The sequence below is a fragment of the Phascolarctos cinereus genome, unplaced genomic scaffold, assembly GCF_003287225.1.
Source record: "Phascolarctos cinereus isolate Bilbo 61053 unplaced genomic scaffold, phaCin_HiC Scaffold_8;HRSCAF=390, whole genome shotgun sequence".
Classification (NCBI taxonomy): domain Eukaryota; kingdom Metazoa; phylum Chordata; class Mammalia; order Diprotodontia; family Phascolarctidae; genus Phascolarctos; species Phascolarctos cinereus.
In genome coordinates this window covers 25,464,932-25,581,632 of record NW_027556291.1, presented here as the reverse complement: position 1 = coordinate 25,581,632, position 116,701 = coordinate 25,464,932, and the positions used below count along the sequence as shown (strand labels likewise).

The window sequence follows — 116,701 nt, the reverse complement described above, 5'->3', positions numbered from 1 at the left end:
AGATTGAGATGGGGGAGATGAGGAAGACATGCGTTCCAGGCACAGGGGAAAGCTTGTGCACAGGCACAGAGGTGGCAGTTACCATGTCAGGATCAGGAAACCTGCTCATTGTCCACATTGTCTGGTATGTGGGGCAGTGTGAAAAACTGCTAGAAAGGGAGCTTGGAGCCAGATTATAGAGGGCCCTAAACGCTAAGCCGAAGAGTTTTGTTTTGTTTTATTCTAGAGAAGAGTAGGTAGCTACTGAGTGTGATTGAGTAGTAGAGTAACATAGTAAACATTTCTTTATTAAGTGCCCACTATATGCCTGGCATTGTGCTGAGCACTGGGAAAACAAAGAGTCCCTACTCTCAGAGAACTCACAAAGTAACAGAGAAGACACCATACAAACAACTTGGTGCAAATAAGCTCTGTGCAAGATAAATTGGAGATAATCAACAAAGAGAAGGCACTGGAATTAAAGGGGATCAGGAAAAGCTTCCTATAGAAGGTTAGATTTTAGCTGGGATTTGAAGGAAAGAGGGAAACCAGGAGGTGGAAGTGGGGCAGTAGAGCATTCCAGGCACTGAGGACAGCCAGTGAAAATGCCTAGATTCAAGAGAGTTTCTTGTGTGAGGAACAGCAAAGAGATCAATGTCACTGGAAGGCAGGGGTGTAAGGTCTAGGAAGGGTAGGGGGGCAGATTATGAGGGGCTTTGAATGCCACAGGGTTTTGTGTTTTATCTTGGAGGCAAGAGGAAGCCACTGGAGTTTGAGCTGGGGAAGGTGTCATGGTCAGACCTGTGCTTCAGGAAGATCACTTTGTCAGCTGAGTGGAGCATGAGCAGGAGTGGGGAGAAACTTGAGGCAAGGAGACCAGCCACCAGGCCATTGCAATAGTATAAGTCTGAGGTGATGAGAGCCTGCACCAAGGTGGTGGCAGTGTCACAGAAGAGAAGGGGTATATGTGACACATGTCACAAAGTTAAAATCACCAGGTCTTCTTAGCAACAGATTGGATATTAGAAGTGAGAGTGAGGAGTTGAGGATGGCACCTAGATTGTGAACCTGGACCACTGGGAAGATGATGGTATCCTCAACAGTAATAGTTGTTGGGGAGGTAGGACTGACAAGACCTGGCATTTGATTGGATATGGAATGTGAGGGAGAGTGAAGATTTGACAATGGCTCTGAGATAAAAAACCTAGGTGGTGCCCTTTACAAAAATAAGGAAATTTGGAATAGGGCTGAGTTTCAGGGGAAAGATCATGAGTTCTGTTTTAGGTCTGTTGAGTTGTAGTTGCTTGTGAGGCATCCAGGTGGAGATGTCCAGCAAGTAGTAGAAGATACACAACTGGAACTCTGGGGAGAGACTAGGGCTAGATATGTAGATCTGTAGTTCTCTGCATAATGATGGTAATTGAATCCATGAAAGCTGAGAAGACCCAGTGAGAGAGAGTAGAGGAATCCATGGATAGGAAGCAAGACATGGATCCTGCATCAGTTCAGTAAAGGTGAGTGAGGCAGTGTAATGAAATGGGTAAAAGGAGAACTAGGAGAGAGAGAGAGGTGTCATGAAAACCAAGGAAAGAGAGAGTCTACTAGAAGAGGAAGAAGTGGTCAAAACAGTGTCTAATAACATCAAGGTACCCAGAAAGATAAGGACAAAAAAAGATGCCCTTGGACCTAGTAATTAAGTGATTGTTGGTAACTTTAGAACAGTTTCAGATTATAAGAGATTGAGAAGTGACTAAGATATGGGGAAGTAGAGCCAGCTCCTAAAAAGGTTTTTCTAATCATTTGGCAGTGAAAGAGAGGTGAGATATGGGATGATAACTTGAAAAGGTTGAGATTTTGTTTTGTTTTTAAGATTGGGGAGATCTGGACATGTTTATGTAGGCAGTAGAGAAGAAGCCAGTGGATGTACAAATTGAAGATGATTGGGGGAGGGCTAAAGGGACAAATTCTTGGAGGAGACAGGAGGGGGGGGCAGATAGGTGGTGCAGTGGATAGAGCACTGGCCCTGGAGTCAGGAGGACCTGAGTTCAAATCTGACCTCAGACACTTGACACTTTACTAGCTGTGTGACCCTGAGCAAGTCACTTAACCCTGATTGCCTCACCAAAAAAGAAAAAAAGAGACAGGAGGGGTAGGATTGCCAATCCTATTCTAATCCAGTTCTTTGCATGTGTGCATCTTCACTCATCTTGGTAGAATGTGTAGGTAGTCTGGGTTGAACCATTCCCATTTCAGAATTTCAAGCTAGAAGGTCAAAAAAGATTCATCAAAAAAGCCCTGGTGCTTTACACTGTGAACAAGGAGAAGTTCGTCACTTCTCACAAAAGGCAAGCTGGGAGTCATAAAGGAGGAGGACCACCTTTCTTTTGCTTCCTTGTCTTGTGCGCTGAGTCCAAAGAGCTGACTGAGCTTCTTGAGGAAGCGCTTCCTTATCTTGAAGGGATCATCAGCCCAGAAAGAAGAGCACCAAGAATATGGCCCTCTAATGCCTTACAGGTAAGTAGTTGGCCTTGGTCTTTGAATGTCTCACAGCCTTGAGTAGCAGGGAGATTGAAGGCAGGAACCACATCCCTTACCCCAAACCCTCCCACCACTCTCTATGGGATCTTTTTCAAGTGGCATTTCCTAGAGACTCCAAAAGATTTTTCTTCTATAACTCACTAGGGAAAATCTGCTACCAGTAGTGCTGTCCTATGTGGGTGCTCTGTCATTTGCATGACCTGTCCCTGTGTACCCTTCTGCCCACTCCTCATGCCCCAACACTTGCTGCCTAGACACTCTTATGTGTTCAAGACAAACCTCATGAAGTTAATGTGATTGCTGCACAGAATCAGTTATGCAGCTCTTACTGCCTTATCAAAAGAGCGGCATGTCACAAGTATTTTTTGCTTTAATTTTTTGCCATCTTGCATTTGTTCCTGAAGTTTTGTGTTTCTCCATTCTAAAAGATTCTCAAATATTTGATAAACCTGGCCAGATCCACTTTGTGTTTTGATCGGCATGATATGATGATTTAGTAGAAAAAACACTGAAGGAGGATCCAGGAGGTATCTGGGTACTTGCTATCAACACCCCTACTGACTAGCCGTATGACCTTAGGCAAGGCGCCTAATCTCTTCATACCTTTTGCTAACAATCAGTTCCCTTTATTTATGACCCTTACTCTGCGCTTTGGTATATAGGTATGGCTCTTGACCCTGATCGTAGTTTATCTTCTCTTTAGAATTACTTGGTACCTCTTCCTACCATCCTTCTTTCTCGGTCATTTCTATCGTCCTTCAGAGTTTTCAGTTTTATCCTTTTATCAGGTCACTTTTTCCCCTGAACGTCAAATTCTTGGTATGTGGAGAATTGTGTGAAGGACGTCAGCCAGTTTTTCTTCATTCCTACAGAGGCCCAAATGGTCATAAATTGCAGGAGGGAAAGAAACAAGCATTTATTAAAGCACCCACTATGTGCCAGGCACTGTACTAAGTGCTTTACAAATGTCTCATTTGATTGTCATATCAACCCTGGGAGGTTAGGTGTTATTATTATCATCCCTGTTTTACAGTTGAAGAAACTGAGATGGACAAAGATTAAGTGACTTACCCTCGGGGTCATACAGCAAATACCTGTTCCAGCCCAGTATTTCCTGCACAACATAGCATCTTGAATTGATCTCTAATTGATGAAATGGGGCAGGCACACCCAGTTCTTTGGGTACTCTCCAGGAAAGACTATGCTGGCAGTGGGAAGTGAGGCTACAATCACACTTTAATAGGGCACAGAGGGTGTAGGGGCAAACAGGCACCGACAGTACAGAGACAAGCAGTGGAAAGGGGTATGGGGGCAGACAGTGGAGAGATGGAGATAAGGTAGTGGGGGGAAGTCAGGCAGTGTGAGGAAGAGGAATGGGGAGAGGTAGATGGAGATGGAAGAGGGCTGGGGGATAGGGGCTTGGGGGTCTCATTTTTACAGGGTTTTTAGGGGAACTGACTATTATCTGTGGCACCTTGGGGTTAGTTCATTAACATATCCATATCATCTCAAAATTATCAGTAACATTTGGTGTTCTGCTGGTCTTCTGGAACTAAAAGGCCCTGACTGCAAAGCTTAGATGGCTTCCCCTGATTCAGCACACAGTATCAGGATGTGATTTTTGGTTAATAGGTGCTACAGTTTGTAAATTATGCTCCTTCTCTTTGCAATCTTATTTTCTGTTGTTGCTACTTACAAACTCACTCTACCGACTAGAAGGAGAGGGAGTGATCAGGGGACCAGAATGAGATGCAATTTAACACACAACTGCAGGATGGAAGACCAAGAGAACAAGATGATCAGGGTCTCCAAATACTCAGACAAGCTGCTCGAGAGGGCTTTGGACTCTCCTTCCGTGGAGATTTTTTCAATGATAACTCTCTCATGTGATTAGATATCCATCTGTGTGGAGGCAAAAGACTGGACAAGATGATGTTTTGAAGCCCCTACCACCTATATTGTTCTGTAAACACTCACCAAAGTCAGGCTACCAGGACTTCATTCAGTAGATCAGAGCAGGGGTTAAAGAGTCTCCAAGGGACCTCAGACTTGGAAGGGACCTCAGGGGTCATCTAGTCCAGGGCTTTTTAAACTTTTTCTACTCACGACCCAATCAGTGTTCATGACCCACATTCAGGGGCACCTAAGTGGAGAAGTGAATAGAGCTTTGGCCTTGGAGTTAGGAGGACTTGAATTCAAGTCTGGCCTCAGACACTTGACACTTACTAGCTGGGCAAGTCACTTAACCCCAATTGTCTCACCAAAAAGAAAAAAAGAAGCATTGATTCTAGTTCAACTTGAATCTTTAAATAGAAATCACCTCTCCAACCTGACTGGAGGTCATATGCCCTTTTCTTGAAGATACTATGGGGAGCTAGTTCCTAAAGCAGTCCAATCCATGTTGTGGCAGTTTCACTTGTGAGGAAGTTTTTTCCTTTACATTTCAGTATGATCTCACTGATGTGGGCACTCCCTTCCCCATTGAAGATCCCAACACACCTCACCTTCTTATCCTATGCTGTTCTCATTCATGTCTTCCCATAAATCTGGGGAAGAGTTGCAGCCTTTAGGCTCTTTTAACTTCTGTGGGAGCCAGTGCAACACTCTGACTTGCCATTTGTTAGCCCTTTTTCTTGCTGCTGACTCCAGGGATGGGGAACCTTCCGCCTCGAGGCCACCTGTGGCCTTCTAGGTGCTTAGGTGTGGCCTTTTGACTGAGTCTAAGTTTTACAGAACAAATCTTTTATGAAGGGGATGTGTTCTGTGAAGTTTGGATTTCGTCAAAGGGCTGCACTTGAGGACCTGGATGCAATACATATGCAATACAATATGCTCATCCTTTTCTGACCACACTGGCCCCTGATGTCTTTTATGTTCCTTCATGGATGCAAATCATCATTAATAATATTCTAAGTCTACTAATTTTTTTTGGGGGGGGGGCTAGGCAATGGGGTTAAGTGACTTGCCCAGGGTACACAGCTAGTAAGTGTCAAGTGTCTGAGGTCATATTTGAACTCAGGTCCTCCTGACTCCAGGGCGGGTGCTATATCCACTGCTCCACCTAGCTGCCCCCTAGTCTACTAATTCATCTTTCCATTCCCAAACCCACCCCCTTCCATGGAGCAGACATCTGCTTCTCTGCAGCTTCCCCTCGCTTGTCATAGTTCTGTTTTCTGAGACTAAGCAGAACCAGTCTAATCCCTTTGGGAATTTGATGATGATGATGCTCATTTGCCCCTCAGAGCTCTACAAGCCCAGGTTGAGTACTCAGGTGGAGGAAGGGGCAGTCTGCTTGGGCCTTTAGCTCCTTTCTGCCAGATCCCATGGCCTATGGGAACCTTCCTTAGTGGGAGGCATTCCTCCTTCAGCTATTGGGCCCAGTAGCAGTAGCTTAGAAGGGAGAGCTATGTCCCAATAACTCTGAGTAGTTCCTTAGTGACTAGGATCCCATAGTAGTACTAATCTCCTGGAATCACCTAAACTGGTTATTTTTGTCCAGTCTCCTGTGGGCCTAAAGGACCACTTCTGCTTTTAGTTCTCCTTCTTAGCCTTACTGAAATGGCCAGAGAGATGCATTTTATTTTTTATCATTAAACTTGTTGTAAGATTGACTCCCAGAATCCCAACCAATACCTTAACAAAAATCCCCTCAACCTCTTAACCAATAAGTGGTCATCTAGAGTCTACTTGAAGACCTCCAATAAGGAAGAACCCAGTGCATCTGGAGGTAACTTAGTCTACTTCTAATTAGTCAGTCAGTCAGTAACCATTTATTAAGCACCTACTGTGTGCCGGGCACTATCTTTTTGTTCGTTTTATTTTCACACTAGTCATGTTGTAAAGAAGAATTAGAACCAATGGGAGAAACCATGAGAAAGAAAAAACAAAAAAAAAGAGATAGTATTTAAATTTGTAAAAGTTGGGTGTTTTTTTGTTTGTTTTCCGTAAAACAACTTGATTTGTTGCTAGTGATGTGTCTGTAAGACTCAAGGCATGTGACCCTTGGGGAATCAGGTCTACTGCTGCCATGGTTGGGAATCCTGAATATATCAAACTTACTTTTATGAAGGTATATATACATTCCTTTATTAAATGATCACTAGATTGATGTTAATGTAGTAAAATATTTGTAGGCTGACGTCAGAACTGAAATATGAAATTGTGAAAATTAAAGCTTAATAAATGTTTACTGTAATTTTGTTGTAAAGAAAAGAGAGAGAGAGAGAGAGAGAGAGAGAGAGAGAGAGAGAGAGAGCACAAATAATGTGCTTCAATCTGCATTCAGACTCCATAGTTCTTTCTCTGGATGTGGCTAGCATTTTCAATCATGAGTCCTTTGGAGATGTCTTACATCCTTGCATTGCTAAGAAGAGCTAACTATCAAAGTTAGTTATCACACAATGTGGCTATTACTGAGTACAGCGTTCTCCTGGTTCTGCTCACTTCACTCAGCATCAGTTCATGTAAGTCTTTCCAGGTTTTTTTAAGCCTGCCTGCTCATCATTTCTTATAGCACAGTAGTATTCTATTACATTCATATACCACAACTTGCTCAGCCATTCCCCAACTGATCGGCATCCTTCAATTTCCAATTCTTTGCTACCACAAAAGAGCTGCTATAAATAGTTTTGTACATGTGGATCCTTTTCCCATTTGTATGATCTCTTTGGGATACCGACCTAGTAGTGGTATTGCTGGATCAAAGGGTATGCACAGTTTTATAGCCCTTTGGATGGAGTTCCAAATTGCTCTCCAGAATTGTTGGATCAGTTCACAACTCCACCAACAATGTTTTAGTGTTCCAATTTTCCCACATCTTCTCCAGCATTTATAATTTTCTCCAGGCACTGTTTTAAGTGTTGGGGATACAAAGAAAGGCAAAACATAATTCCTGCCCTCAAGAAGCTCACAATCTAATGGGGGACACAACATGGAAACAACCATGTATAATTAAGATATAGAAGATAAATAGGAAAAAATCAACAGAGACAAGACACTACAATTAAAGGGGATCAGGAAAGACTTCCTGTAGAAGGAGGGATTTTAGCTGGGACTTGAAAGAAGCTAGGGACATAAACTGGAGGTCCTTCATAGGACTTTACCATAGGAAGGAGTTGCCTTCCTATGGACATTCTTCAACTTATCAATAAGCTTCCTTAACTGTGGCACACACACTGGAATACAATATGCTCATCTATAACCTTTTCTTGTAAGGGAAAGTTAGTTCTACCTCCCTTCATTTAGTCCAATCCCAGTCTTGCCCATGCACCACCCCCCAACCCCACCCCCTTTTAGAGATTGTGTGAGAGCGTGCCTGTGCCTGTGCGCGTGTGCGCGCGCACACACACACACACACACACACACACACGTGTGCACGCACATGCACTCCTCCCTATCAGTACCTAGAGAAAATTCAAATCCAGTTCTTCAGAAATATACCCAAAAGTTCAGCCTGACACACACCACTATCCAAAACCTTGACTTTCTAGATTATTTTAATTACATTGTAATAGTTATTTCTTTGCAAACAAACATGCCAATATACCTATAGTTACTAGCCCTAGTTACTATACTGATTTGGTAAATTTAAAAGCAGCTAGATTGTACAGGGATGAGAGTGCTGGTCTTAGAGTCAAGAAGACCTGAGTTCAAATTCTGATTCAGACATTTACTAGCTGTGTGACCCTGGGCAAGTCACTTAATCCTTGTTTGCCTCAGTTTCTGTATCTCAAAATGGAGATAGTAATAGCATCTACCACTCAGGGTGATTGTTGAGGAGCAAATGACAATATTTGTAAAACACTTGGCAACCTTTGGAGTGATACCTAAATGCAAGTAATTATCCTTATTAAAGGCTTTTTCCCCCCCTTTTAAAGTATCGCTAATAATAACTGGCATTAAGATAACACTTTGAGAGTTTCAAAACATTTTACATATCTGATCTCATTTCAGTTTCACAAGTACCCTGTGAGGTTCCGCTCCTCTTCCCATTATCTTCCCCTGACTAGACCTGCTCTGGATATTGGATAACTGAGTCAAAGCTTTTGCTGCCTTCAAGCTGCCTTTATGTCATATATTTGAATGTAACAAGCACAGCAGCATAAAGTATAGGGTATGAGCTTGGAGTATATTAGAAACTCTTTTAGTTTGTTCAGTAAATGCATCCAAGCCTCCTATGAGCAAGCCACTGACAAAATGATAACTAGTCCCTGTCCTCAAGTAGCTGAAGTTCTGTTGGATTGACACAACATATGAACAGTTAAGTGTTTATAATTCTTTGAGGAAGAGAGCAGTAACAACTAGGGAGACCAGACAAAGCTAGTAAAAGAACATGGCAGGTGAGCTAAGCCTTGAACAAGGTCAGAGATTCTAAAGTGGATGTAAAGGAAAGGGGGTGGGGCTGGTGTGTGGCAGCAAGGAGATTGTGTTCCAGCTTAGGCAATGAATGTAGCATCTACAATATGAGTTCTTAAACTGGGAGTCCATGAGTGGAATTCAGGGAATCTGTGAACCTGAATGGGAAGAAATTCCATATTGATTTTCACTAACCTCAAACTAAAACTGCATATTTCCTTCAATTATGAATTTTCTAAAAAACAAAAACAAAGCCATTATTTTGAGAAGAGGTCCATAGGCTTTACCAAACTAGCAAATTGGGTCCATGACCCCCTCTATCCAAAAATAAAATAAAATTAAGCACCCCTATAAAATAAGGGAGTTGGACTAGATGAAGTCCTTCTAGTTGTAAATCTGTGATCCTGGGGGATTTGGTCTGACAAAATTCTTACACTCCTTATTTGGTAAACTGTGCCCCTCAATCTAGCCTAAGATTATATTAGCTTTCTTAGCCACTATATCATACTGTAGATTCATATTAAGAATTCAAGTTGCTAAAACCTCCTAATCTTTCTCAGATGAATTGCTATCTATCTAGCTAAGTCTCTCCCATATCATATTTGTGAGGTTGATTTTTCAGAGTCTAAGACTTTTATACTTTTTCTTATTAAATTTCATCTTACTAGATTTAGCACAGTGTCCTAGCCTGTCAAGAGCTATTTGCACCCTGATTCTAGCTTTGCTATTACTCCAGGCTTTGTCTCACCTTCAAACTGAATAAGCATACCTTCTACCCTTAATTCAAGTCCCTGATGAATGTCAAATTTCACACACTAACCTCAGATCCCTGGGGCCATTCAATTCAACCACCTCCAAACCCACCTAATTGAATTATTGTCTGGCTCTTCTCTCTCCACTTTTTCCACAAAAATAACCTAAGAAACTTTATTAAATGTTAAAATCTGGATAAACTAATTGTGACAAATTAAACCTTCAAAAGACAGTTTCCAGATAATTAATAATCAATTAATTAGGCTAGCCTGTAATTATAAATTGATGGTCAGTGATTTCTCTTAGTAAACAAAGACAAGAAGGGAGTCTGAAATGCCTTAAATCAGATGTGTACCTTCTGAAACGGAAGTCCCTTGACAAATGAAACTCAACCCTGATTGGTGGACATTTAATGAAGAGGTGGACCAAAAGTCTTCAGCATTTCCTGCTGAGAATGTGGCTTGATCATAAGACTCAGCAGCCTCCAGCAATCTGGGCAGGGGGAGGCCATTTCCATCCCGACCTCTTCGGCTAGTTTGCTCCTTCATAAGCTGGGTTGCCCTAAACGCTAATGGAAGTGATAGAGGACCGGGGGTTCCTTCCCCAGGCAAAGGCTCTCCCAAACTGGATTCAGTTTATACTCTAAACAGAAATTAGATTTCCCAGTTAGGTGGGATCCTGTCCAACCTAGTTAAGGAGCAAGTGCCTTGGAGGTTAGGAGTAATGTCATCACTCAGCCATGCCCTTCAGAGATTGATTGACCTTTTCAGGACTTGGGCCTTAACAGAAATAGGAAGAAAAGGGTGGACCAAAAATTAATAATTAGCTATTAATATAATTTCACAATGAAGCCCAGAGAACAGCAAGGAAGCAACACATTTCACTTCTCTTGGTAGAAGGATGAGGGGCTATGGGTGTGGAATATTGTATATTTAAATGCTTTCTACCATGCTTTTGCCCTTTTGGTTCCTTGGAAGACAAGCAGTTATTTCCTTCTCAAAGTGTCCAGCTGCTTTCTTGTTCTCCTCATATATTTCTTTTTCTTTTTCTTTTTTTTTTTTTTGGCTAGGCAATGGGGTTAAGTGACTTGCCCAGGGTCACACAGCTAGTAAGTGTTATGTGTCTGAGGCCGGATTTGAACTCAGGTCCTCCTGAATCCAGGGCTGGTGCTCTATCCACTGTACCACCTAGCTGCCCCCTCTCCTCATATATTTCTTAGATCCTAGTGTTCATTGGATCTCCTTTCCTTTGTCTTCTCTGTGACATTCTTCTATCTGCCAGTCTCCTGACATGGCAGGATTTCCCCCTCTGCTTCTTCAGATTATTTTTTTCATTTTCACATTGAAATCCTGTTTTCTTTTGAAATTATTTTGGAACTATTGAAGTTTACCTATCAGATCTATGGAGAACAGAAGAATTCATGACCAAACAGGAGATAGAGAACATTATGAAAAACAAAATGGATCATTTTGATTACATTAAATTGAAAAGTTTTTGCACAAACAAAGCCAATGCAACTAAGATTAGAAGGAAGGTAGAAAATTGGGAAAGAATTTTTACAACCAGTCTCTCTGATAAAGGCCTCATTTCTAAAATACATAGAGAATTAAGACAAATTTATAAGAACACAAGCCATTCCCCAATTGATAAATGGTCAAAGGATATGAACAGACCATTCTCAGATGAAGAAATGAAAGCCATCTATAGTCATATGAAAAAATGCTCTAAATCATTATTGATTAGAGAAATGCAAATCAAAACAACTCTGAGGTACCACATCACACCTATCAGATTGGCCAACATGACAAAACAGGAAAACGATAAATGTTGGAGAGGATGTGGGAAAATTGGAACACTAATACATTGTTGGTGGAGTTGTGAAATGATCCAACATTTTGGAGAACAATTTGGAACTATGCCCAAAGGCTACAAAAATGTGCATACCCTTTGATGCAGCAATAGCACTTCTAGGGCTATATCCCAAAGAGATCAAACAAATGGGAAAAGGACCCACATGTACAAAAATATTCATAGCAGCTCTTTTTGTGGTGGCAAAGAATTGGAAATTGAGAGGATGCCCATCCATTGGGGAATGGCTGAGCAAGTTGTGGTATATGAATGTAATGGAATACTATTGTGCTATAAGAAATGATGAACAGGCTGACTTCAGAAAAACCTGGGGAAGACTTATATGGTCTGATGCTGAGTGAAGTGAGCAAAACCAAGAGGACTTTGTACACAATAACAGCCACGTTATGCAATGACTAAGATTGTTAAACTGAACCCTTCTCAGCATTATGAGGATCTAAGACATCTCCAGAGGCCTCGGGATGGAAAATGCTGTCCACATCCAAAGAAAGAACTATGGAAGTCAAATTGCGATCATTTATTTTTACCTTCTGTTGAGTTTTGTTTCCTCTTTCTGATGGTTCCTCCTATTGGTTTTAATTTTTACTTACAACTTCACTAATGTGAAAATATGTTTGATGGGTATGTAAATGTAAAGCCTATATCAGATTGTGTGCCATCTTAGGGAGGGTGGGGGGGAGGAAGGGGGAGAAAAATGTTCAACTCAAAAGCATATGGAAGTGATTGTTGATAAATCAAAATAAATTATTAAAATTTTTAAAAAAAGAAATTATTTTGGAACTATTGAAAAAAAGGTTGAATTTGGAGTCTGAGAATCAAGGTTTGAATCCTGGCTTCTGCTATATACTTGTGTAGCAAAGCTTTGGAGTTACTCTCCCAACTGTTAAAATTAATTATCTGACCTAGAAAATAATTGTGAGGTACAAAGCTTCCAAATAATGATTTAATAGCAACGGTCAGCAGGTTACCATTAAGTTAGGTCAACTAATTACTCAGTAATTAGTGACCAAGGAGTGATTTACAGAGCTTATTTTTATAACAGCAAAGAATTAAAAATTACAGCAACCTTAGGAAACTTGTTTTGAACATAATTCAATTGGACAAGGCAGGTCATCTGACTATTTTACCCCGCCCCTGCTTTCTTAACCCAAATTCATACTGTTGGCAACATTTTGAGGGGGAGAGAGAGAGAGAGTGTGTGTGTGTGTGTGTGTGTGTGTCACACACACACACACACACACACACACACACACACACACACGGGGTGGGGGGGAGTTGGAATGGGGAGTCTGTAGGGTGGGACAACTGTTAAATCTGATATTCTATTGGATCAAGTAAGATTGTCTAAGGAATCTCTGCCCTGCAGCTGTCAGGAAAATGGGAACTTAACCTTTAGTTAACTTATCCGCTAAGAGTGGAAAGGAGGACTTGTAGTTAAGCTAGCAGTCAACCCCCATCCTCCAGCTGCCAGAAAGGGAAACTTAACTTTAGAAAATTATTATTTAACTAATACTTAACAGTTCAAGGAAAAGGGGGAACTTAGAATCAGTAAGCTAGGAGTCAACCCCCCTTTCTCCAGCTGCCAGAAAGGGGAACTTAACCTTTAAGAAGTCTTATAATGCTATGATTATTTTATTCTACAAAGATATATGTCTTACTCTAAATTGTCTGCTACTACATGATAAAGTCCTATCCCATCTATCCACTAAATCTATGGGTAACCTAGACGCAAGAGCATATCTTTGTTAGTTTGGCTTAGCTGTTAGGGCTAGTTTTTCCTAAAGAAGGGAGCCTAATCCTGCAATCAAACTAAAATCACAGTAATCAATACTAAATGATTTAAAGTGTATTCCTTTTCAATTCTTGCTTTGATCTTTAAGGAAATAATTTCCTTGTGGTTCACTTGAGTGGAGAATCAAACTCCTTCAAATGTTCTATGCTCTTAACAACCAATTTCCCTAATAGGTCTGAGTGTGACTGCAAAGTCAGAGCAATTTGACCCACATCCACTAACAAATCTTTAGAAGTCTGCATAGCATTGGAAAGGGAAGCGGTAGCTTGTACTTCAAGTGACAAGGATTCTTTAGTCAAGATATCAATTGGTGATCCTATTCTGACCCTTTTTACTATATCCATTCCTACTAGGAGATGTTTTTATAGGTGACACAAGGGGCAATTTCTCCAGTTAGTTTTGATGAGAACACATTTATCATCATTGTTACTTTTTTAAAACAAAAATGTGTGGACAGGAATAGGCACCCATGATTTGGGGTGCTTAGGTGGACCTGGTAACAGATCCAACATTTATGCGGCCCAATGAGTAATTTTTTCATTCCTGATTATGAAGTCTAGGTACAGCATTATTCATTACACAGTTGTCATATGAGAGGACTATAGGCAGTAGTGCTAGGATTGATGGCAGTGATACAAGTTTAGAAAGTAAGTAGGTTGTCCTACAAATTAAAGCCTTATTACCTATGGCCAGTACATTGACAAAATTTTCGGGGGGCATTTCACTTTTGTACAGAAGTAATGGCACATGGGGAAAAGAGAACAGTCCTTTATTGAGTTTCACCAGTTCCCTGGAAATCCTTGATATAGATGAAAACGTTCAAAGGGCTGTTCTGTACTGCAGCCCCACTCTATAGAGACCTTTCAGTCTACTTTGTAATTATAGGAAGCAGTAGATATACAATTCTGAAATAAGCCAGTTCTTAGGAAGTGCCTCTTCCTTCCAGATCTGCTTCTCAAGTTCTAAGACCATGTAGGAAGACTCAATACAAACTCAGTATAAAGAGCTATAAGAAGAACATCAAATTGAAAACACATAATTCATCTGAAACTCCAGAGAATTTCAGTTTGTTATATCATGAGAGACTGAATTGGAAAATGAGTCTTTCTCTCTCTTAAAATTATCAGATAGATGCTTCAAATAGGAAAATAATTTCACCCTCTTCACAATTATCAATATAGTTTCACGTGTAAAATTTTGAATATAATTTTGAAAATTGTGTCACATCTCTCACTAATTCCTTCCTTATGAAGATATTATCATATTAACATAATGAAAGGATATTGTAGTATGATCTCCTATAAACTACCCCACAAATTGTAAGACCTCATGGTCTCCATTATTTGTAATTCAAATGACAATTTAAAATGGTTCCTCACTATAGTAGTACTATACCAGCATATATTAATCTGTCAAAAGTCACCAATAGGGTTTATCTCTTATTTTTATTACAATGAAAAAATGAGGCACCACTGTATACTTGCCCTTGTCAATGGAATTTGCTATGTGAGGAGAAAGGGAGGGACATAGCAGTGTTAATACTGTTCATTAGTTTTGTTTGATTTCAGGTATGAGTCATAGACAGCCAACTGTATGCACAGCCAGGTTCAGAATTAACCAGGTGACAAAATATCTTGTATGGGAAATTGAGTCAAAAGAGTCCTTACCTTAGTCTTCCTAAGGCTACCCACCCCCCCAAACCTGTCCCAGTGACAGCTATCCCCTGGTGGGAATTCATAGATCCCATTCCCATTGAGCTCCTGACATTTTTCTTAAATGATAGGCTAGTGGCCTTATAAGAGGTCAGATACTTATGCCTGAATCAAAACTTAAAAGTATATCAAATTAAAGTTCCATAAGATTCTTCCTCAAATAGCAAAACTTCATTAGTCATATGTTAGGGCAAGATATAATTAATCATTAACAATGTTGGTTCAAATTCATACAGCGTTCATTAACAGTTAAAATTTCATATATTCAGTATAGTTGTTGGAGGCAAAATTCACCACATGTACATATGCCCTATAGAGTTATAGGGTTATCCAATATGGAGGAATTATAGTCAATTAAAGAGGTGACAGTAGTTCATTTATATAGTTTACCACATGCCAGAGTTTTTTTCTAGTTCTTAAAGATTACATTAAAGAATTTCAGAGGCCTGCTTTCTGTAGTGCTTTAGAATGTTTAGCTTTTTTTAATTGTTTTTTTTTCTTTTTTAAGGCAATTGGGGTTAAGTGACTTGCCCAGGGTCACAGAGCTAGTAAGTGTCTGAGGTCAGATTTGAACTCAGGTTCTCCTCACTCCAGGGCTGGTGCTCTATCTACTGCATCACCTAGCTGCCCCTAGAATGTTTAGTTTTTGATTTCTCAGTTAATACTGGAATTACTGGTTAACTTACATTGTAGGGCAGTTGTAAATAGTAACACTGAAGTCTTTCCCTTTAGGAGACCAGAGGAAAATTTAACCCATTGAATGTTTATTAGGTTTTTTTTTTAACAATCTTGCTACATTAATTTAGCAGTTCAATTCATAAGATGCTAAACTTACTTTAGCCACATGACGTCAACTTAGTTCATTTCAAAGTAACTTTACACAGGCACAGTTAGAAATTTAGATCATAACTCTGGTTGAGGGTCCTCAAACCTCTTATTAAATCATAAGAATTTAAGGTAAAAGGCACTTCATTATTACAATTTTTTTCAAAGACTTATCACATTTACTTTAATAACTCAACAGGGAAGTGGCCTCTCTAATAGCACTTTACAATGTTTTTAGAAAAATGTCACGTAGCAGTATGTATTTAAAAATATATGCTCCTAATTAAAAGAGAATTCACATTTCTAATCATATGTCTAACATGCTTCCAAATTCCACAATACAAGAAAACTAGAAGTCTGGAGAATATCTGTTCAGTTAGATAAAAATTTATCCTTCTTTAAAATATCACCCATGTTATTTTGATATATTATTTAATCCAAAAGCCAATAATAATAGTCAACACTTACACAGTGATTGCTGTGCTAAGCACTTTAGAATCATTTAATTTCTCCAACAACCCTGGGAAGTAGGTGCTGTTATTATTATTATTATCCCCTTGTATATTCGAAGACTGATCAAATTTTCTAATATACTACAATTACAATGTAACCTCAAAACAAAATTTTCAACCCAATCAATTTTTGATTTATTTGATTTATTACTAGTGGCAGTAACTAAGCCTCATTTTTCACAAGGGTCATTATTTTTATTTGGCTCATATTAAAAAAATTCATGGCAATGCCCCCGGTCCCCATAACTGCTTCTTTATTTCTCTGAATCACCCAGAGAGCCAAATCAATTCTTTTTATTTTTCTAACTTAACCCTACCAGTATACCTTAAGGCATGTCTCAAAAAATTCCCCAAATCCCTTTTTTCTTTGATGGGATTAAAACTGTTTCTCAAATTTCCTTCTTCAAAACTTCAACCCCTTTTCTTTCAAGTCCTGCATTTATTCTGTGTCAGTGCAGACTCCAACTTTCCTTAAAAATATCCATTCTTCTCTCATCCCTACTTGCTTAAACTGTCATCTTTTCTTTCATTTTATAAAAATCCTTCAAGACTAGACCTTTGTTGTTACCATATCTAACACTCCTCTTACTTTTTCCCACTTGTTTATTTTCTCTAGTCTTTATTTCCCAATCGTACAGACTTAATCTTTACTCCACTGAATTTCTCTTTATACTTCAGCACAAGTTTTTATTACACAAAACCAGTTAATTGCAATACTGTCACCTTTTTCTTCCCCTTAGGGCTTACAATTGCACAATTCATTCCAGTTTCTTTAAGGCCTATATATATTTTGTTTGTTTGTTTTTAATAAGTGACAGTCAAATAAACCCCAGTACAACTCACTGAGCACAACTGCAAAGTTTAGGTCCCTCCCAGTTCCTCATTGACAAGCTTGGAGAAGAAGTCATCTATCTCCTTCTCAAAGTTAACTTCTTTTATGCTAGAAAAGTATTCATCGACCTATTTTATGGCCAAGGCCCAACTATGGCACAGGAATGTCACAGATACTAGTATCTTAAAGCTACTCCTTTCACTACAATAAGTTATTATTACTCTACTTTATTATGCACTCTAAATAAAAACTGTCTTCTTTTCTCAATATATAATTTAATAGCATTGTGTGAAAGTAGTTTCCATTTTGATGCTGTTGATTTCGAATGATCTGTATTCTTCTTGACTTTTTTTTTTCCTTTTAGGCTATTGGGGTTGAGTGACTTGCCCAGGGTCACACAGCTAAGTAAGTGTCAAGTGTTTTGTCTGAGGCCAGATTTGAACTCAGGTCCTCCTGACTTCAGGGCCAGTGCTCTATCCACTGTGCCACCTAGCTGCCCCAAAAGAATGATAGTTTGTCCACTTTTTTTTTTTAGGCAATTGGGGTTAAGTGACTTGCCCAGGGTCACACAGCTAGTAAGTGTGTCAAGTGTTTGGTCTGCAGCCGTATTTGAACTCAGGTCCTCCTGACTTCAGGGCTGGTGCTCTATCCACTGCACCACCTAGCTTCCCCGAATGATCTGTATTCTTAATTGCCTCCTCCTTTTACAAAGTTTTTGATAGTTTTCAATACTATAGGTTATTAGGTTATTTAATTCTCCACTGATTTTAAATTAACAGAAATCCTCATCACATAATTTAACTTTGGATTCACCTAAATGAAACATAGCTGTATAATTACTAATGGTAATAATTTAAAAGTTTCAACTTTCACAAGGGCCATTAACTACTAAGATTTCAAATTTCAGGACCCAATATTATCAATGTGCTTATGCTTTAATTTATGTTTGACAATGAAGCAAGAAACATTCTGAAATAATTTCTATCTTCAAAAATTCTTACCCTTACTTATTATAGTTTTACCAAAATACGATTTTCACTTCCACTGATTTCAACACAAGTTTTACTGTGTTTCTAGTTTACCTAAAAATTTATTTAAACTACAGTGATAGCATTAAATTTCACTTCCTTCCAGTTGCTTCATGCTTTCAAAATAAGCTTTTCTCTTTCAGGGAGCACGTTCGGAATTGCCTTCAATCTGAAGGTCCCAATGTAGGGGCCGATAACAGGGTTTGCTTGGTGTCTTCAGGTTGGTTGTTTAAAATCAGTAAGCAACAGAAGGGTAAATAAATTCCAACTCTACTTTTATTCTTTTGGAATCTGAAGGTGGTCTCAAATTTTCCTGTTCTGCCTTCTAATAAAAAAAAAATTCACACTTTCTTCCTGCAATAAATTTGTCTCAACTTTAAGTATACTTTTAAAATATTCCTTCAGTCTTCACTAAAGTTAAAACCAATTTCACAGAATGACACCCAAAAACTCAGAGACTGACCAACTGAAATTGCTTTGGGCTTAGCAAATATGTTTCTTTTTTTTTTTAAATTCTGAGTTGTGGAATTATTTAAACTCACAAAAGTTTTATTCTAATTTTTCCTGTACTGTTTTCCTAAGTTTTTCTTATTTTAACACTTCAAACTGCAGCTGAAAATCAATGTCTGGTCATTTTAAAGTTCCTTTTATGGAGTGACTGACTGTCAGTTTTTGTTTTCATTAAACTTTACAAAGTTTGCTGGTACCTCAGAAGCTCATCAAAATACTTCATAAAAACATTCAAATCATAATTTTGAAATTTCCAGTAGAGAACAACAAATTTAGTTTCCAATTATTTTATTTTATTATTTTTTTTAATCTGTCATCTGCAACCTCCAATGTATTGGAAATAGAGAAAAGAAAGACTTGTCCTTTCTGAAGACTATTTTTTTTTTTAAAAAAAAGAGTTTTACTTTTTACAGTCTTTTTCCTTTGGTTGACTTGTCCAAAGTTAAAAACAGAACAAAACAAATTCTTGGTAGCACCCGCCATCAAGGATTAGCACAAAGCACAAATTTCTCACCACATTCGCTTTTTGATCAATATTCTTGTTTAGATCTCAGAAAGATTTTCCTAATTGTCTGAGGTCCTTTTCTAGCTGGAGCAAGGAACTCACTTTTCCTAAACTTAGTTCTATCATTGACAAAACAGACACACAGAGAACATATAACAAGGCGACGTGACACTAAATCAGGCCTGAGTTTCTTCTAAGTTTCTTTAGGAGATTTAGAAGTCAGGTGAGGTTCTTCTAATGAAATTGGCTTGAGCCTCTATTCTCATATGTATTCCTCCCAATACCAGTCACCACTAGCTAATATCTCCTCATCAGTACCAGGGATTAGCAGCCCACTGTCAATTTAAACAATTAACATCAGTTAGTTCTCACGAAGGGATATTTAATGGAAAAAATATAGAAAGAACCAAAATTCAAAGCCTCTTCCCAAGCCAGGGCATGTGCTTCCCTTTACACTTCTATCCTTTTGAAAAGCTGAGGCGATCAGGGTTAAGTGACTTGCCCAGGGTCACACAGCTAGTAAGTGTCAAGTGTCTGAGGCCAGATTTGAACTCAGGTCTTCCTGACTCCAGGGTTGGCACTCTATCCACTGCGCCCACCTAGCTGCTCCAGCTATAATTAGTCTTGCTCTGCTGAGTTCACTTCTGGGTATGGCACACAAGATAGATAAGTCACTTCCTTGCTTGCCAGGCATGATGTCTTAGCTATTGGGTAAATTTACTGTTGGGCTTGGGTTTTTTCAGCTTAAATTTAATTTGAAAAAATTTATTTTTAGTTCCAAATTCTCTCCTTCACTTTACCTCCTTTCCCACACATAGAAAAGGCAAGAAATATAATATCCATTATACATATGAAGTTATGTAAAACATTTTCACATTAGCCATGTTGCAAAAAAAGAAAAGGCAAGAAAAATAAAGTGAAAAAACCTGCTTCACTCTGCACTCGAGTCCGTCAGCTGTCTCTCTGGAGGTGGATAGCATTTCTCATGTTGGGTCCTTTGGAACTGTTGTGGATCGTTGTATTGATCAGAGCAGTCAAGTCTTTCACATTGATTGTTGTTACAATATTATTTCTGTGCACAATGTTCTTCTGTTCTGCTCACTTCATTTTGATTCAGATCATATAAGTCTTCGAAGGGTTTTTTGAAGCCATGGCCTTCTGTCATTTCTTTCAGCACAATAGTATTCTATCTCAATCATATACTGCACCTTGTTCAGCCATTCGCCAGCAGATGGGCATCCCCTCAATTTCCAGTTCTCTGCCACCACAAAAAGAGCTGCTATGTATATTTCTGTACATGTGGGTCCTTTTCCCATTTGTTTGATCTCTTTGGGATACAGCCCTAGAAGTGCTATTGCTGGGTCAAAGGGGATGCACATTTTTGTAGCCCTTTGAACAGAGTTTCAAATTGTTCTCCATAATAGTTGGATCAGTTCACTTGATGGCCTTGGTTACAGTTCTCTTCTCAGGGCTGGCTGCTTCCCAGGCTTGGCTGCCCGACTTATTGCTGTCTCTTCCAACCTTTTAAGATCTCACAAAGCCCTGAACCAAAGGAAACAGGTAGGCAGCCCCATCCCAGACACAGGCTTGCCTGGGAGGTCATGTGCTCAGCAACCAGTCAGTTAAAAGCCTTTTCTTTGCAACGTAAGAAGATAAGAAACTATCCCAGGATACCTGGGAATGCTCTGAAGTGGAGGACAGGGCCCTCCATTATACATGCTCAGAAGCAAGATCCCTAAGTGAGTTGGCACCTGATAGAGTAGATTTTTGTTCATTCCCAAAGGACTACATCCCCAATTACACTTGTATGACCCTAGGCAAGTCACTTCTCCTCTCTGGGCCTGAGTTTCCTACTCTGTAAAATGAAGAAGTTGGAATAGATGACCTTACAACCCTGATCTATGAGCATATGTCTTTTTGATTTCTGAGGTAGAAACAACCTGGACTCACAAGCAAAGGGGGCTCTCTAGGGTGGGTCCCACAGCATTCCAAGAATTTTGAGATTGGCCCCCAACAAACCAGGCTATCTGACTCAGGTGGGTCAATCCACTTCATCTTTTTCCATTGAAGGAGGAGAATGGCCCTGGGCCCAAGCTAAGGAAATAAGAGCAAGCAGTATTGACTCATAGCATATTGAGACAGAGGAGCAACTAAGGAAATATAATCAGTGGCTAAGATGGAAAATAACAGATTATGCTGAAGTAAATCCATTCCTGAGAAATCTCAAGCTTCCTGGAATTAGACTCACTAGAGGGCCTTCACTAAAGGGGACCCATCTCCATTTATGATCCTGAACAAATCCATAAGCAATCCCAAGCCTCAGGGGACCAAAGGCATTAGAGGGCCTCTGCCCTCAGAGATTGGGAACCAAATACTTGTTCTATGGATGTGGCATTGTGCCACTGGGGATGAAAGGACAGTCTGGTTTCAAGTATGAGTTCAGTTCAGCCTGGAACACCCAAATACCATCTATTTACTGATCTAGACACCTTTACAGAACTCTTGCTGCTTCTACCCACTGGCTACAAGGAGCTCACATTGTATAAGGGAAGGCAACACAAAAAGGAAAACTAGAGGTGAAAAGAAGGAAGGGAAGTAGTAGAGCAGCCTGGCTTGGACAAGGCTAGGAGATGATGCCCTGTTAAGTCATAATGGGATTCTAAAGAGTGGGCATCTCGATCAACTGTTTCTTTTGCCATACTATGGCTAGCAAACTCCTGCCTCCTCCTCCTCCCCTTTCCCTCCAATTCAGTTGCCATCTGCTGAAGGGAAGCTCCTTTCCCCTACTCGCTCTCCTGCCCATTCCACTGTGTCCTCTGGAACCCCTCTGCTCTATTTTAAAACTCCCCTTCATCCTCGATATTTTCATCTTGGGGCAGCTAGGTGGTACAGTGGATAGAGTTCCTGGGCCTGGCATCAGGAAGACCTGAATTCATATCCCGCCTTAGACACTTTCCAACTGTGTAACCCTGGGCAAGTCACTTAACCTCTCTCTGCCTCAATTTCCTCAACTATAAAATGGGGATAATAATAATAATAATAATACCTACTTCATGGAGTTATTGTGAGACTCCATAAGATGATATTTGTAATGTTTTTAAAAAGTACTTAGCACAGTACCTGACACATAGTAGGTGCTATATAAATGCTTATTCCTTTCTTTCCCTCACAACATAAAATAACTTCCAGTTTGTTCCTTTCATAATAATTTGCAAATGCGTGATCTATTTTAATTCCTTGTAGATGATTTTGCTTCTAATTTACTAGGTAATTAAATTGTGTCAAATCATTCAGAAGCTTACAGTAGACAGGTAAACTAAATTCTTAAAATGAAATTTAGTATATTTTTCCTCAAAATGTTTTTTTTTTAACTTGGCCTTTTTTTCTGAGAAAACTCTGACTTTAATAAGCTTCCTTCCTTCCAAGCTGGAGAGAAGAGTTAAGATAACAATACCTGCTACGAATGTAATGGAATACTATTATGCTATAAGAAATGATAAGCAGGCTGATTTCAGAAAAAACCCGGAAAGACTTATACGAACTGATGCTGAGTGAAGTGAGCAGAACCAGGAGAACCATTGTAAACAACAGCAACACTGTACGATGACCAACTTTGACAGACTTAGCCCTTCTCAGCAATGCAGTAATCTAGGACAAATCCAAAAGCCTCATGATGGAACATGCTGTCCACATCCAGAGAAAGAACTATGGAGTTTGAATGCAGATGGGAGCAGACTATTTTCACTTTTTTTTCCTTTTTCATGGCTTTTTCATGGCTTTCCCCTTTTGTTCTGTGTTCTTTCACATGGCTAATGTGGAAATATGTTTACATGATTGCACATGTGTAACATATCAGATTGCTTGCCGTCTTGGGTGGGGGGATAGGAGGGAGAGAGGAAGAAAAAATTTGGAACTCAAGATTTTATAAAAAAATTAATGTTGAAAGCTATCTTTACATGTAATTGGAAAAATATTATTAAAAAACCAATAACACCTATAAGATGGTTCTTAAGCACTAACTACGTAAAGCTTTGCTGAAGAAACTTCAAGCTGTTGTCAGAAAAAATTTTTTTTGTTTTGTTTTTCCTTTATGTGCTTTTGGCATCATTGGCAACAAAACTTTTAAAACCTTTTTAAGGCCTGAGCACCATTTTGTCAAACATATATCAACACAAACACAAAAAACAGATATACAAACATACCTGCTGCTAACTATTCATCACACCATCAGAAATGCATTGATTGTACTCTTCATTTAGATTCAGGGTTCCTTTTTGAAAACCTTATCTAATTCATTTTGTCTAAGCTTTTGTATGTTTCATTATTCTAATGAGTGAGATACAAATGCCAGCTTTTCCTGGGACAGAGACATTTTTATATGATCTTTTCTCCTATCTGAGCTTCCTCTAACTTTTTCTGAGTTGGACACAAAGTACTGACCTCTCTTGCATAGTAGAGGATCTGTTCTCACAGCTCACTGACCAACAGGGGCCTGAGACTAATAGGAGTTTCCACTCCTTTAATCGGGAACCTGCTCTTTTTTCTGGGCACAGAAGCATCTCTAGCCTCATTTCCCATCCCATTTCCCATCCCTGAGCATCTGCTGATCTTCATATTCGCCACTAAGTCAGAAGGGTCCATTGACCAGTTTTGGTCACTCCAAAATGACCAAAAAGATCTCTTGAGGTCAAACACTCCTAAGGGTGAGCCTTGTGGTCACATGCCTCTTTACCATGAAGGATCTGCTCATTTTAAGATCAATCACTCCTTAGGCTTCTATATCTCTCTCTAAACAGAACAGATTCATAAACATTGAACAAGCTACCAACTAACAGTGAAGAAAACACCAAGCTTTCACTTTTAGCCAGTCAGAAGCCACTCAGTTCATGGAATTCCCACCTGCTCATAAACTGGGCAACTAGTCCTAGGTGATCTGCTGTCCAGATCTGCTGCCTAATGCCAGTGTTACCTAGCTAATTAGTAGTAGAGCCAGGACTAGGACTAGCAAGTCTTTTGCTCCCCAGCACAGTGTTCTTTTCCTAGTTTGTACTACAGGCAGGATCAAAGTCCTATACAAAAATGAATCTCCAATGGGGGCATTTCAAGCATTAACCTAGACAATGGGGAACGGATGAGAGAGCAGGTTAGCCGTCCTAGAGTCACCATATAGACAACTAACTGCCTACTCTGCCTATATGTAGGACTGATCCTTATTCTGGGGAAAAAACCAAACTGGTCATTGATGGAGTAATCCACAGAGATTTCATTAGAAATGGGTTTGGAATGGAAGGAAGGATTGAAGAACAAAGGCTTCTACTTCCCCACAAGTGGCTTTCAACAGTTTATTAGGAGGGGAAAATACTCCACAGTACTTCTCTTCTTTTTGCAGAGAAACCAAAGCTGGGGTGAAGTCTGAAGCATCACACATGTGAAGGGGCCTTTTCTTGCTGAGCCCGCAGTCAACAAGATGGACCCTGAAGCCAAGGGTGTGCCATTGAAATGGCCCTGGTTCATGTTTGTTGGGTTTTCTCTGCTGTCACTGGCAGAGATGTATGGATTCCGTCACTGCACCCAGTATGAGTTTGACATTCACCATGTGATCTGTGTCCGGAAGAACATCACCAACTTGAAGGAAGGCATTCATGATCTCCCTGGATATATCACTCACCTCAACCTTACACATAACAAAATCCAAACTGTGCCCTCCGAGAGCTTTGCTAATTTGTCTAATCTTGTAGATCTTAGATTGGAATGGAACTTTATTTGGGATATTGGTCCAGGGGCCTTCCAAGGGCTTAAAAACTTGACCCTTTTGAACCTGGTGGAAAATAAGCTTAAGAATATCAACTCTTCTTTTGAGGGCCTGTCCAGTCTGAAAACTTTGCTGCTGAGCCACAATCAAATCACATGGATCCATGAAAATGCCTTTGTCCCACTTGTCAACTTGCAATACTTAAGCTTGTCTCAAAATGCGATAACCAATTTTTCCAATGTCCTGGCAGCTGTCCAGCATCTCCCAAGCCTGGAGGTTCTTGATCTCACCAACAACACCATTGCTTTCCTGAACTGTAGTCCAACAGCCCTGGTTTCCCTCACCAAGCTGATCTTGATGAGGAACAAGCTGGTAGAGTTGGATTTCTCCACTCTGTCACTTCCTAACCTAACCACCCTGGATATTTCCCAGAATGCTATCCAGAATGTGCATCTGGAGTCTCTACCCCAGGTGAGGAGTTTGAATCTGAGTGACACATATGAAAGTGGAAAAGCTTCAGGCCAAACATCTGCAGAATCTGATGGAGCTGGACCTCAGTGATATTAATCCATTGCCTGGCACAAAGCATGTGAACCTGAGCACAGTATGTCACCTCCTCCAAAATTTGCCCAGGATAAAAGCTTTATTTTTTAAGAAAAATGGAATTGACTCAGAGGACATCAAACACCTCACCAACTGTACTATGCTTTTGTCTCTTGACCTAAGCCACAATAAAGGTTTGGTCCATCTCTGTAATGGTGAGTTCAATGGCATGCCAAGCCTTGAATGGCTGGATCTGAACAGTTGCATGCTATCCCTGATCTGCAACAGGACTTGGAATTCTCTACAGAATTTGACAGTCTTAGACCTGAGTAGAAATAGGCTTGGAACCTTTCCGGATTTTGCATTTGCTCCCCTTGAACGTCTGCAGTCCCTCTCTCTTTCCAGAAACCCCATCACTGAGCTCAACAGCCTGTCCTTCTATAGACTACATGCACTGAAGGAGCTCAATTTGGCTGGGTGCTGGATAGTGGCAATCGATAAATACTCTTTTGGTCAGTTGTTGAGTCTTGAGAACCTAAACCTTCGGGAGAACAATATCCGAATTCTGAAAGGGAACACTTTTTTACTTCTGAAGAAGCTTCAGGTTCTGACCCTTTCCTACAACCGTCTGACTACTATAGAGGAAAAGGCCTTTTTTGGCCTCACAAAACTATACAAACTTGATCTAGCATACAACATCCTGTCTAGTTTTCATCCTGGTATGTTCCTGGGACTGGAAGGACTAGAGGTTTTAGACCTCAGTTTTAATAAAATAACTTATGAAAGTCCTAAGAGCCTCCAGCCTCCTCCTTTTAAGGATCTCCAGTCCCTCAAATACCTCAACCTAGAAGGACAAATAAATGGGATTCAGGTTGTCCCAATCAACTTCTTCCAAGGACTGGGTAGTTTGCAGGAACTACTACTGGGAAAGAACTCCAAGGTATTTCTAGACTACCTCCAGTTAGACCAGCTGCCTAATCTCACCAGGTTGGATATCTCAGGGACAAAAGCTGGAGATCGGGGTCTCTATTTAAATACCTCCTTATTCCAAAAGCTCAAACAACTGAAAATATTGCGACTGGAGAACAACAACTTGGAATCATTAGTTCCTGAGATGTTTTTTGGTTTGGAACACCTTCAGGTCTTTTCTTTGAGGTTCAACAACCTGAAAATCATTCATCAAAGCCTCTTGCAGAACCTGAAGTCTCTGACGTACTTTGATGTCTATGGAAATAAGCTTGAGTGCACCTGTGATAATGAGTGGTTCAAGAACTGGTCCATCGGTACACCTCGTGTCCATATCCCCTACCTAGGGAGCTTCCATTGCCAGCAGCCAAATACACAGAGCCTACTGGTGGCTATGGATACCACCATATGCAATTTTGACACAGGTAAAATCTTCTTCTTCAGCTCCTTCAGCCTGGTGCTTGCAACTATGGTCTTCTCTTGGTTTGGTACCAAGATGATCTCATCTATGCGATATGGGATCTACATATTTAAGTCCCTGTACCTGGCCAAGTGGCATCGGACAAAAAGGGAGTTCATCTATGATGCTTTTGTCTCCTTCAGTGCTGCTGATGAGCAGTGGGTATATAAGGAGCTCATGCCTGCCCTAGAAAGGGGTGGCTGGCCTACTTTTAAGCTCTGCCTACACCATCGGGACTTTGAACCAGGAGTGGACATTTTTGAGAATATTCAGAATGCCATTAATACCAGTCGGAAGACTCTCTGTATAGTCAGCAATAACTATCTCCAAAGTGAGTGGTGCCGGCTGGAAGTGCAGCTGGCCAGTCTTAGGATGTTCTATGACTACCAGGATGTGGTCATCTTGATTTTCCTGGAGGAGATCCCCAACTACCGACTGTCCAGTTACCATCGACTCCGGAAACTTGTGAAAAAGCAAACATTTATCACCTGGCCTGAGAATTCCCAGGAGAGGCCCCTATTCTGGGCCCGTATTAGAAACGCACTAGGCAACAGGAACATTAGGGAGGAGAATGCAGAACTGATTTTGACTGAAACACTGGGGGACTGAAACTCTTGGGCAAGACAGTGTTCAATACCAGCATGAGACCTCCTAAAGCTACTGATCCTTTGGCTCCATATAACACAACAATGAGTATTTGGTGGGCAGCTAGGTGGCATAATGGATAGAGTGCTATACTTGGAATCAGGGAGACCTGACCTTTAAATGATACCTACAAGCTGTGTGACCTGGGCAAGTCACTTAATCTCTTTTAACTTCAGTTTCCATATCTACAAATGGAGATAATAATAGCACCTACCTCATTTGTGATAACATATGTAAAACATTTTGCAAACCTTACAGTGTTCTATAAATGTGAACTATTATCATTATTATTATTAAATAAGTTGATGGATATAGTTCTCATAAGTATATGCATATGTGTATATAAGAAAAATACAGAATATGTGTGTGTGTATGTGTGTGTGTGTTCTGGAGCAGCATAGTTGATCTACCTATGGAAAGGAAGTCATTCTGAGTCCAATGTGTCTGTGATCATGGATAAGATGTGTAAACCCCAAAGAAAGTCTGTTCCTTTCTGTTCTTCCTTGAGATAGTAGTGAAGAAGAATTCTAAAAGAAGCTACTTTGGGTCTTAGTTTCCTCAATTGTAGAATAATGGGTTAGAGTAGATGACCTCTAAGATCCCTTCTAAATGCTATCATTTTATCATTAACCTGACTTCCATTTCCTCCAAGCAGCTTTCCATGATTCCCTTGTGCCAGCCCTCATTCTCTTCTAGCCCTCTAAACTCCCATACTAGGTCCCATGTAGCACTACCCTCCTCCAACAGTGCTAATGCATACACACATATGAATACATATTTTTGGTCCATTCAAGATCTGGGATATCATTGGTCTAGCTAGAGGCCTCCCAATGTGGACACTCCCTCCCCTCTGCTAGGTGCAGGTCAACAACTCCTTTGTAATTTATCATCTTGGGGGCACAGAAAAGTTAAATAACTTGTCCAAAGTCACACAGCAAGTATCAGAGACAGGACTTGAACTCAGGTCTTCCTGACTCCACAGCTGGCCTTCTACCCTCTTTGCCACTTTGCTTTTCTGCACTTATCCTGTAATATATACAGCTAGTTCTCACTTTACTAAATTCACATTACACAAATTTGACTTTATGTAAAGAATTCTGAAAGGCATAAGATGTAACAAAACACATATAAAGAGAGTTCGGAAAAAAAAGTATACCTGCAGTTCACTTGTGATTTTGGTGGATTTGACCAAGATGAAATGTTCAAAGAAGTGAGTAACAAGATTGCAAAATGAGCACAAAGAATTGCAGCTGGAAGTGGATGAGAACAGAGAAGGTGATTGAGTCTTGTGGAAAAGAACTATGGGATGAGGATCTATCTGATTGAGAATAACGGGAAGCTTCGGAATCTGGCTTCAGACCAAAAAGGTTCACCATGAAACACTTGGCAGAAGCATTTCATCATTTGGGTCAATTTTTTTTCATGTATTGAAAAGATGGATTCAAATAATTCAAGATTTTTAAAAGTTCAAAGACTAGTTGAGGATAATATTGCTTGCTATCATCAGGTATATGAGGGGAAAAAAAGAGAGCCATTGTCCAAACATCTCTCTATAGCTTCATTAAAAAAACAAAAAGTGTGCAGCCAACCCCCAGTGATAAAGGCTGGGTGCAGTGGGTGGGGAAGGAGCAACAGACTGCACACTTATGTTTATCTTTTTTTTTTTTTTAGGCAATTGGGGTTAAGTGATTTGCCCAGGGTCACACAGCTAGTAAGTGTCAAGTGTCTGGTCTGAGACTGGATTTGAACTGAAGTCTTCCTGACTCCAGGGCTGGTGCGCTATTCACTGCGCCACCTAGCTGCCCCACCTATGTTAACTTTTATGTACAGTAGTGTGCATACTTTATCATTAACTTTACCTTTCATTTCATAATTCTCTTTATAATCATAGTACAGTATTTAATGTGATTGCATTTTAGCACATTTTATGACTTGCATAAAGGTTTTTTGTATATGCCTTTGTTATATAGGCTAAGTGAAGTGGCTGGGTAGGGGCAAATTCACATTGCATAAAAATTGCTTTACGCAGAGGTCTGCAGAATGGTCCACTTAAATAAAGTGAAAACTGTCTGTATTAGAATTCTGTGTCTTATCCCCTTTCTAGGCTGTAAGCTCTTTGAGGACAAGAACTTTTTCTTAAGTTTGTATTGTCCTCAGCATTCAGCACGGTTGGTTCTTTATTAGTGTTGATTGAACAAATACTTTCATGGGCAGAAGCTACGTGTACACAGAGGACTCTTTAGATAAGAGGATGCTTTATTTCTCCATGGCAGCAGCCCTGCTGGAGAGTGCTACACATGTAAATTCTACATATGTGTTTGATGAAATCAAGTGGACAAAGCCAGTACTCACTTGTGGGAATACCACCCAGGTCAATGAACTCTCTGACGACACTCAAAATCTCCAATTCAGTTTGGGAAACAATGCGTTTTTCTCTAGTCAGTCCAGCTAAGCAAGCAGTCTACTCCTTGGATGAATGAAGCTGACTGCACTGGAAATTCTCTGAAGAAATATGGATTGTGGCCCACAGTACTGCAAAGTAATGATCAGGGGAACAGATCATTTCACCTATAAACCTGAGGCACATCTTTTCATTCATTCACCATAAGTGAGAAGATTAGACATGCCTAGGGAACATACATGGGGGTGGGAAAGGGAGGAGGTGTACGTATGAAAGGACACATGTCGAATGTAAGTTTGAGGGCAGGGATTGTTTCATTTGCTGTGTCTATAGCCCCAGTACTTGGCATACAGCAGGTGTACAATAAATGCTTATTAAAGGGAATTGAATTTGTGGTTTTGTTTAGTTTGTGTGCATAATGGTGATAATTTCTTTTATTTGTACAAGAGAAATGTGTTACAATTCAAAGGCTGTCCATCGTATAAAGGTGAGTTTTATGTTTTGTCTATTTTTATTTTTGTTTTTATTCTTTAATTTAGGCAATCATGGCTTCTAACTAAGGATAAAGCCACCTAGGAATGGTTACATAGGTGATTTTCCAACCATCCCCAGTGTGGGGACAATGTTTTCATCTGGACAATATACCTAGAATCTTCATTCTCATCAGGCAGGTCTTCCACCAATTTCCAGCCCCTTGATGGCATAGTAGATGATCCTGGGTAGTTGTGGTAGCTGACACATTCTTAGTCCTGCAGGCAAACCTGGTGATCAGCCTCTCCAAACTTAGGTGGGCTAGCCCCTGGGTGACAACTATACAATTGTTCCCAGGGCCCATACTCAAAGTTTCCAAGATGAGACAATTGGCAGAGCTTATATTTCACTCTCATAGCCTTAGAAAGCCCTGAGGATCAAACAAGAAGAGGGTTAGACTTTAAATTGTAATGGAAGGCATTTTCATGTGGGAAGAAGGAGATATTTCTGACCATGAAAATTATCACTGACCAGTTTGTTGAAGGATCCTCTGAGATCCTTTTCCCTACAGATGTTTAAGAAAAGAACAGAAACCTGGCTGAGATACTTGCTATGCATGGCTAAACTACACGGCAGACTTCCCAAGATCCCTTTTCTCTAGATCATCGGTTCTACGTCACAGCTGCCAAATCTCTATTGCTGAGGAACGGGCAATAGCTCCATCTGGTGGATATTTATTATTTTGCAACTACACATTCTTCCTACCCCTCCCTTGATCATAGACAGTTTTGTGATTCTTTGGCATGTGAACCAAATAATAATGCTTACATTATTTTATAGAAATATAACGTTTCTAGCAAACCTTTATATATGAGGAAACAAGCTAAGAGCAGTGAAGCGATTAGTGCCAGGATGCAAACCCAAGTGTTATAGACTTAAGTCAAATGTTGTTTCCTACATCATCTTGCTGGGAAAGAGGTGGCCTTGTCTAGAGATAGGTCGAGCTATCCTATGTGAGTAGAGTTTTAAAGGATTAAAAAAAATGCCGACTTAGATGCCACTATGCCTGATTAGAGTCATCTTAGAAAGTCCTTGCTTTGGATTCTCCCTGTGATCCTCCTTTAAAACAGTGGTGAGGCATTGTATTTGTGTAAGACCTTCTAGTTTTCAAATTGCCTTCATATCTATGATCTCACTTGACAACCCTGAAGAGATGTAGCCAGCCTTTATGCACTTTAGAGTTTGCAAAGAGCTTTACATGTTAGCTCGTTTCATCTTCACAACAAGTGCTGTTTATCCCCATTTTACAGATGAGGAAATGAAGGCTTAGAAAATTTAACTTGCCCAGGGTCACACAGCTAGTAGGTATATGAGGCATGAGATTTTTTTTTTGTCTTTTGTTAGGCAATGGGGTAAAGTGACTTGCCCAGGGTCACACAGCTAGTAAGCGTCAAGTGTCTAAGGCCGAATTTGAACTCGGGTCCTCCTGACTCCAGGGCCCATGCTCTATCCACTGTACCACCTAGCTGCCCCAAGGCATGAGATTTGAAGTTGAGTCTCACTACAAGCCCAGTACTCTTTATCTGCTACATTAATCAACTGTAGCCCCCTGGGCACAACCTCATATGCCCTCACTCCCCCCCGAAAAAAAAAAAAAAACTAACAATAACAAACTATCACAGAATCAAGGTATTCATTCTGTGGGCCCACACTTACTAAAAACCCATCGCTCACAAGTCTCCATCAACACGTTTACTTTCAATAGTCATCCAGAGGACACAGTTCAAAGGCATTTAATGAAATAACATAGAGCATTTAAATTACTAATACTCTCTTAATTGCCAAATCTAATGGCCTTTTGTCAGTCCTCATCCTTGACATCTCTGCAGCCTGTGACACTGTCAGTTACCCTCTTCTTTAGGATATTCTCTTCTCTCTAGGCTATTGTGACACTACTGCCTCCTGGTTTTCCTCCCATGTGTCAAATCTCTCCATCTCAAGTCTCCTTTGCTGGATCGTCATCCAGGTCATGTCCACTAACCATGAATGTCTCCCAGCGCTCTATCCGGGGCCCTCTTCTCTTCTCCCTCGGTACTGTTTCACTTGGTGATCCCATCAGCTCTCATGGTTTTAATGATCATCTCTATGTTGATTCTCAGATCTGCTTCTCCAATACTAACCTATCTCCTAACCTTCAGACTCATGTTTCCAACTGCCTGTTATACATTTTGAACCAGACATCTTAAACTCAACATTTTCAAAACGGAATGCATCATATTCCCCCTCAAACTCTCTCCTCTTCCTAACTTTCCCATTCCTACTGTCAAGGGCACCACCGTCTTCTTAGTCACCTAGACTCCTAGCCTAGGTTTCATCTTCACCTCCTCACTCTCTCTCAAGGCCTGTAGATTTCACCTTTGTAACATCTCTCCGTGTTACATCTCATCTCTCCTCTGACACTGCCACCATTCTAGAGCAGGCCCTCATCACCTCATCCCGATACTATTGCAATAGCTGCTGGGAGGTCTGCCTGCCTCAAGCCTCTCCCCACTCCAATTCATCCTTCACTTATCTGTCAAATTTATCTTCCTAAATCGCCGAGTCTGACTATTTCAAAACACTGCCCCCTCCCCCCATTCTAAAAACTCCAGTGGCTCTCTGTCACTTCCAGGATCAAATACAAACCCCTCTGTTTGATATTCAAAGTTCTTTGTGTCTGATCTTACCTAACCTTTTCAGTCTTCTTATACCTTCCTCATCTCCACACACTCTGTGATCCAGTAAAAGTGGCCTCCTTGTTGTTCCTCAAATCAGACACTCCATCTCCAGACTCCAGGCATTTTTATTAGTTGTTCATCACGCCGGGATTGCTCTCCCTCCTCATCTCCACCTCTGCCTTCCCTGGCTTCCTGCAAGTCCCAGGTAAAATCCCCTGTTCTACAGGAAGCTTTTCCTGGTCCCCGTCAATGCTTGTTCTTTTTTCTCTGTTGATTATCTCTAATTTAACCTAAATCTATGTCTATGTCTGTGTCTATGTTTTGTCTCTCCCATTAGACCATGAACTCCTTGAGAACAGGGACTGTCTCGCCTTTCTTTGTATCTCCAGCACTTCATTCAGTGCCTGGGACATAGGTGCTTAATACATGCTTATTCACTGGCTATTACCCACACCATGAATGGGAAGATTGGACATGTCTAGGGAGTGTACATGAAGGGATACAAATAGGGAACATGCATGGTGCTGGTACATACATGTAGTAGCACTTACATGGGAAGCCTATGGCAAAACATGCTTCTGATACTGCTGAGTAGCTGCTGTCTTCTGAAGATGTCCTTGTGCCTCTGCTGCTGAGTCTCCTCACCTTTGGCCTCTTCTGGTCCATATTCTCTGCAAGGTGATGATCACCTGGTCCCATGGTTGCTGCCAGGCACAGCTCCATCGGGCACCTGGTTGTGGAGTTTCTCTCTGCTTCCAGCTTCTGGCTTTATCTGGAATCCTCAACCATGGTGCCTCCTCTTCTCCATGAGAGGAATGGTGGTCTCTAGGACATTTCTTTCAGCTTAGAGCCCAAATAGATGTGATTCTGAATCTCAGGCTGCCCAGACCCAAGTTCCCTTCCTTGGACTTCACTCCTCATTCCGACATCTCCATTCACATCAGACCTGTCTCTCCTGGTTCCCTATTTGAGCCTCCTCCCGTATTCCCCTGTGGAACACGTTCTAACACGCTGACCTTCATATTGCTTTTATTTGGTTATTTCAGTCATGTCCAACTCTTTGTGACCCCATCTGGGGTTTTCTTGGCAAAGATACTGCAGTGGTTTGCCATTTCCTTCTCCTGCTCATTTCATAGATGAGGAACTGAGACAGAGTGAAGTGACTTGCCCAGGGTCATGCAGCTGGTAAGTGTCTGAGGCTGGATTTGAACTCAGAAGATGAGTCTTCCTTGCTCCTGGCCTGGCACTCTATCCACTGCAGTGCCAGCTAGCTGCCCTTATGCCCCATGTTCTTCATATATCATTCCTTTCATTTCCTTTTTACTGTCGAACTTGGCTTTCTCCTGAGGATACTATATTCCTGGCCATTCTCTTCAGTAAAGGACACCTTCTCATGCTCTTTGACATACTGGACTAGGAGGAGGAGTAGTCATGCTTCCTCCCTTCAATATTTGAGCCTTTATCCTGTCCTAAACCTTTGAACCAGGACAGCTAGGGGGTGCAGTGGATAGAGTGCTAGCCCTAGAGTCAGGAGGACCTGAATTCAAGGCCCTGGAGTCTGGAGGACCAGAGTTCAAATACGGCCTCAGATACTTACTACCTGTATGATCCTGGGCAAGTCACTTCACTCTGTCTCAGTTTCCTCATCCGTAAAAAGAACTGGAGAAGGAAATGGCAAACCACTGCAGTATCTCTGCCAAGAAAACTCCAAACAAGGTCACAAAGGGTTGGGTGCGACTGAAATGACTGCACAACAGCAACAAACGTTGGAACTTGTCCCATCATTCCGCTGCTGCTCATCCATCCCCTTCCAAACTGGATTACTCTTCCCTGTCAACCTTCTCTCTTCTTGTGGAGGAAATCACACAGCTGTGCTGATTGTACCTACTACAGATTTGTGTTTTCGTCTTCACTGGGTATTTACTGCTACATAGACACCCTTTCAGTCTTGCTCAGTGAAGCTCCACAGGTGATTTGCATGGAACCAGACTATCCATGGGGTGGGGGCATAACACAAGCTGAAGGAACTATACTCACCCCAAATCAAATAGCAGACTCAGTTCAGGGAGTGGCAGCTGGGGCAGAAGCAAAGGAATTAAAAGGAGAGACCTAACCTAACACTAGGACCTTGTGGTCCTAGCTCTGAAAAAAGCTCAAGTAGTCCCTTTGGCTATGAGCTAAAAGATGGAAACACTTCCCCTGTGGGGAATGGATCTCATAGCAACTGCTGTTGAATGGAGAACCAGGAGAGAGCAGGTCAGCAGAAAAATAGGAGGAGGCAACACAACAGAGACATGGGCCCAGCAAAGGATACCAGAAGAGGAAGTAGCAAGTGGTAGCATGAGACTTGGAGAGGGTTCCAGATAGGATTTAGTGGTAGTCTTAGAAACATGAGTTACTATTACTTATGAGTTACAATTACTATGTAACTATTGAGTTACTGTTACTATGTAAACAGGTTACACATGTTTCCCAAGCATGTGTCCTTTCCCATGAGAGTTCGTTCTCTTGCTCGTGGTGTGGGAATTTGTGGAAGAGGGTACTTCTCTATGGATTGGTGGATTTTCCTTGTTATAGAATAAAAAGGTAAACAGGAAAGAGAAATCATAAGGGACTTAATAAGTTTAAAAGTTTACATTCCTACATGGGAAGATGATACCTGTAACTCCTAAGAACTTCATCATTATTAGGGTACTTAGAAGGAGTGGTATACATAGACAGAGGGCACAGGTGTGAATTGACTATGATGGGATGATGTCTAAAAAAACAAAATTAAGGGGTGAGGAAGAGGGATGCAGTGGAAGAAGGGAGAAGAAGGAGGTAAAATGAGGTCAATTATCTCACATAAAAGAGGTGTGAAAGAGCTTACACAGTGGAGGGGCAGACAACACTTTAACCTCACTGTCATCAGAATCGTTTCAAAGAGAGAATAACATACACACTCATTTGGGTGTAGAAATCTATCTTACCCTACAAGGAAGTAGGAGGAGAAAAGAATAAGAGAAGGAGGAGATAGAAGGGTAGGTGGATTGAGGGAGGCAGTGGTCAGCAGCAAAACAAGTATTAAGCTCCTACTGTGTACCAGACCCTTTGCTAGGCTCTGGGGGTACAAAGAATGAAACAATCTAGACTCTCAATGAGCTTATATTCTAATGAACTTATATTCTAATGGAGGAGACAACACACACACGTGTGTATGTATGTGTGTGTGTGTATATACATATATATACACACACACACACACACACACTGTATAGCACTTTATGAGTGCTTATTTCCTTCCCCATTCCCCCCACATATAAGGTACATACAGACATAAATGGAAGGCAGCTACAGGAACCAAGAAAAGCCTATTGCAGATGGTGGCATTTGAGCTACTGAAAGAAGCCATGGATTCTAAGAAGCAGAGGTGGGGAGGGACAGCATTGCAGGCCTGGGGGATGGCCAGAGCAAAGGCATGGAGGCAAGAGATGGAGTATTGTGAGTGAAAAGCAGAGAGGAAGCCAGCTTGGCTGGATCCCAGAGTGTGGAGTCAGGGAGTAATGTCCACTGAGGCTGGAAAGGTAGTTGGAACCAGGTTATACAGACTAAAGGGCTTTAAAAGCTTAACAGAGGAGTTCATATTGAGTCCAGAAGTAAAAGGAAGCTATTTGTTGTTAGAGTAGGGAAAACACATGGTCAGAGCTGTATTTAAGGAAAATGGCATTTGCAGCCATGTACCGTATAGGGTAGACTGGAGTGACAAGAGACTTGAGGCACAGAAACCAATTAGGAGGCTGCTGTAAAAATCGAAGAGGTGATAAAACCCTAGATAAAGGTGAATTGGAGCTGTAATTGGGTTTAGAGAAGGAAGGTTTGTGCAATTCAAACAAATCTCTGAAATCCAAATTCATATTTATTAGCTCAGAGTAAAAATCAAAGTAAATAATCCATTGGGGGCCTGGGAAATTAAATACAAATAGGATTCATGAATAATGTGGTCATTACGTTGCCTACTGTCTGGTCTTTGGCCACAGCAGAGCTATCTGCCTGCTCGATTATCTCTGGTGAATTGTTCATTCATGACCTACTTTCCTCCAACTTCCAGAGCATTCCAGACTGCCTTAGTCGCCTGCCCAGCCACCGTGCATTCATGGAATTCAAATTAACCATAACAAAACCAAACCCACATGTGTCCCTGAAAACTTTAAGGATCAGAAGATCAGAGATTTAGAGCTAAAAGGGACCTAAGAGGTCATCATCTGATCCCACCCTTCCCCCCTCAAGGAGTTTACATTCTAATGGGGGGGGGGGAAGAGATAACATATAATTGAATAGGCACAAATGAAATAAGATCTGTAAAGTACTTAGTACAGTGCCTGTACAAAGTAGGTGCTTAATAAGTGTGCTTGTTTTCCTTCCCCACTCCCCCCATAGATAGGGACAAACATACATAAATGGAAGCTAGCCTTAGAGGCAAGGCTCTGGCAGCTAGAGGGACCAAGAAAGGCCTAAGGGGCATTTGAGCTACTGAAAGAAGTCATGGATTCTAAGAAGCAGAGGTGGGGAGCGAGAGCATTGCAGGCCTGGGGGATGGCCAGAGCAAAGCATGGAGATAGGAGGTGCGATGCCATGTGAGGAGCTGCTAGTGAAGCTGGATTGTAGGGTGTTTGGAGAGGAGGCTTATGAAAAGCTTTAAATGCCAAATGGAAGAGGCACTATTTGGTCCAGAGGTAATGGGGAGTCATTGGAGTTTATTGAGTAGAGGTTATATAATCAGACCTATGCTTTAGGAAAAATCACTTTAGCAGCTGTGTGAAGGATGAACGGGAGTGGGAAGACACCTGAGTGGGGGAAACCAATTAGGAGGTTATTGCAATAGCCTGGGCTAAAGGTGACAAAGTCCTGAGTTAGATCGGTGGCTGTTCAAGTGGAGAGAAAGGGACATATCTAAATAAAGAGAATGTATTAAGTGCTTACTAATTGCCAAGCATTATGCTAAGTACTAGAGATATAAAAATAAGAAAACGACATGGTCCAACCTCTTGAAGAGCTTGTATTCTAATAGGGGAAGACAAAACATAAAGGCGAGCTGGAAAGGAAGGGTTAGGGCACTTCCAATGGGGCAAGGAAGCTGGGGTGGAAGTTGAGCATACCTGAGAGGAAGCTGGAAGGCCAGGAGAGACACGTCATGAAAACAGACAGAGAAGAGAGTATTAAGGAGAAGAGGGTGATCAATGATGTCTGAGGCTTCAGAGTGGTCCAGGAGGATGAGGACTGAGAAAAGGTTGTTGGATTTGGAAATTAAGAGATCATTGGAAACTTGGGAGACAGCAGTTTTGGTTGAAGTGAACTGTGGTTCCTCACGATCGTGGCAATCAGGCCTCAGAGTGGAGTCCATTCTGATGTGGATGTGATGCTTGCAGACTGGCCATTGAGCTGGAAGTGAAGTGTTGTGAAGGTGGAACCAACAAGATGTGGCAGTGGCTTAGGCAAGTGGCACAGAGTGAGAGTGAGAGTGAGGAGTCAGGGATCTTTTCCCTCTAGACCATCTCCCCTTCTGAACTTCACCTTTACTGTAGAGGGTATTATTGTTCATTCTTCCAATCACCCAGGCTGGAAACCTAGTTGTTATCCTCAACTCCTCACTCTCTCTAACTCCTCCCAGTGTGTGTGTAGGCCTCCCCCCCCAGTATCCAATCTGTTGCCAGGTCCTGTTGATTTTACCTTTGCAACATTTCTCATATACATTGTCTTTTCTCCTTTGACACCTCCACCACCCTGGTGGAGGCCTTTATCACCTTACTCCTGGACTATTATGATGGCCTGCTGCTGGTGGGGCTGCCTGCCTCATTTCTCCCCAGACTAGTCCATCTTTCTCCACTCAGCTGTCAAAATGATCTTCCTAAAACACAGGTCTGAGCATATCACCTCCCTTCCTCTCGCTCAATAAATTCCATTAGCTCCCTATCACCTCCAGTATCAATCATGAAATCCTCTGACATTCAAAGCCCTTTAAAACCTAGCCCTTGGCCCCCTACCTTTCCAGTCTTCTTCTTCTTCTTTTTTTTTACAGTCTTATTAATTTATTTATTTTTAGTTTTCAACATTTCACTTCCACAAGATTTTGAGTTCCAAATTTTCTCCCCATCTCGTCCCTCCCCCCACCCCAAGATGGCATGCATTCTGAATACCCCTTCCCCTAATCTGCCCTCCCTTCTGTCTCTCTCTCCCCCCCATCCCCTTCCCCTTCAATTTTCCTGTAGGGCAGGATAGATTTCTATACCCCATTTCCTGTATATCTTATTTCCCAGTTGCATGTGGAAACAATTTTTTTAACATGTTTTTAAAACTTTGGGTTCCAAATTTTCTCCCTTCCTCCCTCCCCACCCACTCTCATTGAGAAGACAAGCAACTTGATAAAGGTTATACATGTATGGTCATGCAAAACACTTCCATAGGTGTCATGTTGTGAAAACCTAAGTACATTTCCCTTAATCCTATCCTGCTCCCCATTTATTCTATTCTCTCTTTTGACCCTGTCCTCCTTAGAAGTGTTTGCTTCTGATTACCCCCTCCTCCAATCTGCCCTCCCCTCTATCATCCTCCTGCTCTCTTGTCCCCTTCCCCCTCTATTTTCCTGTAGGGTAAGATAGATTTCCATATCCAATTGAGTGTGTATGTTATTCCCTTGTTAAGCCAAATCTGATGAGAATAAGATTCGCTCATTCCCTCTTACCTTCCCCCACTTCCCCTCCACTGTAAAAAGCCTTTTCTTATCTGTTTTATGTGAGATAATTTACCCCATTCTACCTCTCCCTTTCTCCTTCTTCCCATATAATCCTCTCACTCCTTAATTTTATTCTCCAGATATCACCCCTTCATCTTCAACTCACCCTGTGCCCTCTATCTATCTATCTATCTATCTATCTATCTATCTATCTATCTATCTACGTACATACAATTTTTTTCCCTCCAATTACTCTAATACTGACAAAGAACTCATGAGTTACAAATACCATCTTTCCATGCAGGAATGTAAACAGTTCAACCTTAATAAGTCTCTTATGATTTCTCTTTCCTGTTGACCTCTTATGTTTCACTTGAGTCTTGTATTTGAAAGTCAAATTTTCTATTCAATTCTGGTCTTTTCATCAAGAATGCTTAAAAGTCCTCTATTTTACTGAATGTACATTTTTTCCCCTGAAGGATTATACTCAGTCTTGCTGGGTGGGTGATTCTTGGTTGTAATCCTAGTTCCTTTGACCTCCACAATATCATATTCCAAGCCCTCCAATCCCTTAATATAGAAGCTGCTAAATCTTGTGTTATCCTGATTGTGTTTCCATAATATTTGAATTGTTTCTTTCTGGCTGCTTGCAATATTTTCTCTTTGACCTTGGAACTCTGGAGTTTGGCTACAATATTCCTAGGAATTTTCCTTTGGGGGGATCTTTCAGGAGGTGATCAGTGGATTCTTTCCATTTCTATTTTACCCTTTGGTTCTAGAATATCAGGGTGGTTTTCTTTGATAATTTCTTGAAAGATGATGTCTAGGCTCTTTTTTTGATCATGGCTTTCAGATAGTCCAATAATTTTTTAAATTATCTCTCCTGGATCTATTTTACAGGTCAGTTGTTTTTCCATTGAAATATTTCACATTGTTTTCTATTTTTTCGTTCTTTGGTTTTTTTTTTTAACAGTGTCTTGATTTCTCATAAAGTCACTAGCTTCCAATTGCTCCATTCTAATTTTTAAGGAGGTATTTTCTTCAATAAGCTTTTGGACTTCCTTTTCCATCTGGCCAATTTTGCTTTTTAAGGCATTCTTTTCCTCATTGGCTTTTTGGACTTCTTTTGCCATTTGGGTTAGGCTATTTTTTTTTTTTGGTGTGGCAATTGGGGTTAAGTAACCTGCCCAGCGTCACACAGCTGTGTGTGTGTTATGAGTGTTATGTGTCTGAGGCCACATTTGAACTCAGGTCCACCTAGCTGCCCCTAGGCTATTTTTAAGGTGTTATTTTCTTCAGCATTTTTTGGGGTCTCCTTTAGCAAGCTGCTGACTTGTTTTTCATGATTTTCTTGCATCACTCTCATTTCTCTTCCCAGTTTCCCTCTATTTCTCTTACTTCTCACAATCCTTTTTGAGCTCTTCCAAGGCCTGGGACTGATTCATATTTTTCTTGGAGGCTTTGGATGTAAGAGCTTTGGCTATGTTGTCTTCTTCTGGTTCTATGTTTTAATCTTCTTTGTCACCAAAGTAAGATAATATAGTGTAACTCTTTTTGCGCTGTTTGTTCATGATCCCAGCCAATTACTTGAGTTATAAATGCTTTGTTAAGGTATGAATCTGCTTCCAGTGTGGAGAATGTACTGTCCCAGGCTCCAGGTGTTTTGTGCAGGTGTTTTCAGAGATACTTCTAGGGACCTGTAAATTGTCAGTTCTTCCAAGGTGGTATGATAAGGGGCCAGGTGTTTACTCCTTTCCTGGCCTATGCTCTGGGCAAGCACTGCTTTCTGCCTTGGAACTGTGAGGAGGATTTCCTCTCCTCCACCACCACAACCTCCACCATGCTAGCGCTCCTCTTTGCCCCAGGACTGCCACACAGAACTGTGACCTAGATCCAAGCACAGGCAAAGCAAGAGAATCCTGCCTCAGTACCAGCAAAGAGATCCCTGAAGTCCCCCTCTGATGAGCCACTGGATTCCCCCAGTCTGTGGGCTGAGAGCTCCAGAAGCAGCCACTGCCACTCCACAGCCACTGGCACATGGGGACTGGGGCTAGGACCGCACTTCTCTCTCTCACCGCAGTCATAGACTTTTCCCACTGACTTTATGAGTTGTCTTTGGTGTTTGTGGGTTAAAAAGTCTGGAAACTGCCACAGCTGCCTGTGATTCAGTCCTCTGAGGCCTGCTCCAACTTTGCTGAGGTCTGGTTTGCCTTTGTGCCCATGCTGAACTGCATTCCTCTCCCCACTTGGTGTGATACACCTTTCTGATCAACCATCCATGTTGTCTTGGGCTGGAAATTTGTTTCACTCTGTCTTTTTGTGGGTTCCGCTGCTTTAGAATTTGTTTAGAACCACTTTTTACAGGTATTTGGAGGGGTTTAAGGGAGAGCTCAAGCAAGTCACTGCTTTTACTCTTCCATCTTGGCTCCATGCCCCCTCCCCCCTTCCAGTCTTCTCATACCTTACTCCCCTCTGTGTACTCTGTGCTCCAGAGACACTGGCCTTTTTGCTGTTCCTTGCACAAGACACTCCATCTCACAACCCCACCCATTTTCACTGTCTATCCCTCATGCTTGGAATACTGTCTCTCCTCTGTCACCTGGCTTCTCTGACTTCCTTCAAGTCCCAGCTAAAATCCTACTTTCTCCAGGAAGCTCTTCTGGATTCCCTTTAATGCCAGAGTCCTCCCTCTGAGATTACTTCAATTTACCCTGTATATATCTTGTGCATGCAAAGTTGTTTACATGTTCTTTCTCCTATTAGACTGTGATCTCCTTGAGAGTAGGAATTATTTTTTTTTGTCTTCCTTTGTATCCCCAGCACTTAGCACAGTGCCTGGCACATGGAAGGCACTCAATAAATGCTTGCTGATTGATTCACTGACAAATGATTGGATATAGGAGTGAGAGAGAATGAGGAGTTGAGGGTGACACCAAGGTTTCGAGCCTGGGTAACCAGAAGGATGTTGATGCCCTCAATAGTAACAGAAAAATTAGAAAGGGGTAAAGGTTGTCAGGGAGGAAGATAGTGAGTCCAGTTTTAGACATGTTGAGTTTAGGATGTCTAGGTTACATCGAGTTTAAGATGTCCAGTAGGCAGGTGGAGATATAATGCTGGGGGTGAGGGGCGAGGTTAGGGCTAGACAGATAGATCTCAAAATTTTCTGCATAGAAATGATATAGTTGAATTCATGGGAGCTGATGAGATCACCAGAGGAGATAGCATAGAGAAAGAAGAGAGGAGAGCGCAAGACAGAGCCTTGAAGGACACCCACATTTAGTGGACATGGCCTGGATGAATAGCCAAAAAAGGAGACTATGAAGCAATGGTCAGCCAGGTTGGAGGAAAACCAGAAGAGAGAAGTGTCATGAAAACCTAGAGAAAGAGGATCAAGGAGAAAAATGTAGTCAACAGTGTCACAGGCTACAGAGACATCTAGAAGGATGAGGACTGAGAAAAGGCCCATTTGATTTGGCAATTAAGAGATGATTAATATCTTTGAAGAGAGCAGTTTCAGTTGAATGATGAGCTTGGAAGCCAAAGAGAAGAGAGTTAAAACAGTGAGATGAAGAGAAGTCGAGGCACCAACTGTAGATGACCTTTTCAAGGAGTTCAGCCACAATAGAGAGGAGAGATATAGGACAATATCTAGCAGGGATGGATGGATCAAGGGAGGACTTTTTGAGGATAGTGGAGATAGATGTGTTTATATGGAGGAGAGAAGCACCAGAGGAGGGGGGAGGGAGGGAGGGAGGGAGGGAGAGAGAGAGAGAGAGAGAGAGAGAGAGAGAGAGAGAGAGAGAGAGAGAGAGAGAGAGAGAGAGATTAGTGAGAAAGTAGGGATGATACAGGGTGACAATCTGCTGGAGAAGAAGGGATGGAATGGGATCACTTGTACTTAGAAACAGATTAGCCATGGTAAGGAGAAGGGCCATATCTTTCTTTGAGACAGAAGTGAAGGAGGAGATAGTGGCAGGAGGCAACTGAGGAATGTGAGATTAAGTATGGGGGAAGAAGGAGCTCTCCATGAATAGCCTCATTTTTTTTTCCCAGTGAAATATGAATCCAGGTTCTTAGTTGAGAGGATTGGGGAAAGGGAGTTATGGAAGATTTGAGAAGGGATGAAAAGATTTGGAAGTCATGGAAAATTAGTAAATTGAGGAAATCAGAAGTCAGGGTGTTTGAGGGAGTACAATAAGTATGTTGAAGTCCCCTAGTATGAGGGCAGAAGTTGGGGAGGAGGGAAATGTGAGCCAGGCACTGAATTCATTGAAGGAGGAAGGAGAGACTCCTGGGGGTTGGTAGAGAATAGCTAACAGAATCTTTATTGGGTGATAAATATAGATGGGATGAACCTGAGAGGAGGAAAGGTTGCTCCATGATGGTGGTAGAGAGTCCAGAAATGGCAATGGGGAACAAGTATTATCTAGATCCCTTTACCTCCACAAAAGGAGGAGACATCATTGAGTGATGGTGCCCTCTGAATAGTCTAATTATGAACCTCCCTCAATGGACTTGTTTCCAGTCACTGACAGTCTGCCTGATCTCATTCTTCAATGGGCAGCATGCTCTCACCCCATTATCCTCTCCCCGGCCCAGTGATTTTGGATCCCTGGATGTTATTGTATAAATCCCATTCCTTCACTGGCCAATCCCTTGCTGCACTAATATCCCACTCCAGATCTACCCACTCCTTCCGCTTTGCTCTCTGGGATGCCTGCTTCAGAGTTAACCAACTTGCTTTTTTTTCCCCTTTCTCATTTCTTCATCTTCTGGCACTCACTGAGACCTAGCTCACTCCACATCACCTGGCATCATTGGCTACCCTTTCCAGAACTAGTCACATGACTAATGAGTGGTGGATAGGAGTGAAACTGAAAGGGGTGACCAGGGGTGCCAGGGCATTGGGAGGGAGCCAGGTCTCAGTGAGTGCCAGAAGATGGAAGCAATGAGAAAGGAAAAAAAGCAAGTTGGCTAACTCTGAAGCAGGCATCCCAGAGAGCAAAGTGGAAGATGTGGGTAGATCTGGAGTGGGACATTAGTGGGAGGCTAAAGTTGAGGGGGATGGGAATAAGGGAGCTGGCTGCAGAGGACAGGGATGGGATTTGTACAATAACAAACCAAGTTAGGGCTTCAGTATCACTGAGATTAGGATTCTGATTACTGCATATATTTCCATTTCCCCAGAAATTTCTATTTCTTCTTTTTTTCTTCCCTCATGGTTTCAAAATTCTGGAAATTTTATACCTCTATGTATATCTGTTTCTTGGGTTGACAGCCCAAGAATTCATCCCTTGGTGGCCAACCTTCTGGCCCTGTATTTAGCTCAGCTGGGCCTTGGATGACATTTTGTCACCAGGTATGTACAGAAAGTCTTTCCAGCTGGATAGAACCTGCCAGAGCTTCTACTCCATGCTCTCATGGGAATCTACTGAGTTATCAGGTATGATTCATTTTCCTTGGTCTTGCAATATTTTTTCCATAGATGTCTGGACCTTTTTAGCTAATTTGGAGGCTATATTCATTTCTGTTATTAATATTTTCTGTGTTGGTTTATTTGCTTATGCTCAATTTCTTGAACTGAGTTTTTAATTTCCTCCTGAGATCTTTGACAATTTTAGTCCTTTTTTTTTCCTTGTAAGGCTTACTTTCTGACTCCTTCCCCTTTGATTGTGGTGTAGAATTTAAGTTCTGTTGTTAGGCTGTGGGGCAGCTTGTGTAGTCCTGCTGTTCCATCAGTGGGGGTGGCGGGGGCTCTTATTGTGTTCATTTATTTTCACTTCATTTGGGTTTGGGTTCTTGGTGTCCTAGACTGGGGAGATAACTGAAGTTGCACATGATTCCTTTTTTGGAGAGTTTGTGAGGATCAGAGAAAATGTCCTCCAGTTTGCTGGCCACATGACCAGGAACCAAACCCCTTTATTGTTTGTTTCTTGCAGCAAAATTGTATTCTGTTGCATTCACATACCATCATTTCTTTGGCCATTCTTCCAATTGATGGGCATCTCTTAGTTTCCAGGTCTTTGCACCACAAAAAGAACTGCTATAAATATTTTTGTACATAGCATATATGTACAGAATACATATATGTGTATTTCCCTCTTTGAATTCCCTAGGGTATAGGCCTAGTAGTAGTAGGAAGCAAAAGTTTTATTCAAGACCAGAAACACACACACACACACACACACACACACACACACACACACACACACACATATCTAGGTTCATGGAGGGTCTGTGTGGAGCCTGAGCAAAATATTGAAGTCCTGTACCCTTCTAGGTGTTGTCTATGACATATACAAAAGCCAGGGCTCTATTCCCTTAGCAGTGATCCTTCCAGGGATCCGGTGACCAACTTGTCAAGTTTTAAATGTCAATTTCTCAGGAAATGTGAATAGAATTCTTCTCCAGGCTTGATGTCGTGGGGTAGCATTTTGTTCTTATGTGAAGAACCCTGGTTTCTGGTTTCACACATATTAGGAGTGTGATTTTGGGCAAATCAAATCTTCTTATTTGCAATATGGGTATAATAGTATGCTTGGTCTCCCTAGGAATGAAACTCACCTGAGGATAAGATTAAGTAACATGGGAAAATGCTTGGAACTAGAAATATGATATAAATGCAAGGCATTGTTATTTTCTTGGCAAACTTTTTTGACCATTTTTTTCTTTTTAAAGCAATCTACATATTTATTCTTCATTAATATAGTTTTTGACACCACAAATACTTCCCCCAAACCAGCCAAAGACTGCTCCCCTCTCCTCCCCCCAGCCCACAATGTCACTTAATTGTGATTATGACTGAATAGCCACTCTTTTTTCAGTTTATCAGTTTATTTAGTGCTGTTTTCATGTATATCTAGTAACCTTGGTATATATTGTTTTTTTTTCTGCCTTCTTTATTTTATATCACTTCTTATAAATTTAGCTTCTTAGGGGACCTGGGTTAATGGTGAGAACTGGGCACCTGAGTCTCTGTGTAGGGAGCTGGCATAGAGTGGTGGACTAAGTAGGGTATCATCTGGCAGAAGACTTACCTAGCTGAAGCAGGGTCATGAGGATACATTTCAGAAGGTCTCGGAAAGGGTTGGGCATGAGAGAAGCAAATAATGGTGAGAAGACTTGATTCGAGGTTTTCATTCTTCTGCCTTAGGATTTCAGACTAAAGGCGTCTCAGAGAAGGAAGGCAGAGGAACTAATTTTTCCCCATGTGCCCTGAGCTGAGTTTCCTCCTTCTTCCTCACAATGATTTGTCACCTAGGCAAGAATAACTGTCAGAGCCATGATTGGTGTGGTAGTGGACCTGACTTTAATCTGCCAAATCTACTTATCCGCATTTGCGATGGAGGAGGTTTCTACCATTGGAATACCCGAGACCGACAACAACTCAAGTCAGGCCCCAAGCCAACAAGGAAACTTGATTTCCCCTGTTCCGTTTCCGTTGCCTTTCTCAGCCGATGTAAGCACGTGGAGCCTTTTGTGTCCCCAGTAACTGCAGAGAGCAGGGCCTGTGTCTGTGCCCTTTGTCCACTCCCGGGCTCTGGGCCGCTAGACGGCATCACGTCGTGAGCCAACTTTTGGAGGGCAGAGGCCGTTTTGTTTTGGTCTCTGCACACCCAGTGACTAGCCCGTTACTGAGCGCTCGGTAAGTGCTGCTCGGTCGACTGCAAAGCGCTTCTTCTCCGGGGCAGCCTGGTATCCCAGGGCACAGTTCCGGCAGCGGCCCGCGCCAGCAGCCCAGAAAGGAGCTTTTCACTTTCTTTCTTTCTTGCTTTCTGGGCCCCGCCCTAATCCGCCCGGGCCGTTCCCTCGGAGTGGGCTGCGTGCGGGACGTGACAGCCTTCCCTCGTACGTCACCCCTGCCCACTCACCCCACCAGCCCTGCGAAGGGCGGGCCGGCCCAATGGCTGCGCCCGTCTCCTGCGGCCCTGCCCAATGGGGGCCTCGGGAGCCTCTGCAGGCTGGGCGGGGCGGCGGGAGGGGAGGCGGGCTCTCGGGGTGCTCCTCGAGGTGCGCGGCGCTGGGCACTTGGCAGTAGGCGCTGACCCCGGTGTGCAGAGCAGTCCGAGCTCCGGCAGCCCGAGCTCCCGCCGCAGCCGCAGCCGCAGCCGCCCCGCGATCTGCCCACCGCCAACATGTCTCTTTCCAGCAAACTGACCTTGGACAAGGTGGACCTGAAGGGGAAAAGGGTCATCATGAGGTAATAATTCTCGGCGGCTTCTTCTGCGGGGAGCCTCCTCTTCTGTCTCCCCCGCGCCCTTCCGGGGTCCCCAGAGGTCCCCCTAACTCCAGAGTGAGCCTGCGGGCGAGTCGGGGTGTGGGCATCCTTGGTGCCTGAGTCTTAAGTTCACTGGGCTCCTTTTCTCCTTGTCTCTCCCTCCCCCCGACCCCCTTCTCACGCAGCCTCCTTGGGGTCGGGATCCCTCGGCCTGTGGGGCGTTGACCTCACCCTGCGGGCCATTTGGGACCCTTGTTCCTGGAAGGACCCTCGGAAGGTCATCCCCTTCCTGCCCCTGCCCCCCAGGCGGGGCCCGCGTGGCTCCCTGTATTACATAAAGAATCCCTTCCCCCAGCCTCCAGCCCCTCTTCCTCCCCCCTCCTCCGGGAGAAAAGGAGGCACTTTTTTTTTCAGCTGCTGTATCGAAATTGAGGATGCATGAAGAACAGTGCCTCAAAGCTCTGCGAATTAAGACGTATGGAAGTGGGGGTGGGGGGTGCGGGATGCTACCCAGTAATGTTCCACTAAGCTTGTGTAACAAGCCTTGTGCCTAACTGGGTTGGGCTGCGGGCCGATGCATTTGCATGAGGAGGATTGTGACACGAGGTAATTTCTAGGTAAGCGTTTATCCCCGTACTCCTGAGTCCACTCTTCCCACCGGAATCTGGATGCAGAATCTTAGCATAATCGTTTTAGAGTCCGGGTAAATCATAAAGGGCATCCAGTCTCTAACCCCTTCAGTTGATGAACAAACTTCCGGCTCAGAGACGGGAAGGGAGCTTACTCAATGTCCCACAGCTAGAGAATGGTAGAGCAGGGAACCGAACCCAGGTTCTCCGACTCCAGATGCAGCACTCTTTTCAGAGTTGTTTTTGCTTGTTTCTGTTGAGATTCCTGTGCCCCATTTCCTCTCTTGCCAAGCATTTCTTCCTTCTCTCCTGGAACTGCTCACAAAGTGTTTTACATAAAATTGCTTCTCAAAACATTCTTGTGAAGTAGGAAAACGAGTATTATTCCCACTTGGCGTTTGAGAAAAACGAGCTCAGAAGGGTGAGGTGATTTTTTTTTTAAATCTTGGGTCTTGGATTCGAATTCAAATCTTCTGAACACTCCTCCCCCTCCCATTTAGGGTTTAGGGTAGAAAAAACAAACCAGAATGATGGCTTAGAAAAGAGAGCTTCAATTTTGAGTTAGAGAACCTGGCTCTGCCACTTACTGCCTGTGTGACCTTGGGTCGTCACATCCCTGAGCCTCGATTTCTTCCTTTGTAAAATGAGAGGGTGGGGTAGAATGACTTCTTCCCCCCTTTCTACCCCCCCCCCCAAATCTAGGCTCATAAGAGCACGCTGCAGCCACACACTGAATTGTGGAACAGTTTGATTTCTCAAAAAAGAGTCCCTGGGTTGAAGACCATATATGTATATTGCATTGCAATGCACCATCATTCCCTTTGTGGGAATGCTTGATTGACAGGTTAGTATGTGATTATTGGTTGTCCAGGTTCTCTCCCAGTTTGGGCAGATCTTCTGACCTGGGTATTAACAGACATCAGGCAGTAGGAAAGTCCCCTTCAACATGCTGTTCCTTCAGCATTGCGTGGCATTTATTTGGAATCGAAGGGAATGAACTGGGACAGATTTTTAATCCTGGCTGAGACCCAAGGCGGTTATTTAGCTTAACTCCCTGTTTGTAGTTTAGCTCTGGCTGAGCTGGGCCACACCTGACCTCTCCTGTGTTGCCATTCGCCATCAGAATCACCCAGAAGCCTATACCTCTAAGAAACATTTTCTGATGTCCACATTTCTCTGACTTAGTTGGAGACATGCAATCAATCTGTGAGCTGCTTTTGTTTTATATAAGGGCCCCTCCTAGATAATGGAGAATTTCAGGTGCTTGTGTAATGTATTGGAGGCTTCTTCCTGAGGCACAGAAAGGTAGAGGATCATATACGGTCATCTTGGAGGCTTTTCTTATTTCTTTTCTCTTCTCACCCCATCTCTAGGCTCAAGGGTTCTCAAGGTCACCTCCGTTTTCTCTTGGTTCATGCATGCAGCCAGGTGGGGTAGGATGGGGGCCGGGAGCTTACATTCAGGTGGCTGGCCTCTATCTGCAACACCAGGCATTCACTGTTTAGCCCCTAGATATGTGAAAATGGAACTTTGATTTCTGGAACTAACCTGATTGGAGTTAAGGAGAGTAGAATGTGTTTATCTTTCCCTTGGACCTGATATGATAAGCATCTTCCTCCAAAGGGCTCAGAGTTTCTCCTAATTTAGCCCAGGACACGAGGGGAATTAGCTAGGCACTGATAGAAAGTGACCTGTCCAAGGTCACCCCAGTTAGTTGGTGGCAGAGGCTGGTCTATCCCTGGTCTCTTGACTGCTGGATCCTTCGGCAGGTTAAAGCAGCAGGACCTTGCCTCTGTTCACCAGAGGTTGTGATCAAGAGTATTCAGCTGCTGAGGAGGTCTGGAAGTTTCCTTTTCTGCCAATTTGTGTAGGTCTTTTGTACAATGAGTCACACGTGGGATTGTGGGACGGGGCCCACTTTTTCAGCAGGCCCAGTCAGCCATGTGCTTGCTGCCAGCACAATTCCCTTTTGCTTTTCTGCTCCTGTGGTGGTTGCTGGCAGCAGCCCAGAACCCCTGATCTTCTGACCACCTGCTTGTCCTCTCCAGCAAAGAGAACTACCTGACTTATATCTGAATAATATTTGGTATATATAGCATGACCACTTATGCTGAAAATTTGGTTAATGAAGTGCAGCTGATTCATGGCTCACTGGCCGTGTCACTACAGTGCCCTTCAGTTTTCCCAACCCTATGAGTAAAGTTTCTGCTGCCACTTTTATGCAGTGTCATTTCCTTTCCCCTCACAGCCCTTTACCAGCTTGTTAGGCACCTCTCTTTCCTCATTTTCTTTGCTTTTTTTTCCCCCCTGGCATGTTGTAACCTGACAGACTATCTGTAGGATGTATTCTGGATGAAAATGGAAGCCAAAGCAGAAGCTGTAAAGAGAGAAACTGAGACTAGAAGGGAGAAAAAAGGATTTTCATCTTTTTCTTATGTGGCAGCACATCTGTTAATTTTCTGAGTCTGCTGTGTGTGTTCGAGTGAGAAAGGATTTCTTGCTTGGGTGGGGCAGTAGAGATGGGAATCAGACAATTAGGCAGTGTGAACTGGAGGGGGCTTGGGAATCATTTAATGAACCTTCATTTTATAGATGTGGAAGGTTGTGCCTTGTTAGGAGTAGTTAAGAATAGAACCTGTCTCCTCCCTCCCAGGCCTTCACCTGCACCATATTGCTAGAGAACTCAGATTATGAACCGCAGGCCTATCTGGATGTAATGCAAGCCCCAGTTTTGTCTGGGTTGAGGGAGGAGAGATGTGGTTTAGAGTGAGATGTGGAGAATGAGTAAGAAGCCTGTGGCAGTCCAGAGGGAAAGGTGGAGGAAGAAAGAGCCAGAGCCAAGAGAAAAACAAGGCCTATTCTGCTACGTAGACCTGGGAGTCTTCAAGAAGCGAGTTTGAGTGATTGATCCAGGCCTTGGTCACCATCGAGAGACCTGGTGTATGTTCCCCCTTTTTGAATTTCTGGCTGGCATGTGGCAGTGTTGGTCACCTGATTTAATGAACCTGCCTGCCTTTGAGTACTGTGTAGGGTCTCACCTCTCCTCTGTTCCGGCCCACATGCCCGTGCCTCAACACATTAAAGGGAAAATTGGACAGCATGGCATAGGTCTTTTAAAGAGATGCTGATTAATTCCAGTCTGCTGGTTGGCAAAGACTGCCCTAAAAACCCACTGTCTAGCTCTTGATTTTGGCTATTATAGGCAAACTCTGACCCCTGACCAATTATGAGAAACCCATTGGTACATTTCCAGGAGTGTCTGCAAGGGTGACGAAGAGAGTGGAACTAGCTTGTTTTTAACTGGGCTTTGTTGTGGAGCCAGCCTGATCCAGCTCAAGAGAATGCCAGTCATTAATGGTAAACCCTACAAAATCAAAATATTGACCTGCTGGACTGAAGAGTGATGGAGAAAATGTTAATAAGGCAGGTTAAACTTGGAAGTGTCTTGTTCATATGCAGGTTAAGTATCAGCACACCTCTGGTTTGGAGCGATTGTATTATTTTGAAAAATAAGTTTTATTTCTATCTTTTGCTTTTTACATCACAACCATTACTAGTTATGGCCCCTTCACCTAATGAACATCACTTTCTCCAAAAAAAAAAAAAAAAGAAAGAAAGGAAAAAAATCTGTTGAACCAAATCAACCCGTGGCAGCAACTTCATTTGATAGCACATGCCACATTTAGCACCTGTAGTCCCCCACCTCTGTTGAAAGGAGAGAAGAGTATTTCCTCATATGCCTTCAGGGCCAGGATTGGTCATTAATATAATTTAGAATTTTGAATTGTTGTGGTGTTATTTTCACTTGCAGTATTATAATCATGCATCTCACTCTCCTGAGCCTGCTTACCTTACTCTTTCAAATTCATCTAAGTCTTCCCACGTTTATTTGAATTACTCAAAGTCATCATTTCGGAGGGCACAGTAAAACACTCTGTTATATTTGCATGCCATCATTTCTTTAGCCATTCCTCAATCAGTGAGCACCCATTTTGTTTCCAGTTTTTCTTTGGTTTTGCTACTCCAAGAAAGTATTTCTGTGAATACTGGAGTAGATGCCCAGTAGTTGGTTGGTTAAAGGGTATGAGCAGTTGGGAGTCTTTTAAAAAATAATTCCAAAATACTTTCCAAAATTGTTGAACAGCTTCACTAATGGTGTAATATAGTGTGCTGGCCTGTCTTTGCTGAGCCCGTCTTGAGCCATCTTATAGTATTACCTCTGCCTAGCAACCATTTTTCCTAGCTTGTCCCATTAACAGCAGGTATTTTTCTCTTATACTCCCTTCCCTTCCACAGTCTTTACCCCCTGAATCTGAAAACACCGTGGGTAAAACAAGTCTCTCTTAGCCTTGTTAGTCAATTAGATAGGGTTGCCTGGAATTAATATAGTGCTTTAATGCTGTAAAATCACTTTTCTTGACAGTTTTCCTGTAATGTAGATAGTAGAGAAAGTGCCACCATTTTACAGGGGAAGAGACCAAAGGTTAGAGAAGTGAAACCATCCCCCCTTTTCACCAACACATGAAGCCCCCCCCCCCAATACTAGGGAAAGGTTGAGATTTCAGTTGTTTGGGCCAGAGAGGACATGGAATAAGGAGGCTTTCTCTAGTCATTTGGCATAGCTTGAGAGAAGATTGGGAGGTAGGAATGAGATGAATTAGGTAGAAGGGTCTTTGAGTAAACAGTAAAGGTAAGGCTATAGGAATTGATGAGGAAAGGGGAAGGGCCATTATAGGAGCTAGGAGCAGGAAGAGTGTTGGAATCCAACACAGGAATTTCTTGCTTGACACTGTGGCCCCCTAGTGTATCAGAAAGTAACTCACTTCTCTCCTTTCCTCTATGGAGTCGTTCATTGGAGGAGGAGAGAGAAGCATTAGCCGTTTCGGGGGTGAATGCCCTGCCCCTAGCTTTTTCACCATGGGCCTTCTGCATACTTTGTGGTAAAATGAATCATTAAAATAGAGTACTCTTTCATCCTCTTTGAAATGTGAACTGAAGCTGGCAAGATGCCTTGCCTGTGATATTTAAAAGGAGATGGTTGGGATCTGATCAAATTGCCTGAAACCACCTGCTGCAATACAGATCTCTTTCCTCAGCAGTATATAGTCTTTAAAAAAAAAAATGTTTCCTAAGTCAAGCCATTTGATTTTTCCTACTCTGTTAATTTTGATTTTAGGTTTTTCATTGAGCTTTATTTTCTGACTGAAATTGCTGCCTAATTTTTTGAATTTTATTTCTCATTTGAACCACTCTGGAATTTCTGGCCGCTATTTACTATATACTTGGATCCAGAATTCCTCCTCCCCCCGATGCAGTTCTGTGTTTCTTAGCCTTGTGGAATGGAGCTTACCTTCAAGAAAAGATTTTGAATTCCTTTCCACCACTTCTCTTTTCCCTAGATTGCGTGAAAACTTCTTAATATGATGTCCTTTGACACCAGTCATTTCCTAATATCCTCCTCCCCCACTAGCAAAGAGAGAGGGTTAAGCAAAACCAGCTGTTAGTTAGGGTTGAGTTACCTGAGCTTGGTTTTGGATTTTTACAAGAGCAGCCATTTCTTGGTTCTCAAGTGGACTGAGGCAGGAGACCTGCATCAGAGCCCCACCTCAGACACTTTGGGTGACCACTGAACATCTGTCAGCCTCAGTTTCTTCTGTAAAATGAAGATAAGAGGACTTGGCCTTATTGAGTGCTTAGGATCCATGGAGATCACATGTGAGGTGATTTGTAACCTTTAAAGCCCTATGTAAACATAAGCCATCACTATTATAGTAGAGGACCCCAAGTTCTGCTAGGTCCTAGTGAGCCAAGGGAAGGTGATTGGTATGTTATCTTCAGAGGTCCTGACCAGGTGAATTTTTTGGCTGTGGGAATTCTCCAGGATTGTGTGCTAAGTTCAAGAGGGGCTATAGTCTGAATCAGTAGAGGGAGGACCCAAGCAAACAAAATCAAATGATTGTAGTATGTGCTTGTAGAGAAACATCACCATCCCACATTGCTGTTTTTAGGCAGATAGAAACTTGAGAAGCTGCGTGGTATAGTGGATAGAGATGTTGACGCAGTCAGAAAGGCCTACTTCACATACTAGCTGTGTGACTCTGGGCAAATCACTTAATCTCTCTGTGTCTCAGTTTCCTCATCTGTAAAATGTAGGCCTCTAAGGTCCTTTCTAGCTCCAGCATCCTGTGAAATAGGCTGAGGTCCCAAGGAGTCCTGAGAGATCCATAGATCATCTCATTTTAACTTTACAGCAAGAATTGGTCATTATTTTCAATGACAAGAATTCGTGGTTCTTTAAAATTGGCAGACAAACCCTGGTTTAGTGGGTAGGGGCATTTCAGTTTTAAGGACAAGCACCAGGGAAGTGTCGTGTTTTTTGGGTTGGTGTATGTGACCATTACAGAATCACTTTCATCTGTAAAGTAGACTTGACCCATGAGGTGACAGGGCCAACCTGGGGTCTTCTTGGTTTTGATATGACTGGAGAGGGATAATTTGTGAATATTGTTCCGTTCTCCCTTTGTTTCAGGATCCCAGGGCTTCTCAGTGGTAGGGAGAATACATAGGGCAGTGATATTCTTTTAGTCAGGCTCTTCATTTCCCTGTTGAATTCTTGACCCTTCATTTTCAGTAATCATACCTGTAAGGACTAGGAGAAAGCAGCAAAGTGATTTGATCACCCCTAGATCACTCCTGTGAACTTATTATATATCTGGTTGCCTTTAGAATAAGACTATAGCCATTCATTGATGTGTATCGCTTAGGCAGTTTTCTTATTGTGGAAGTCTGGTTTCTTAGAAATTAAAATGGCTTTGGTGCTTTGAGTTGAGGTAAGTCTTTCCCTGCAGGGCCCTATCCCATGTATCCTTCGTGGTGCCTGACCTTGGAACTTTTATTCTTTGCAGGGTGGATTTTAATGTTCCCATGAAAAACAAAGAGATAACCAACAACCAGAGGTAAGATCCCTACTAACCCTCCCTACTGAGGTCCCTTGGGCCTAGTTGGGGATGTGGGGGAATGTGCAAAGCCTGTTCACCCTTTTTGGGTCGTGGACCCCTTTGGCAGTCTAGTGAGTGTACCTTCTTAGAATAATGTGGATCATTGGATCGTGAGCTCCTGCCTCTTTGTATCCCCAGTGCTTAGCACAGTGCCTGGCACTTTGTAGGTGCTTAATGGAATCAGGAAGGCTCATCTTCTTGAGTTCAAATTTGACCTGAGGCACTTAGCAGCTATGTGACCCCGGGCAAGTCACTTCACCCTGTTTGTCTCAGTTTCCTCATCTGTAAAATGAGCTGGAGAAGGAAATGGCAAAATCACTCCAGTATTTTTGCCAAGAAAACCCCAAACGGGTCACGAAGAGTCAGATGTAACTGAAATGACTGAGCAACAACAAATTTTTTTTTATTCAGGTTTATGATTCCACTCCCCTCACCCCCAATCTATTCATAGATTCCAGGTTCAGAACATCTGTTGTAAAAAAATCAGGTGATTTTCAGAAAGTAGCATTATAGTCTTTTCCATCCAAGTGCTCCCAGTTTGCTTTATAGTATCATAATCTGGAGATATGACAGTCTGAGAGGGAAAATATAACCAAAACTAAAACAGTTTCAGGTTGGGGGGAGGCATTTTTTCCCCTTTGTTTTTATGAAGGTGCCTCCTCCCTTCCCTAGCTCCCCATTGGGAAAATTTTAACTGTTTAGAGTGGTATATACTTAAGATGTCTTGCTTCCTGGCCTTCATTGTCCCAAAATAGTATCTAAAAAGTACATGTAGGAAAATTGTTGTGTATTCTAGCACTCGCTGTACCTGAATCAGTCAGTATCCTTAAATCAGGCTTTTTTCCACTAGATGGCCCAAGGGAAAATCACCTATTTATGAGCATCTCATTGTTTTAAAAGAAATTTATCCAAATTTTGTTCCAAAGCAAGAATGATTTGTGCTCTTGGTTCCAAGATTCAGACATAAATATAAATGATCCTACATTTGACAACTTGGTGCTGGAAAGATCCGTTCCCATGTTGCAGAATATAGTCTTGAGGCCTTTGGTACAGGGCTGGCTGCACGGCCGTGATGAGGCCTTTGCCTCACCCAGCTTCTCTTCTTTTTGCCTTCTTTGGATTCCTCTATCTTCTGGGTGGTTCAAAATTCAGAAATAATCTAATATGTGAAAGGCTAAAAAACCTGTCTTTGGGCAGTCCTCCCATTTTCAGAAGTCCATGAAATTTATAAAAAATGAAAATCAGAAAAAAATGAAGACTGGTATTAGGTTAGCAAGTGACCCTGATGAGACCAAGTTTCATTTGACAGAGGTTGTATTTATAGAATCATGGCCTATCAGTGGGTTCAGAGGCATTCAGGTATACCTGAGCAGGGATCCTCTACAAGTGGGTATCCCTGCCTTCGCTTGAAGAACTCCACTAATTGGGAGCTCATTTCCTAACAGAGGGAGGCGTTCCATTCTATTTTAGAACTGTTCTGTTGGGAACTTTTCCCTTTTATTGAACCAAAATTTGTCTCTGCTGCTTTCCCCGATTAATTTTCCTGTTAATTCTCCTCTCTGGCCAAACTTAAACCAATTCCCATGTCTCTTCCAGATAGCAACCCTTCTTTTTTCTAGGCTTAACATCCCTAGTTCCTTAAACTCTCATTTAGCTTCTTCCTCCATCAGTCTCTGTCCTTCCAGCTACAAATCTAATTTATATTCATGGTTCACCTTTTTTTTTTTTAAAGGCAGTTGGGGTTAAGTGACTTGCCTGGGGTCACACAGGTAGTAAGTGTCAAGTGTTTGGTCTGAGGCTGGATTTGAACTCGGGTCCTCCTGACTTCAGGGCCGGTGCTCTATCCACTGCGCTACCTAGCTACCCCCGATGGTTCACCTTTTAGATGCCATATTCTTTCAATTCTGAACTGCAGTGAATTTTGGTTCCTCTTTTTTTCTCCTCAGCTCCTTGCTTTGGAGATCCATTTTGATGCTGTGGGGGACAAAGTCCAGAAAACATAATTTTCTTTGACTGTAATGTTAGTGGTTTCCTTTGTTCTAAAGTTGTTACTTCCTCCAAGCTCAGTGTCTTCAAACTCAATCTGTAACAATTTTAAATGTCTAAAAAGCAAATTCTGTAGGTCACTTTGATTATTGTATAAATAAACCAAGTTTTAAATATACTAAATGAGCTAACTTTATGCATGTCAATTTCTACATAGTTACTAAACAAAGTAACAGGTACACAAAGTGACATTATTTTAATTTCCTTGATATTTCTGGCTTGCACTTATTTTTAAAGTTACAACGTGTCTTAAAGAGGGGAAAAAAGTGTCTCCCTTTCCCCACCATCTTGAATCTGTCTATTTCAGTATTTTATATATCTGCTACATTGACACATGATAGAAAAGTCTACTGGTAGTCAGAGGATCAGGATGAAATGTAGCTTATTATTCTAGATAGGATTTTCAAAGATAGCAGGAAATATAGAGGGACTTGAGAAGGGCAAAGGGCCCTGTCAACTTGTAGGAGTGATCTCTTTATTCTCTCTCCTTTTTGGTTTACAGAATTAAGGCTGCTCTTCCTAGCATCAATTACTGCTTGGATAATGGAGCCAAGTCAGTTGTTCTGATGAGTCACTTAGGCCGACCTGACGGTATCCCCATCCCTGACAAATACTCCTTGGAGCCCGTGGCTGCGGAGCTCAAATCCTTGCTGAAGAAGTAAGTGCTGGAGTCTGGGTGTTAGGTGGGCTCCTGGGTGGGCTGGCTATGTTGGCCAGTGTACTGGTCACCAGTTTCCTAGTTCTCAGTCTACTCAGATCTCTGCATCATTCTCTTAACTCCCAGAGAGGTTCTGTTCCTGAAGGATTGTGTGGGTCCAGAAGTGGAGCAAGCCTGTGCTAACCCACCTAACGGTTCTATCATTTTGCTGGAGAATCTTCGCTTCCATGTGGAAGAGGAAGGAAAAGGCAAAGATGCTTCTGGGAACAAGGTAAATCCTTAGATTTGGACATCGAATTTGTTTCTGATCGTGGAAAATGAGGGGATGGGTATATACAGAGTGGTGGAGGCTCATGTGGCTTTAAAAGCAGATTAATACATATAAACCATTCATGTCCAAACATTGTTACTAAAGGTGCTCTCTTTTTTTTTTGTTTTTGGGAGGTAATCTGGGGTTAAGTGACTTGCCCAGGGTCACAAAGCTAGTACATGTCTGAGGCCAGATTTGAATCCAGCTCCTCCTAACTTCAGGGCCCGTGCTGTAGGCACTGCGCCACCTGGCTGCCCTTAGAAAGTGCCTTGTTTACCCCAGAACATTATTATTCTTGTTGCAGTTTTTCTTTTCTGACAGCATATGATTTAAATGGAGGAATCCCTCTGGAAGGGTAGTGGGAGTTTCTGGCATGATTGCTGTGATGTGGGGAGTACAAAGGGGGAAGGCAAGTGCAGGGTCTTATTGGGTAAGTGACTAGGCTGAGCAACATTTACACAGTTCAGGATTTGAGAATTCTTCTTGCAAGATTAAATCAAAAGGCTGGGGTATAATGGGGAAGGTGTTTTGTATTGTCTTTTGGAAAGAGGAGAAACTTGGAGGGCTTGGCATTTGAAAAAGTAAATTAAATCTAGTGTAGTTGAGAATGTTCCTATTGAAAAACTACTGAGGTAGGGAGTTGTTGTGACTCCCCCAAGCCTGGGGTACAGAGGAGGCTGGTGAATGGTGTGATCTTGGCCAGATTACCTAGGGTTTCTATAGCACTTCTCTCTCTCTCTCTCTCTCTCTCTCTGTCTTTGTCTTTTTTTTTTTTTGGTTAGGCAATGGAGTTAAGTGACTTGCCCAGGGTCACATAGCTAGTAAGTGTTTAGGTGTTTAGTCTTTAGGTGGTGATTGGTCACACAGCTAGTGAGTGTTATGTATCTGAGGCCGGATTTGAACTCGGGTCCTCCTGAATCCAGGACTGGTGCTCTATCCACTGGAGCACCTAGCTGTCCCCTCAATAGCACTTCTCTTGAAAAGCTTAGAGTACCTTCCTACCCAAATTAATTTTCCTTCTCAATATCTCTGAAGTCAGCAGAAGTGGCTATTTCTCCTGATTTACAGAAAGAGAACCTTGAATCTCTTGAGGAAGAGGAATTTGACTGATGTTGGAAGGTTTGTTGCTACTGGAACAATAGCTCAGGCTTCTGATTCTTTGCCTACTAGATTCTTACACAGATTTGAACCGTATGGTCAGAAAGCCAGACACTGGCGATTAAGTCAGCTGTTAGAGCTGGTTCCCTTGGGATCCTTTCCTGCTCACTTGGTGGCTAGAAGGAGGCGCCAGAGGTGATCTGAGCAGTTTCTGCTTTTAAGGTCTTGGAACAAGCAGAGAGAAGTTCCGGGCTAAGTGTCTCGGTCTCATTTTGCACAGCTGACATTTTCCTAAGGTCAACAGGGAGTGCTTGCTATTAAGCAGTTTCTTTTCTTAGCTCCAGTAGCCCTGGTCCTGCCCTCGCCTATCTTTGGCATCATCTTGCTACAGTAGTAGTAGAAGGCTGACCTACAGTGCTGTGCCCTTTACTCACTGAAACCCAAGACACTTAGCTTGAGAGTTTGAGAGTGGCAGAAGGCAAGTTGCAGCCCCAAGGAGGAAATTGTGGCAATGCTTTTTTGGGGGGGTCTCTTGTTACTTAACATACCAGAGCTTCTCACCTCTGCTTTAGACCCTCTCATTCCAAAAGCCAATAAAAGGTCATCTAGAAGAAGGCTTTGAGGTGGTCATACCTCCTCTGTATAGAGGCTGCTGACAAAACTTGGGGGTGTAGAGAACCAGATTAAAATGTAATGGGGAAGTGATTAACAAAATAAACACAAATGCAACACAACCTAGATAATGTTAATTTGTGGTTTGCTAAGTCAGTATGCAGCTGCAGCAATCAGGCTTCCATTTGAGTTTGACACTACTGCTTTGGAGCATTTTTTTCCTAAAGTGTTTGTGCTCCATTTATTTGAACAGTCCCAAGTGAGCAGGGATCCCCATGCCTTTTTCTTAGGAGTAGAACTTAATTTAGGTTAGATAGAGTAGAAAAGAGCACATGTCTTGGAACCAGAACCAGTTCCCAGCTCCAAGGCTTAGTATCTGTGTGATCTTGGGTAAATCACCTAACCTCCTGAATACTCCATTTCCTTAACCTAAAAGTGCTTGTCCTTTGGAGCCAGCTATCACAGAGGGTGGTTATGAAGAAGGGTTTTGACCTTAAACCTTCTGACTGTCCCATATCGTAAGCACCTCTGCTTTCAAAACATCTCTTATATGCCCCTTTCTCTTCATTGATGGAACCACAGCTCAGATTTGGGCCCTCCCTCATCACCTCTTACTTGGATCTCCAATCTGTCTTCCACTCAGCTGCCAAGGTGATCTTCAAGTTCTTTATAACCTGGTCCCTTCTTAGGTTTCCAGTCTTTTTAAACCTCACTCTTCACCCACACACTCACCTACATGCAGTTCCTCCAGTATACTTCATCTGCCATCTCTGGGCCTTTGCTTTGACTGTGCCCCCTACCTGGAATGCTGTTCTTCCTCACCTGCCTCTTAGTTTTCCTGATTTCCTTCAAGACTCAGGTCAAATCTTGCCTTCTTCAGGACCCTCAGCTGCTAATTCCTCAGCTGGTGTGTTCCATCTGTCTTTACCTGCTCATTGCCTTCTTCATTAGAATATAAGCTCTTTTTTTTTGTAAATTTTTTTTATTTTAAACTTATTTTTATTTATTTAAACTTATTTTTTATTTTAAACTTAAATACAAAATGAGAAAAGAAAAAAAACCCATTGCCATGTACACAGCAGACCATAGAGAGGATGCAGTATAAAACAATAAATTTCCATTTCAAGAAAACCTATGTAATAAATACTACACATTGTTTTCAAAAGCTGCTGAGCTTTCTTTGCTTCCTTGTTGGTTTTCTTTTGTTCTCTGCTGTGCACTTTGTACTTTATTTCCCCTCCCTCCCAAAGAAGACTGCAATTAAATGTAGATAGATGTACATATACATAGATATCTATAAACACGCACATATATGTATACATATATATACTCACATACATATGTAAGACTTATTTTCTCCTATCATCTGTTTCTCTGAACATGGATGGCATCTTCCTTCATAAGTCCAAGTCTTGTTTGTTTGTTTGTTTTTGTTTTTTTAGGCAATTGGGGTTGAGTGACTTGCCCAGGGTCACTTAGCTAGTAAGTGTCAAGTGTTTGGTCTGAGGTCGGATTTGAACCCAGGTCCTCCTGACTTCAGGGCCTGTGCTCTATCCACTGCGCCACCTAGCTGCCCCCATGTTTTTCTACATCAACTAGCTCATCATTTCCTACCCCACAGCAATATTCCAACCCAGTCACATCCTATCTGAGATTGTCTGTGAAAGTTTGTTCCCAGTTTTCTGCATTCCTTCTGTTCTTGGCTACATAGGTTTTATTTATACAAGAAAATTTTAATTTAAAATAATCAAAATTATTCTTTTTACATGTCAACAATGTTTGTACCTCATAATATAGTTTAGAATGTCTGATAACTGCTGAATCTACTTCCTTTACATCTTTTTTCCCTGTTTTTTTTTGAAGTTCCTGACCTTTTGTTCTTCCAAATGAACTTTGTTATTATTTTTTCTAACTCAGTAAAATAATTTTTTAGTAATTTATTTGGGATGACATTGAATAAATAGGTTAGGTAAAATTGCCATTTAAACGATTATTGACTTTACCTTCCCATGAACAATAAATATTCAGTTATTTAGATCTGAGTTTGTTTGTATACATAGTGTCTTATGCATATGTGCAGATAGTTCGTGTGTCTGTTTTGGCAGGTACACAGTCAGGTATTTTATACTGTCTAGGTATTTTAAATAAAACAGTATTGAATAATGTTGCTGCCACATGGTGCAGTTCCTCTGTTTTTCACTTTTGATTAAATCTGCTTTACCTTTAACTTTGTCTGAGATCATGATTATTATCCTTGCTTTTTTTACATACTAAATTCTACTCTTGCCTTGCCCTTTATTTTATCTTTGTGTATATTTCATTTTTATAATGTTTCCTGACAGCACCATATTGTTGAATTCACATTTTTAATCTGTTATCTGTTTCCATTTTATGGGTAAATTTGTCCCTGTCACATTCTAAGCTACAATTACTTGTTGTGTATTTTCCTCCTTCCTATTTTTCCTCACTATCCTTCTCGCTCTATTTACCCTATCCCTCCTCACTGTTCTGCTGTACTTCTACCTAGTACCTTGCCCTCCTATTCCTTAACCTACCCACCCTCTCTTGTCCTCTCCCCCCACCCTATCCCCTTGCCTTTCTTACTTCTTTCTGAATTTAAAAGACTTTTATGCCCTTCTTGATATATATGTTGTTCTCTCTTTAACCCATTCCTGATGAGAGTAAGTTTCCAGCACTACCCACCCTCCTCCCTACTAGCTTCTTTTGTCTCAATTTTTCCTTTTATGCCTCATTTGTATGAGATAATGGCTTTTTTTAATCTCTCCCTAGAGTTTTATTTTTTTAGAATCATCCCATCATACTCAGCTTAGCCCAAGCCTTTCTTTCAACCTACCCAAATAATGACAATCATAAGAATACTGCTAATATTTTCACGCATACAAAGTAAACAATTTGACCTTATTGAGTCCCTTATAGTTGGTCTTTAATAGTTACCTTATATTTCTCCTGGATGTTATATGTCAAACATTTCCTTAAGTTCTGGGGTTTTTGTCACAAAAACCTGAAAGTCTTTGAGTTTGTTAAATGTCCATTTTTTTTCCCATTCAGGATTATATTTCACTTTGCTGGGTAAGTTACCCTTGGTCATAACCCCAGCTCTTTTGCTCTACGGAATATAGTATTCCAAGACCTATGGTCCTTCAACATAGTAGCTGCTAGGTTTTGTGTAATCCTTACTGTATAGCTCCATGATATTTAAATTGTGTTTTTCTTGTTGCTTCTAATGTTTTCTCCTTAACCTGTGAGCTTTGAAACTTGGCTATGCTATTCCTGTAAGTTTTCCTCCTGGGATCTCTTTTAGGTGGTGATTGGTGAATTTTTTTTTTCCTATTTCTACTTTGCCTTCTTGTTCTATAAGTTCAGGGCAATTTTCCTTGATAATTTCTTGTCATATTAAGATTAATTTTTTTAATCATAATTTTTAGGTGGTCTGACTATTCTTATATTATTTTTCCTCTATCTGTTCTCCAGATCAGGTGTTTTTCTGATGAGATGTTTCACTTTCTCTTCCATTTTTTCTTTCTTTTGGTTTTATTTTATGATTTCTTGGTGTCTTAGAATGTCATTAGCTTCCCTTTGCCCAATTCTAATTTTCAAAGAATTATTTTCTTCCTTAAGTTTTTGATTCTCTAGTTCCAGCTGGTTAACTTTCTTTTCATGATTTTCTTGGATTGCTCTTATTTTTTTTTCTAATTTTTCCTCGATCTCTCTGATTTTTAAGCTCTTCCAAGAACTCTTTTTTGTGTTTGGGACCATTTGATGTTTCTTATTGAAAAAGGAGTGGCTTTTTTAGCTCCATTGTCTTCCCCTGAATATGAACCCAGATCTTCTCTATCCCCATAGTAACTGTTTGTGGTTGGGGTCTTTCTCCTTTGCTTACTCCTTTTTTTCTTATTTTGTTTTTAACAGCTATTAGTGTAATCACCTTGTAGTCCTGGGGTACTGGGAATGATGCCCCAAGCCTCAGGTCCTTCTTACTGTTATTTTCTGAGGTCTGTCTTGGGGCCCACGCTTGGGCTCTCCTCTCCTAAGCCAAGGCTAGGGCCCTCAGCCAGGAGGGTCCCTGCCCCTTACTACTGCACTCATGGGTATGTGCTAACTCCTTCTCCCTGCAGCCACAACCCAGGGCGAGTTTGGTCAGCACAGCTGTGTGTGGGTCCCTCATCAGTGGAGAGTCCCCTCAACAGTGAAAAGTCCTTCATTTTTTTACTACTTAGCCTTCAGACCCCAGTGCCTCCCACACCCCACCCCCTGCTGTCTTCTGGGCTGCCTCTCACCTAAGCTGCCCCCAGGGCTTGTTTGTTGATTCTGGGGAGTCACTCTGGGTGAAAGAGGTAGGGTCTTTCCTGGGGGCTTCTCACCTTGTCTTAGGAGGACTACTGCTTTACTCAGTTTTATTTGTGTTTATTTCTGCTGCTCTGAGGCTAAGTTTTGTCTTTTTTTGTGGAGGAAATTTCTGACTACTCCACCATCTTCTTAGCATGCTCTCAGACCATTAGCTCCTTGAGGGCAGGGACAGTGTTTTTGCCTTCTTTCTTCTGTGTCCAACGCACTTAGCGCAGTTCCTGGCCCATAGTAGATGCTTGGTGGTGTAACTTGACCTGACTTACCTGGCTGCTTGCCTTTTACTCCCCAATGATAAGTGCCATTTTTGAAGGATCGTGGGGCAGCAGGCTGAGCACCTTCCTCCTGATTCTCTGAATGACTTGAGGAAAGCTCGTACTTCATCATGGCTCTCAAATGGGTGCCTCCCATACTTTGCTCGGGTCACATTTTGGAAATAGCCCTGCTGGGTTGCGGTACAAATTCCTCTGGGTTCCACCTTCTGGTCTCTGCCCGTTTGCTGGCCTGTGGCTACCCTGGTTCTTGGATATTTTTATCTCACCTCCTGAATTTGTCACCACACAGCCTTTTTGGAAAGGTCATGCCACCCCTTTGGGGGGAGTGTCTTGAATGGTTCAATGGTATTTAAACCGTCCTAGCTTTTATTTCTTTGTTTTGAGTCTCTGCTTTTGGCCCATGGACTGCCGTTAACCAACTCGGAGTGCTTGTCTGTCCATCCTTGTCTTTTACTTTGTCTCAGCCTCAGTTCTGTGGGGAACCTGTGTGAAGGATTCTGTCCCAGGCAGGCAGTACCTTAGTACATAGTGGTTTCTGTGGGACGAACAATGAAATCACAACTTTTCCAAAGGCAGATGTGTTCAAATGAGAGGGAAAGCCAGAAAAACTAGTGCCTAATCCAGTGGGGCATTTGGCTCCCTCAGGCCCACCCCCTCTGAGGCTGAGCTCTAGGCACGCACACCGAAGTCCAGTCCCCTCCTTGGATGGGTGAGGAAGTTGAAGTCCACAGAGACAAGGTGACTTATCCCAGGAAGCAGCTAGTGAGTGACAGGTGGACCAAGTGAAGCAGTCTGCCTCCAAGCCTCGTGCTGTTTCCACCGTCCCATGAAGACTTAGAGCATTAGGGAGAGGAGAAAAAAGAGAACATGTGATCTTGTTGGTAATTTAGAAAAAATTACACCTACCTTTCTTAGGTCTTTTAAGTTGTTGTATAAGATTACCTGTGGCTATGTTCTTTTCTCTTTCTAGGGAACGCTTAATGATGGTAAGAAATGTTTTTGTTGTTTTTTTATTTTAGTTGCTTTCTGAGATACTGATGATCCTTGTGTTTCTTTTCTCAGATCAAAGCTGAACCAGCCAAAGTAGAAGCCTTCCGAGCATCCCTCTCCAAGCTGGGGGACGTCTACATCAATGATGCTTTCGGTACTGCTCACCGTGCCCACAGGTAGCCAGTTCCTTCCATTGGTAGTGTTGCCTTCAAGATGAGAGAGGAGAGAAAAGTTGAAAGTCATGATCCTTAGGGCCAGGCGATATAGATAAAGCTGTCTGTGGTTCACATTTGATCTTCTAAATTATCCCTAAAGGGGACAATGAAAGCTTAATATTCATGGAGTTGTCTGACAAGAGAATGCCAGTCTTGAAGAGGAAGCTAGTTCTCCCTGACAGGAAGTAGCAGCAGTTCAAAGCTTATGCCACTAATAGGAAACTAATTGGGATATCAGCTGGCTAATTATTTATTTACACTTGAGTGTCTAAATGAGCATTGACCTGCTTTGTGCTATCGTATCCTCCAGAAGAGCAATTCAGTCAACAATAAAAAATAAGGTCAGTGTAGAACTCTGCTCAGTTCTAAGGGAGAGAAAATCTAGTCCCGGCCTGCCTGGTAGGGAGAGGAGATACACAAAACAAAGTGCTGAATTCTGAGAGGGAACGTCGTTATCAGTGGGAGATCAGGGAGTACTTCCTGGACGAAGTGGCCTTCAGAGGCTGGTGAGAAGGCGTTTGGTAAAAAACGGAGAGGAAGACATTGCAGGCATAGAGATTGTCATAAGCAAAGGCACATCTGGGAACAGAAAGTTGTCCAGGCTGTCTGGAGTGTCAGGTTCACGGAGGGGAGTGATAGGAAGTGAGACTAGACATGGAGGATGGCGCCAGATTGTAGAGGGCCCTGAATGTCGAACAGAAGAGTTCTAACATTTATTCAGTAAGCCATTGAGAGCTGTCCTAGAGTTTTATCCTAAGAATGACAGGTGGACTAGATCATAGGATTCAGACCTGGAGGGACCTTAGAGATTGTTCTAGTACCACTAACCCTAGGACCCTTGCCTTCCATTTTGTAAGTAAGCAAGCTGAGGCTCACAGAAAGGCAAGTGACTTCTTTGTACTCTCACAGCTTATATTTGGAGGGTCCAGCATTTGACTCCAGATGATGACACGCACAGATAACTATAATACGTAGTCGTGCCTGGCAAAGAGAAGGGAGAGAGAAGGGAACAAGTGTCAATTAAGCGCCAGTCGATTAAGGCTGTGTTCCAGGCATAGTTCCTAAGCTATTTACAGATATCTACTGGTGGTTCAGGAGCTGTACATGCATATGTCCTTTCCACTTTTGGGAAAAATCCCCTGCTGTATCCAAACCATATCCCTTGGTTGACTTAGGGAGTTAAACCCTGGGGAACAGGGATAGTTTCGAAGTTCGTGTTGTTTTGTGATGTCCAGCAAGATTTGCACGAAGACTTTGTTTTGCTTTCTTTAGGTAACGATGAAAAACTGTCCTCGCTTCTGTATTAATGTCACAGTTTTTAGGTTTTAGGCCTAAGGTGGAGTTCTTGGTCATTTGCATGTAGGTTTGTTGTTGCCGATGGGCTCTTAGTAGGAAATAGGACTAAAGTGAACCTGGGACTTCACCAGGAGTCAGAGGCTCAGCTGGTTTCCAAGCATGCTTCCCTCTTATTAGATGAAAGCTACAACCCTATAGTATCCCCGAAGGAATTCCTGCCAGGCCTGGGATTGTCTGAAACCTTAATGCCATATCTTTGTCTGTCCTCTCCTAGTTCCATGGTGGGAGTGAGTCTGCCCCCAGAAGGCATGTGGTTTCCTCATGAAAAAGGAGCTGACTTATTTTGCCAAGGCCCTGGAGAGCCCTGAGAGGCCCTTCCTGGCCATCTTGGGCGGGTAAGAGTTGCTTTCCAAGTTCTTACAGTAGGCTAAAGGTTATGGGATGGTCCTTTTGTTTTCTCTTCACCTTTGATAACTGGAGCCTTTCGCCTACCAATGTTTTGACAAAAAAATGTTCATCTTAAACTTTAGTTTCTCAGGGCTTCTTACGCTCGCCCCTTGACCATACCCCAGTAAATAAGGCAGATGGGCAAGCAGAAAAGACCTCTGAGTCCTTGGGTTAAAATCAGAAATCTCAGATCTTGCAATCAGTGGAAAAAGCTGGAAAATGTATTTATTTTTACATGTATAGTCTCTGGGACTTTGTCAAATGGTTCCTTTTTCCTGCTTGGCACTTAGTTAACACTTTACCCTAAAAGAGGCAGGAAACGACCACCTAGAAGAGGCTGCCTCTGGTCAAGGTTCACTGAGCAGGTAACAGCCCCACCCCTGGCAAAGCCATTTGTGTGCCAGCCCCGAGACTCTTGGCTGGAGTCCACGACCTTTCTGGGCAATAGTTAAGAGTCCATGGGACAGAAAACACTCAGCATTTCCCAGTGTAAACTGACCCTGGGAATGTGGACCAGTTTCAGATAACTCAGAAGCTCCACTAAGTAGGAGCCAGGCTCTCTAAGATCAAGATCTTGGAGGTTTCTGGTGGGGATGGATTATTATCTTTCTCATTTTTGTCCCCACAAAAAGCAAGTAGTGAAAGAATATCCTGGAAGTCCTACCTGGAAGCTTTTCTCAAGTTGAGATTGATTTTTAAAATGCCTAGGTCTTCACCTTCCTTTCCATTTGGGGTGGAGGCCACCACCTAATTGTGCCTGGTAGGTTTTTGGAAACTAAAAGATCTAAAAACAAAGCCAGCATCAGAGTTAGATTTGCTTTGGTTTCAATTCAGCCAGTCAGTAAGCATTAAGTAAGGGAGCAGCTAGGTGGCACAGTGGATAGAGTACCGGGCCTGGAGTCAGGAGGACCTGAGTTCAAATCTGGTCTCAGACCAGACACTTGATAACTTAGTAGCTGTGTGACCCTGGGCAAGTCACTTAACTCCGATTGCCTCACCAAAAAAGAAAAAGACAAGAAAAGAATAAGCATTAATTAAGTGCCTACTGTGTTCCCTGTGCTAAACACTGGGAATACAAAGAAAGGCAGAAGATAGTCCCTGCCCTTGAGGTGCTCACTAAAACATCACAGTTCAGCTTCTTTCTCTCCTGCTAAACTGTCTCCCTTTCCCATTCTTTAAAAAAAAAATTGTCCCTCTGGTGAAGTTTTTTGAGGTGAATTCTCTGCCAAACAAAATACAGTATGGGCTTTACTGGTGAAATCAAAGGCCCTAAGCATTTCCCAAGCCTCCTGGGAGACTTCCTCGAACTCTGAATCAAATTGTGGTATCGGTCTTTTTAAGAGGTGAATTCGAGAAAAGCATTGGCTGACTGGTAAACTAACATAATACAGGACATGAATGAGCTACAAGGAAATCCCTGTCTATTACTTGAATCTCTTTGCTTAGATTAAACTTGTCTGGGGAGATGTCTTCTACCACCTTTTATTTTTGTGAAGAAAACATTTCAAAAAAAGAAAAAAGTTTCAAAGGCATAGAAAGTGCCCATCTCCTTTGCTCTCTTCTTTCCTTTCCCCTTTCCTCCTCCACTGCTTTCCCATGTGCTGTGACACACAAACATTTCTAGAAGATAGGAAGAGGAGAAGTGATAGTTTTCTTTGGTTGGGCTTATAAAACAAAAGATTTCTCCACTCATTCTTGTATTGATGGAGAGAAATGTAGCTGGAGTGAGATTTAGCTAAGTAGGGGGAAGTGAGTTCTTTTCTGAACGATGTGGAACGAATGCTACACTTCTCAAGTTGGGTCTGTTCTCTGGCTTTTTGCTCTTATGCTGGAATGGCAGTACACGTACCTCCAATGTCTAGTGGAGCACTAACTGATGTGAGTTCAGTGACTAGCACAAAGTACTCAAGCCAAAGGTTGTCAATTGGGGCTGAGAAACAACAGCCGGCTTATACTCCTGGCCCAACATCCCCCAGAGTATCTAGCCGAGCCCTTGGCTGCAAAGCCTAGGGCCGACTTGAACTCTGAGCTCATTTTACCCCAGAGGAGATGTCCATGATCTATATGCACACTCTGAAGAATTTGAGGGGAGGGCTGCCGTAGTGCAGAGTTGAGCAGAGCATTGATGCTTGGGCTGCCTCTTCGTGGGACATCCAGCGTGTATCTTTCCCTAGTGATGTTCTGATGCTTAACTTCACTGAGTTGACAGGGACTGTCTTCATTTTGATGGTGCTGCTTTGTTTTTTTTCTCTAGAGCAAAAGTTGCCGACAAAATCCAGTTAATCAACAACATGCTAGACAGAGTCAATGAGATGATCATTGGTGGTGGGATGGGTTTCACCTTCCTCAAGGTGCTCAACAACATGGAGGTATGGAGCCAACAGAGTTGGCTGGGACTTCACTGCACATGTGGCTGTTTATGCATGCCTGAAAGGAAAAAGAAAACCCCCAACTCGCAATCTAAGCCTGTTTATCCCCGTGAACAACCCCCTCTCCTTTCTTGGATATTCATGCATTGTGCATTAGCTCCCATTTGTCCCATTGGGCGCGATCTCTGTGCAGATGTCCTCAGCAAATAGCCCCTCATTTCTTTTGTCTTGTTGCCCAGATTGGAACTTCTCTTTTTGACGAAGAGGGGGCTAAGATTGTCAAAGACCTGATGGCCAAGGCAGAGAAGAATGGCGTCAAGATCACTTTGCCTGTTGACTTCGTCATAGCGGAGAAGTTTGATGAGAATGCCAAGACTGGCCAAGCCACATTGGCCTCTGGCATCCCTGCCGGATGGATGGTGAGACCCCTTGGTGGATGGCACTAATAGGCGAGAGTGGAGTTTGTTTACTTAGCCATCATTTCCTGAGTGTTCCCCTGTGTGGCCTTCCACACAGGCTCCCCTTGAGAGAAGGTGCCAGTGCTGACACAGAGCCTTAGGCCCTTGGGAGAAGGCTCCGGGGGAAAGGGCTAAAGAACTGGGGCTACCAACTCCTGATTTTAGTCTCACCGCTGCCAAAATGTCATTTCTGCAAACACTTAAATTATATATAAAATGAACCTGCGTGGCCTTTCCTAAGGAGGTAAGCTGCAAATGAAATGAATGAAATCAGTATTCTTTTCTGCTGGCCTGGTATCAATTTCTGCACAAGGTAAGCAAGTAGCTACTCACTGGGGCTGCCTTTTGGTGCTTCAGAGGCCCTATCTCTTGGCTCCTTAGGATCACATAGAAGGCCTTTGCTCTTATCTGTCCAAGTGCATTTCCTTCATGGCTTAGCTTTCGTCTCTTCCTCTTAGGGTTTGGACTGTGGCCCTGAGAGCAGCAAGAAGTACGCGGAAGCTGTGGCCCGGGCCAAACAGATTGTGTGGAACGGACCCGTTGGAGTATTTGAATGGGAAGCCTTTGCTCGGGGAACCAAAGAGCTAATGGACAATGTGGTGGAGGCCACCAAGAGGGGCTGCATCACTATCATAGGTAAAGGGCCCCTGCCCAAATCCTAGCCACGGAAGCTGATGCGCCAGCTCTGTAGGCCAAATGGCGATGCTGCCACCCAGCGCCGCTGTGATGAACCTCCTCGGGGCACTTAGCTGTGTCTGGGTAAATCATGAAAGCCAGATGAGTGTCTGGAGCTAAGATGCTCTTGTGTGGAGCCAAGGAAGGGTTCCTCAGTTTGCTTTTGAGCGTGAAGAGCACACTGGCTCATCCTCAATGCCCAGCTAATGCTCGGCTTTCTTTCTCTTCTTCCATCCCTCGTCAGGTGGTGGGGACACTGCCACTTGCTGTGCCAAGTGGAACACGGAGGACAAAGTCAGCCATGTGAGCACTGGGGGTGGTGCCAGTCTGGAGCTGCTAGAGGGTGAGTCGTCTGAGGTGTTTGCCTCTGCCCTCTTGGGTTGGCCTGGGGAAGGGAGATGATGAACACGAGGAGGGGGAGGGTGGGATTTGGTTTGGATGTGAGGACATAGGTCATCTAGAATTTGTTCCCGTCATCAGTTGGTTAGTGGAAAGTACATGTACTTCAATGTCTGTGGCATCTTCTGTCTGATAACCTTTATTTTAAAATTCAGTTCAACAATATTTGAGTACCTAACGTGGTAATTTTGGGCTAGACTCTCAGTAGTCTTATATAATGCCGATAGGTTTGTCCTGGCAAAAAGCCATAATTCTTCAATGCTTTGCTGGACACGATGTCTTTGTCCCCTGTGTTAGCCTGCTCTGTTTGGGGGGTCATTGAGCTGTCCCCCTTTCATGAGGCTAATAGACAATTTAGCTAACACTAGATCCCTTCATTGAGAGGGGCTGAGATGTTATCTACCTCCTGAGACATCTGCTGCAGGGATTTATGTGCAGATCTGTCTGGAAGCAGAGGCCTATGTAAGATGACCTTTCTTATAACCCTTAGTCTGGGAAATGAAAGGAGCTGGGATCATTTTACATTGACCTGAGGCCCTGTTAAGGGTTTCCTCAGCTGTTGGGAGCGCTCTAGCAGGGACTTAATAAGACCTAGATAATGAGCAAAAGATGTTCCTTTTAGGTAATTTAATAGGAATTTGTCAGGAGGGCTGAGAGGTGATTGATTTTCAAGACTTTGTTTAGAGGTTGACTGTAGTGTCCAAAGGAAAAGGCAGGATCTGTTGGGGCTGCACTAACCCTTTTGAGGGCTTTTTTCATTTCAGCATATTTGTATGTAGTATTCCCCTCCCTTCCTCACCCCACCACACACAGAAATGGGACTTGTATGAACTTGCTTCCAAGGATTTTGGAAAACAATGAAGTCTTTGTGGAGGAAAGGTGCTGCTATATCATAATCCAGCTTAATAGTGGGGAAACTTGGAGGTGAAACAGTTGGCCACTGTCACAATGCATGGACTGAAGAGCAGTTCCAGGCTTATTCGTTCCAGGGAAAGCTGAGGAGGGCAGGGCCAATACAGGGCCTAGAGTAACCTTCCCACGTGCTCGTTCCCCCTACCAGGCAAAGTCCTCCCTGGGGTGGCCGCCCTGAGCAGTGTCTAACGGATGCCACTTTCCTGCCCGCTGGTTCCTGTGCACGGCCCTTCCAACGTGACACTGCAGTGCTTCCTGACCCTTTCCTTGGCATTAGGCAAGTTTCTCCCTCAAGATTCAACCAGTGGCCAGAAGATGGGGCCGTGAGAGCCCCAGAAGCAGCTCAATTCACCTTTGTGTTTCCTGGGTGTGCCTGTTGTCAGCTCTCACTTGAACTTATTTAGCACGTCTAAACCATTATTGTGATCTGTAGAGTATATATATATATATATATATATATTTATATTTTGCCTTTAGAAAGAAAAAAAAACAAAGCTAAAGCCGCTGTTAGCCATACTCTCTTGAAATAGTTTGTTCTGTTCAGCTTTGTCAGCAGCTGTTTTTGTCCTTACCCACACACAGTATGGAAACAAGAAGAAACTCCAGTTTGGGGTGGGGTGGGAGGGAAGGTTGGCCTGTTAAATAAACATTTCATAAAAGTGCCAGCTCAATTAAACTGCTTTCTTCTTTTTTTTTGTCATGCGGGATCTGGAGAAGGGCCCATTTGCCTTTGCCATTTTCTACTAGAACAGTTCAGTGTATTCAGGTACATTTTCAAAGAGCTTCCGGTGGTTTCCCATTTACTTGCTCAGACTGAGGCCTGGGCCACCCGAGGGATGGATGCTGATGGGTAAGTTAGAGGGCTGAATTTTGCTGAATGTAGAGAAATGTCTGAGTTGGCGAGTTGACGGGGCAGGACTGGCTGGAACAAAAAGGAGATGTTTGGCTATTGAAGAGTAAGGAAAGGATATGAAAACAAAACAAATTTGAAAAATTGGAATTTTTGGTGTTCCATGACTAGGAAACTTGAGGAGGTCAGGCTATAATCCCATTGTAGATCTAACTAAAAGAGAGCTATGGTGCTGACTGTGAGTTCAAGTCTTTCATTTTACAGCTGGAGAAATAGGCTCGGAGAGGTTACGTGCCATGCCAGGGTCACACAGTGACACAGTCAGAACTAGGGGGAAGAGGAAAGAGAAGAGAAGCAGCATTTATATGGCGCCTACTATGTGCCAGGAACAATGTTAGCGCTTTTTACAAATATCTCATTTGATATAATAGCAATGTTGATATAATAACTAATTTAGTGTTCTTTCCATGCTGCCTTTACCCCCAACCAGCAGAGCTGGGAACAGTGTGGATGACAGAGGGGAAGAAGATCCAGACAGGAAACTACTCATTTGCTACAGAAGAGTCAAGGGGAATCTTACTGAACACCTCTTATGCTCACCACTGTGGGCAGTATAGGGGGTGGAAATTCTCTCTAAATAGTACATATATGTGTATGTATACATATATATGTATGTACATTTATATATGTGTGTGTGTACATATAGCAAAGTTTTGCATGGTAAAATTATAGACCATAGGGATGCAGGGTCATATTTTCCATGTATATCTTTCTCGAAGAGCTTACAGACTGGTTGGGTCAATATGGCTAATACATAGGTGGGGGGACAGGAACTAGATCTGTGATGCATTGGCATAGGGAGCTCCTGTGGGAAGAAACTCCCATCAGTGTAGGTTAACACCTTTGCAGAAAGAGTTGCCAAGACCTGATAAGGTAGTGACAAGTAGTAATGTGTCAGAGGCAGACCTTGAACTTTGGTCTTCCGGACTCCTAGGAGAGTTCCCTGGCCGTGGTGCCTTCGGGCTCTGCCCCCCCCCCCCCATGTAAACTAAGTTGTGGATTGTAGGGAGTCAAGTGTTTCATATTTAAGAAAAAGGGTGGGAGATTGAGGAGAGTGGAGTCCCTTTCTTCCTTATCTGGTTATGATTAAATCACTGTTTTAGAACTGGAAAGGACCTTAAGAATCTTCAGCCTCATACTGCAGAAGATGACACATTTCCACTTCTAGGTTCTGTAGGAAAAGGACTTAGGTTGAATGAGAAGGAAATTGTGTAGGTGATTTGGAGGAATTTGGACTAATAAAGAAGGTCAGAGATTGAATGTGGGGAAGAGAAATTGAGGAAAAAGCAAAGAAAAAGTTCCAGCTCCAGGTTCTACTTCTGCCTTCTCTGAGAGACGGCTGACAGTAAAGGGAAAGGAAAAGGATCAAGGACCTGAAGAGGAAGACAAGGCCAAACAGTTGGTGAGGTAAGAAAAGGTAAGTGAAGCAGAGTGATGAGTGGATTGGCGGGTGGGGTAAATTGGTGAAACCGTTGGTGCAAGGCCAAACAGAGGCGTAGGGTATGGTGAAGGATTGGTTGTCGAGACTAAGGACGGGAGGTTGAGTGAGGCTGTCAAAATTGTGAGGTCAAATTTGATAATTGGTTGTAAAGATTTTAGGTAAAGTGCGTAGGGGTGATACATAAATCTACAAGTAGTGAAACAATAAGGCTGAAAATCTCAACCCATGTAGGGATTAGGGAGTATTTTGCAGCTTTGTATTGAGTTCAAATGTTTCTGCTATAGTTGGGTGTGTTCCAAGTATAGACTGAGGTTCTTCCTGGAAGGAGGTAAAGATTCCATATTCTAAGTTGTTAGAGATGTTGAACTGTTACCAAAGGAAATGGAATCAAGTCTTTCACCTGGTAAAAGTGGGGGAACTGAAGTGGCCAAGGAGAGACTAGACCTTTATCAGGAGTTTGGAGGATGGAAGAATAAGGAAATCCATGAGACATTCAACAGAAAGGAGAAAAGGAGAGTTAGAAAGTTAGTAGAAAACAGGCTTTTAATGGGCTGGGAGGATACTGTGAGGAAGAAGCTATTTGTCTTCCAAGTAAGCTACAACAGAGCCACAGTAACAATCGGGGAACAGGTCATCTAGTAAAGCAAAGGGTGGTGGTTGGCAATTCTGGGCTTGGTGTTCTTAACTATTTGTCTGATGATCTAATAACAATAGACAATTTTGGTCTTTCCCTGTATATGAGGCTTAGTGAAATGGATTGAGTTATCACCCATTTGTTGATTAATGTGGACAGAAGTGATAAAAGGGGTCTAAAACGAATTGTGAAGACTTAGGTGCTAAATTATGAACTGTAAGAGTGCAGGTTGTGTTTTCTTTACTGTTGTCCACTGAAGGCAAGGGATGCAGAAGAGAAAAAATTGAATTGGGATGTGAATCATGGGCTAACAGAATGGGATTTGTACTTTGGAACCATGGCTTAAAAAATAGGGATGCTGATTTCTTGCCTGGGATGGAATACACCTGCTGACAAAGGCTGGTAAGAATGTATATTTGCACATTATCACCTGATAATTCTCTTAGCTTATCTGCCATCTTTTTTTTTTTTGACATTCAACTTTGTCAGTCACATACTCATTCCTTCTTGAGACATTTTTGTGATAATGCAGTTCACTGCTCTTCTGCAGATTAATTATTTTTAGTCCCTTCTAGTCTTCAACATTACTAGGCCTTCCTTGAGGGTCTTCAGCCAGAAATCAAAGGGGCAGGGTACTAACTCTGCTACATGATAACAAATTTCTTTCCCTTTGAGTTCAGGTTTGGTTACGCCCTCCAAGTTTGAATTTTGAATGACACTTTTCGGTCATTTATCTTGCAAAAATAATAATTAAAATTTGTTGGAATGGATTTTATTTAAAAATTGAAGTCTTGCATCTCAAAGGCGGTTGAATCAATTCTTTTGAATTGCAACTTTGAATCTGAAAAGATTTTTCAGAGATGTTCAAAGAGAATCAAAACATATCTGTTCTTGGTAAGCTTGACATGGATTGGACTTGGATTTGGGTGCATTTTTTTCTTTTACTTGTAGATAACGAGGAGGCAAGAGAATGAATGTACTTGTACTTTAAGAATTTGATTTCATCCCACATGACAGTATCACTAATATGTTTAGAGTAGGTTTGCCAGGTGGGTTAATCCACCTTGAAGAGAACTGCTCCAGGTGTGGAGGAAGGAAACTGAAAGGATTATAGCTATCCCACATTTGTCAGCCCCAAGTTCAATATTGGTATTATGTCTGAGAACATCTTTAAACTTAATGGAGATGCTATGTACTTAGAGCTAGGTGAGCATCACAACTTGGACAATAGAACAGCAACTCAGTATGAGTTTGTAGACTGTTGAAACCTATGTAAGGTTTGGTGAAATTTTGCCTTTATGCAAAAGGACAGATCTTGAATGAACTTCATACAAAATGGACTACTCAGGGATGTGTGTAAATCACAAGACTTGAGGGTGATCTTGAGCGAAATACAAACAAATAGCAGGCACGTAGAATAGTTACTTAAAAGAGTAATGTGGTACTTAAGATAAATTATCAAAGATATGTAAGAAGTGTGAAGTGACATTGGTTTATTTGAAAAAAACAAAACAAAACAAAACCCCAAAAACCCAGAAAAACAGGTCCTCAGTGTAATGCTATAGTTTGGGGTTTACTATAAAGTCCACCTGCTTTGGATCATAAGCAAACCTTTTACTCTTCTTTGTCCATATTGGGCCCTTAAGCACCATGTTCGGTTTGGGCTTCCATAACTTAATGCAAAAGTTAACAGAGGCCTGAAAAAACGGAGCTAAGGAATTCAAGGAAAAGACTACTAAGTTGGGGTTGTGGGTATGGGGGTGCAACTTAATTCCTTATCCACATCGGTGCAGTCTAAGTAAGGATGTTGACCAAAGGTTTTTTCTAAAATGGTAACATGCTTAAAATTTCAAGAGACCATAATCATATTTAGGACCGACTCCATACTACTTTAGCTTTGTAAATGATTCAATATTTAATAGACCTTCTTCCATCTTCCCAACATAATGAAATGATGAATAAATTGATGAATTATACCTTTATTGATTGCATGCAACTTCTAATGAAAAACATTCATGATCCTACTAAAGTTTAACAATCTTAACAGCAGAAAAAGTTTTACAACTACATTACTTTTTACTTAAACACTTATTTGTTTGTTTTCTAGGAGAATTTGACATGATTACATTTACGTTCCAATCTATTTATACTTTAGAAATGCATCGAGGCTTATCAGACGACGCCATTTGCAAACTGTCATGATCCTCCTCGTCTACAAATTGTCATAATCATCGTCGTCTTCATGTTTTCTTTTCAATGCATTTGGCGACTCAACAGGGGTGTTCTGTGATACCACATTGGTAGTGATGAGGATGTTTTTTGGCCCAATCAGAGAAGGGTTAATCAGAACATTCTGAACAGCAGGAGCTGCAGGAACAGCTGGAAAATAAAAACATAAACACCCAAAACAGGTATTGAGATCTCAAAGCAGAACAGAGTTAAATATATTAAGAATAGGATTTCAAGGTAAAAAGAGCCTGCCTTTTTCACTAGTTGTTTAAGGACAGGGGAGACATGGCCATCCATGGTTTTTGGCAGCAGGGAAAGTCAGCAGCTAGGGAGAGACTGAAGCTTAGAGAAAGAACGGAGATGATAATGTGCTGAAGAAGATGGGAGGGGATGGTAGCGCAGGACCACCTCTTCATCACAGACTGTACTGAGGGAGATGACCTACTCTTATCTCATGCTGGAATTCTATGAGATGGGGGGAGCTCAAGGACCCTCACTGTTTTTGGTGAAGTATGACGTGAGATCCTTAACAAAGAGGAGGTGCCTGGAGCTCAAGGAGCAATGATGACAAGGTTTGAAACAGCTATACAGAGTGAGATAGTGAATTGGGACCCAGGGAGGAATAGAATGTTTGCCTTATTGCTGGGAGGCCCACTTGGAATTAGACTGCAAACCTGTAGTAGTTAGGGATGAAATCTCTTAACTTACAAAACACCAACTGGGGGTGTGTGTGTGTGTGAGAGATTATTTCCTTTACAATCGGATACACTAGAGTTCCTTTGAGTAGTGAGGCACTAGTTCCTAGCATAATGATTCGACTTAGTAAAAAACATTTAATCTTTAAAGAATCTCTTATGATGTGAAATGTGTGTTCCTTTTGTGAGATTAGTAACGTGTCTGAAGAGTTCTGTGTTTGGGCTGCACACAGGGACAATCAAGTGACAGCTGTTTTCTCAAAGCTTTGTGAGAATTTCAGAACAAGTACAGGACGTATTAGACATGTTGCTGCCATTATTTGGGAAACAAATATTGACATGAATCCAAAGTGCTCAAATACCTGGGGTATAGTGACCCCAGACTGATTCATTACCTGGCTTGGCAACAGCAGACTGAGAAGGTGGTATCTGCACAGTGAACCTTTGACCTGGCACTGACACAGGGGTCCCAACTTTAGTTGAAACAGCAACTGTCTGTGCAGATGGGGTACCTGTAATTAACATTACCATATTCTATTAGTTAGATGACTTAGTACCAGTATCCATAGCAATTTCTCTCTTTTTACTATCTTCAAAGCACAGGTAATGAGAAATCTGGGGAAGGGTTGGTTCATTAACAGCATTAAAAGAACACATAACATTGTTAAGTTTGTTAGCTTGTTTTTAGATGGGACAAACTTTCAGGAGGCCCTGGCATTGAGAATATAAAGTAAATCAGACCTGAGCTAGTTTTGTGATCAGTACCGAGTGTTGTATTTTAGGAAGGAAACAGGTAAGCTGCCGAACCCCCAGAAGAGGCCTACAGGCCTGGGGAAAGGTGGGTGGTCACATTCTTTGGAGGAGACGCTGAAGGAAAGTGCTAGAGATGTAGAGCTTAAGGAAGAGAAGGCCTAGAGGGAACATGAGAGCTCAAGTATCTGAAGGCTACTTAGGCACTCTTCCTATGCAGGAAAGATCTGATTAGACTGGTTCTGTTTGGCCCAGTGGGCAAAATTAGGGGCAATGGGTATGAGTTGGAAAGAAGTACATTGAGGCTAGATGTCAGGAAGAACTTCCTAACAATTAGAGCGTCTGTAAGTTGGGCTGGGTGCCTGCCTGGGGACGAGAGGGCTTCCCTTCACTGGGATTCTCCAAGCTCAGAGTGGTTCAGGGGCCACTGAAGGCCACTATCATAAATAATGCGAAGCTCACCTCCAGCTTCATGAAACAATGACATGGGTGTGTGTGTAAAAATTCAAGTCATAATAAGCACATGGGGGCTTTCCAATCACCCTGGACTAAAAATAAAATCCAAGCATTAAGAATATTCTTCCAAAATGCTTTATTAGAACTTTATTGCTTTGTAGTAAACGCTCCTATCCAGAGAAAGCTAGGAGTTCCTTTCTCTTACCCAAAGTAGGAGTGCTTGGTCTGCTGCTAACAGCACCAACACTCAGACGGGGAACACTTATCCTGCCAGCTGGAGCAGGCCCCTGGAAAAAAAAGAAAAGCCACGATTCTTGATTCTGATTTGACATCTTAAAATCCATCTGGATTGTTGACGGTTTAAAAACCCCAAAATTTACAAAGAAGAATGTTTTCTTTATAAGTAATCCACAAATCCAACATGGTATGACAAAGATTTACATTAAAAATTATGTTTCTTCTTTCTCTAGCCTTTATTTAATGTTCCTGTTTTAATCTTTTTTTTCCCCCCGACATTTAACTCAAGTCACAAATATGCCAGGAATATTTTCAAATGGCTATTTACACTTGATCCATTACAAATTCCTTTGATCTAATCTCAACTGAGTCCTTCCTGATGTAAGCGAGTTTTTTTTGTTAAACTCTCATGCTATGCCTGTTCCAATTTCCTCAAGCCCTCATCACCACCAATGCCCTCAGTCCATCTTCTTTCAGCAGATGACCTTGTGTCCTACTTACTGGGAAAAAAAAAGAAAAATAAACCACACAAAGCCAAAACCTGTGACAATCAACATGAGCTCCTCCCTCTCATCTTCTGCCTCCTTCCTGCCTATAAACATGTCCAGGTTTTTCCTATCCTTAAAGATCCTTCATCTGAGCCTGTCATGCCCTTAAGCAGTTGCATGTTTTATATATATATATATATATATATATATATACACACACACACACACATATACATATGTATGTGTATATATATGTGTTATATATCTCTCTATATCTCCTCCCAAACTCCCAGAGAGTTGTCTATATTCACTTCCTTAGTATCTATTCACTTCCCACCCTCTCAAGTGTTGCTTTCCAGCTTTTGCTGGAATTGCTGTCTTACAAGTTACCAGTGATCTCCTGGTGGTGGTTGTTTTTTTATTTTTTATTTTTCTGGCTAGGCAGTGGGGTTAAGTGACTTGCCCAGGGTCACACAGCTAGTAAGTGTTATGTGTCTGAGGCCGGATTTGAACTCAGGTCCTCCTGAATCCAGGGCTGGTGCTCTATCCACTGTGCCAACTAGCTGCCCCCCAGTGATCTCTTAACTGCTAATATGACATCCTTTCCTCAGTCGTCATCCTCCTTGACTTCTTCTGGCACAAGACATGCTATTTACTACCTCTCACACCCTTCAGTGTTCTTTCTTCTCTTGGCTTCTGGGATAACTTCTCTTCTGGAGTTCCTCCTCCCTATGTGACCATTTCTTCTCAACCTCCTTTTCTGGCTCAATGATCATTTCCTACCCCTCAATTGTGGGTTTCCTACAAAGCTCTATTCTAGACCCTCTTCTCTATCTACTCTTGTCCTCTCTGGATGATCTCCCTCAGTTCCTGTGGATTCAGTCATCCTTGTGAAGATGACCTCCAAATCTATATCCAGAATTAGAATTAAACTTTCTCTTGAACTTCAGTCCTACATCAATCACTGCTTGTCTGGCCATCCTCAATCTTATCAACTAGTGATTTATTAAGACTACTTACATGTCAGGCACTGTGCTAGGTGCTGGGAATACAAGAACAAAGAATTAACCAATCCCTACTCCTAGGGAAAATATGTTCCAATGAGGGAGACAAGCACATATAGAAATCTATCGGTACAAATATATACAAAATAGTTCGATACAAGGTAGATTGGAAAGGAAGACACTAGCAAAGTGATCAGGAAAGGCTTCATGAAGATGGTGCTTGAGCTGGATCTTAAAGAAGAGAGAGATTTTGAGGCAGAGAGGAGGGAGTGCATTCCAGGCAAGTGGGATAGCCAGTACAAAGGCATGGAGATGAGATGGAGCATAGTGTGTGAGGAACAGAAAGCTGGCTTGCAGAGTGTAGGCAGGAGGAGTATGTCTGGTGAGGGTACAAAGGTAGGTTGGGGCCAGGTTGTGTAGGCCTTTCAAAGCTAGTTGAGGAGTTTATATTTTCTTCTAGAGGCAACAGGAAATCAAAGGGGAGTCACATGGTCAGATCTGTGCTTTTAAGGAAACTGGTTTTGGCAGTGGTATGTAGGATGGGCTGAAGTGGTGAGAGACGTAAGGCAATCAGGCCAATTAATGATGACTACCTAAGTGAGGGGTGATGAGAACCTGAACTAAATTGGTAGCTGTGTGAGTGGAGGAAAGGGCCCCATACGAGAGATGTGAAGATAGAGATGGCAAGATCTGGCAACTAACTGGGTGTGGTGGGTGAGGGAGAGCAAGGTGTCAAGGAAATGCCGAGATTACACACCTGAGATACTGGCAGGATGGTGTTTAGGGGAAAAGACAATTCTGTTTCAGACACACTGAGTTTGAGATTTCTCTAGGCCATCCAGTTTCTGTCCAATAGATAGCAGACATTTGGTGATGCAGGACTCCAGGTCAGAGTGTATATAGATTTGAGTCAACTGCGTAGAGATGATGATCAAATCCATGGGCATCTCAAACTCAATACATTCATAAATCTACTCCTCCAAATTTCCACATTAATTTTGAAGGCTCCGCCATCCTCCCAAGCCATCCCACTTTTGTAACTGCACGGCCCTTGTTACTCTTTCCTCTCCCTCCCTATGCCAAAGTTGGTCTAAGTCTTGTTGATTCTACCTCATCATCGTCTTTCCACTCAAACTGCCTGTATCACTTGCTTGGATTATTGGTCTTCCTGCTTCCATTTTCTCTCATATCCCATCCATTCTCTATGCAGCTGGCAGAATAATCCTCCTGCTATACAGCCCTGACCACCTCAAAAACCTTCAGTGGCTCCCTATTGGTTTCTAGGATACAATACAAACTCTTCACCCTGGCATTTATGGTCCTCTACGATCTCCAACCTACCTTTCTAGCCTTCACTCCTTTTTCATGTACTGTATGTTCCAGCCAAACTCAACTACTGGTGTGTTCCCCGAGTTCAACATTCCATCTACTGCTTCTCTGAATGTGTCCAAATTGTGCCCTATCCCCAGATGTACTCTTACTTCAAGGCTCAGGGCAGGCGTCCCCTCCTAAGGGAAGATTTCCATGATCTCCTCAGGTGTTAGTACCCCTCCCTCAAATCATGTGATATTTTCTTTTCTATGAACATGCTATGTCAATCACTTCAGTAGAACATAAGCTTCCTGAGGGCAAGGAATGTTTCACTTCTGTCTTTTTATCCCTAGTGTCTTGCATGCAGCACATGGTAAATATTTGCTTGCATTTTGGCTCTCCCATTAGGTTGTAAGCTTCTTGAGGGCAGGGACTGTCTTGTGTCTCTTTTTGTATCCCCTTAGCACAGTGACTGGAACATAGTAGGTGCTTAATAAATGTTTATTGATTGGTTAGTACCTAATGTATCTTTGTGGAATTTAGTTGAATCTCCGCTTAGATACTGTAGTACAGTTTCAGGAGGGCTTCTATTTTCACAATGTTAGACAGGTTGTATTTGCATTTTCATCAGTGAACACCTTAACTGAAGGACATGTCCAATGATGTCACTTCAGGCAGGGAAGGTAGATATCCTGATGATGATGATGATGATGGTAGTGAGGCCCTTCCTGGAATCAAGAGAGGTGGGCTCAAATCCCATCTTTGGGACTCACTAGCTAGCTTTGTGACCTCAGGTGAGTTCCTTCCCTTGCATGGGCCTCATTTTCCTAGGACTGAATAATTAGCATGATTTAAAGGAAGCTTAGCAAGCTTTCTTTCATCTCTTATAATGACTATAGCCTAAAGTAGGCCCAGCTCCTAATGTTATACAGCTTAATATACTTCAGTAGGATAGGGATAGTTTCATTAGTCTAGAGAACTCCTGGGTAAGGAAATTCCCTTTACCAATGTAGGTTGGCACCTTCTCTCTAACTTTTAGTTCTAAGAATACTAACCAGATCTCTGAGAGAGAGAGTAAGTGACTTGCTCAGGGTCACACAGCTGGGATGGGTCAGAGGTGTGACTGGGATCCAGGGCTTCAAGAACAAAGTCCTTCCTGAGCTTACCATCTCCTACATCACACTGCCTCCTTTCAAAAGAATAGTTGGCTAGAAAGAATTTTAAAATAATTTTAAGTACTAATAAGTTATTTTAGCTAATGCCTAGTAATTTTTTTTTACTATGGGATAAATGGTACTATTCTGGAAATACTTATTTTCTTTTTGAAAAAGAATCACAAAACACTCACCTTTTTTGGTAAAGGCTTAAGTCTGTAGTTTGGTGCTGTTAAACAGTATCTGTCGGGTGGGAGTCTAAGTCCTGAATATGGCTTAATCAATGGTAAAGGGGTTTGATTTTTTTGTCTTGCAATATCTAATAGAAACTGAGAAAAATAAACCCTAGTTAGTGCTGTGTTCTCTCTCTCTCCCCCTCTTCCCCCCAGATAAAACAGATGTTTAAATAAAAGTTACTCACATCTCTTGGGGGAGGGGAAGTAAAAGACTGATCAGATCGACACTGGATTGCCAATCGCACATCATCTGCATCAACAGTGGCTTTCTTAGCATGGCTTGAATAAATTTTTGCATCATCCAAAATTGTTGTTACATATCCTTTGAGAATGGAGACAATTTCCTCTTAGACATATGAGAAAGGCTTAGTCTTATTTGGGTTATGTTATAGGAATATTTATTTTTAAAGACTATTAATTTGAGATGTTATGGCTTCTAAATATATATATATAATATATATATATATATATATATATATATATATATATATATATATATAATATATATATATATATATATATATATATATATAAATGTGTGTATATATATATGGAGAGAGAGAGAGAGAAAGTTTGCCTTATACTATCCATTTAAATACTTACCACAATAAAAATAATAACTGCCCTCTCTGAGTTCAGCCCACTTTGTGTACTTTAAGATTAGGTTTATGTGGCTGACGTAGAAAATACAATTCTATTAGAATTATAGAAGACATTAGTATCAAATTATTTGACTGAATTAGAGAAATTTTGTTTTGTGGGTCACTCACGGAAGGCAAACTCCAGCATCTGATTGATTACTTTTGGCTCATAATCTGTAATTCCCATATCCTTCAGGATTTGTGCCATCACCTGTGGGTTTAAATAAAGTAGTAAGCTATCCTCACCAAAACAGACAGCCTAAACACTGAACTCTAAAGTTTGCCTAAAAGCAGTCCAAGGTCACACCTACTGTCACCTGGAAAGCAAACTGTTCCCTTTATTTTTATTTCGTATCTAGATTTCAGACACGGCACCTTTTCTGAATACCTAAGTGTCTCCAATTCTTAAAAGACTTCCAAATGAATTCCCACTCTTTCCCTGTATAAACTCCAAAAGTCACTAGTTTCCTTCTTTGAGGGTTAACAATCTCACCAAGTTTCTATATGTAATTTTTTAGTTAAAAAATAAAAAAGGTGGGTGTGACATAGGATCTTGAGAACATTTACATAGCCTGTGTGTGAATCCCCCCCCCCCCGGAAGTTTGCTTCTGGAGGAGTGGCTTTAGCAGTCTTGTCATTTTGGGGATGGAGAATGAGGCTGGCATTCTTCCAAAATAAATGAGCAAAGGATATGAACAGGCAGTTTTCAAAAGAAAAAAAGCAAGTAGAAACTTTCTCAATAAATAAAGGAATAAAGCAAGGACACCCACTCTCTCCACTATTATGTGATAATGGTTCTAGAACACGAACAATAGCAGTAAGACAAGAGAAAGAAATTTAAGGCATAAAGACAGGTAAAGAGGAGATAAAACTATTCCTATTAGTCAACAACATGATGATTTACTTAGAAAATCCTAGAGAATCAGCAAAGATATCAATTGAAACAATAGCTTCAGCAAAGTTGCAACCTACAAAATAAATCCACACACAACCCCCCCCCAGTATTTCTATATAATAACAAAGTCCGAAAGGCCATAATAGAAAGGAAAATCCCAATCAAAATAACTACAAAATGTATAAAATACTTAGGAATCTACCAAAGTACGCTAAATATTTGGAAAGATTCACTTATAAAGTACTACTTAAAGAAATAAAGAACTTAAATAGCTAGAGGAATATTCAGTGCTCATGTCTGAGTCATGCCAATATAACAAGAATCACAATACCAAAGTTTAATTTACACTTTTAATGCTATACCAAGCTATCAAAGGGATATTTTGTAGAACTGAATCAAATAAACACAAAATCCATTTGGAGAAATAAAAAGATTTAGAATAACAAGGAAAATAATGAAAAGAGGGAGGGATAAAGGGAGAACAGAACTTCCAGATCTCAAATTACATTATATAGCAGCAATCAGCAAAACCATTTAGTATTGGTTGAAAAATAGAGAGAGAGAGAGAGAGAGAGAGAGAGAGAGAGAGAGAGAGAGAGAGAGAGAGAGAGAGAGAGAGAGAGAGAGATCAGTGGAACAGATTAGACAAGGAAGAATCAGAAACCATGGAACTCAATAATCCAGTGTTAGTCAGAAAACATAAAATTATTTAGGAAAGAACTCTTTTTGATTAAAAACTACTGGGAAAGCTGTAAAGCAGACTGGCAGAAACTAGGCTTATATTAAAATCTTATGCCATATTCCACAATAAATTCTAAATGGATATGTGACCTTAACATTAAAGATAATAGCATTAAAAATTAGAAGAGAAGCAGATCATATAACATAGGTAATGAGGAGATAAAACTGTATTTGCTGATGCCATGGTTTTCTTAGAAAATCCTAAGGAAATCAGCAAAGACACTAATTAGGATAACAGTTGCATTACTGCAGGTTACAAAAATGAACTCGAAAAACTCAACAGATTTCTATACATAATAACAAAACCTGTGTGGCAACAATGTAAATAGCTGGAGGAATATTCACAATGCTGGTGGCTGGGCCATGCCAATATAATAAAAGTAACAATACTAGCAGTTTTAATGTTATACCAATCAAACTGTCAAGGAGATACTTCACAGAACTCAATCAAATACTAATTCATTTGAAGGAATGAAAGAATATCAAGAGGTTGGGATAAAGGAGGAATAGCACTCCCAGACCTCAAAATATAAAGAAGTTATCAACCATTTGGTATTTGTTTTAAAATATGGAATTTATAAATAGAACCCAATAACCCAGTGTTCAATAAACCAGAAAACATAAATTACTCAGGGAAGAACTCCCTAGTTAATAAAAACTGATGGGAAACCTAAGAAAGCAGTCTGGCAGAAATTAGGGTTAAATCAACATCTTGTTCCATATTCCACAATAAATTCTACAGGGATACATGACCTTAATATTCAAGATCATATTATTAGAAGAGAAGCAGATCTTATATTTTTTGCAGCTATGGGTAAGAAAATCTTTTCTTCTTTAGAATTCAAACACAATCACTGAATTAGACAAAAGAAATATTACAAATGCTGTTTTATTAAATCAAGTACATAAATAAAATAAATCCACAACACATGTAAACCCACATCATACTCTTATAACAATGTACTCAATAGCTATGGTGAAGAATGGGGTCACACTTAGAGGAGGGGGGGAACCATGGGCTCAGGGTAACTCACAACTCTAGACTTCTGGTCATTGTCATTGGTTCACGCAGAAACATTTTTTTTTTACACCAAAGACTGGGGAAATCTTTTTCCTCTTCTCTAATCAGATACATCCTTTATAAACTCTTTCAAATAACCATCACCCACCCTTAAAAGTATTTCCAGGAAGTGTTAACTCTTAACATTAGTAGCAGTTCTCTTTAAGCTGCCAAGCTCAACAAACTGGCTATTTCTGAGATATACAGACTAGACCAGCCAATTGGATGTTACGCTGTACAATCAAAATGGGGCTTACAGCAAAACAGTTCAATTTCACTTCCAGCTCACCTTCAGATACCTCAGCAGTTACAACTCCCACCCCCTGCTTTTCCTTCTCCAACCAGAGGTGGCAGCAAAGAGTAACAAGTCCTTAAGAAAAGGGGCACTTTTCTCCAACTGTAGGTGACGCTGGTACTCTTGACCAATGAAATCAGTTCTCCCTGACCAATCAGAAATCACTCAGCTGAAGCCTTCTCAGCTGACTTCCTCTACCTGTCTGAGCTCCAGACTGAGCAGCTTTTCACCCTACCCCTGCTGTCTTCACTTCTTCTTAGGCTCCTCTTCCTCTGCTGCTGCTGTCTTCTCTGGCCCTTCGCCTGCTGCTCTCTCCCTGTAGTAGTTGGAGTTCAATGGCTCATATGAGAGCATCCTGGCTTTCAGTGATTGACCTTTTACTTAAAAAGTCACAACTCCCCAAATTTCTCCTATCAAATTGAGAGTCCTTTTTCTTTTTTTTAAATAAGTTTTTTTTATTGATGTCTTTTTTACATCACCAGAATTTCCCCCAGTTTCCCTTGCCCTCTCAAAGAGCCATGCCATATGACAAATAACATTTTAAAGACTCTGCCCCCCCATCAGCAAAACTGATCAAGACATTGCAAGTCTAAAATATGTACAGTGTACCACATTCATTGCCCTCCCACTTCTGCCAAGGGGTGTGTGAGGGTGTCTTCTCATATCTTGTTGGGGGCTATGCTTGTTCTTTGTAATTTTGCAACATTATCTTCTGATTTTTTTTTTGTGGTGGTTCCTTCTTGTTCACATTATTGTACTCACTATGTATATTGTTTTCTTGGCCCTGCTTACTTTGCTCTGCATCAGTTCATGTAGATCTTTCCCTGCTTCTCTGTTTTCATATTTGTCATTTCTTACGGCACAGCAATATTCCATTATATTCTTAGACCACAATTTGTTTAGTCATTCTCCAATCAATGGGCATCTGCTTTGTTTTTAATTCTCTTCTGTAACAAAAAATGCTGCTATAAATATTTTGGTGTATATGAGGATCTTTTTGTCAATGGCCTCCTTGGGGGTATAAATGTAATAGTGGAATCTCTGGGTCAAAGGTATGGACCTTTTAGTTACTTTAGTTGATTAATTCCAAATAAAAAAGGAAATCCCATTGAAAATAACTATAAAATGCATAAAATATATGGAGATCAATGTATAAAGTCGAAAGAATATTCAAAATCACTAACAGGAAATATGTATGTCAAAACAATCTTGAGGTTTCATCTCACAGCACACTGGCAAAGATGACAAAAGCTGGGAAGCGTTAATGTTGGAGGGGTCAATAAAGTACATTAGTGCACTGTGGAGCTGTGATTCAGAACAACCATTTTGAAAAGCATTTGCAATTGCTCAAATAAAATGACTGAAAGGTTCATATTGTATGTCTGACTCAGAGATTCCATGACTAGATTTGTATCCCAAGGAGATCACTGATAAGAAGAAAGACCCCATGTATACCAATATGTTTATAGCAGCATTTCTGACATAGCAGAGAATTGGAAATAAAGTTAGATGCCCACTGATTGGGGAACGGTTAACTGAATTTTGGTACATGAATGTAATAGAATATTACTGTAAGAAATGAGGAATTTGATTAATAGAGAAAAAAGAAAAAATTTTAAGATTTAATGCACCATGAAGCAGAGCCAAAAAACAGTCTGTGCAACAATGTAAATTGAAGGGATCATAAAAAATAAAAAATGATTGTTGCAAAATTACAGGTAACACATATGGCCCCAAAGAAAAGATATACTAATAATAGTATGATCAATAATACAATATTAATATCAACCATTTGTTCTTAAAGGACTACATAAATTCTAGCTAATATTATCATACAATAATAATAACTGTTGGCTAGAATCTATAAAACATTTAAGGTTTGCAAAATGCTTTACCTATATTATCTCATTTTGTCCTGGAACAACATGAGGAGATTTCCCCGCTCCCCCTCCCCCTGCTTTACAGAGGTGGGAGGTCCAAAGGTGTGGTACTTTGCATATATTTTCTAGACTTTTCTATGTATTGATTATTTTTGCTGATTTATTTTTCTATTTTTCCTTTTTTTTTCCCCTTGAAAAATGTTATTTGTTATATGAGATGGCTCTCTGGGAAGGGGGAGGAGGGAAAAGGGAGGAGGGAAAAGGGAGGAGGGAAAAGGAAAGAGGAGGGTTGCTAGGAGACATTTTGGTTATATAAAAAAGATAGCAATAAAATTTTATTTAAAAAAAAGAAATTCAAGTGATCAACCACCATATGACAGAATACTCCAAATTACTAATAAGAGAAATCCAAATCCGAACAACTGAGGTTTCATCTCCCACCCTTCAGATTCGCAAAGATGATAAAAGACCCAAATGGTAAAAAATGTCGCAGGGGCTGTGGAAAGAGGCACAATGATGGTGAAGTAGGCAAAACGAGGATAACAATTTACAGGATGACCTCAGTAAATGTAAATGAAAACAACCTTGAAAGATTGACTACCAATCAGTACAGTGAACCAATCATGGCGTCTTTCAAGTCTCAACTAAAATCCCACCTTCTGCAGGAGGCCTTTCTCGATCATTCTCTATGCTAGCGCCTTCCCTCTGGCCATTACCTCCCATTTTATCTTCTATACAGCCTGTCTGTGCAGCATCTTTTCCATACTGTCTCCCCCTATTAGAATGTGGGCTCCTTGAGAGCAAGGAGCCAGGTTGTTTTGTTTTGTTTTGTTTTGTTTTTGCCTTTCTTTGTATCCGCAGCGCTTAGCGCATAGCAAGCCATTAATGCTTGCTGACAGACTGACTAGAAGGAGGTACATGTTCATTTTCTTCTTTTTTAAAAATTTCTTTCTATATGGTTTCAATATATTTTATTCTTTTTAATGACGTTTTAATTTTTCCGATCAACAAAAATCCGACTTCTCTCCCGCCCACCTCCTCCCTCCCCCGAGCCGCCTCCCCCCCCAGAGAAAGCAAAGGGAAAAAATATACATCTATCTATCTATAGCTATCTATAGCTATCTAGATAGCTATAGATAGATATATAAAACAACAACCTCACTGCCCAGCAAAACAAATTCCCGCATTGGTGGCATCCATTTTCTGGCCGGTCAATGCGTCGATTTGCTTTGCTGGACTGTAATTATTTGGTGCAAGGGTGGGTTCTATGCGGAGGTGGGGAGGGGCGGCAATGGGTAGTGGCGATGATGCGAAGAAAAAAGAGGGCGTCAATCGTTAAAGAAAAAACAAACACACAAACAACAACAACAAAAAAACCCCCAATCCCAAAGAGAATCGGACGGCCAAAGGAGCCTCTGCGGGGGCGGTGGGACTGGAGGGTATTGGGGGGCTGGCACAGCTTACGGCCCAGACCAGGCCCTCGGAGAGTGGGGGGGGAGAAGGGTGGGGCAGGCGCCGCGGAGAGGCCTCTGCGACAGAAGCTCAGGAGCCTGAAGGCTACACCGACAGCTGGAGGACTATCCGCAGTGCGGGGGGGGGGGGAGTGGGGGGGGGCTGCAGACAAACCCAGCCGAGGTGCCGGGGGCGACAGCCACAGTCGGGCCTGGCAGCTGGAGGACCCTCGCCCTCTTTTCCCTTTTACCCGCGGGCGCGGAGCCTACCAGCTGCGCGCCTCGCTTGCACCTACCAGAGCATCCTTTGGCCCGCTCTTGGGAGATGCCATCTTAGCCGGCTCCATGGTACTCGACAGCTAGACTTCCGGTGCCGGGCAACGGGAGCTCACTCTTTATATAGGCCCCGCCCCTGGCTTGTTGGCGTAGGCGGGACGGAGGCTGGACCAAGAGGGGAGGACCAAGGTTTTGGGCTTTCCGTGCGGTGGCGCTGTGGAGGCCGTCGGAAGAGAGGGGGGCTCTAACTCGGGGGGGCGGTGCTTCTGTTCCTCTAACGGGAGTTCTTTGAAAGCAAAAAAGAGCCCCCCAAACTGACTGGGGCCAAACCTAGGAGGAGGAGGAGGAGGAGGAGGAGGAAGAGGAAGAGGAAGAGGAAGAGGAGGAGGAGGAGTAGATGGAGATGGAGGAGGAGGAGGAGGAGGAGATGGAGATGGAGGAGGAGGAGGAGGAGGAGGAGGAGATGGAGATGGAGGAGGAGATGGAGATGGAGGAGATGGAGGAAGTGAACGTGTCATTGGGGGCCCTGCCCTCTCCCCCCCAACCCCCCACCAGTCAGACAGTATGGTGCGTACCAGCGGCCCTCGAGCCCAGCGGCCCCGGGCTCCCCACCCCTGCTTCACTACAGGGGCTTTGGCTGGTCCTTGGGTTGGGGTCGCATCCCTCACCCAGCCCGGGGTGGGGGAGAGGATGCTGGTGGAAGAGGCAGCCAAGGCACTGGCGGGCTCGTGCTTCCCAGGGTGGGGTGGTGGGGGCGGGCGCGGTGTGTCTTGGGGACGGGGGGCAAAACCAGCTAGCTAGCTACCTTGTATGCGACAAGGCGTCATAACCCAGACTGACTGCGGAGCTCCCGAAATCATGGCTCACCTTTCCATAAACGCCATCCTTGCAAGCAGAGTCTGCACAAAAAGAGCTCATGCCACATCTCAGATCGAAAACAGCTGCAGCCTCAGTGGAGGCGGGCTGATGCGAAATCCACCACACCTTTTCTAGTACAACGAAGCTTGGCCATTCTGAATTAAGCATCCATCCATTTATATCTCTTTCCTTCTGAATTTTCTCCTGTTTTTTTTATTTTAAATCCATATCTCGGTATCTTGTTTGATCTACATCCCCATCTTCCATTTTATCTATAGCTTTATAGAGATAGAGACATAGTACAGGGTGTCCCAAAAGTCTTAGTGCCCTTTAAAGCTATTGAAGCTTATGACTATATTAGGACTTTGGGGACACCCACTGTAGCTAAGCCAAGCAAACAAAGAAGATAAAAAACAACTCAGGAAATCTAAAAGAACAGGTTTGTTGGTTAATATGACTTTTGTTTACCTTAATCACATATGTAAATGACCTTAATGTGATATGATAGTGGCAACATGAATACACCTGATGGATCTTTATGCAAGGTGTCCCAAAAGTCTTTTGTACGGGGGGGGGGGGAATAAAACGACCACCAAACTGAAAACTGCACCAAGCTGTTTGGGACACTGTGTATAATAAGTAAATGAACTCCAAATCATTCATCAGCTGTCATACTCTTGCCAGTTGTAAGTCTGGTCAAATTTAAGCAAAGAGATCTCTTAGCACATTTGTAGATAGTTGTCAAAATGGTTAGTAGTCTATGATTTGCAGTCCATTAACACATTAATTAAGCACTTTCTATGCTACAGGCATTAGACTAAGGCAGAAACAATCCCTTCCTCCTGGGAGCTTGCATATAAATAATTAGGTACGTATCATAGGTAGAGAATAGCTGCTTTTCTACCCCCATCATCTCTCCTCTATATTTGGCATTCACCACTTCCTCCCATACGTGTAACACACATAAGGCAATGTCAAATAGGGGGTGATGTCCCCAAAGTTGGAGAGAATAGTTCTGTCTTCCTTTCTAGCCACTTTGTTCTTGATTTCCCCAACCTTCCACTTGCAAAAGCTGGTGCCGATGACAAATTGTAGGGATGACAATGGCAAGATGCCAAAGTGCATGTCATTTACCCATCCTTAGTACCATTATTTCCTCCAGAATAGTTAGGTGCTAAGAATGAGCAAAGGAAAAAAGTTTATTAAGCCTTGCTCTGTGCCAAACACATGAGGGCAGGAGACAAAAGCAAGGACAGTTCCTGCTCTCCTCCTGCTCTGATTGGGGAAAACACACATAGGAAATCAGTGAGGCCAGGGAGAGATACTTTGGTCTGAAGTTTACAGGGATGGTGAGTGGGGTCATAGGGGTGTAGACTGTCATCCCCCATCCAAGAATAATAGCAGAGTTGATTTATTTCAGTTTCAGAATGAGGAGAGGAGAGGTGCAGGGGGTGAAGCATGAAATAATGTTCCAATAGAAGCAATCACTTGCTATACTATTTACCAAGTGACATAAATAATAATATACCAGCCTTCAACTTCCAGTTGTCTTAATTGAACCTTGACACCATTTCTCTGGTTTAAAGGGTTGCTTAGCTTTGTACTACAGGATTTCTAGGGGGAAAGTGGTGGGAAAAAAACCCCAACAACACTGTATTGGGAGTCAAAGGCCCTTGTGGTCCTTAGTTTCTTCTGCAAAATGAAGGTATTGGGCTGATGGCCTCTGATCTCTTAGCTCTAGATGTGTAATTCTATAACTAATGTCTCTAAAGCTGTATCCCATCTTGGATCCTAAGATTCAGTTCAATTAAACAAATTCTCATTAGGTGCCTAGTACAAAGAGTGGTACTGAAAAGCAACCTGCAAGGCAAGAAGGAGGTACTGGATCAAAAACCAGCATCACAGTCATTAAGACTTGGGTTCAGGTCATACCTGTGATACTGACTGCGAGAACCTGGATAAATCATTTAACCTCTTAACCTCTTGTCTTGGGCAACTTCCTAAGATGAAAACATACAACAGTTGCTTTGGTAGGCTTTTCCTCCCTTGGTGAAATTACAAGTCCAGACCAAAAAAAAATGTGCATGCACATTTGCCACAACAGCCCTATAATGATGTAAGAAAAAATATGAATACAGCTATTTATTTAAAAAACCAAACAAATAACTATCCTGTTTCACTTTTGATCCCAGCTGATCAAGTGGTACCAGTGGAAGATCTTGCTACTCTCAGAAAAGGGAGGAGGAAGGAAGACTGGACCTGAGAGGATGGTGGAGGAACCTAAGTAATGAGTCAACCGGTAACTAGGTAAGTGTTTACAGATAACCTGAACTCCGAGGCCATTTGCGCTATGGTTAACCATTTGCCATGAGTTGGCGACTTATGAGATTGGTTGACTTGCTATTTCTGTGTCTGACATATCGCAAAAAACATCACAACCAATTTTGAGCTGTTCTGAGGAGCTCAAGATACGCTTGAAACATCAAACTCTATTTAGTTTAAACTAGAGAAAACTGGGCATGCTAGAAGATGACATTAAAAGGAGATCAAAGCCCAACCGTGAGTCCCACCCATCTAGGTGCCAATACGCAGTTAAAACACTCACCTTGATTGTCTGTGCCCTTCTTTGGAGGCACAGAGAAGTCACTGACTCTTTTTTTGGTGGCTTCTGGATTGGCTACCACATCCTAGAAAACATTTTAGCATTCTGTAGTGGAAAACATGCTAAATTTGAATTCCAATACTGGTGAAGCTGTTCACTAGGTATACAGCCCACCAATTATGTAACCCCAATTCCCTCATCTGGAAAGTGTGGATGACATTTGTACCATCTGTGGCATAGAAGTTGCTTTTTAAAGAAAAGTACTTTATATCCATTAGAGCCCTAGAGAATTTCAGGTTATTGTGATTATGGAAAGAATACTGTATCTGATGTTGGAGAAACTGAATTAGAATCCCAGATCTGCTATGTACCTTGCCTTGTCATTTAACCACTCTGGGTCTAGTTTTAGGGAATGGCTTTTAGTCTCATATTCCCATAAATTTACTATATATCTTGGAAATCAGGCCTTTATCGAAGATATTTGATGTAAAGTTGTTGTTTTTTTCTAATCTGCTAACTTACCTTCTTACACTAATTGTGTCAATTTTATTTCTACAAAATCTTTTAAAATTTCATGTCGTTAAAACTATTTGGTTTCTTTTTTTGTCACTGTCGCTATTTCTTGTTTGGCCAAGAATTTTCACTCCAGAATGGCTGAACAAATGATGGTATAATTATTGCAATCGTAAGTAATGACAGAAGACATGAATTCAGGGAGAAGACCTGAGAAGACTCGTCTGAACTTACTTGAAGCCAAGTGAGCAGAATTAGGAAAACAATTTATACCATAACAACATAAACAACTAACTAAATAAATAACAAACCTTTGAAAGACTTATTAAATCTGGTCAATGTAGTAACTTACTAGAATTCCAGAGGGGCAGTGATGAAGTGTGCTGACTGCCTCCTGGTGCAGAGGTCATCGACTCAAGATATAGAATGAGACCTAGAGTTTTGGACACCACCAGTGTGAGCCTTTGCTTTGCTTGCTTATGCCTATCGGTTACAAGGGTGTTGTTTTTGTTTTCGTTGGGGAGAGGGATTTGGTGGGAGAGTATGGTGAATGGTAATGCTGCCAGAAAAAAAGAAAAGAGATAAAAGAAGATATTGAAGCATTTTGGAAAATTGCACAGAAGGAAGTTCAGAAGGTGACACAGATAAGCAGGTCAGCTTGAAAATAACATGTTGAATTTATTATATAGAAATTTGCAGTTTTGCATATTATCTTCTTTTTCTGTTCTACTTTTTAAAAATGTAAAATTTATTTTAAAAAAACCCCTCAAGAATCCCCCTCCTAGTTGTAGCTGTGAAAGGTGCCTGATGCCATTTTCTTCTATGTTTTTTTTTTTTTTATTGTATGGCCTTTCGTATGCAGGTCATGTATCCATTTGGAATTTCTTGTGGTATATGGTGTAAATGGTTGGTCTGGACCAAATTTAATTCAAACTGCTTTTCAGCGTTCTTATCAGTTCTTGTTAAATAGAGAGTTCTTCCCCGAGTAATTTATATTTTGGAGTTTATTGACTACTGAGTTACACTGAGCTCAGTTGGTTCTGATTATTCATTATCTGGTGGTCTGTTCCACTGATCTGCTTTTCTTTTTTCTTTTTTTTTAACCAGTGCCAAATAGTTTTTTTTAAAAAAAATGTTCTGAGGACCTTTATAAAGCTACAAACTGTTAACCATCAAAGAATAAATTTTTTCTTTTAAATTAGGAACTTAACAAACATGAACATTTCCATATACAAAGAACAGGAAAAAGAAAATAAAATTGTATATGAAACTGAATTTCTGTGATGTATAACTTATTTTTTAAAGTATATTTTAAATTGAACACAGTAGTACCAAAACTTTTCTCCTTTTCTGTGTCCCCTTATATTTTTCTTTCTGTTCTCTACTATGTATTTTAACATTTCATTGATCCTCCTTTCTTTTTTTCTTCTTTTTTTAATCACATCATTACTATTACCCACTGACTTCCCTCCCCTCCTGTCTGCCTCCCAGTAAAAGCCTTTCCTTGTAAGAAATAAGTATAGTCGAGCAAAACAAGCCAACACATTGACGATGTCCAAAAACGTGTGTCTCATTCTTCACCTTTCACCTTTCTGCTATGAGATGGGAGGTATGCTTCATCAGCAGTCTAACAGTGTCATTGCATTGGCCAGAATTAGTCTTTTAATGTTGTCTTCCTTTATATTATTGTGGTCATTGTATAAATTACTCTCCCAGTTCTCGCTTCATTCTGCGTCAGTGCATACAATTCTTCCTAGGTTTCTCTATAGCCACATGTTCCATAATTTGTTCAGCCATTTTCCAATTAATGTTTCTAGGTCTTTTCTACAATAAAAAATGCCTTTATAAAAGTGCTCTGTGTGTGTACACATACATGTATATATACATATACACATATCTGTATTTATGTATATACACACATACACACACACACACACACAAATGTACTTTCCCTTTATCTTTGACTTCTTGGAGTATATATACCTAGTAGTATTATAGTATTATCACTGAGTCAAAGGATATGTACAATCTATTGACTTTTTGGGTATGGTTCCAAATTCCTTTCCAGAAAGTTTATATCAATTCACATCTCCACAAGCAATGCATGCCTTAATGTCTTCCCACAGCCCTTCCAACAGTTGCCAGTTTTTTTTTTTATTATTATTCTTGGCTGATCTTTTGAGCGTGAGGTGGAACTTTAGAGTTGTCTTAATATTGACCTATGGTTTTCTTTCTATGTTTTATCTTTCCCTGGTTTAATTATTAAGACTGTATTTGTTTCATAAAAGGATTCTGGTAGAGTGCTTTCTTTCTCAAGTTTTTGAGAATAATTTGTGAAATATGGGTACTAATTGTTCTTTAAAAGTTTGATAGAATTCACCAGTGAATCCATCGGAACCAGGAGTTTTTTTCTTTGGTAGTTTCTTTATAGCTATATCTATTTTCTTTTCTGAGATTAAATTATTTAAGATCTTTATCTGGTCTTCTGATAGTTTGAGTATTTTATATTTTTTAAGGTATTCCTCTATTTCTTTTGTGTTCTCAGTTTTACTTGCATATAACTGTGTATAATATATTTTGAGTATTTTTTTTTATTTCTCCTGATTTTGCTGTGATTTTACCTTACTTATTTACAATTTTATTGATTTGATTTTCTTTCTAATCAGATTAGCTAAGGGTTTATCAATTTTATTAGTCTTTTCAACCTACCAGCTTTTAGTTTTATTTATCATTTCTATTTTTTGTTTTTGATTTATCTATTTCCTCTCTAATTTTTAACATCTCCTCTTTTATTTTTGTTTATTTTCCAATTTTTAAAATGCATATTCAGTTTGTTAATCTGTGTTCCTCATGCAATCAATTGGTTTATTAATTGTTTTTTTCTTTGGTTAATGTACGATTGTAAAGACAGGACTCCCCGCTAAGAATTGCTTTCGCTGCATCTCAGAAATTTTGGTATGTTGGTTCATCATTATCATTTTCTTTTACATAGTTATTAATTGTTTCTGTGATTTGTTCTTTGACCTATTTATTGTTTAGGATTTCATTATTAAGTCTCCATTTGGGTCTATATCTTTTGGTTTGGGGTTCGTCAACCAAGTTCTATTTTTATTGTGTCATAGTCTATAAAATATTAACTCTTTTTGCCTTTTTACATTTGTTTGCAATATCTTTATGTGCTAGTGCATGCCAATTTTTCTAAAAGTTCCATGTGGTGCTAAGAAATATGCATATTCTTTTGCTGTCCCATTTAGAAGATTTCATAAGTCTTTTAACTGTAGTTTCTCCAGAATTTGTTCAGTTCCATATTTTCCCTTTTGTTTATCTTTGCTGGACTTTTTTATACAAAATGGACAGAGGGATATTGAAATCTCTTGACACTATTGTATTACTGTCTATGTCTTCTTAAAGCTTGGATAATGTTTCTCTTTTGAATTTGAATGCTAAAGCATTTGGAGCATAGAGGTTTAATACTAATGTTGGTTTGTTGTCTGTGGTTCCTTTCAGCATAATGTAATTTCCTTGTTTATGCTTTTTTATTTTTTGAATGTTTGATTTTGCTTTTTTGGATTCACTTGATGTATACTAAATTTGCTCCCATCCCCTCGGTTTTATTTTGTGTATTTCTTTGCTTTTCAGACGTATTTCTTGCAAGCTAACAGATTGTAGGGTTTTGTTTTCTGCTCCAATCTGTCACTCTTTTTCATTTTATTGGATTGTTTAATCCATTCAATTTAAAGTTATAAGAGTTAGGTTTATATTTTCCTCCATCTGTCTCTAAAATTTTTTCAAGTTATATGTTTTCCCCTCTTCTGCTGTAAACACAGTGTTATTATATTTCTTCAGTTACTTTACTTTAATCCTTTTTTTTTTTAAGATGGCCCTGTTCCCACTGGCTCTCTTCCCCTCGTTCCTGTTGCCCTCTTCTTCTTCGTTACCCCTTTTCCTTTCAGCTTTTGTTTATTTAAGTTCCTTTTTCTCTCCTACTTTTTTATTTGATTATATAATCCTTCCCTCCTTTTTTTCTTCTTAGTCAAACAGTTTTCCCCTTCCTCTCCTTCCCTTCAAATAGTCCTATTCACTAATTTTTAAAATGGCATTTTTTGTACCCATTTTTAGAAATTTCTCTCATTCTCTTCATCATCTGTCTTCCCTTTTTGTCTACTCTAGACCCTTATTCTCTGATTCATGACTCCTATAACCATCTGGTGTCTCTTTTTTTCTCTGTGTTCCTCATGCAATCAAAACTTGCACGGTATGCATTCTAGGTTCTCTCCTCTAGAACCTTCATGCCACTGCCTTGGAGAGCTTGTTCCATGGATTCTCCTTTTCCATTGTGCCTGACTCCTAGAACAGTGCCAACTATTGCAGGTGTCAGAGAGGCCACTGCCCGATGGTAGGGCTGCTTCCCCCATGATATCTTGGCGTAATCCACTACTGTTCTATACCCTTCTCTGTTGACCCCCCCCCTTTTTTCTCCTACATTTGCCTGGAAATCTCATCTCAGTGTTTTTGTTCTCCTACCCGTCCAGTTGTCAGTTGCCCCCAGGGGTTCCAACTCCTCACCTCCCAAAGTAGGACAAGTAGACTTTTCAAGCACCAAATCTCCTAGGCCTCATGCAGTGTAAAGTCCTTATCTCCATTCAGTGACTATCTCTCTTTACCCATAGGAGCATTTATCAGTGTAACTTCCTCCTACTTCCAAAGTAAGGCCTCCTTTCTCCCCCCCCTTTAGTCTTTCCCTCGTCTTCCTCAACTATTCCCCTGTAGGTTTCTCTCTTTTTGACACCACAGAGGTCATCATGCCCTCATTGTTAATTAGCCCTTGATTGGACCCTGGTGTATCACATGTACCTCTCTGTCCTCCTGCTCCCCTCTTCCACTTTTATATACCCTCCCATGTTGTAATGTAGTCCCACAAAAAAAGCACCAGGTCCTGTTCATAGTGTCCCCTTTACTGTTCTCTCTTCCAGATTTCTGCCTTCACCCATCTCCTTGTGTACCTTTACAAAAGTCTCTATTGGTTTCTCTCTTGTTACTCTGTTGCCCCTGCTGGCCTCGCTTGTTGAATTTATTCACTCCTCCTGCATTTCCGTGATTTGGAGTGTTTGAGCAAATAATCTCTTCAGTTGTTATTTTCTTTCAAAAAAATAGTCAAATTCTTCTTTATTCTTGACCATCTGTCTTTTTTTTCCTTTATAGTTAAGCTCAGATTTGCAGGATGGGTCACCCTGTGTTGCATCTTGAGCTCTGTTACTCTTCAGAACATAGTATTCATTTCCTTCCTGCATTTTCTAGTAGGTGCAGAATAATCTTGTGTTTTTTGAATGTCCTTTCCTTTGTATTTGAAGGTCTTTCTCCTGATAACTTAACAGACCTTATTGTTTCTGAACTGAATTGTTAAATTTAATCACTATGTGCTTTGGAGTTTGCGGCTTTGGGATTTTTTTTTTTCTGGAGGTGATTTGTGAATTCTTTGGAATTTAATTTTCTACGTTTAGAATTTTTGGGCAGTTCTCTTCTATTATTTCTTCCATTATAGTGTTAAGGGTGTTTTTTTTTTGTCCTGTCACCTGTGACTCTTAGGTTGTCCCTTTGTCTCCTATTTTCAGGACCAGTATGTTTTTCTTGCATAGTGAGCATATTTTCTTCTAATGTTATTATTATTATTATTTTGCTTTTCTTCTTCTAGATTGTTCTTCACTTCTGTATTTTTGAATTCCCAATATATTGTTCTCTCTTTTGTGTCTTTGGTGATACTGGCCATCTCAGATTCCAGTTTTTCTATTCTGTTCATTATTTTTACTGTGTAGGAAATAAATTCTGCTCTCATAAATTTCATTTATTTTTTTAAACATTCAGGAATAGTATGTTGTAGTTACATGTTCTCAACTTCCACAGGGTCCTAGGTCTTATCAAGTGTCTGATCATTTTCCTTTGTATTTATTCATAGATGCCTGAACTCGATTACTAGATCTGGAGGCTTTATTTCCTTATGTTGTTACTGCTTTTCTTGTTGATTTATATATTTGTGTTCAAAGTCTTTGAGTTTTTTCTTCCTAAAATTTTTGGTGATTTCACTCCCCCCCCCCTTATTTTCCCCTGTTGCTCACTCTCTGACTCTCTCCCTTCTGATTATGATTTCCTTTGGGGCTAGATCTCAAAGTGTCTCAGCCTCCCTCCACACTGAGCAATTTATTGTTCACTGACCTAGATCTCTGCCCCAAGTAATTTCTTGGTGGTCAGAACTGGCTCCCCAGCTAGATGCTGAACTCTTTCCTTCAAGCATTGTAAAGCTTTTGTGAAGGCAAAATGGAGGCCCCAGATGGAATGCATCAATGGGAGAAAGGTGCCAGGCTAGGGGGGTATATTCCAGGGTGAGATGGCTGTATGCATAGTTGGATGTTCCAGGTTGAGGAGACCCCAGGTGCTGAGGGAAATTCCAGGATGAGATAGCAGCTGAGGCATGATTTTGAAGTCCAAGGAAGTCAGGAGTAGGGCCAGAAGAGGAATGAACACAACAAAACACAACACAGTCAAAAGAAAATCACAGCAAAATAAGAAATAAGCTTACTCCAACATGCAGTTATTAGCATTTGCAGCAGTAAACATGCAATTATATGCAAAGCACACTTCATATTGGCAGTCTCCAGCCATTTCTTTAGGTTCACCTGCAAAATCAGTCTGGTGGATCTAGTTCCTTTGTCACTGACTTAGCTCTGTGCTCTCATACCTGAGCATCATTATAGACTTCATTGTCTGTACATACACTGGCAGTAGAGGCAGGTTGGCTGGCAGTATATTGTATGTTTCTGCCCCGTGACTTGAATCTGTGCCTTTGGAGTCTCAGTAGCAGTTCTAGGTGAGAAAGGAGTTGCTTTTGGGTTCCTGTCAGGCTCCTGTCCTTTAACAGTATACACTGTCAGAGCAGCTAGGTGGTACAGTGGATAGAGCACTGGCCCTGGAGTCAGGAGGATCTGAGTTCAAATCCAGCTCAGACACATAATACTTCTTAGCTGTGTGACTCTGGGCAAGTCACTTAACCCCAATTGCCTCACTAAAAATAAAAAAAAAACACCAAAAAACCCCAAACCCAATATACACTGTCATCTTCACTCGAAAATCACTGTCAGTGCTCATATCTAGATCAGAAAGTCTTTGTGCAACTAGTGGACATTTTCTTTTGGTCAGCATTCATTGATTTGAGGGTCCATCATTTCTTCCCACCTGTTCATTAGAAAATCCATTGAACTCTACTATGTTCTTGCAGTAGATAATCGTGATAGACCACCCTCCACTCTCTGTAAATAGGCAAGCAAGGGTTAGTTACATGTACATGAGTGAGGTCATTCAGTGGTTTAGCAGTAGCATCGTGGTTCTTGACAAATGGGAAAACGCCACCAAATCCCGGGAAAGTTTCCAAGTCTCTAAGATTCTGTGAGTGTGGCCAAATCAGAATGGCTTCTACCTTCTCTGGATCAGTGCTCACACCTTGTTGGGCCAGGATGGGGCCCACGTGCTTACCAGAAGCTCTACAAGTTTGGCATTTGTCAATTGCCAGCTACAGACCAACTTCCTCCAGCTGGTCCAACAGTTTCAATTCGATTTTTTCTCAAGTTTGTTCCTCCACTGCCTTACTGAAGATCACATTGTAATCCAGGTACAGTAACACTTCCAGGTAGTTCATATCCCAAACTACTTCATCCATTAGCTTTTGGCAGCTGGTGCTTCTGAGACACCTTTAGGCATATGTCCTCCCCAGACATGGGAATCTGGTAGTGTCCACTATGCAATTCCAAGACTGACAACCATGGCCTAGCATATTGGCCAGTGAACCTGTGGCATAGTGTACTGGTCCACTTTAATTCTTTTGTTCCTGGTCTGATAACCTACACATAACCTACACATAATCTTTCCATTTTCCTATAGGTGATGCATAAGGGCTGCTAGATTCTGTGATGATGCTCTTGGCCAGTATTTCTTTGAAGTGGTTTTTGAGGTCTTCCCATATGGATAGAAGAATTCTCAAGTTTTCTTCCTGAATGGTTGGGCATTGATAGCTGGATTCTGTAGGTTCCACCTCAAGTACATCACACATCCCTCTCCTGCAACGAGAACACGCGTCTTCTTGCTGCATTTCAACCTCAATCAGTCTTTCTTCTCTCGTGGTACTGGGTAGTCCCTAAAACCGAATAATTCATGATCAAGTTCTTGCCTTTATCTTCTTGAGGTCATCTGCACAGGCTGCATGGATGGCCAGAGTGTGCAGGTAGCTAGTCACAGCTTATTTGCCAGATCCTGCTAGCGTTGTGAAAAGACTAGAATTTGTGCCAATCAGTGTTGATGCTCCAGTGAAGTGGTGGAATCACGTGGCCAGTTTGCTGTTGGCATCAACACTTTCCTTGGAAAATCTCCAGCTTACCTTGGTGTATTCCAGGTGTGGATAGTTTTTATCACTCATAGCAACAAGTGCAATCTGTGTCATAGGTTTAAAGGTATTTTCTTCAAATGGCTGTCCTAAAAATATTAAAGAATTATAGTGTCTTGAGATACATTATTCAATGCAGCATTGCGGTCCAACATGCTTAATTTTTTTGATGTGAAAACAAAAATCAATACTCTTTCTTTTTTCTTTTTTTAATTCTGATCCATATGTCTTTATTCATGTTGTGCCCCTTGTCCAAATGCCTTTCTTCCCTCTTCTACCCATTCCCATCTTTTTTTTGCCTTGCTAATAGGATGTTGTTTTTTACAATTACATGTAAAGCAATTTTTAATATTCATTTTTAAAAAAATTTTGAGTTCCAAATGATCTCCTTCCTCCCCTCCTTCTTCCCTAAGACAGTAAACAATTTGATATAGATTATATACAACATGCTTAATTTTTGCAATCTTTACCTCTTTAACAAGGTCCTATGAGTCCAGGTGGAATTGAGGATGAGGTCACTGTGACTGACCTCAGGGCCTACCTACCATGACCTCCTTCTCTGGCCATGGATCAGTTTGCCAAAAGTGGAAAAGAAGGCATCATTTTTTATATAAACAAGTTGGCATTTCTGTCACTAGTACAGTTAGTGTGTACTTTCTCCCAATCTACAATTATAACAGAATGAATCTTTCACTCCATTGATTCCTTGATATAGGTATTCTTGGGTCAGACTTTCGAGCCCTTCATTCCCCTTGTCCCCTACCTCTCCATGGAGAAGAGTTTTGCATACATCTCTCACCTGATTGGCTCTGGGATGGTGTTTGTAGCTCTACACTTTCCCTGTGCTTTGCCTCAATGGACAACATTTGAGAAGATGATTCAGAGCCAGCCAAGGCTGAGCCCTTCATAATAAGTTAGCCTCTTAAGTTAAGGAGTACCTGTCACGCTTTAGACATTGTTGGTAATGGTGTCTATGGCTGCATATCCATAATGCATGAGGGTCAGGAACAAAATCCAGTCCAGTTTTACCCACATTGTGCCCATCAGCATCCGTCTCTGCAAGCATTGCTCCACCCGAAGAGGAGTTTGACAAGCTTTTCTCCTTTGTACTGTGCAGTATTTGAGACAAACTTAGCAGAAGCTTCTGATGACTCACTCTTACCAACATCTCAGCTAAAGTTTTTATACATTCACTCCAGGTGACATCTGGCTGTGCACCAAGGAGGTTATTCATTGCCATTGAGGCTGTCCCTCCCCAACTCTGTCAGTGCCATTACTTTGTCTGACACAGGCACCTTCCAGTGTCTGGGGCCCACTGTTGCCTGTTCAGTCCAGGCTTACCTATGTTGTTCTCCTGGAGGCCATGATTCATGTCTAGAGAAAATGCCCAATTTGCGTCTTTGGTATGGTGGCACACACCTGTGATCTCCATATTAAGGAAGTCAAAGCTGATGGAGATCACTTGAGTAGAGGAGTTCTCAGCTGCATTGTCTGATCAGATGTCCACACCAAGCCTGGCATCAGGATGGTGAGCTCTACAGAGCACAGGGCCACTGGGCTGCCTAAGGAGGGGTGAATCGACCCAGGTTGCAAATGGAGCAGCTCAAAGCTTCCATGCTGATCAGCAGTAGGATCAGGCCCACAAGTGGCCACCATACTTCTAGCCAGGGTGAGATAGGGAGACACAGTTTCAAAAATAAAAATAGTCACTGATAGCTTTTTTAAAAAAATCACCAAAATTTCCCCCATATCCTTCTTCCTTCTCCCTTCCAGAGAGACAGCCAGTGTAACAAATATATATTTTTAATGGAAAAAAAGAAAAAGAAGAGAAATAAAATCAGCAAAACTGATCAATATGTTGAAAAGGTTTAAAAATATGTGTAGTGTACCAGAACCAGAGACTTCTCAGATCTCTCTTGGGAGTCATGCTTGCTCTTTGTAATTTTGCAGCATTTACTTTGGATTTTTTTTTCCATTTCCATTGTTGTAATTATCATATATGTCATTTTCTTGGTTTTCATTCTGCATGAGATCTTTTTATTTATTTATTTTCTTGTTGAGGCAGTCAGGGTTCAGTGACTTGACTCACATAGTTAGAAAGTATCAAGTGTCTGAGGCCGGATTTGAACTCAGGTCCTCCTGACTCCAGGGCCAGAAAGAACCTAATTCTTTGTGTGTGTGTGTGTGTGTGGGTGTGTGTGAGTGTGTGTGGCAATTGGGGTTAAGTGACTTGCCCAGAGTCACACAGTGAGTGTTATGTGTCTGAGGCTGGATTTGAACTTTAGTCCTCCTGATTCCAGGGCCACTGCATCACCTAGCTGCCCCTCTGCATTAGATCTTGATTCCACCTTCTATAAGAAGCATTTCTCAGTCCCCTTTAAGGCTAGTGTCTTCCATCTGTGAGCTATCCCCAAGTATCCTGTGTATATTCTCTTTGTACCTAGTCATTTGCATGTTGTCTTGTCCATTAGACTGTGAGCTCCTTGAGAGCAGGGGTTGTTTTTTGCTTTTCTTTGTGTCCTCAGTGTTTAGCACAGTGCCTGGCACAAAGTAGGTGGGCAAATACTTGTCGACTGACTGCTTCTCTGTATTCATATTTGTTATTTCTTACAGTGCAGTAACATTCTGTTACATGCATGTACCTCAATTTGTTTGACCATTCCCTAACAATGGGCATTTTTGTTTCTAATTATTTGCTATCCCCAAAAGTGCTGCTATATGTATTAGTGTATATGAGGTCTTTCTTCTTATCAATGACTTCCTTTGGGTAAAAGCCTAATAGTACAATCTCTGGGTCAGAAGATAGGGACATTTTGGTCACTTTTCTGCATAATTCCAAATCTACCCATAACTATGAAAGGTATATGATCTGCTCTTCCAATTTTTTTTAATGGTATGAGCTTTAATATTAAGGTTTCAAATCCATTTAGAATGTGTTGTAGAATGTGATATAAGGTGTTGGTCTAAGCCCAATGTCTGCCAGACTTTAAAGAAGGAATATTTTCTGAAGTCATGTGTTTTCTGGTTTATCAAACACTGAGTTACTTAGTTTAATTATTTTGTGTTCTCTCCTGACTAATCTCTTCCATTAGTCTCCCTCTCTACTTTTCAACCAGTACAAATAATTTTGATGACTGCTATTTTAGAATATGTTTCAAGTCCTGAAAGTGCCACTCACCCTTCATCTTTACCTCTTTTGATCATTTCCCTTTATATTCTAGATCTTTTGTTCCTTAAAATACATTTTGTATTATTCTATTAAGTTCCATAAAATATTCTTCATTTTTATAGCGTTAAAAGTGTAAATTACCTTTGTTTGTATTGTCATTTTTATTATAGTAGCATGGCCCAGCCATGAGAATGGAATATTCTTCCAGCTATTTAAATAGTTATTTCTTTATGGAGCACTTGGTAATCCAATCCATTCAGGTATATGGTATTCTTTGGCAGATTGATCACCAAGTGTTTTCTGGATTTTTAGTTATATTTTTTTAAAAATGAATTTGTTTTGATTTATCAACAATCACTTCCATATGCTTTTGAGTTTAAAATTTTTCTCCCCCTTCCTCCCCACCACCCTCCCCAAGACGGTGCACAATCTGATATATACGTTCCTATTAAACATATTTTCACATTAGTGATATTGTAAGTAAGAATTAGAACCAATAGGAGGAACCACCAGAAAGAGGAAACAAAACAAACAGAAGAAAAAAAAATAGCAAATAGTATGCTTTGATCTGCATTCAAACTCCATAGTTCTTTCTTTGGATGTGGACAGCATTTTCCATCATGAGGCCTTTGGAGATGTCTTAGATCCTTGTATTGCTGGGAAGGGTTAAGTTTATCAGTATTAGTCATCGCACAACGTGGCTGTTATTGTGTACAACATTCTCTTGGTTCTGCTCATTTCATTCAGCATCAGACCATACAAGTCTTTCCAGGTTTTTGTGAAGTCAGCCTGTTCATCATTTCTTTTTTTTTTTTTTTTTGGCTAGGCAATGAGGTTAAGTGACTTGCCCAGGGTCACACAGCTAGTAAGTATTATGTGTCTGAGGTCAGATTTGAACTCAGGTCCTCCTGAATTCAGGGCTGGTGATGTTCATCATTTCTTATAGCACAATAGTGTTCCATTACATTCATATATCACAATTTGTTCAGCCATTCCCCAATTGATGAATATCCTCTCAATTTTTTGCCACCCATTTGTATGATCTCTTTGGGATATAGCCCTAGAAGTGCTATTGCTGGGTCAAGGGATATGCACATTTTATAGCCCTTGTCGAGAGACTGGTTGTAAAAATTCTTTCCCAATTTTCTACCTTCCTTCTAATCTTAGTTGCATTGGCTTTGTTTGTACAAAAACTTTTCAATTTAATGTAATCAAAGTTATCCATTTTGCTTTTCATAATGTTCATGAATTCTTCTGTTCTTCCATAGATCTGATAGGTAAACTATTCCTTGTTCTCCCAGTTTCTTATGTATCAGCCTTTATATCTAAGTCATGAACCCATTTTGACTTTATTTTGGTATATGGTGTGAGATTTTCTATTGCCTAGTTTCTGCCATACTCTTTTCCAGTTTTCCCAGCAGTTTTTTTCAAAGAGTGGGTTCTTATCCCAGAAGCTGGGGTCTTTGGGTTTATCAAATAATAGATTACTATAGTCATTGACTACTGTGTCTTGCATATTTAACCTATTCCACTGATCCACCACTCTATTTCTTAGCCAGTACCAAGCAGTTTTGATGATTGCTGCTTTATAATACAATTTAAGATCTGGAATTGCTAGGCCACCTTCCCCTGCATTTCTTTTCATTAGTTCCTTTGATATTCTGGACCTTTTGTTTCCAAATGAATCTTGTTATTATTTTTCTAACTCTATAAAATAATTTTTGGTAGTTTGATTGGTATGGCACTGAATAAGTAAATTAGCTTAGGTAGGATTGTCATTTTTATTATATTAGCTTGGCCTACCCATGAGCAACTGATGTTTTTCCAATTATTTAGATCTGATTTTATTTGTGTGAAAAGTGTTTTGTAATTGTGTTCATAGAGTTCCTGGGTTTGGAGGTAGACTCCTAAATATTTTATAATGTCTACAGTAAGTTTAAATGGATTTTTCTTTCTATCTCTTGCTGTTGGGCTTTGTTGGTAATATATAAAATGCTGATGATTTATGTGGGTTTATTTTATAGCCTGCAACTTTGCTAAAGTTGTTTATTATTTCAAGTAGTTTTTTACTTGATTCTCTAGGATTCTCTAAGTATATCATCATGTCATCTGCAAAGAGTGATAGCTTTGTTTCTTCTTTGCCTATTCTAATGCCTTCAATTTTTTTTCTTCTCTTATTGCTAAAGCTAAATTTCCAGTACAATATTGAATAACAGTGGTGATAATGGACATCCTTGTTTCACCCCGATCTTATTGGAAATGCTTCTAGCCTGTCCCCATTACATATAATGCTTGCTGAAGGTTTTAGTAGATGCTATTATTTTAAGGAAGACTCCATTTATACCTATGCTATGTAGTGTTTTTAATAGGAATGGGTGTTGTACTTTATCAAAAGCTTTTTCTGCATCTATTGAGATGATCATGTGGTTTCTGTTGGTTTTGTTGTTGATATGCTCAATGATGCTGATAGTTTTCCTAATATTGAACCAACTCTGCATTCCTGGTCATAGTGTGTTATTCTTGTGATAAGTTGCTGTAATCTATTTGCTATATTTTGTTTAAAATTTTTGCATCTATATTCATTAGAGAAATTGGTCTATAATTTTCTTTCTCTTTTTGACTCTTCCTGGTTTAGGTATCACACCATATTTGTATCATAAAAAGAATTTGGTAAGACTCCTTCTTCACCTATTTTCCCAAATAGTCTATATAGTATTGGAATTAATTGTTCTTTAAATGTTTGATAGAATTCGCATGTAAATCCATCTGGCCCTGGAGATTTTTTCCTAGGGAGTTCATCAATGGCTTGTTCAATTTTTTTTCTGAGATGGGGTTATTTAAGTATTTTACTTCCTCTCTTGTTAATCTGGGCAATTTATATTTTTGTAAATATGTATCCATTTCACTAAGATTGTCAAATTTGTTGGCATATAGTTGGGCAAAATAATTCCTAATTATTGTTTTAATTTCCTCTTCCTTGGTGGTAGCTTCACCCTTTTCATTCTTGATACTAGTAATTTGGTTTTCTTCTTTCTTTTTTTTAATTAAATTAACCAAAGGTTTATCTATTTTATTGTTTTTTCATAAAACCAGCTCTTAGTTTTATTTATTAGTTCAATAGTTTTCTTAATTTCAATTTTTTTTTTTCCTTTGGTTTTCAATATTTCTAATTTGGTGTTTAGTTGAGGATTTTTAATTTGTTCTTTTTCTAGTTTTTTTAGTTGTATGCCCAATTCATTAATCTCCTCTTTTTCTATTTTATTTATGTAAGCATTTAGAGATATAAAACTTCCCCTAAGAACTGCTTTCACTGCATCCCATAAGTTTTGGTATGTTGTCTCATTATTGTCATTCTCTTGAATGAAATTATTGATTGTTTCTATGATTTGTTGTTTGACCCAATTTTTTTAGGATTATTTAGTTTCCAATTATTTTTTAGTCTATCTTTCCATGGCCCTTTATTACATATAATTTTTATTGCATCATGATCTGAAAAGGATGCATTTAATATTTCTGCCTTTCTGCATTGGATTGTGAGGTTTTTATGCCCTAGTACATGGTCAATTTTTGTGTATGTGCCATGTACTGCTGAGAAAAAAGTATATTCCTTTCTATCCCCATTCAGTTTTCTCCAGAGGTCTATCATACCTAACTTTTCTAATGTTCTATTCACCTCCTTAACTTCTTTCTTGTTTATTTTGTGGTTAGATTTATCTAGTCAGAGGGGAGGTTCAGGTCCCCCACTAGTATAGTTTTGCTGTCTATTTCTTCCTGTAACTCCCTGAATTTCTCCTCTAAGAATTTGGATGCTATACCATTTGGTGCATATATGTTTAGTAATGATATTACTTCATTGTCTATGGTGCCTTTTAGCAGGATGTAGTTTCCTTCCTTATTTCTTTTGATAAGATCTATTTTTGCTTTTGCTTTGTCTGGGATCAGGATTGCTACCCTGCTTTTTTTACTTCAGCTGAAGCATAATATATTCTGCTCCAGCCTTTTACCTTTACCCTGTGTGTCACTCTTTTTCAAATGTGTTTCCTGTAAACAACATATTGTAGGATTATGGTTTTTAATCCATTCTGCTATCTGCTTCCATTTTATGGGAGAGTTCATCCCATTCACATTCACAGTTATGATTACTATCTGTGTCTTTCTCTCCATCCTTTACCCCCCCGTTTGTGCTTTTCTTTCTCCCTTTCTCTTTTCCCTCTTTGCTAGTGTTTTGCTTTTGACCACCGCCTCCTTCAGTCTCCTCCCCCTTTTATTATCCCTTTCCCTTTTCTTCCCCTTTAGTCTTACTGCTTCTTCCCTCCCTTCTATCCCCCTCCCTTTTCTTTCCCCTTTCCCCTCATACTGCCTATAGGACAAGTTAGATTTCTATACCTAATGATTAAGTTATTCCCTTTTTGAGCCAAATCTGATGAGAGTAAGGTTCAAACAATGCTCATCCCCTCCCTTCTTTCCCTCTGCTGTAATAGGTTTTTGTGTCTTTTCCTGTAATGTAATTTACTCTTGTCTGCCTCCTCCTTTCTCAGTACATTTTCTTAGATCAGATTAATCCACTTACTTGGATCCATTTAACCCACTTGATTAGATTTTTTAAAATTATTACATCAAAGTCAATTTATATCCACCCCCTTTGTGTATACTCCTTTAACATGGTGTAATAACAATGCAATTCTCAAGAGTTACAAGTGTCATCTTCCCTTGTAGGGATGTAAACAGTTTGCCCTTATTAACAACATATTGTATCTTTCTGTCCCATTTACCTTTTTATGTCTCTCTTGAGTCTTGTATTTGAAGATCAAATTTTCTGTTGAGCTCTGGTCTTTTTATCAGGAAGGTTTGGAAGTCCCCTATTTTGTTGAATATCCATCTCCTCCCTGAAAGGTCATGCTTATTTTCACTGGATAGTTGATCCTTGGTTGTAATCTTTGCCTTATGGAATATCATATTCCATGCCCTATGGTCTTTTAATGTAGAAGCTGCAAGGTCCTGTGTAATCCTGACTATGGTTCCATGATATTTAAATTGTTTCTTTCTGGCTGCTTGTAGTATTTTCTCTTTGACCTGGTAATTTTGGAATTTGGCTGCTATATTCCTTGGCATCTTCAATTTGGGATCTCTTTCAGGAGCTGATAGGTGGATTCTTTCTATGGCTATTTTACCCTCTGGTTCTAGGACCTCAGGGCAGTTTTCCTTTATGATTTCCTGAAAGATACTGTCCAGGCTCTTTTTTTTCATTGTGATTTTCAGGTAGACCAATAATTTTTAAATTGTCTCTCCTGGATTGATTTTCTAGGTCAGTTGTTTTACCAATGAGGTATTTTACATTTTCATCTATTTTTTCATTTTTTTGTTTCTGTTTGACTGATTCTTGCTCTCTCATAGAGTCATTAGCTTCCATTTGCCCAATTCTAATTTTTACAAATTGTTTTCTTCTATTAGATTTTGTACCTCCTTCCCCATTTGGCCAATTGTATTTTTTAGGGATTTGTTTTCTTCAGTGTACTTTTTTTTTTCCAGTAGGCCAATTGTATCTTTTAGGGACTTGTTTTCTTCAGTGTACTTTTTTTCCAGTTGGCCAATTGTATTTCTTAAGGACTCTTCTACTTCTCTCATTTGATGTTTAAAATCCTTCTTGAGCTCTTCTAAGAAGGCTTTGTGGGCTTCAGACCAGTTCATATTCCCTTTTGAGGTTCCAGATGTGGGTTTGTTGACAGTGTTGTCCTCTTCAGAATTTCTGCCTTGATCTTCACTGTTCTCATAATATGAATCTGTGGTACGTTTCTTTTTCCTCATGGTGTTTGAGTATTCCCTGGCCTTTAAAGAGATTGAGCTCTCCTACTGGGGAGCAGAGGGCACTGACCCAAGCTTCTTGTGCCTAGGTCTTGGTCACTGTCTTTGTGTGCTGGGGCCTCCGATGTTGGCAATTGGAGGCTGTAGGGTTTTGGCAGCTTACCTGGTGTTGGGGTGGAATCAGTAAAGCTGGAACTCTAGGGCAACTCTAGGTTGCCTGCTTTTCCTTTCCTTTTGCTTTCTTCAGCTCCTTTCAGATGGATGTTGCTTGGTGTTTATCTGCCTGGGCCCTTTGTAGTGCTGCTTCCCTTATTTTTGCTGAGGTACTGGGAGACCTGTTTACTGTAGAATGCTGAGGCACCTGGTGATTTTCTGATCTGGTTTCCATCAGTTTCCCCACCCTCACTGAGGCACTCCGAGGTCCAGGTGTTGGCGTTTGCCTGCTCCACCACCTGGGTTTCAAGATCTCCTCCTGGTGTGCTAAAGTGGAACTTTCTGTTAGCTTGCTGGGGCACCTCCCATTCTGTACTGCTCCCCTTCCCCCAGAGCAAGAGGGGCCTCTCCAGTTAATCCCTCAAGGTATCTGGGCTACTGGACTGCTGCTCCCTGTCTTTCTTCTGGTTCAGCTGTTCCAGGGTTTTCCCTGGGGCCATATTTTCTGGGCTTTCAGAGGTTGATAGGGGAAGGTGAGAGCAACTACGTTTTTACTCTACCATCTCGGCTCCCAAAAGGATTTTTAGTTATTTTTAAATGGGATTTACATTTCTAATAATGTCTTGTAGATTTTGTTATCATCGTATAGAGATGCTGTTGATTTTTGTGGGTATATTCTGTTTCCTGCTATTTTACCGAAGCTATTGATTATTTCAGTTTCTTTGTTCATTCTCTAGGATGTGCTCAGCAAGGCAATTAGTTTGTCTCTCCTTTGCCTATCTTCATATGTTTAATGCCTTTCCTTTGCCTTGCTGTGACTGGCATTGCTAGAGCTGTGTCAATGACTTTTCTGTTTCCTGACACTGCTCCTCTCTCACTGAGAACTGTATTTCATGACAAAGGAAAACAGTTAAGCTAAGCCAGTTGATGCAGTGACCGTGTTTATTAGTGTTTACAGTATTTGGCTACTATAGTCTTCCCCGCCCCCTTTTTCTCTTCCAAGAAGAGGCAGGTGTGTTTTATCATAGATATGGAACCAACGTTGGTCATTATGCTTAATCTGAGTTCACTTGTCTTTGACGCATGCCTGGATCATCTAGAATGGCATCATCCACGTGAGATGTCCTGGGGACCTGCTTCTGGGAGATAGGAGGACCAGCACTCACCTTCTGTGTTGGCCTACAACGTGGGGGAAGTTTTTGCATGTTGAGGGAGAAGTATAATGCGGCATATGTTGTATAGATTTACTCATGCTCCCACTGTCTGAAAGGTCAGGTGCATTACATTTCACCCTTCCAGCACAGTTCTTTGGTATTAGAAGGTCAAGGGTCTCTCATCTCTGCCATCGTCTCAATTCCCACAGATTGTGCTCCCCCCAGTTTTTGGAGTCTAAACAACTAATTTCCTTTGACTATTTAACTGTCAGATGAGCTTTTACAAAGGAGTATTTACTTAAAAGATATACCAGGAACAACCGTACAAACGTGTCCCCTAACACCTCAAAGGTGTATTTCCTCCCTTAGTGTTTGTGGAAGGGCAAGGGATTAGCTTCACAGCTTAACTCCGTTCCTGTGTAGTATCAGTCCCACCAAGTCCCCAAATTCAAGTCCGGAGCCTCCTCCAGCCTTGTGTCCCCAGACCCTGGCTTCCCAGGATTCCTGGAATCCTGAGCTCCAAGATGCCTTGGGCTCCAGCTCCTGGGAGCCCCATGCCCTGCACGCACCTAGACCTGTACAGGACAAATGAAACAAGCCCAAACCCCAAGCCAGTTTCTCAGGGCCACAGGACCTAAGCACTTATCCCCTTACCACATGGTGTCATCTGCCCCATGTAAATAAGTCCTTTACTCCTGGGTGCCCCAGGAAAAAAACAAGAGAAACTATCCCTGCTGCCCAGTGCATCTACGCCTGGAAAAGCAGCCAATGGAAAGAGGCTGCCCCCAATCACATGGCATGCCAACGCAGAATGGCACTTGGCTCCTGGGCATTCCTGCTGCCTCCTACGTGAGTGATACCATATTAAGTGTTCTGGGCCTGCGACAAGTTCCTGTTATATTTACATTTACTTTCTTGTCTCTGTGTGTCTGTCCCCTTCTTGCCGTCTTCCATGTTGGACTTCCCCTCTTCCTCTTCTTTGCCTCTGCACAGACTACCCCATGCCCTTCACCTCTTGGAATCCTGAGCCCCATTCCAGGCTTACCCAGAATCCACCTCCTTCTCTACCGCTCCTTTCTGGGTGCTGGTTAGTGACATCGTATTTACTTATTTGTAGAGTGAAAGTGAGGTAGATTTTGTTTTCCTTGTGGCCTTGCACATAGTAGGCACTTAAATGCTGATCAATTGATTATATTGTTCTCCTGGCTCTATTTTACTCAATCAGTAAGCATTTATTAAGTACCTGCTGGTGCCAGGCTCTATCCTCGGCCCTAGGGATCCAAAGACAAAGACCGAAGCCATCCATGCAGTAGATAGCGTGCCCAGCCTGGAGTCAGGAAGACTCCTCTTCCCAAGTTCAAATCTGGCCTCAGCCACTTCCTAGCTGTGTGACCCTGGGCAAGTCACTTCACCCTGTTTGCCTCAGTTTCCTCATCTGTAAAATGAGCTGGAGAAGGAAATGGCACACCACTCCAATATCTTTGCCAAGAAAGCCCTGAATGGGCTCATGAAGAGTCCAGACAGGACTGAAAATGACTGAACAACAACAAATACAAAATAAGCGTGAGAGCATTTTGAGAGTGTAACTAAGAGACAGTGGGATCAAGAAAGCTGTCATGGAGGAAACCCTGCATTTGAAGAGGAAGAGGCAAGCAGAGAGAGCATTTTATGCCTGGGGGATAAGCTATAAAGAGGCAGAAAAACAAGAGATAAAACGTAGTGTTTGAGGGACCCAACCAAAACGCCCCTTGGCCCAATCATAGAGCGTCTGAAGGGGATTAAAATGCCTAATGAAGGAGTTTGTGTTTGATCCTAGGAGTAATAGGGAGCCATTGGAGTTTAGTAAATAGGGGAATGACATGGCCAGACCTGTGCCTCAGGGCCACCAGTCCTATGTTTTTCCGATTTTGTCCTACTTGTCTTTTCTTATGCACAGTTATATTCCATGACATCCATATGCCAAAATTTGTTTATGCCATTTGTCAATTGATGAGCACCTACTTGTTTCCAGGTTTTTGCTACTGCAAAAGTTCTAGTAGTCACTCAGCAAACATTAATTAAATGCTTCCTTTGTGCCAGGCATTGTGCTAGGCATGGATATGAGGCAAAAAGAGAAACAGGTCCTGCCCTCAAGGAGCTTACTTTCTATTAAGGGAAACTTGTAGAAAGAAAATTAAATATAATATGTACAAAATGGATACTAAGTAATTTGTGGGATAGATATGTGCTACTGTGGGAATCAAGACAGATTGCATACAGATAGGTCAGTCTGTCTGAATTGTAGAGGAACATGTAATAAGGCTGGGAAGCTAGATTTGAAGGGCTTTAAAAGCCAAGTGGAGGAGTTCATATTTTATCATGTAGGCCAGAGGGAATCACTGGCATTTTGTAAGCA

At 41.3% G+C, this 116,701-nt stretch overlaps 3 protein-coding genes and 2 long non-coding RNA genes across 5 annotated transcripts; 3 read left to right on the top strand and 2 right to left on the bottom strand.

The window, feature by feature from the left end:
* The first annotated feature begins 24,607 nt into the window (after nt 1–24,607).
* LOC110193035 (toll-like receptor 13) lies at nt 24,608–30,365 on the top strand. Its single transcript, XM_020964590.2, is given in 2 exon segments — nt 24,608–25,458; nt 25,460–30,365. Coding segments are annotated over 2 exon segments (2,862 nt in total). The 5' UTR covers nt 24,608–24,676; the 3' UTR covers nt 27,540–30,365.
* Nucleotides 30,366–30,464: 99 nt separating this feature from the next.
* On the bottom strand, nt 30,465–47,748 carry LOC144455012 (uncharacterized). The gene is made up of 2 exons (XR_013483645.1): nt 46,911–47,748; nt 30,465–30,877 (listed from the first exon to the last, which is right to left on the bottom strand). It is a non-coding gene; the product is annotated as an uncharacterized LOC144455012 (long non-coding RNA).
* A 129-nt stretch (nt 47,749–47,877) lies between these two features.
* Nucleotides 47,878–73,519, top strand: PGK1 (phosphoglycerate kinase 1). The gene is given in 12 exon segments (XM_020964528.2): nt 47,878–48,073; nt 55,626–55,676; nt 58,267–58,422; nt 58,549–58,693; nt 66,145–66,248; nt 67,858–67,879; nt 67,881–67,978; nt 70,285–70,399; nt 70,639–70,818; nt 71,316–71,493; nt 71,777–71,875; nt 72,992–73,519. Coding segments are annotated over 12 exon segments (1,254 nt in total). The 5' UTR covers nt 47,878–48,008; the 3' UTR covers nt 73,033–73,519.
* Nucleotides 73,520–77,791: 4,272 nt separating this feature from the next.
* Nucleotides 77,792–91,928, bottom strand: TAF9B (TATA-box binding protein associated factor 9b). Its single transcript, XM_020964529.2, has 7 exons — nt 91,648–91,928; nt 85,159–85,240; nt 84,574–84,710; nt 84,347–84,481; nt 80,164–80,245; nt 79,148–79,264; nt 77,792–78,207 (listed from the first exon to the last, which is right to left on the bottom strand). Exons 1-7 carry the CDS (start codon nt 91,696–91,698, stop codon nt 78,041–78,043), a joined length of 771 nt encoding a protein of 256 aa, XP_020820188.1. The 5' UTR covers nt 91,699–91,928; the 3' UTR covers nt 77,792–78,040.
* A 181-nt stretch (nt 91,929–92,109) lies between these two features.
* LOC110193014 (uncharacterized) lies at nt 92,110–96,739 on the top strand. The gene is made up of 3 exons (XR_002320352.2): nt 92,110–92,194; nt 94,678–94,792; nt 95,723–96,739. It is a non-coding gene; the product is annotated as an uncharacterized LOC110193014 (long non-coding RNA).
* Nucleotides 96,740–116,701: the final 19,962 nt, after the last annotated feature.

Coding starts and splice junctions, on each gene's coding strand:
- TAF9B (XM_020964529.2), bottom strand. CDS start 91,698: ATGGAGCCGGCTAAGATGGCATCTCCCAAGAGCGGGCCAAAGGATGCT. Junction 85,241..91,647: donor GCGGGCCAAAGGATGCTCTG/GTAGGTGCAAGC, acceptor TTAAACCCACAG/GTGATGGCACAAATCCTGAA. Junction 78,208..79,147: donor GTCTGCTGTTGCCAAGCCAG/GTAATGAATCAG, acceptor TTTATTTTCCAG/CTGTTCCTGCAGCTCCTGCT.